General features: G+C 38.5%; 1 protein-coding gene and 1 long non-coding RNA gene across 5 annotated transcripts; one reads left to right on the forward strand and one right to left on the reverse strand.

The window, feature by feature from the left end:
• Nucleotides 1-5,398: 5,398 nt before the first annotated feature.
• Nucleotides 5,399-52,125, forward strand: Faf2 (Fas-associated factor 2). The gene is made up of 8 exons (XM_067115993.1): nt 5,399-5,527; nt 10,969-11,109; nt 11,877-12,129; nt 15,363-15,546; nt 17,967-18,236; nt 22,032-22,248; nt 26,135-26,277; nt 43,526-52,125. The coding sequence occupies exons 1-8, from the start codon at nt 5,468-5,470 to the stop codon at nt 43,659-43,661; spliced, it is 1,404 nt and encodes a 467-aa protein (XP_066972094.1). The 5' UTR covers nt 5,399-5,467; the 3' UTR covers nt 43,662-52,125.
• A 412-nt stretch (nt 52,126-52,537) lies between these two features.
• Nucleotides 52,538-120,381, reverse strand: LOC136845749 (uncharacterized). Of its 4 annotated transcripts, none has more exons than XR_010855237.1 (8): nt 120,239-120,381; nt 103,347-103,589; nt 97,788-97,959; nt 95,155-95,510; nt 88,327-88,706; nt 81,861-82,026; nt 73,793-74,172; nt 58,792-58,870 (listed from the first exon to the last, which is right to left on the reverse strand). It is a non-coding gene; the product is annotated as an uncharacterized lncRNA (long non-coding RNA). The 4 variants fall into 4 exon arrangements; XR_010855239.1 differs by lacking the exon at nt 120,239-120,381 and adding an exon at nt 119,316-119,755; XR_010855238.1 differs by lacking the exons at nt 58,792-58,870; nt 73,793-74,172 and adding an exon at nt 52,538-55,048.
• Between the last annotated feature and the right edge of the window lie 23,798 nt (nt 120,382-144,179).

Genomic DNA, 144,179 nt, shown 5'->3' on the forward strand with positions numbered 1-144,179 from the left:
GCACAAGGCCAGCTAAATCTGAAACAACAACGTACATTCGTTCAGTAAGGAACCACCAATAAACCAGTCAACACCCAGCCAGTATATCAAATTCAAATTCAAATTCAAAAATTTTATTGATAATTTACATCAAAAGGGAAGTATAGTGTTCCTATATCTTCCCTTTCCCAATAACTAAGTTATTCTATTTTAAAATACAATATGGTTTCCCTTACATTTTTTAATAAAATCAGTTATTTTATTATTATTAATTACAAAACATATTTGTTCATACAGATCTGCAATGGAATCATTTCTGATTCCATCAAATTCTTACATTCCATATTGTAATGATACAACTTATGACTTTTGTCTTGCTTACAAAATTTAGGTACATTTTTGTCTTTATTAAATTCCCAATAATACTTATATCCCAATCTAAACAACTATCAAACAAAGTAGATCGTTTTCCATAAGTTACATTTGTTCCTTCAGAAATTTTCAAATTGATATAAACAACTACTTCCTTTTTCCAGTAATAGCTTAATAGTTAATATCTCATTTTGATTTCTAACTGATCTTGACTCTTGATATTATTAAGACTTATTAATTAAAAAATATCACTTTCATATTTTTCTGCCCCTGTTTAGCTAAATTATCTGCAATATCATTATAATATATATTTACATGGGAAGGTATCCATATAAATTCAAATTTATTATTATTTAAATGAATATTATAAACCAAATTTCTACATTTATTTACAACAGATTTATAACGAGTTCCTTCAATGATTTTAATGCACTTTGACTGTCTACAAAAATAAAAATATCTTTCCTTATTAGAAACTGCTTTTAATCCTTTTTAATTCAGAAACAGTGCTACAGTTTGTTCCTTCTATTTTAAAACTTTCTTTTTTTAACTCACATTTTCCATTTTCGGTAAACACAATTTATAAATCCACATTCCATGTTCACTAACCGATCCATTTATGAACAGAATTAATCTTTTTACATTTATTATTTTTTCTAAAGTAATATTTTAATTCAATAGTATCATACTCTCTCTTTTTATAAGCCAGTATATCACTCAATCCCGTCCTTACATAATTAGAAGTTAAGGGATTTTTTTTTAAACACCGCCAATCGGTAATTGAGAATTTTTGGGAAATTTTAATGATTGATTAACTTTACTTTAAGTAAGATAACAGTGTTTATGATCCTTTTGTGAATTTTTTTTTTTTTTTTTTGATTTTAAGAACTGGTTGCCTTTATTTTTTAGTTATTACTGAGATAACTCAAACACTGTACCGTTACACTCAGTGCTTAAGAAAGTGTTTGTCATTAATGAATAAATGACCAGAAAGGGGTCGGCACAAACTAAAAGGGTAAGAACTCCTGTTTACACGAGAAGTCAAACCAATAATTTAACCATGGCTAGTGGAACACAGTCAACTAGCTTAGACTAGGCACACTTGGGATTCAATTCATGCCGTTGATTACAAAAAAGGCAAAATAATCATTTATAAATGTACGAACAGGACCATTAGGAGGATTGTGGAAGGAGCCCTCGTCACTTTAAATGACACCCTTGAGGGGAATACTGGCATCATGGATAATTTACTTTCAAGTGAAGAGATTTGCAAAAGGGCCAGAATTAAGAACTTCAGAAATGTGTACTGCCTTCTTCAATCTGATAGCGTGGATAACCACCCTTCGCCTGTTCCAGTCTGTAGATCAAACTACCATTGTTTATTGCTTTCCCAGCTTCCAGAGTAGCCTACTTGGGGTCGATTTGAGTTTTCCTCTGGGAAGAATAATGCTGCTGTTTCAAAGGTTCGTTTTCGTATTTTATGCTCTCTGGTAATTTCCCTATAATTAAATAGGTTTTTAACTGGAAAAGAATGGTAGATTCATAACTACCTTGTCTAATTCACTCTTCTGTATCCTATACCCTTCTTGAAGTGTGTGCAAATTATCTGATTTTTTTTCGTTGTAATTCTTACGTGTGGTTCACTCGTAAAGCCATTATCCATCATGTGTTCAATAGTATCTTTTACAATATCATTAACAAGTCTGTATAAGGTATTTGTTAAGGCAGACGGTCTTAGAACTTTCACTGCTCGTGTGCCTAAATTGGGTACCACAGTAGTTTTCGAAGTCCCAATTTGTCCATTTTCTTTGCATATCTAAGATGTTTTTTATAGCAGTTTTCAAAATATCGTTGTTCTTACGTAGAGCTCTTGTCCTATTACATCTAGTCCTAGGGTTTTACCATAATTCCTTTAGTTTTCCCATTAATTTCTTGATATCTTTAGAGACGAAGATTTTTGCATCAGAATTTAGTTTCATTCGCTCTTACTGCTACAGCAAAGAGTTTTCTTCAAGAACCTCTGGTATTAAGTACTTTTCCTGCATACTGTATTCAGGATGAGATCAGGTTACTAAGGGATTCAGAGCCGATGAAACATGGTTTTTTGGCAACACCTTTTTATCAAAACATCAGATAAAGGTGAAAGTTGGCAAGTGTATATTTTATAACCCTACCTAATTTTTGCAAGTATTATTTAGTACCTAAGTTCAATAGTTCTGGTACTTATCAAAGTAAAAGTGAGTTTCCTATGCCAGAGCCATCAAAATCACAGGTAAGGGTTTTTAACACAATAGTGACGTTAACCTATGACATCATGAGGCTCCACCCACAGTGAAGAGAAGTTTTTATATGGGGAAAGCATCTCTTCACTGTTGCTCTGCCCACTTGCCGATGACATATTCACTAATTGATATTAGCAAGGCCAAGAGAAAGAGAATGTCTGCTCACATCCCCCCAAATCCCCCTTGTATGCGGAGTTTTGTCTACCTTTTTATTGTGTCAGCAGGTAAATTGCCGTAATGAGCAGGTACCTCTAAGATATGTCATCGCCTACATAGTTGGCCTAGGTGGGAGGCGACTCCAGCCAATTGGGTAGACCTTGTGTCTCTTGCCCTTGGATATTAGTACCCATCAATGATGGCGAGCAGGATTTGTCGTCGTCCCCTTGATTGCATTATCATTCTCAATAATTTTATTATTATTATTATTATTATTATTATTATTATTATTATTATTATTATTATTATTATTATTATTATTATTATTATTATTATTTTGTGGAGGTTTCATCGCAACTTCCACAGCAGTTGTTGGGACTAAGTTGTTAGCTTGGAATTCTTCCATTTTCTTGATATTCGTATTGTTTCTACTTAAAAAAAAATTCAGTGCATGTAATTCATCCACATAACGAACCAGTCTATGGCTCATTTGTTAGATCTGCATCTATTCAGGGCGGGAATACAAAAAGAAATTCTGTTTTGTTTTACCTCGGGGTTTCGACACTATTGCCTTTTATTTGCAGCAAGTCAGGAGTGGTCACTAGAATTCAAATGAAAAGCAATGATACCTCATTTCCCTCAATTATTAAAGGTGTAAAGGTCAACGCCATTGTTTTATTTCAGTTAATGTAACCCATTGCTATTTTTCTTCGTTTTTTTATATATTTATATCATACAGCTCTCTAAACAGCGCTCGTATACTCACTGCAAATGAAAGGTAATGGTAGGAGTCAAGATTTTGAGGCAAGCTATTATTTATTTAATATCAATTAAATTAACACAATTTATATTGATATGCATGTAAATGAAAATATATTGAAATCAATTTGAATGAGGAACATATTGTTATAATCATTGTGTTTTAATAAATATGTTTTAGATGCACAAATAAAACTTCTAACACTATACATAATTTATTTACAAAGTATCTTCATTGTCACTCTCGAGGAAGAGGTCATCATCCCCGTCCTCATCGTCGTTAGCGATGTCAATGATGACTGGTTCCACGCTCTCATGGATATTGTCTGACTTCCAGTACTCCTCAATATGATGGGATTTGTCTAACAGCTCCTGCCCACACTTCTGGGGTGACCACGTAACTATTGCCCACTATACAAATAATAACCTATTCCATATCCTGCTGGCATTATCGAATTTGTTGAAGCCTAGACTGTGTAAGCATATCCATTCACCGCCCACCTGGTGGATGGGTGGAGTCTCATGACGTCATATTATGTTTACGTCACGAATTGTTCTAGGATCCTTGTCTGTTATTTTCTCGGTTCTTGCATCGGCAACTTCATTTTACTCTATAAATTCAAAACTATCGAACTTACGCACAAGATAATAGGCTACGTGCAAAAATTAGGCAGGGTTGTAAAATAAACACTTGCCAACTTTCACCTTTATCTGATGCTTTGATAAAAAGTTGTTGCCAAAAAACCGTGTTTCATCAGCTCTGAATCCCTTAGTAGTTTTTGATTCATTTACTTTTCTTTTGTACTGTGTCTTTTTCTCAGACCCCAGGCCTCATATGTTTTCATTTGGTTTTCCCTCTACTATTAATTTTCCTCTTATTGTATCTCTCAGTTGATTTTTTCCTCAGGCATGTACTTTGTTGTATTTTTTGCTTTTTTTGCGTACTTGTTTTTGTTGTTATTTTGCATACAGTCGTTGTTCTTGCGTCTGCTACCATTAATTCGCTTCTGTTCGTTATGTATATAGCCTATTCAGTCTCATGCTCTGCATCTTTGGTTTCTTTCCCTTTTAAGTTTTGTTCTGTTCCCTTATTTCACTTATTCTTTGCGAATTTGTTGAGAATCACCCCATCTGGGGGACTGGTGTTCTTTTTGTTTCTTATAATAGTCTTTCGTATTTTATTCAAAGCAATGGTTGGGTTTAGTCTATTTTGTTTCTTTGCTGGAAAAAAATTGAAGTCTGACGGGTTGAATCTAATTTTGTCTTCTGTTGTGGTTACTATTTTGATTTTTTGCACATACAACTTCTCGGTTAAGGAATGAAAAAAGTCAAACTCTTTTTTGGTTTCTCTGCTCTACGTTTTTTCATCATTCACATTAAATGGATCCCATTTAATAGTGTTCAAATTAACTTTCTTTGTAATGTATAAGGCCATATTTCATGTAAGGCTATCATTCCAATTGTACTCAAGTAGAACTGCTAGAGTTTCTTATTCCTCTCTTTTGGTATTTGAACAACATGCCCTTTGGTGGTCATTTTCTCTCCATGCTCTTTGTGTTAATGCACACCAAAACAATTTTAAAGCTGTATATATTTATAAACTTTGCATTTTGCGTCTAACATATACCTGCTTTCTGTGTTGTGTTCTCGACTATGACACATTTTCAGTTTTTCTGTATACAGTCCTAATTTCTCCTCCCCTCTTACCTTTTCCCCTCACAGAATCACACAAACCCTTTATTAGCTTTGAAATTAATTGTCTAATTTTCCTACTTTGATTCAGTAATACAAAATATACGTAATAATTGAACGCGAGATGCCCCATTTGCTGATCAAAGTCGGAAGAAGAAGAAAAAAAATTCTTTGTCAGTTCCTTTCGTTTCTTCTTCCTAAGCGACCTGACAGAAGTGTTTACAATCATGGCTGAATATGATCGAGAATTGACACCAGAGCTTACCGAGAAAATTGTACAATACCAGGTAAGACTGTAATAGATATTTCGACATGCTGCATAAAGTGAAATAGGCTAAAAGCTTGATTGGAAAGAAAATTGTATTTTAACGAATGGCTGACGTGTTATAACCAAAGCTTCAGTAGCATGCCCTACGGTAGCCTGTGTGATGAGCCTTGTCAAAGTGGTGCAATGAACAAGGCAGAAACGATCATTTCGTTGTCTTTTTCTCGTGAACTGTATGACTTTTGTGAAATAGACCGTCTTTTAAACAGACTATTGAATTCTGATTAGAGTACAGACTAGCCAAAGCTACGGTAGGCTAGCCAATTTGGTATTCTCGAGCTTAAACCAACCTTGAACGGCAGTCTCTTAATATTGGTCAACGCATGCCGCCCATACATGTAATTTAATGTCAAGGGCATAAAATTGTTTCTGTAGATGTTATGTGATTTTCTGTAAATTGGCCGACTTCAAGTAATATGCATCCAACCTACGGCTGCCTCTATGCTACTAGCCTACTTAAGTTAGGCAGTAGTCCAAAGCTTAATTATCGTAAAATAATGAAATCATGGTAGGCATAATGCTATGATACTTAAATTCCTAGCCAAATAACCTAGGCTACATAAACCATAGCCTGTATTGTTCTGATGGTGGGGGAAATCCTAAAACAGTGCAAAGCACCGGTTAAAAGTAGAACATGTATAGGCTGAATTACAACATGCTTAGTAAAAAGGCAAAAATAACCAAGTTCACAAATATCAGCAGTAACAGTCACAATAAGACACAAGGAGAACTCTTCACTTTCTATTGAATATTCACAAAATTAGGAAAAGCAGCTGTAGACCTAGATAGTGGGCTAACAATGTTCAGTTACGGTATATGACCTGTCTGAGTCTTCCCTCAAACAGTGAATGGTCTAACCTAGCCTAACCTAATTTAAAGTTTTGCACAACCAGCTGTTTCTTCCCAGAACACTGGTTCCCATTCATTCAAACATATTCATATCCTAAAAATAAAAATTCACTGAAAACAAAACCACAGGCATCACTGAAAGCATTATGCTCAAGCCTGAGACACCAGTGTTTTGACCCACCAAACATGTTGCACTGAACATTACAGGTAGCCTTGGTTTTTGTTTAGGTGTTTATTGGACTGGTCGAAGGTATTGCTCACCGTTAACAAATATCCTAAATGATTGGATTTGACATTTGGCATTCTCAATATATTTTTTATGAACTATACACTGAAATCATTTTCTTCAATGGTGAAAGTCACAAAATGTCTGTTCCACCCTGTTGTTTTGCATGACCCACCTTGACCTGCCCATGTTCATTGTTTACGTCAATGAAGTTTTAATTGAAAACAAAATTGCAATATTTCCAGAGGTTTCAAACAGCTTGTAATTCTTGGTGTACAGTCACCCCATAAAGTATAACTTTATCTTGAAGGAATACATCTAAACCTAACCACTTACCCTGTGATTTAGGAAAATGGCTACCCCTCAAGAAAGACCAGGTATGAGGAAAGGAGGAGTTTTATAATGTCAAATTTTTTATTGCTGATTTGTTTCAGTGAAAATACAAAACATTTTTCTTAATATAGGAGTGTTCATGGTGCCAGCTGGAATTGGTAACAAGCTTATTAAGAAGGTCGTTAATTTTTGGCAAGTAGGTGAGTGGCAGGGTGATGTTGGGTGTAGACATCTTCAGTGTGGTTGAACTTCTGACTTCCTCTGTTGAAGCTTTTTCTCAGATCTTTTTAAGCATTTTGTTGTTGATAGTGTCTGATGTTGAGACTTATGTTAGCCTTACAAAGGATACATGGCTATTATGGTGAAAGCAGTGAGACTGTGAGCCAACGGCATTGATATCAGGGCCAAAGTAGATGTGTGGTTGCTTTATTCACCCTTGTCTCTTGAGTCTTACTGTCTTTAGTTCTTTTTGCAGGGGCCAGATTTGCAGAAAGATTGGGTTTCTGTGCAATGGATGAAGTATGGGATCAAGTGCAAGATGGGGAAGAAACAGTCAGCAATATCCTCAGGGGCCTAATACTTTTCTCTTGACTCTGGCATCACTGTTGTTTGAGTTTATGCATAGGACCTCTGCTTCATCTGTTGGGGAACCCTGTCCAGTACCTTCAGGCTTCCCAATCAAGCAATTGGATCAATATACACACTTCTTGTGGTGGGACAGGTACTTCTTTAGTGGCATCCCCTCCCCCGTTCACCTGCTACTGTCATTCGTAAAGCTGTGATGCTTGGGTTTCTGTTGAAGTCCTTGGAGTACCTGAAGGTATCCTTTGGAGCTACCCTTCTCTACCTTTGTAGAATACTTGTCTTGGGCTAAGGGGTCTGCTGATGATGTTCCTGCTTTTGCAGTCTTAGCAAAAGACTTTGTTGTTGCTGGAGATATTTGCAGTACTTATGTGTTTCGGTAGTACAGGACTTCTTCAGATGCCCATCTTCTGGAGATATTTGCAGTACTTATGTGTTCCAGTAGTACAGGACTTCTTCAGATGCCCATCTTCAAGTTGTTTTCTGTTGTAGTGAAGGACTAGTGAGAGGCAAAGTAAGAACAAGGTGAAGAAGCACAGGCATGCTCTTTGTCATCCTCCTGCACCTCCAAACCTACTTCTTTATGTTCAATGTGTCTGGACTGTCAGAAGAGCAGGAATAGGGCCCACAGGTATTCTACCTGTAAGGAGTCCTAATAGAATTCTCATGGGTGTCACTTTGTTGAAGAGGGGCAACAGACACCATTTGTGTGTGAGGGTTTGATATTGAGTTGTATGAGCATGCTTGTGATCCTTCACCTTCCTGGCTTCTCAGGAGAGGAAGAAGGGCCATTCTGAACTTTTCCTGTGCTGTTTCTCTCCAGAGATCTAACGGGAAGAGTTAGTACTACTTGTGGCTACAAATCGTCTCAGTTCATCAGAACTGGTTCATGAAATCCACGGAACAAGCATGATCATTCACATGTGTATGGTATTGGGAACTGTCCCTTCGCATCTTGGTTTTAGTTACATGCTTGATCATTCACCTGTGTGTGGTACTGAGCCTGGTCCTTCTTACTCATCTGTCATGCTTGCTTATTGTCTGTGGTTGCCTACTTAGACCCAGCACTGACCCTGCCAAGGTTTTACCTGTTACAGAGAAAGGTACCTACCTGCATCTGTGGATTGTGGTTCAGAATATTTGACACCACAATCCTTTGTGCAGTTAAGATGACTGACCAAAATGTCTATACCTTCTTCACTTGTATAGGGTCCTTGTCATTGTGCTGGGATCCATTAGCACCTGAAGGTCTTATTAGGCTACCTTTTGAGCCTGTACAACCTGAGTTGAAGAAGCACATGGTAGAAATCACTGGACTCAGTCTTGAATGTAATGGTCCTCGGGAAGTGACTTTGGCAGTCTTTGTGAACCCAGTCTTGTCCATCAAGAGAACTTTCAGGTTTGCACCTAAGGCAAGACTGTCATTCTTGCCTCTGTGGTAATTGCCTGCCTCTACACATCAACAGAGGTGCATCATGTCTGAGGACTGAAAGACTACTCCAAATTCTGTTTAGAGCAGATTTCTTTCTCAAGTGACAAATCAGGAGTGATGGTGTCATACCATGGCTTCCTCTTAGGCTGTCTCATGGTTGGGCTTGTGGCTGAATGCAGCAGACTTTACTGTGACAGGTGGGTCCTCTGATGAAGAAAGGGTTAAGTAAAAGAAGTTGGTATTAGGTGTTAGGATCTGAGCTTATGTTCCCACTGTTTTGCTGAACTGTTGGTGATCTTTTTTCGAGAAGGTGAAACTTTATTTATGGCCTTTTCTCAAAATAAGCTTCAGCTGAGAATAGCTTCAACCTGTGGAACGACTGGTGTTGGACTCCTTGTTCTTGCAGAGGGGCAAGGTTGGGGTGGCAGTGGAGAAATAACATACACTGTACTAATAGTTGGGATGCCCTATTCCACCATGTAGTTTCCTTCAAGGGTTCTTTCAGTCAAATCTTCAATGTTGGGTACACATACAGCATCAGATAGGAAAAGTTTAGTCCTTTGCCAAACCTGATTGGGAGTGTGGCTTTTTTTTCTTCCTTGAGAAAGTGTCATGTGTCATTGTAACCCTTTTGGGTTGTCTCTCAGACCCCAGCCCAACTGATAGGACAGGGGAAGAAGTGGAAAAGGAATGCTGAGGTAGTTGGCCCTCCTCTTTAGCTGCTCTGAGTTGAGACACCTGTCTTGCCTGTGGGCAGCATGGCAGTGACAGGGGCCATAGTCCTGAGTAATCTTAGTCCTTCATGATGGGTGCAGGCTACCTTTCATGGACTATCCCCCCACAGTTTTGATTGCTGATCATGTTTACAGCCTACTTAGCCTATCAGGATTGCCAAAAGCTATGGCTCTGTCAGCAGAGGTTAGAGCAATGGAGAAAACCATGCTGGAAGTCATAGATGACCACTCTCCAGGCTTTTACTTTTGTCTTGGTGGAGAAGTCAGCATGGGGTTGGAAACTGGTTACCATCCTCTCCCTGTAAAAGAAGTTTGTTTGTCATATTCCATTCAGTATGGAATCCCCATGTCCATAATGACTTCTTTCAGAGAGGGCAACCTATTGTTATCTGTAGATCTGAAGGATATTGATAGTAGGGCCCCTTTATATGTGGGTAATAAGTGCACCCCTGAAACTGCAAATAATTGCAACCTTATGCAGCAAAGTACTATACACATGTCGATCATACAAACAACCAGTTTATGCCCATATCAATCTTATATCCTTTATAATAACCATTGTTAGGTATATATGGCAAAGAGTGATAAAAAAAAATCATGGATACAGTGGTTCCTATACCTGTACAGTATACAGTAAATAAGAAAAAGTTTAAACAAAGTAAATGAACAACTGGTGATTACATATGAACAGTATGTAGCACTGATTGCTTCCTCCTCTTGTTTTACAGTGCTCCAACCAGATGATGATGATGATAATGTACAGTGCCTATGCTAATGAAATCATGATTAATGGTGGCTTGGGCACTGAATTCAAGCTATTGACTGCTATTTTGATAGTTTTTTTATCACTTGCTGTTTTGGTGCACACAGTTTGGACACAGGGTGAAATGCTTACTGAATGAAAAAGGGAGGGTCTGCAGATAGGTGGGCGGGTAGTACAGTACTGTGCCACTCAACTATTTTTCACCATTCAGCTACTTTATTAACAAACTTCAACGATCAGTGCCAGGTAGTTCCCAGATTATTCTTTTACAAAAGACTTAGGTTTGTGTATTTAATAGAAATGCAGATCATTGCACTCGCCTTCAAGAGTGCAGCCTCCTCCTCTTCATATCTCTGACTAATTACCAATAGTTTATTACTTTCACAAATCATTCAGTTGAACCATCGTCACCAGATAACACTTGATTGCTTTGCTATACAGCATTGGTATGTAACATATTATAACTTGAAATCTTTTCCCACAGGAAGTAACTGGCACAGAAGATTATAATGCAGCAAGATCACAATTAGAAAATCATGCCTGGAATTTAGAGGCAGCAGTACAAGACCATCTTGCATTGAGTGATACATCACCGCCTACCCCACAGGCATCAACATCATCACAGGTTTGCTATTTTTTTTTATTTTATTTTCCTTGCAAAGAATCTTTGGTATTCTATTTGTATGCTTTAAAGTTATTGAATGCAGTATTTCCAATTACTATATACTGTATTAATTTTCCATGTGTTAGTTGTAGCAAATGAATATGCCTTATTTAATCGAAAGAGGATTTTGTGTGGGAACTTTCTGAAGCACTGAAATACCAAAGGTACAGTATTATCATCAGCTTAGTGAGTCTTAGCCAAGGATATGTAACAAAAAGGTTTATAAATGTTTTGAAGAAATCCATCTACTGAAACATTTTTCTTTGTAGTGATTTGAAAATAAATACATTAACTGTGCATTATGTTGAAGTGCTTTTTCTTTCAGTAGTAATTTTAGCAAATTGAAACCTTGAAATTTATGCAAAAAACAGAAACCAGATTGTAAGAATTGAGCCATGACTCAATTAATGTGCAACAGGACACTGTATTAATAGAGGGATAATTTTGTAACTGTAAGCAGATTTCCATTTATCATAAGTTTGTGGAACATAGGCAGTGAGAACGGCAGCTAGCAAGACATCTCAAATGTTTCTATAAAATTATACAGAAGGATCTTATAGTGTTTTGTAGAAAAATATTTTAGAAAAAAATAGAAGTCTGAAAAGTACATTTTTTTATTAGGAATATCAAATTGAGGCTTAATCAAAACAGTGTGTACAGTATATGTGAATTTATTATATATCTGAATTTTTCTCTTATTTAATTTTATTTACATTTATTTTAAATAGGATGATCATGAACATCATAACTGGGATGCAGTAAACAACAGAGGATTAGCAAATGGAAGAAATGTAGATGAGGAAAGAGACTCTGAAGAGCGAGAAAACCTCAACAGAAATTCCAATCGAGGAGGTGGTTTTCTTTCGTCCTTATTTAGGGGTGGATACTACCTTTTGACTTTACCTCTGAGACTCACACTGTCTTCGCTGACGTCACTGTTCTTCTTTGTTTATAGGATTGTGTATCCTTATCCTCGTAGATGTAAGTATTAAACGAACATACATGTGAATCGTTGGCTCTAACTTTTAAGTGAAGAATGAACTGGCCATTGAAGATTGAATAGTATTATGTCCAGCTCTATGTCTGGTTAACTGATGGAATTATGAAAACTTGCTTTCAAATGGGAGCCTATATTCCTCTGTACTCTAACAATACAAATTCGTTTTGTACATGTTATCTGCTGTTGGCAAATAAAAATAAACTATTGACATATCATAACCAGCAGTGGTTATTAAGTGAAGTTGAGCAGTCTTATGGGTAGGAGAGGGTCTATTTAACATTTGAGGTGGTTTGCTTCATTTCAGTGATGTCCAAAGTCCAATCTTTAGAATTATAATAAAGCCAGAATATATTAAAACTGGAAAACTCAGGATCTGGGATAATTCGGAGGCAAAAAAGAGCTTTGAAAAAATACATACTTCAGATGCTTCTAATTTAAGAACTTATGGTTTATGATTTTTCAAAGTTACAGTTGTACAATAGCAATACACTCATTAGGAATTTAGAATTTTGACCTGTTCTTGCACTTGAGACAAGGGTTACAATATTACACGTTACTGAACAGTGGCAACAGCCTGCAGCATCAACGTTACCATGCTCTCAGTCTTGTAGCAGTCAGACAACCAAATGTAAACAGCTGGGAATGTAAGCAAATGAGTAATGAAATGGAGTTTTTGTAGTCTTACTAAGTTCTGGTAAGAAGAAAAAGGGGAATGTAGTTAGTCTAGAGATGAAACTCAAGGCCATTGCTCATCAAGAAGAAAAGCTAGTAGTAATGGTTGCAGGTGATGATCTTGACTGTCTGTGAAGCATAAAAAGCAAAATCTACAAAAAAGTAAAATCATCATCAATTAATTCACTGATCATCGCAAAGAAAAGTGCTGGGCCAATTGACAATATGGAGAGATCGAACACAAAAGCGAATTCTGCCATGCCTCCTGGTTATGGACTCTAAGAGAAGGTTTTTCAGTACGTTTAGAAAGGCCAGCCAGTGATCCTACACAAAAATTTACAGCAAATTGTTGATAGTTTCAATGCTTCAAGAGGTTTCATCATTTTCATAATTTAGGGTTTGCTGTAAAGCCTCAAGTGCTATGCTATAGTTGCCAAAGCTTTCAAGATGGCCTGAATAGGTTAACTGTCTAAAAGAAAAGTATTTGTCTGAACAAACATTTTAACACTTATGAAACAAGCTGGTTTTTTACAAGTATGGCAGAACGTACCTGCATGTATCAGGAGGACAGTGTCATGATTTAAAGCACTCAAAAATTTTGTAGCACATATTGCATGGAAAATGTTACTAGGTTTAAACTGAATCTTTTTTTAATCTACCACTTAGAACCCCAAGTATGTGAGCAATCAGATACTGTTTTTTATTATGGAAATGAAAAATAGCTTGGTTATAATCCCCAGTCCAAAGAGTATTGTTACAAAAGGGCAACCCATTAAAGGTTATTCCAATTGTAGGTATTGTTGCAGAACATCCCCAATATCTGAGCAGCAAGTATCCTGATGTAAAGGTGGTTTGTTTTTTCCCACCAAACAACTACACTCATTCAGTCAGTGAACCTAGACATGGTAGCTACATTCAAAGATACCTCTCATGTATTTGCCTGCTGTTGGATCAACTGAATATGGCTGAACACTGAGAATTTTGGAAAATTCAACATACGGTATTAATTACTATTTGGGCATACAGTGTATATGAGTTCCTCATTGGATGGGTTGGTATTGTTCTCGGACAGCACTCTGCTGGGCCCGTGTTTGATTCTCCGACCGGCCAATGAAGAATTAGAGAAATTTATTTCTTTATTTCTGGTGATAGAAACTCATTTCTCGTTATAATGTGGTTCGGATTCCACAATAAGCTGTAGGTCCCATTGCTAGGTAACCAATTGGTTCTTAACTACGTAAAATAAATCTAATCCTTCGGGCCAGCCCTAGGAGAGTTGTTAATCAGCTCAGTGGTCTGGTTAAACTAAGGTATATATGGGCATATATGAATGGTGGGGTTTTGATGAAACAAATGTAATTTTTTTAACACATTACTATACTTATTTCATGCAAAATCTTAAACTGTATATATATGTGAACTTTCACCCCCCGTCCCTGCTGATCTTGCAGCTTCATTTTCAATTTATGTGAAATACTAGTACCTGTAGTTGAATTTGGTCCAGGTAGCTTCTGCACTGTACAAACGATCTTCTGTATGACTGTAGAATCTTGGGACATTAAATTGTTGCAAAGGTGTTAGTAAGAGGCAGCATCTACAAATTTACTGATTTATTCAAAACCACAAACAGAAGGGTCAAGGGCTCTTGCGAGTGGAAATGTAGTGCATGACATGAGGCGAACAAAGTAGAGATTGATACAGTCTACTGTTTACTTGAGAATGGAGAATGGTACATAATTCTGTATACAAGTTGTGAACAGAGTTCTGATAAATATAGCTGGAAAGCTGAAATTGTATTGCTTCTATTAGGAATGATACATTTGACATGACATGAATATGAACAACAGTATACACAAAAATGATGTATGATGTCGGCTGGTTTTCTCATATACTTGTGCATAGCGCATATGTCAAGAGATACTTTTTTGAGGAGCGGATGCTTGCAGGGTATGAGTTCAGACGGCCAGGTAAGATGGACAATTGTGTAGGTCCGTGGGGGACCCTACAAAATTACTATGAATTTGGATGGATTGATGGTTTTGCACTACATAACTGATATTGTGCTATAATAAGTAAAATTTTTAGCAGAATTAGCAGTATCTCTCCATTATTAATATTGATGGGGCATTTAAGCATGTAATAAGCACCTTACATGAGGGATCTTACAGACATCTGGAACTGTTAAAGGTGAAAACACTTCATGTTCAGATAATTTTTAATTTTATTCTTCTCAGATGCAAGGCCCTTATTTCTGTTGAGAATGCTGTTTTTCCTTCCCATCCAGTTGGTACATAACGTCTGCGCTGCAGATGGTATCAACGAGATGGGTCTCATAAAATGTTGCCTATCTGCTAATTACCTGTACTGGTTTTTTCATATTTAGCAGCTATGCAGCATTCTTTTGATCTATCCTAACTTGGCATTTAGGCATGAACAGAAATAGAGGTTGTATCATTGACACAAAGATGTATTTGTAATTAAGAATGCTTAAATATTTTACTTCTCTAGATTCATGTTGACCAACATTTACTTTATCTTCCAGTAACAGATCCTCTTGGGGATGTCCTTTCCTTTATTGGAGAATATGAAAAAGAGTATGGTCTACAACATCCATCATTTTTCCGTGGTTCATACTCTCAAGCTTTAACACATGCTAAAACAGAGCTTAAGTTTCTTCTGGTTTACCTACACTGTGGGGACCACCAAGACACGCCAGGATTTTGCAGGTAAATTTTTTTGGTATATTCTCTCTCTCTCTCTCTCTCTCTCTCTCTCTCTCTCTCTCTCTCTCTCTCTCTCTCTCTCTCTCTCTCTCTCTCTCTCTCTCTCTCTCTCTCTCTCACATATTTTGGCTGCCATATAAGATGAAGAACATAGAAAGATTAAAAGTACTGTAGTACACTTAAGAATAACCAAACTAATACTGCATATTAGACACCTTGGATATCAGAGGCGGCTAGAACATATCAGAAATTGATTGTTGATTAAGATATTAGTTAACTAATACAAAAAAGATATTCCAAAGTATAGATAACATATTCCATAGGAATATATTTACCTTAAGTACTGTACTGTATTAAACTAAGTATGGTGGATGAAACCTCAAACTAAAAAAGTTCAACACAGTCCACTGGGAACTGTCACTTATCAAAGGCCTCATCTTGGAACCGATTCCCAGCTGTGTATGTGAATAGTTCCATTACTGGTCAGTACTAGAATAGGTTAAAGATGTCAATATACTCCTGTGATTGGTTTAATATCCATCCAAATAGCTGCATATATGCTGTCTTGTGTCATTGGTAATACACCTACCTTCCTTTTCCCTGCTCCATTTATTACCTTGATATATTTTTTAACAATTTCTAGTTGTCAAATTGCTGTTCCTGTAATCTTTTTGTAGTTTTTCCTCACTAAATTTACTCACTGATTGTTTTTTTCATTGCCAAACGGTCCAGTTCTCTGAAGTGATATTTCCATGTCTGGTAGTGTTCTTTTTGAAGTGGATTTAACAAGTTCACAACATCCAAAAATAGAAGAGTATGAACATGATGATCCACCTATAACTTTGCCAGCCTCACAGAAGCTGTTTAACAACAGTGGATTGTTTTTAGCATCTTAGTATCTTCACCTTAAGAACTTAATTTTGCTCTTTTCCAAGCATCAGCTTCAAAAGTCTGTTTAGGAGCTGTGTTGTCATACTACCGAACAATTGTCATAGTTAATTGATTTCTGTGTTTGTAATACTTCTGTAATACTACTTTAAAGTACCTGTGTTGTCAGTAGTTCTGAATTGTATTGATGTTTATGTGTAAGTTTATTTAAATTTAATTGTGTATTGAAATCAGTTTGACATTACAAACTTTAATAAAACGACTTATTTTACATCAATCCAGCTTTGTCAGAGTGTTTCAGTGTTTCATATTTCCTTTTCTCTGTTGTAGGATGATTAAAGATAACTTCACCAAGAGGCTATTAATTTTGCATAGATTAGGATTGCTGACCTTCTTTCAGCTTTTCCTTTGAGAATGGTCAAACTATAATAATATTACTCTTTGTCAGGCATGGGATTTGCAACCATATTGCTTAACAAAATAACAGTTTTTCTTCCCTAACAATGCTTCTGTTTTCGCAGCAGAATTGTGTGCAATAGGATCAGTTCTTAAAATTAGTGAACATATACCATTGCAGAAATTTGTAAGTTTTAGTGACTAGAAGTGCTACAGAAACCCTTCAAAGTCATAACCCAAAAGAATACCCTAGCGCAAAAGGGAACATTTTCACTTCACAGATTATACGAAGGAGGTAAAAATGTAGAAATGTGTTGGAATTCTGTCCATATAGGCACTAAAGGAAATGAAGAAGCCAGTACCAAGCCAAAGCTGGAACTGCTGTGACCAGATCACAGTTATAAAAATTAGTAGTTACATAACATCTCAGAGGCCCATTAGAATCAATAAATGGCAGAATATATTTGATGAATAGCCCACATGATCCAGTTCTATGTGTACAGACTGTAGAGTAACACTAACAGTTAAAAAGTTTTGTGTTGATGTCTAAGATGTAGTTTACAATGAGTGTCAAGTTTTGGAAACAAATAAATCAGTTATGGAAATTTTGTCAGAATCCCCATCATTTTCAGTGAACCCAATTATTAAGTTTTTTAGTTGTAATTTAATAAGAAGAATCTGAACCGTATCATTAGTAAACATAAATGCTTTTTAGAGCTAAATAAATTAAGCTCATTCTGGTTAAACTACTTGATAACTGCAGCAGTCTCAATTTCATGTAACATTGTACAAGATTACAGTAAATGCAAAAAATCTGTATTCCATAACTGCTTCAGCACACACATCCAGCCTCCGTACTTCCCTGTGCCACTTATGTTGGACTTACTTTCCTCTAGTTTTTCAGTGCTTAATTTTCTGCTTGATAAGATGCTTAAATTGTAGTAAGTGTCTTTTATATTTAAATTTTTGAGAGTTTGTATGCATAGTGTTCATCTTTTCTTTTGGGTGACGGGTTTTTAGTCCCTATAGGGGCTGCTGCTTATGGTGTACCTTGGGTAGCCAACCAGTTTTGCATGATTTACACAAAAAGCTCTTTCATGAGTTAGTATTATAATACTATGTATTTTTTCTTGAAACAGGACTACGTTGTCAGATAATGGGGTGGTGGAATACATAAATAGCAATCTGATATTTTGGGGATGCTCAGTCACCACTGCCGAGGGCTACAGAGTTTCCCAAGCTTTAAGAGAAAATGCATATCCTTTTCTGGCCCTCATTGTTTTAAGAGATGGTCGAATGACTGTCGTGGGTCGTTTAGAAGGACCAATCCCTCCAGAGCAGCTTACTTCCCAGCTCCAAATCCTTGTAAGAGATAATGAAGCCTATCTTGTAGTGGCCAGAGCAGAAAGGTATGTATTTTTAGTTTTACAGTACAAGAAAGATATAGTATATGTAACCCAGTCTAGTTGAAACAAGTTCATGATCAGTTGCTACAGCCTATATTTTAAGTACAAACTATCATTAATAGACATCTGATCATGAATTTTTGCTTGTACAGTGGACCCAGTGTATTTGTGGTTCTGAATTTGCAGCTTCACCTATTCATGGATTTCTCTGTGGAACATATATACACATTACTGTATTTGCGGAAAATTCACCTATTTGTGGTATTTTTCACTGGGAAATATTTACTGTATTTTCATATTTTTGTGACTAAATGTACTTTTTGTGATAAGACTAAAATACTCGGGTATAAGCATTTTTAGAGGGCTTTTTGGTGTTTGAACTATCAAAATAGTCAGTTATAAGCATTTTTAGAAGGATGCCAAGTATTCACGGATTTTAGCTGTTCGCGGGTGGTTGTGGCACGCATCCCCCGAGAATTCCGGGGGTTGACTGTAATTATATTAATGCAAAGCACTATTTCATAATGTCTTTGTAACTCTTTATTAGCAGTCAATTAGACCCTGCAAACTCATACACAGTTGTGAAGCATGATTTTTGTGGCTTGTTTGAAATCTGAGTGGGTTTATGGTTTGCAGAAGAATTACAAATACTGTATATAACATTCAGTTGATAAAATGAACTTTATTTTGTCATAAGAAAACCATTACATAGCCCATTTCATCATGAAATCATATACAGGCAGTCCCCGGTTAATGGCGAGCTCATTTAACGGCGATCCGGTTTTATGGGGGTTGTCTAGTGATGAAAATCTGCAATTTTCGACACCGAAAATCACCGATTTCATTTATCGACACCAATAATTGGGTATTGGTGCCGATACATACCTAATAGAGGCGCCGATAACCGAAAATTGGCGCTTTTCGGCACCGATAAACCCTAAAAATTGGCGAAAAAGCCCTGAAAATCACCGATTTTCAGTTAGCAGCGATTTTCGGTTATCAACACGCCCTCAGAACGGAACCCCCGCCAACAACCGGAGACTGCCTGTAATCATAAATAATGTATTTCTGTGAGAATATTACATTTGTTTTGCAGAAAGTGCATACAGTATGTTGTTATTGTACAGCTATGCTCTTAAGTTATACAACATGATTGCATAGGATTTCGTTCAAAATCCATGAACTGGCAATCTAACATGCTTCATATTTATCTGTTGTTTTAGGGCAAAAACACGATTATTGCGTACAATAAGGGTATAATGTGTTTCATAAGAGTGAAATCTGTCCTATATTTCAAAACTTTAAGAAAATATCACTTGTAGCCAAATTTCGGAAAAAGTTACAAAACATTTTCAAAGCTTTCGTTAACTCGTCACCAATGTATTTGACAAAAAAAGGCCTCATCAGATCTCAGTTCAAATGTTGGAATAATAAAAAAAAAAAAAAATTTTTCATAACATTAATATTGCTTTCAATGCAACCATAAAATTTGAAATAGTCCTATTTGATTGTTTTTATGCCTCAGGGCTGGAAAAATGTAAATAAGTAAATATGAAAGTATTACTGTAGCTAGAACACATCCACCAATATCAACAGTGAGCGGAGCATGTGTGACGCAACCATTAGAGTGGTGGCGCAACATGAACCACCTGGTTTACAATGAGTAGCGACAATGAAATTATCTTGAAAACATTTATTTTATATTTGTTAGAGGAATATTTGGATTTCCATAAAAATCGGGTTTTGACGTAGGAAAAACCTATTTTCGGAGTCACTCTTGAGTCCTCAAGGAGTTACCCCCCATGGTGTGCCAGCATTTCATGGTGACTAGACTAGTATCAAAGAAATATTTTTTAGCCTGGTCTTGTAGCCGGGTATTGTGTCGTAATGAAAACACTGACATGTGATAGAGTATAATGGACTCAAAGATGAGAGGGCATATTCCCGTATCTTCAGCGAAGTTGAACCCAGTTTTTCCTATGTCAAAAACTGCAAGAAGTGATTATTGCGCATGTGCGTCTGCTATTTTGTTTTTGACCAGGGCAGGCAAAAGACCAGCTCCATTACTCTCTGCTGGTCAGTGTAGGATGATCCCTTGCCCAAATCCCATGTCTTTTTGTCAGGGAAGGGGGAGGGTTTTGAGGACTTAACAGCGACTACCAAAAATAGGTTTTTCCCACATCCAAACCTGTTTATTTTATAATGTAGTCACTTGCTTCGTCCTCAGAAGCTTCACAAAAGAAATTGACAAGTGACAAAGCTCTCAAAATTTTAATCCCAAAAACTCAAAGAAAAAATGAAAAACATTTCTGGTCCAAGGTCAAGCCACAAGTTTCAAGCTCCATTCCTTATTCTAAAAAACCTCAACTAGCAGAGGGCAGTGGAGCTGGTCTTTTGCCTGCCCTGGTCATAAACAAGATAGCAGACGCACATGCGCAATAATCACTTCTTGCACTTTTTGACATAGGAAAAACTGGGTTCAGCTTCGCTGAAGATAAGGGAAAATGCCCTCGTATCTTTGAGTCCATTATACTCTTATCACGTGTCATAATGTTTTCATTAGGACTCAATACCTAGCTACAAGACTAGGCTAAAAAATATTTCTTTGATACTAGTCTAGCCACCATGGAGCGCTGACGCACCATGGGGGTAACTTCTTGAGGACGAAATAAGCGACTACGCTATAAAAAATAAAATGATTTAAGTTATATTTCTTAACCACTTCAAAAATTTTATGGCTTACTAGCAAATATTCGCCTATGTAGTTATTCTTTTGTTAAAGCCAAGATTTTGTTTGTAGGCCTAGGTGAGTTAGATTTCTCCTATTTCTATAATACATTACACTTAGCATTAACATCTCTACTCTTAGCATTCACATCTCTATATTAACAATTTCTGGCCAGAAAGCATATGAAGTTATCTACACATTCTTGCACTTAAGGTTACCTGTTGAATGAATAAATTAGACACCAAAAGGGATCATAAGGACTTGTAAGAAAATAATATTTTAAGCCAGTTAAAAAACAAGTGTTCTATATTTCGGTTAATAGCCATCTTCCTAATACAGTATAATTAAAATCATCATCTTTTATTCTTCAAAGAACAAGTAATCTCTACAAATAAATTCTGTAGTAACAGAGATTACATCTCAGAAGGTGTAGATTATTTTTTTAGGCCATTAAAAATTACATTTCAGAAGGTGTAGATTATTTTTTTAGGCCAGTAAATAATTTCGCAACATACAGACAGCTTGAATACAGCCTAAGTTCAGCATTCAAAGAAAACTTGTTGTAATTCATATTCCTATTTTAAAAATGTTATGATGACTGTTGAGATTATTAGATCTACTGTTATAATGCTGCAGAGGTAGTTACGTTTACCAGCCCGAGGAGCATGTTAAGCGCGCTGTCACCGATGGCACCGCTAACCTTATCACACCGTGCTTTGAGCTAAACAATGTAAAAAAAAAAAAATCTGTAAAAATCACACAGGTTATGAGTTAAACCAGTGCATAAAAGGGATCATATTTATATAACCATAGGGAAAATAGTGCTAGCTGTGAACTCGCAAACTTGTCAACATGTATGACATTGGAAATGAAAAAAAAGTTTAACACTACTTGGCAGTGTTACGTTGAGTCTGAGACTTTGGACGATACAAAAAGAATCATGTCGCCTCAGGTTTGAGCATGACTGTACAAGCAATGATAGAATAAGTGTATTAAATTTACATATTTTGTGAAGTGTTTGCTTCTTGAATGCCTTTTGATTTCTAATTCTAAATTACTAAACATTTCAGACAAGAGAGAGAACTTACAGCTGCATTAAGATTACAGCAAGATGAAGACTATCAAGAAAGTTTACGAGCAGATCAAGAAAAGGAGCGCAAAAGACAGCAAGAAAGAGAGGAGGTTGAGAGAAAAGAGTTGGAGGAAAAACAGAAGGTTGAGGAGCAGCAGAGACAGAAAGATAACATAAGACGTTTGAAAATAGAAATGGTTGACAGAATTCCAGCAGTAAGTTACCATGAGACTACTTAAAATACTATACTAATAATTAGAATAAATCGTTTTCTGTTCCAGTACTAATAACTACAATTATTTTTTTACGGTTCTTAACTTTTCAGAGAAATCAGGACAGTATGTTATCGTGATATTTACGAATTTTTTTTGTAAGGTTTTACTTCATTACTAACAGATTTGATTGTAAAATTAAATCTTTTTCTTCAAATTCTTTATAATAATTGGGAACCTTAAAGAACCATGATCATCTTTAATCCTTTAAGAGGGCTTTGTAGGCAAATTTGGAGATTTCTTTTGAAAAGCACATAATTATACAATACTTGAATGCTAGAGAGAAAGCAAGACTAATCATACCTAATTTAATTCAGTGGTGGTCGATCTCATTTATCTTTTAGTAGTTCTGCTGCTTCATCTCTCCTGGGAGATATTGAAGTTCACAGAAATGCTAAGGTTGGGTAGCACACTTACTGAACCACAGGTAACAGAAATTTAGTCCTTGCAGGACATGAGGCAACATATTTTTTTCAAGTTGAAGACTGTCCTCTTAGTCCTTGACAGGAAAGTTCACAGGTGATGACTACTAACAACTTGGTACAAATTCATCAGCTAGCAGTGGACAGTAGTGGGCAGAGGAAAATGATAACAAGATGATACCCAGGTTTGTTCCTGGAAAGCAAATGTTCGTGGACACAGTCTGGGGAAGTAGATCCTCTGTCAGAATGATCATTGTATCTGGAAATGTAAAGGCTCTTTGTTTTCAATAGGGCAAAGTATTGGTGGATCTGTTTATGGCCCAACAAGACGAAGTGGCTTGGAAGATTGGTGTAGTGATGTGCCCCTGGGATGGCTTGGATTTGGATGCTTACTACTTCTTAGACTAATCCTTAATAGGCTTTGAATATCAAGAAATGTAAAGATAACCATGATTTACTCTCCTTTGGCTGTAGCAGGAGTAGTTTGTATTCTTTTTTATGTTGGTGGACAGTCCCAGGATGCTCCCAGCATGGAAGGTGTCACTTCATATATGGAGACTCTCCAGTAGTCTTAGTACAGGGTTTTCAGAGTAAGAAGCCTTAGCCATCATGATACCTTGCATAGCTTCAGCCATCAACCTCTGCCAGGCCAAGTGGAGCATATATTGTCGTTGGTGCAATGGAAAGAGTAAATCCAGTTGGTTTGTTATTCCTTTGGCTTTATCCTTTTGCATTGATATGAAGAGATGTTATCCAGTATTTTTAGGACCTATACCAATCTCCAAGTGCTTTCCTGAATCCTCAAGGTCTTTATGTCCACTCTGCCATTCAGCACTTTGGTCCAACTAAATCGACTGCAATTTGGGCATATACTGTACAAGTATTGGGGTTGTGATGAAAAAATATAATTTTGTATAGAAAACTAAGTTAGGCTTTTATGCAAACCTGTCACTCATATAATGGTTTTCCTCCATCAGATGATATAGCCTTGTGTCTAGAGTTCAAGAACACTGAGGTAGGAAGTTAATAGATACCCTAGGCTCCCGATGATGTCCATGAAACTGCTTTAGACAACAAGAGTGTATTGTCCGGGGACAATTGAAGACCACAGATCTGGTCATAAATGAGATATGCTTGTGTAAAACAAAAAAAAAAACAAAAAATTACCTTTTATACAAAATTTTCATACAAAGTCTCTATATCATATGCTCCCAGACTAGTCTCTGTAAGTGGGTTCATAATGATATGGTCATACTACTATAGGCATTCCTGTTAATGCCTTCCTTGCTAACACAGTTTGGAAGTATCCAAGTCCAGTAACTTTGGGACAGTGAGCCATAAGTATCATCTTTTCAAATGACAAAAGTATTCTGACATCCGCTTTGAAATATGGAACTAATTTTACAAGTGTCATCTGATTCACTACTACTAGACTTGAATCAGATCTAGATTTACTGTTATATCTAGAGCTCAAACTACTACTACTACCACTACTGATGATTTATAATAATAAAAGCCGAGTGGATCTTGTTTGTCTGCCCCGGTGTGAAACGTGGAGTGTTGGGAACGTAGGTTCGTACACTTTTGTATCACCCATGCAACTGAAGCGGCAGCGGGCAGATGTGTGCAGTGTAGCGCATGCCATCAAGCTCGTTATAGTAATACTGTACTAATCTAATTCAGCTTCAGCTTCTCCCTTTCTGCTGTTTCTCTATCTACTATTTCCAGTTCTGAACTTGCATATGTACTCATAACTCTACACTTTCATAGCCTTATGGCTTATCTTGCTTATTTAACTGTTTTGTGCTATTCATGTCTCTAAAACAATATTGCTTTTCCTCTTCATCATAGCTTAAGATCCCTAAAATAGAAGGTACCCTGTCCAAAGATGCCACGTACTCTGGTCTACGGGGATGTTCAGCAGTTATGATTGTACATTTCCAGCTACATAAAATACACACAGGAGTAACAAAACTCACAGGTTGTTGAAAAACGAATTCTACGATAATTAACAAGGACTTGAGAATGAAAAAGATAGCATTATCCCAGAGTGTTGAGCCAAAGATGTGGGTACTTAATGAGTCCTATACAATGATAAGAGAGCTGTAGGCTGCTTTATACTTAAAGGCATGCAGTACTCATGTAGCTGCTTCCTTCTCTGTAGGTTTTTACATCTTCTGTAATACCTCCTGGATAAGGATTTCTTTTATGTTCATTTCATACCAAAACAAATAGATGGGATCCTTCTATTGTCATATTGTTATGATGAAGAGTAACCTTGACATCTTACTAACAGCTCTCTAGCAAACCTGCTACTAGACGTTGACAGATATCCTTCCTTATTCTGGTACTTGTGAATATTATTTCCACTCTCACACAGTAGTATTTTTTTTGTGCATACTGGTGCCTCATTGCACCTTTTTGGACAAACCTGCATCTTAATAATGGGTCAACAAATCATCCCTGGTGCATATTTATGAAGGTTTTCATACCTGGAGTAGTGTTTACATCTTGGATGAGGTTCACTCAAGTATGATTAAATTATCATTGAGTAGTCTCATAGTGAGATAATAGCCAGTGTGGAGATTACAAACTGGGTGCCCTAACACATTCTTGAAAAGGAAGAAACAATGCACTACTATCCATTTCAGGGACCGCAAGTCATCGTTTTTCTTAAATATCTTTCAAACTAATTATTTAATTGAAATGGTATTTTGACAGTGTGCAAGACACCTCCTGCTAATTTTTGGTAATATAGTGCATAGTTAAATGGTGTTAGGCATTTAATCCTGACTTTTACAGGCAAAGTCGCATGAGTCGGCAGGACTAATCTGCGCAATCAAACATCCGCTATCCCTTGTAGACAGGAAAGGGGTCCAGAGATGGGGAGGCCAGGAAAGTGGGTTGAGGGAGGGATGAGGAGGGGAAGGGAGAGAGAGGGACAGGATGGGGGTAAAGGACGTTCGAATGCATAGTTTGGTGATGCTTGGCAACACCATGTAACTCAGGAGTAAACGTCTTAACTAAAACCATTTGAATATTCACTATATTACCAAAAATTAACGCGAGGTGTCTTGTACACTGTGTCAAAGTACCATTTCGATCAAATAATTAGTTTGAAAGATATTTGAGAAAAATGATGACTTGGGGTCCCTGAAATTGATAGTAGTAAATTTTTAGTTTTAGGAAAGTTAAAATAAAGAAGGAGAAGACTTGAAGGACTGACATTGAAACCTAATAACAGTTGTGTCATACTATGTTGCTAATTATTTGTATACTATTCTTTTGAAAAGACTATTTATTGGATTCTGTGGTTATGGTTATACAGCATGCTGCAACTGAAATAAGAGGTAGGGTATTAGTGAAGTAATGGTCCTACATACAAATGAAGAATTGCCTATTTACAGGAACCAGATGAGGGCAGTGAAGGAGTAGTGCATATTGTTGTGAAATTACCGCAGGGGACTCGGTTAGAGCGACGGTTTCGTGACTCAGATAGTCTTTCATCCTTGTATTATTATATCTTCTGCCATCCAGACTCTCCAGATAGGTAATATGAAGTGGAATTATAAGTATATTATAATTTATGTTTAAGTCAATGGTAGATTTTAAGGGAGACAAGCCTCAAAGTTATGATAATGAACTAGCTTTGGTTTTGATTACTGATGGGTAGAGTATTTTGCAAGAAAAGAAAATGAAATATTTTGTACATTTGCTTCACTTACATTCATTATTGTCCTTAACCATAGTTCTTTGTAGTTAATAGTATAAGTTTATTGCTGCTCCATATGTATATAAGCCCTAAGGTTAAATTTTTTTGTTTATACATGACTACAAACTGATATTTTATTTATAGAAAAACTGTTCTGCCAGTCGATGTTGAACCAAATTTTGAGCAGAAATTGGTTATTAAGAGTAATAGCAGTAGTTGATTAATGATTTGATGCTGCTTTCTTTCATACATAAGCCTAGATATTTTTCTTTTTTTGGTCTGCATTTACACAGCTACTTTGGTTTTCTCTTATAACTGCCAACTTTTTATTTCATTGTGTCATTTGTAATCTTCAAGTTAATATCAGTATTTGTATATTTCTTAGTGCTGATATACTATAGAGTTTCACAAACAGTTGTTTACTTACAAAATAGGTTTTGTGATTTTCTTTTATTCTGACACAACATACAAACTGTCGGTCCTTTACATTAGGAATTACTCTAAGCATAGGCTGGAAACGGCCGTTGAACTTTTTAACAAGGTGGTTAGGCAGTTAACTACCATCCGGGAGGCGGGAGTACCGCCTACCTCGATGTAAACATTCCAATTTGCTTTTGGCCGTCGTGCACTGCAGACGTGTGTTGCTCGCTCTCTGCCCCGGCTGCCTTTGAGCTTTTTTCATGGTGGGATCTTTCTTGTTTTTTGGTTGATGATGAATGTGGATAAATCCCTTAAGCCCTCCTTCCCCCAGCGTGTATGTCCTGGGGTGGGAGGCAAGAAATGTAACACTTTCAGATCTAGTGTTGATTTGGACCCACACACACTCTGCCCCACCTGCAGAGGATGTGTGTGTTCACACTCTTCTCCTCCCTGTTCGGAGTGTGTTTCCTTGTCGGCCAAGTTTGAGGGGAGGAGACGACACCGTAGGCAGGCAGGCTGCCAAGGCATTATCCAAGGGTAACACGCCCCCGACGACTCCCTTGGTGGCTGATCCGTTGGGATCGTTTCTCCCTCCCGGCAAGCTTCCCCTTCTTGCTGCCTCCCATTCCCCTTCCTCATTTGTTACTTCGGGTGTGGAAGGCCGCGGGGGAGCGGACATTCAGGACATCCTCTCTGGGGGCGAATGTTTCCCCCAGAGCGAGTAGAGGCTTCCCTCTTTAATCCGACTTTGTCCTTAGACTTGGGTGTGGAAGCATCTGTTGGTAGCCAGGTACCTGATCTCTCCTCTGCCTGGCTGCACCTGGGTCTTCCTGGCGTTCCGTCACTGGAGGGCCTGGTATCCCATGTGTCAGGTACTCCTGTGACGGCCCACGCAGCCACCTCATCCACCACCACGACCGTCACCGTGTCATCATTTGGAAAGCTTCCTGTGACGGTGGCATCGCACCTGGACACCCACGTGTCGGCCGCTCCTGCCACGTTTCATTCCGTGCCGCTGCCTCCTGGTTTCTTGGCCCCGTTATACCTGTGAGCACTGTCTCCGCTACCTGGGTTGCGCCTGCTTCCTTGGCCCCCCTGGCTGCGCCTGTGTCTTCTGCTGCTCCTTCTTGGATGGGGGACCTGACTGCCATCCTGAGGAAGATGACGAAGAAGTCGAAAAAGAGATCGAGGAAAGTGTCGTCGTTGTCGTCTGCTACCTGGACCTCTTCCTCTTCTTTTTCTGAGGCTCACCAGCTGAAGAAGATGAAGCCTGCCTCTTCCCCCCTCCCCCAGAAGTCTCGCACTGAGACCTGTAAGGGACTGCCTCCTTCCACAGGGAAGGCAGTGGGATCTCTCGTTGGCTCTTCCCGGTCCACAGACCACAGAACCGATGCTTTGACACCGGGTCAGTCGTATCAGGAGGCAAGGGCATGCAGACCGCAGTTTGCACTCTCCCTGCCGTGCCGAAGAAGCCTGCTTCTAAGGCCAGTTGGACCGTGTCGGACACTCGTTCTCAAGTCGCTCCGAGTATTCGGGTCTCTAAGGAGACCCGAGCACCCTGGTCTGGTATGGGCAAAATCTCTCTCCGTACGGACTCAGGCACGGGACGGGAGAAAGAATCCAGGTATGCAGGTGCCCGACTATTCCTGCTGGTACGTGTTCGAGTGCCAAGCCAGGTCCCTCGGGTCCTGACACCTGGTGAGGTAGAGAACACGTCCCCTGCTCAGTCTTCACGAGAGGTTTTGGCCTCGAAGAGGACTGGGGCGTGTCCAGAGGACAGCGCAAGTTCTCGCCAGCCTGCCGTGCGCTCGACTCCTCCCAGCCCACAACCACGTTTGGGTGGCCAGCCTGGCTCGGGCAAGCCGAGTGAGCAGCTCAATTTGCGTGAGCCGCTCCACTCTCCTTGGGAGAACGCTTTGCCCAGGTGAAAGCATTCTCCTCGACCCAGGTTGCCATCATCACCGCGGGTTGGTGACTGCTCCCGGCCTGCTGTTCCTGGTGGTTCTGCCAGCAAGACCAGTGGGAACACCCGATCCTCCTTGCCTGTCCCCTCTACCTCCTGGGCTCTTCCCAGGAGGCGCGAGTCGGACAGGAAGAACCTTTTGAGTTGACTCTCCAGAGTTCTACTTTGGGGGTGTACGTGCCTGGCTCTGTCCTTTGTTCGGCCAGGTTGTACACCCGCGTGGTGCAGGAAGGATCGCGGTGGTCTGCTGAGGTTCTTCCTCCTGCAGGGAGAATAGATTGGGAAGACTGCACCCCGGAAGGACTCAAGGGTCCTCTTCCTCAGGACGCAGACACCCCTGAGATACAGAGGACTTTTGCTGAGGTAATTGCGCTGATTCGTCAACACAATGACCTCGGGGAAGGGACCATGGCCTCGTCTATAGATCGTTTGTCGCGCCTCGAGTCCTTTTGGGGACCCAAGAAGGAACCCAAGGCTTCGGTGGGGTTGCCGTGGTCCACGTTTGCCGAAGGGGGTCCTCGATCAGATGAATGGTCTTGTGCCTGGGCGGGACAATTCACCATGATCGAACCGCTCGGACAACCCACTTCCCCCTCCTCTGCCTCGTCAGAAGCATTTCTATACGCCATCGGAGAGATCATTGCCACCTAAGCCAGTTGACCCGGACCTGGCTCATCTGGATCCGGGTCTCTTGTTGCAGCAACTTACTGCAGAGAGTATCTCCCTCTGTCAGCAAGAGGCCGCAACCCTGGAAGCCACCGCCATGGCAGCTTTCCAGGCAGTCTCCTGATTGGATCTGTGGTCATTCAAAGTGTCCAAAGTGGCTGCTTCCTTGGGCACTGTCGTACCTGGGGAAGACTCCGCTTTCGGGAGACTATGCCAGTCTGGAGGTAGAGCTGGCTCCTGCCTCGCCCACCAGATGGCAAACCTATGGGCTAACCTGGTCCTGAAGCGGAGGGACACTGTTCTTTCTTGCTTCTCCAGGTCCGTTGGGCCCGAGTCGGCAATGACCCTGCGGAACGGACCGTTGCTGGGGTCTACCTCTCACTTCTCTAGAGAGTTGGTGGAAGCAGTGGTGGACAAGCATCGGGCGGATGACAGCAACCGCCTTGTTCACCAGGCAGTGGCCAAGACCTCCGGGTCTTCATGTTCCACTGCGGCCAGGCCCTCTGGTCAGGCTAGCTCTTCCTCAGCCCCTAAGAAGTCCCAGTCTTCAATGGGATCCCGTGGAAACACCCAGCTTTCTTCTTCCTCTGGAAAGGGTGGGTCTTCCTGCCCCTTTCAGCCCGCTTTCCAATCGGGTAAAGGGGGCAAGGGGGAAGAAGAAGAAGGGGAAATGCTAGGGGCGGCGTTCCCCCCCAAATGTTGCTGAAGGTGGGGGTTTGCCTGTCGAGCCATTGGGCAACATGGCAGCGATACAGAGCTGAGACCTGGATAGTGGATGTCGCTCAGGAGGGATATCTATTACCCTTCAAGTCACGGCCACCCCTCACCTACACTCCAGTCTGTCTCCTCACCTACGTCCAAGGAACACTGAAGTACTCCACACTAGAACAAGAAGTGCAAGCCATGCTAGGCAAGGGTGCTGTGGAAGTCGTGTCGGACCAGTCCTCAGGCTTTTACAGCCGTGTCCTCCTCATAGAGAAAGCCACAGGGGGATGGAGACCAGTCATAGATCTCTTTTCCCTGAACTGATTTGTTCGCCAGACTCTGTTCACGATGGAAATGACGTGTTCTGTGCTTGCTTCCATCAGGGGAACAACTTCATGCTTACAGTGGACCTGAGGGATGCGTATTTCCAAATACCCATTCATCTGTCCTCTTGCAAGTAGCTCCACTTTATCCTCGGGGAGATGGTCTTCCAATTCAGGGCACTCTGCTTCGGGTTCTCGACCACTCCCCAGGTGTTCACGAGTCTTCTCTCTTGTGTCAGCTTGGGCCCATTTGCATGGGATATGTCTACTGAGGTATCTCAACAACTGGCTGGTCCTGGCAAGCTCCCTCTCGCAGTTGCTGCAGGACAGGGATCGGCTCCTTGAGCTGTGCCGCAATCTTGGGATCATGGTGAACCTCAAGAAGTCGGATCTCACCCCCAAGCAGAGGATAAAGTACCTGGGCATGCTGATAGACACGGTAGCAGTGAAAGTCTTTCCCTCGGACTCTCGTATCAGCAGTTTCATTGTCATCGGTCACCTGTTGTCGCTGGAGAAGCTGGTACCTCATGGGCGTCTCCACCTGCAGTCTCTACAATGGAGACTAAAGGAGTATTGGTCCCAGTCCCAAGCCCCCTAGTCCTTTCTCATCCCTCTTTCCGAGGAGGTGAGAGAGGACCGCTGGTGGATATACGACAGGAACCTCTTGATAGGAGTATCCCTGCATACTCCCCCTCCGGACATGCTGCTGTTCTCAGATGCATCGACCGAGGGATGGAGTGCACACCTGGAGGAGTTGCCGACTTCGGGAGTGTGGCACTGAGACGACAAGCACCTTCACATCAACATCCTGGAACTCGAGGCAGCCTTCCTGGCTCTCCAAGAGTTCCGGGATTGAGTGTTGGGACACTCTGTGGTACTGATGAGCGATAATACTATGGTACTGACATACATCAACAAGCAGGGGGTCTGGTATCCCTCCCACTCCACCAGTTGGTGATGCAGGTTCACGAGTGGGCTGTGGTTCACTCAGTAGAGCTGTCAGCCGGGTACATTCCAGGCAAGAGGAATGTCGTGGCAGACAAGCTCAGCCACCAGAATCAGGTGATCGGAACCGAATGGTCAATTAACTCGAAAGTCACGGAAAGGCTGTTCGACGTGTGGGGGCATCAAGTCATTGATCTGTTCGCCACCCGGCACAACAGAAAACTCCAGGTCTTCTATTCTGTCATGCCGGACCCATGGGCCGCTGCGGAGGACGTGTTCCAGCCCGTGGGACAACCTCGACTTCTACGCCTTTCCTCCATTCTGTCTGATTCACAGAGTGATCAACCAGGCAATGATCACTCCGAATCTCAGAATGATTCTGGTGGCACCCACCATTTGGTATCCCGACCTGCTAGCCCTCCTTTCCAAGGTGCCGAGAGAGATCCCCCCCTGGCCCAACCTGCTGTGTAAACCCCACGTGGAGCAGTATCACCAGGCAGTGCAGTCCCTGTGTCTTCGCAGCTGGAGGTTGTCCACCATCTCCTGCGAGCGAGAGGTTTTTCATGTTGTGCAGCAACGGAGATGGCTGGGTACCTCAGACAATCCTCCGCAGCGGTATACCAGGGAAGGTGGTCCGTCGTCTGTGGTTGGTGTCGTGGACAGGGTATCTCTCTGGTCAGAGCTACCGTTCAGCAGGTCGCGGATTTCCTCGTCTTCCTTTGCCAAGAGAAGCTTCTCTCCGTTTCAGCTGTAAAAGGCCACCGTGCTGCACTCAGCCTAGTCTTGCAGCTGAAAGGAGTAGATATCTCTTCCTCTGAGATTTCTCTACTGATGAGAAGCTTTGAAAGGTCTTGCACACCCAGGGACCTCAGGCCCCCTGCGTAGGATGTGACTCTTGTTCTAAGGAGCCTGACTAAGGCACCGTACGACCCTTTATGAGAGTTGTCAGACAGGGATCTGACCCTCAAGAACGTCTTCTTGCTGGCCGTGGTATCGGCGAAGAGGGTTGGTGAACTGCACAGACTTTCCTTCGATGTTAAACACTCGGGGATCAGCCTTTGGTCCGTGACACACGGTTTGAGTCTTTCACGATCCCCTCCCTAGAGGACTTTGTAGGTAATGAACCAGACAAGATGCTACTGTGTCCTGTTAGAGAGCTGTGGCGCTATCTGAAGAGGACTTGACATCTCCATCCTGAGTGTCGACGACTCTTCATTAGCACTGGCTCAACCAAGAAAGAAGTGTCCAAGAAACGATCTCTTTCTGGCTTCGTGAGACAATCAGGAGAGTGTATTCTGCTACTGGGGAAGACGACACCGGTAAGCTTCGTCTGAGAGCTCATGAAGTCCGCAGCATTGGTCCGTCCCTCGCATTCCGGAAGAACATGTCGGTTCTTCAGGTGTTGAAAGCAGGTGTATGGTCCCAACAGACCACCTTCACCTCCTTCTACCTCCAGGATGTTGCTCACAAGTCCCTGGACCCTTGGGTCCTGTGGTGGCTGCTCAACAAGTTGTGTAGCTTACCTGGCTCCTCTAACAGGACAGGTTGCATCTTGCCTAAGATGTAAGGTTGTGATTGGGAGAATGAATGTGGAGTGACTGGCCTCTCTTCTTTCTCCCCATCTCAGCTCTCTTCCCATGGGCAGGGAGCAGACGTGCCGTTACATGCTGGATCTGGCAGTCGATGCAAGTAAGCACTCAACGGGAGCTCCTGTTCTATTTTCTGTTCAGGTTTATAGAAGCAACCCCACTCCTTCCCCTTGCAAGGGGGGGAGGAAGGAGACCATGACGATAAGACAAACCCAATGCTTGTGATTGCATTAATGTCACTGACTCCAAGTTCTTCCTAGCCTACTTTGCATGAACTGATGATTCCTCTTTCATGCAAAGGGACCCAGAAGTCTTGACAATTAATCCCACGTTTCTTACAACCCGATAATTTTTTCAGAGGCAGTTTTCCCTCCCTCGCTCTATCGAGCAGGAAGGGAAGACAAGGTGTGGTGAACTCCAGTCATTTCACAAAGACTCACTCAGATTCCTCCCTCCAACCAGTGAGTCCTGTAAAGGACCGATGGTTTGTATATCGTGTTGGAACAAATCCCAATTTTTAAAAGTAAATTGTGTTTTTCCTAACTATACAAACCCGAGGTGTTTTACATTACTTTTCATGCCCACCTCATGCCACCCCTCAATCTGATACCTGAGCTGAAAGGCAAATTGGAATGTTTACATCTGGGCAGGCGATACTCCCGCCTCCCAGACGGTACTTAACTGCCTAACCACCATGTTCGAAAGTTCAATGGCCGTTTCCAGCCTATGCTGAAAGTAATTCCTAATGTAAAAGACCTCGGGTTTGTATAGTTAGGAAAAATACAATTCACTTTTAAAAATTGTGATTTTCCCAAGTATGACCTTGATTTTTATGTCAGTGCTGCACACTGCCAAGGGTTGCCTGATAAATCTCATTTTTGGTGAAATGTCCCTCAGCTTATAAAGATGGTCAGATTTCAAAAGTCTGTTTATGTTAAATGGGTTCGTTAATTACAGATAAGGAAAGAGCATTAAGGAAGTATAACAGTTGAAACTAATTAAGCATATAGAATAAAGTAAATATCCAACCTGTAATCTTGAGGAGATTATAAAGTCAGGCCACGTGATAAGGAAAGCACTGTTTTGAAAATGGCTTATGAAGTCGAAAATAAAGATTACTAGATTTTTGTAACTATGCATATTTTAGCTAGAGGATGATTCTGAGGGTCTAGAATTAGGCTTCTTGTATAGCATCTATTGGCACTTTTCCAAGTTACCAAGTGTCTGTCAGTCATTAGTTTCCTTATAAAGATAGTGATCATTGTCAGAGCTAGACTTTGACTTCAGCTCTTTACAATTAGTATGATATTTTCAGGAGCTGTCTGTTTCATCACTCCTATTAAAGAACAACTTTTAAACTAGTTTTGTAGTAAATATGAAAAAGTTAACACCCATCATTTACCCTTGGGATTTCATGTCAACATTTAATTTTGATTATCAAATTAGTAAGGTAATTTTTTATGTGTAGGGAACAGACACCAAGGTGAAGGAACTAAAGGATAGTTACCAACTTTTCTCTTGACTTCCATCTCATGTGTAATGGCAAGAGTTCCACAAATAGGATTGTCAATCAGTCCCTGCTGTTAGTTTTAAGGGAAAATTCTGCGAATTCAATGAATCCGTAAAAGTGAAGTTCCCTCTGCCATGTGCCTTCAAGACCAACAGTACAGTAATGCACATAAGAGAATGTACATTTGATCCGGTGTCTGTTAGAAGTCCAGTGTGAAGATTGAGGCAAGATTTTGATGAGAAAGATTGGAAAAACACGAATGAAACTGGTAAAGCTTCCTGCAGGAAGAAAACAACTTAGAAAGTTTATCATTTCATTGCTGAAAAATTTATGGAAAGGACAACAAATATAGTCATTGTGGCAAAGGAAAGGGGGAAAAATACCACTTGCAACCAAGCTGCTAACTTAAGAGTGGCCCCTCTTAGCCATGAAAAGTCAGCTGTGAACATTTTCATACATAACCAGTATTGAACATTTGAGACATAAGTCCTCATAGTTGAAGCTACCACTGGCAACTTTTCCTTGACAAAGTGAAGGTGACTTTTGGCCAAGGGGGAAACTAGATGGGTTGCATACATGAGTTAGTTTTGGCCACAGGGACAAAGAAAATGTTAAATCCTGTTTTTTCATATTTTCCATGACTGTTGTTTCATGTCAAAGCAATTAAGTCAGTCTGGCGCACAAGACGTTTTAAAAAAGATCAGTGGATCTCAAGGGCATTAACAAAATTATCTTATTGTCCATGTGCAGTAGAGGGTAGTAAACTTCAAGATAGTGAACTTTTCAGTTTCCACATACAGTAAACCCCCCGTATTCACCTTCTCATTGTTCGCAGACTCACGCATTCGCGGGTTTCTCTGTGGAACATATCTAGCCATTTTTAGCGGAAAATTCGCCCATTTGCTGTATTTTTCACTGAGAAATATTCACTAATTACTGTATTTTCATATAATTTTCATGAATAAATACACTTTTTGTGATAAAACTATTAAAATACTCAGGTATAAGCATTTTTACAGGGTTTTTCTTGGTTTAAGCTATCAAAATGGGCAGTTCTAAGTGTTTTTAGAAGGGTTTTAAGCATTCGCGGATTTGACCTATTCGCGGGGGTGTGTGGGACATCCCCGCGATCAGTTCAGTGCCACTTTATGTATAATGCAAAGCTTGACCTTTTTCTTTGAAACCAGAAACGTAATGAATTGCTCAAAAATACCAACTCAAGCAGCACTCAAAACTTGTAATCTGACAAAACGTATGAGAGCAGACTTTGATACAATAGCCAGAAACATGGAGCCCACTTGACTGGGGGTGCATTAAGAAGAAAAATGTTGTTGGCCAGATATTGGTTGCATTAAGTAATGTACTGGAAACTGCAGTTGTTACCACTCACCAGTAGTGAGTATTTGTAGTGACCCTGTACCAAGGCTGGGCAGACAGAGGGAGACTGTCACTGTCAAAACTGGAATGCAGTACTTATATCATATTATGGAATGAACTGAAGATAAAAGTTGTTTTGAAGAGTGAATTCAGAACGCATCATATCAGTTGATTTGGTATATTGTTAAAGTATAGGTCAGCGTTGAGTTACAACGGAATTAGGTTCTTGCATGCATGTCAGAAGTCGTTTTAACGCAAATCAGTATGCAATTCAGTCTACAGTTATATATAGGCTACCCTATAGTGTAACTTGTTTTACCTATAGCCTACAATGGTTTTATCACCAAGAGCATATTTTTAAACAGTACCTTTCTCATTATTCTTTACAACAATGATTATATTCGTTTGTTTTACTAAGAATTAAGTAAATTTGCCTTTTTACATTAGTTTGTTCCCTTATCACATATTATACTAGCGAGTATTGCGTCAGTCATATTGTTTTGTAGACTAGACTCTTACTTTATTGTTTTTAAGAAATGTGTTGAAAAGGATATTAGTAATCTTCTTCTGTTTTATTGTAATCATTGATTTCCCATTTTGCCATGTAATATCACGTACCCCTTGTTTACATCTAGCCTATATGTGATATTTAGTCCTATACAAAGACACATAATTTAGCTTTTTTTTTTTTTATTTTAATTGGGTGTTATACTTATATATGTAAAGTAAACAAGAGAATATTTTATTACTGTTAATATTTTATTTCATTCAACTAATTAATTTTCCAATTCATCTCAATGTTTTGCAACTTGTCCCACACTTACATCTACGTTTCATATGCTTCGATGGTAAGCCAGTGGTAACTGCACCCAAAATAAAGTCTGTTCAAAATTATCTTAGTTGACTGATGAATATCACACCATAGTAATTCTGTACAGTATTGGGAAGTACTTTACTATTACTGCTCTTTAGTTTGATCTCAACCAATTTCCATTTCATCATAATATTACAAAACATTTTTACAAGTTTATGTATCGTGTGGAGTGCATGCATTTGATGTTTGCATTTTCCCATTTTCTCAAGTTTTTTTTAAGTTTATTCTGAGAATGGTAAATAAGTCATAGTTTTTGCGTGGGAAATGTATTATTTTATCTTTTTTCTTTTATGAATTCATCAAAACTATCGATGAACTTTCTTGCTGCCTTTCTTGTTACTCAAAGATTATGCAAACTGAATCTTCTTTTGACCCTTGTGAACCATCCAGTACTTGCGATGAATTCTTGTTGGCAGTCTTCACCTGCACATTCCTTAAGGGTCTGAAACATACTTCTAGCCTTTGCCTGGACAGTAATAAAGCTTAATGGTGTCCTTTTTAATTTGGTCTTCTATCCACCACCGATAACTGTTCCAGTTCACGGATTGGCCTTTGCCTTTGCTTTGTAATTACATTAGTCCATTGAAGCAAATTTTTGAACAGCTTCATTTATGCTTTCTCGATCCTTAAGAATTGTTGACTGTTAAACGTGGAATTTCTAGGTTACCTGCTGTTATCTGTATTATTTTTCCTCCTTCATACTGATTAATCACATTCACTTTTAATTCCAAGTTGATATCCTTTCTCGCCTTTTTGGCAGGCCGAATTTTTTGACGAAAGTGTCCTTTTTGTCAACATAATGCGGCTTATTAAAAACTTTTTAAACAGTAAATGAAGCGCAAGTGACAGCTATATTTCTCGATAGCACAAGAGAGAGAGAAATGAAATCAGATGTGTTTGTGTGCCTACTTTTTAGGAAGACCACAAACTATCAAACATTTTTTATCAAACACTGCTACAGACTGCAGCTGGTGTACAGTCAAATGTTAGTTTGCATCAGAGAACTTTCTGTGTAAATATTTTAGCGGGACGAACATCAAACTGTTAGTCAATATTTCCAGTCTAGCCAAACATTCTTAAATTGTTTAATTGTATGATCGTATACCATGCTGGATATACGTTTGATAGTGCGAGGCCTGCTTTACATGCATCGCTGGGACTGCTACTCATAAGTGCTCCCAGCTGTACAATGTTTTGTAAATTTTTATAATTTTTTATAGTTTACTTATTTTCATGATTTTTTTCACTACTTTCGTAAATGTGGATTGTCTTAACCCTTTCCTGCCCAATTGACGTCATATTACGCAATAAAACCCCTACCCCCTTCTTGTCTGACTGACGTAATTGTACGTAAAATTTACCGACATTTTTCGTGCGTGTGGTAGGGGTAAATTTTTTTATTTTCGGACAGTTGGTGGTTTCCATAGGCTAAAGCATACCTTGGACCGTGTAACTCAGGCATCGATCACGCCAGGCAAGCAGTGCCTATACTGCGCATCGCAATTCCTGGCATAGTAAATTTCCTACAATGAAATCAGCTGATCCTACCCACGTTTTCTCTCGTATCTTACATTTTTTTATAAAATGTAGGATTACATTATTGGAAACACTCTGTTTGGTATCCTCTATTTTCTATAAATTTTTAGTTCCTCTACTGTGCATGCGCAAATCCATGGCGTAGTAAAATTCTCACAATGACATCAGCTGATCGCACCCACGCAGGCCTGGCAGGCCACACTTCTGTCAGAGACCATGCATACGAGGCTGGGTAAACACGTGTGGCTGTTTACATACAGCGACGTCAATCGAGAACAGTTTCCAATATGCTTTTCGCAAAGTTTTTCTGGTAAAACTAGCGGAAATTTGTTAGTGCATCACATAAGGGACGTCTGGATTTTAGGCAGGGCTCTGAATCTCATTTTTCATTATCATATATATCGATATTTAGAGAATTTTGTTGGCTTTCTCATAAAAATAATTCATTCACCCAACTGTTATAGCTTTTGAGCTACAAACGATAATGTTGACAACGGTAACACATTTTTTTTTTGTTTCGAACAGCTTATAACGTCAAAATGAAACTGTTGCTGTTACCAAAGCCATTTTCTTGACTCTCACTTTATTCCTCAACCTTTCCTCTACATTTTTGTATATTTACAAAGTAATTTCTATGAAAAAATCCGAGGTAGGGGTCTTCAAAAAAATGTCTAGCGATAATTCTCACCGTATGCCTGGCGGCGTGCTCTGTTTCTTACCCACTTTTCTATCAATTTTTCACCAACTGGACTTATTCGTTTTCATTTTTTTATATGTCGATATTTAGAGAATTTTCTTGGCTTTCTCATAAAAATAATTCATTCGCCTAACTGTCATAGTTTTTGAGCTACGAACAATAATGTTGACAACGGTAACTTTTTTTCGTTTCGATCAATTTATAACGTCAAAATGAAACTGTTGCCGTTACCAAGGCCATTTTTCTTGACTTTCCTTTATTCTTCAACTTTTCCTCTACTTTTTCGTATATTTACAAGGTAATTTCTATGAAAAATAACCGAGATAGGGCTCTTCAAAAAAGAAATTTTTCTAGCGATAATTCTCACCATAGGCCGGGCAGAGCGCTCTGTTTCTCACCCTCTTTTCTATCAATTTTTTCACCAACTGGACTTATTCGTTTTCCATTTTTTATATGTCAATATTTAGGGAATTTTATTGGCTTTCTCATAAAAAATTATTCATTCGCCTAACTGTTATAGCTTTTGAGCTACGAACGATAATGTTGACAACGGTAACATTTTTTTTCGTTTCAATCAAATTAATCAAAATGAAACTGTTGCCGTTACCAAAGCCATTTTTCTTGACTCTCACTTTATTTGACAACTTTTGCTCTACATTTTCGTGTATTTACAAAGTAATTTCTATGAAAAATAACCGAGATAGGGCTCTTCAAAAAAAAAAACTTTTTCTAGCGATAATTCTCACCATACGCCGGGCAAATCGCTCTGTTTCTTACCCTCTTTTCTATAAATTTCTTCACCAACTGGACTTATTCGTTTTTCATTTTTTTTATATGTCGATATTTAGAGAATTTTCTTGGCTTTCTCATAAAAAATAATTCATTCGCCTAACTGTCATAGTTTTTGAGCTACGAACAATAATGTTGACAACGGTAACTTTTTTTTTCGTTTCGATCAATTTATAACGTCAAAATGAAACTGTTGCCGTTACCAAGGCCATTTTTCTTGACTTTCCCTTTATTCTTCAACTTTTCCTCTACTTTTTCGTATATTTACAAGGTAATTTCTATGAAAAATAACCGAGATAGGGCTCTTCAAAAATATTTTTTTCTAGCGATAATTCTCACCATAGGCCGGGCAGAGCGCTCTGTTTCTCACCATCTTTTCTATCAATTTTTTCACCAACTGGACTTATTCGTTTTCCATTTTTATATGTCAATATTTAGGGAATTTTATTGGCTTTCTCATAAAAAAATTATTCATTCGCCTAACTGTTATAGCTTTTGAGCTACTAACGATAATGTTGACAACGGTAACATTTTTTTTCGTTTCAATCAAATTATAACGTCAAAATGAAACTGTTGCCGTTACCAAAGCCATTTTTCTTGACTCTCACTTTATTTGACAACTTTTGCTCTACATTTTCGTGTATTTACAAAGTAATTTCTATGAAAAATAACCGAGATAGGGCTCTTCAAAAAAAACTTTTTTCTAGCGATAATTCTCACCATACGCCGGGCAAATCGCTCTGTTTCTTACCCTCTTTTCTATAAATTTCTTCACCAACTGGACTTATTTGTTTTTCATTGTTTTATATATCAATATTTAGAGAATTTTGTTGGCTTTCTCATAAAAAATAATCCATTCGCCTAACTGTTATAGCTTTTGAGCTCTGAACGATAATGTTGACAACAGTAACATTTTTTCGTTTCAATCAAATTATAACGTCAAAATGAAACTGTTGCCGTTACCAAAGCCATTTTTCTTGACTCTCACTTTATTCTACAACATTTGCTCTACATTTTCGTATATTTACAAAGTAATTTCTATGAAAAATAACCGAGATAGGGCTCTTCAAAAAAACTTTTTCTAGCGATAATTCTCACCATACCGGCAAATCGCTCTGTTTCTTACCCTCTTTTCTATAAATTTTTTCACCAACTGGACTTATTCGTTTTTCAATGTTTTATATATCAATATTTAGAGAATTTTGTTGGCTTTCTCATAAAAAATAATCCATTCGCCTAACTGTTATAGCTTTTGAGCTACGAACGATAATGTTGACAACAGTAACATTTTTTTTCGTTTCAATCAATTTATAACGTCAAAATGAAACTGTTGCCGTTACCAAAGCCATTTTTCTTGACTCTCACTTTATTCTACAACATTTCCTCTACATTTTCGTATATTTACAAAGTAATTTCTATGAAAAATAACCGAGATAGGGCTCTTCAAAAAAAACTTTTTTCTAGCGATAATTCTCACCATACGCCGGGCAAATCGCTCTGTTTCTTACCCTCTTTTCTATAAGTTTTTTCACCAACTGGACTTATTCGTTTTTCATTGTTTTATATATCAATATTTAGAGAATTTTCTTGGCTTTCTCAAAAAAAATAATCCATTCGCCTAACTATTATAGCCTTTGAGCTACGAACGATAATGTTGACAACGGTAACATTTTTTTCGTTTCAATCAAATTATAACGTCAAAGTGAAACTGTTGCTGTTACCAAAGCCATTTTTCTTGACTCTCACTTTATTCTACAACTTTTCCTCTACATTTTCGTATATTTACAAAGTAATTTCTATGAAAAATAACCGAGATAGGGCTCTTCAAAAAACTTTTTCTAGCGATAATTCTCACCATACGCCGGGCAAATCGCTCTGTTTCTTACCCTCTTTTCTATAAATTTTTTCACCATCTGGACTTATTCGTTTTTCATTGTTTTATATATCAATATTTAGAGAATTTTGTTGGCTTTCTCATAAAAAATAATCCATTCGCCTATCTGTTGTAGCCTTTGAGCTACGAACGATAATGTTGACAACGGTAACATTTTTTTTCGTTTCAATCAATTTATAACGTCAAAATGAAACTGTTGCCGTTACCAAAGCCATTTTTCTTGACTCTCACTTTATTCTACTACTTTTGCTCTACATTTTCGTATATTTACAAAGTAATTTCTATGAAAAATAACCGAGATAGGGCTCTTCAAAAAAACTTTTTTCTAGCGATAATTCTCACCATACGCCGGGCAAATCGCTCTGTTTCTTACCCTCTTTTCTATAAATTTTTTCACCAACTGGACTTATTCGTTTTTCATTGTTTTATATATCAATATTTAGAGAATTTTGTTGGCTTTATCATAAAATATAATCCATTCGCCTAACTGTTATAGCTTTTGAGCTACGAGCGATAATGTTGACAACGGTAACATTTTTTCGTTTCAATCAATTTATAACGTCAAAATGAAACTGTTGCCGTTACCAAAGCCATTTTTCTTGACTCTCACATTATTCATTAACTTTTCCTCTACATTTTCGTATATTTACAAAGTAATTTCTATGAAAAATAACCGAGATAGGGCTCTTCAAAAAAAAATTTTTTCTAGCGATAATTCTCACCATACGCCGGGCAGAGCGCTCTGTTTCTTCCCCTTTTTTCTATCAATTTTTTCACCATCTGGACTTATTCGTTTTCCATTCTTTTATATGTCGATATTTAGAGAATTTTGTTGGCTTTCTCATAAAAAATATTTCATTAAGCCTGACATTCATAGTTTTTGGGTTCTAACGAAAATATGAAAATAAGTAAAGATTTTTTTTTTTCGTGAAATAACTCACATTTTTTGTATTTAGAGGGCTGGGACTCTTATTCTGACTATTCCACCATAAAATATAAACATTTAGAAAAAGGACAGCAAAATGAACGTTTTTGGCATAAAATTTCTATTTTTGCTGAATTTTCGAAATAATTATTTTTTCGCACTGTCGAAGCGCTCCCAGACACATCGGGGCTCATGTGCCCTCAGTGATGTGATAACTATACAGATATGAAAGGGTTAAGTTGTACCCGTAGTAAGTCAATGCCTATATGTATTAGTGAAGAATTCTAAGTTCTCTATCTTATCAGAAAAGGTGCCATCATCATGTAGAATATTAAATAGAAACCAAAATCTGTCATTGATTCATTCAGTGAATTACAATGTAAAAAATTTGTTGAATGGGATGGTGACCATCATGAAAAATGGCTAGTATGTTGGTATTCCAAGTGGCTAAGACATTATTCTTTTTAGAGTGACCCCTGTAAAGTGTTTTGAGGCATCTGAATGGTCGTATCAGTTTTCTTCCCCTTCAAAAGTCTAAATGTGGGCAAGAGGCCAGAAGTTTCCTTCGGAAGTGCCATTTCTGTAACAGCTGACTGGTTTTCTTAAATGATCAGTGCTCTATTTATGCTGGATACAGTTGAACAGGCAAGAGTGTAAACTAGGAGCTAAAGCACTACTACTGTTGCGCTTAGGCTTAATTTAGAATCATCATGCTTTGGTTTTTTTCTAAGGTAGGCACACCTTGCATCTGTTGCTACTGGTAGCCACATCAGAGAGAGAGCACATTATACTAAGTGGCTGGCTTTCTTATAAGTAACAGGCTTACTTAATTTATAAAGAGCCTAGTTGCTTGACTGCTTAATTCTTTTTCAGGTTCCAGGTTACAACAAATTTCCCAAGGCAAGTTGTCCCATGTGAGCCTACTGAAGCAGGTCCTCAGCCTCCAACATTTAAAGAGTTTAGTTTGCCTCGCAGAAGTATGCTGTTTGTCTCGGATTTAGATGCATAAACGTATTCTTGAGGTATGGTGTATTCAGTATTGTACAACTGATTGTATTGGTTTTGTAACTGGAAGATATGTCTTGATATATGAAGTTGGTTAAGTGATGAAATTTTGTATGTTTTGTAAAGTGTGAGGCTGTTTTTATTTTTTCTTACTTTTCATTTCAAAGTAGTTACTTGGTTAGTTTATAAAATTTGCAGTGAGGAAGTATCGTGGAAAGGTAGCTTTGCTGCCTATAGTACATGCATTAATGTTGTTGCACTCTGTATTTATTTTTACATGAAATGTAATATGAAATGCAGTAGAATCTCTCAATATTAGACTTCCAGTGATAGATAGATATGTTAGATAACAGCAGTGTCTACTACTGGGCAAGCGGGTATGGTAAGATATCTCCCTAAACTTCTGGATGGGGCAAGATGAAACTGGTGTAATTGATCAGTGTGTATGGAGTGGGAGAAGTAGAGGCTATGGCTAGTCTGTGTTTTTGTCATGTAACCTTTACAGTACCACTTTGTCCAGGCATTCACTGCTTATTATCTATCTATCAACCATTATAGTGCTGTGAAAATCAGTTGTTGGATTGCCTGTATAATTTTACAGTACAGAGCAACTTTTATTTTATGCAGCCTTTGTTATTGTTGTATCCTTTTGATATTGTTTTTTTCATTTTTTCTTTTTACATCTACACTTTATTCCTTATATTCTTTGTATGTTTATTCTTACTGTAATGAAATAATATTGTTATTTTTTTGTTTATGTAGTCCTCGTTTTTCCCTATTGGTGGCTTTCCTTCTGCAGGTAGACTGTGCAGTATCTGTCCATAGGGCATAAGGAAACACTTGTAATTTAATTTCTGTGATCCCACTACCCATGTATAAATGCTGGTCTTAATTTATGCTTATTCTATCTGTGATCAAGCTGAGCTGATATCTAGCCAAGACTGAGGTTTATTGAACTAAAAGATTATATTTTTAACGGCCTTTGTATTCTTTGGACAGACACTGCATAGTCCACTTGCAAATGGAAAGCAGTCAGTAAGGAAAATTGGAGAACAATTGATATAAGATAATGCAGCAGAAAGTATATAATCTTAAACAGGACTACCCTCTCAGTAGGATTTACTAAGATATTATTATTATTATTATTATTATTATTATTATTATTATTATTATTATTATTATTATTATTATTATTATTATTATTATTATTATTATTAGTGTAAGACATTTCGCAGTTGAAGGCTTTCATAGAGTTTGCCTTGTAATTAAAATAAGTGTAAATTTTTAGTTTTACACTTTGTTCTCTAAACTCTTCAGTGAATGCTAAACCATTTTCTGGATCCTTTCAGCCAAACTTTACTTGCTTTTCAAATAGCATTTCTCCTTATAAACAGAAATTATGCAATATTGTGCCTGTCCCAGTGGAATTGCTGATTGCAATAATTATTGGTCAATCTCCATTTCTATGGTGCTCTCTAAGGTTGCTGAAAGTTGATTATAAAGTCGTATGTTTGTAATGAATTTAGACTATATAAACTTTGTAACTTAGACGACAGGAGCTATGGCTGTTATCTCATTCCATTTATTTTATTTTTCTCAGCAGTCAGAAACAAAGATTTGGTATTTTTAAGTGAACCAGATCTGTTTTGTTTGAGGTTTCAATGGACAGTGTTCTGGGACTTCTTTTTGGGGAGGTTTATTGTTTTTCAATGATAGTGATTGTTGGTTTAGAAAAGAAAGTAGTACATTATGCATTAATGCTACTCTGTATATACAGTTAACCTCTCCCAAGTAAAATGGAGTAGCTGCTATCCTTTACAGATATCTAAGAAGGATAAGTAAAGAGTGTTAGCTAGTTGTTTGTGGGGCTGAACTCTAGCTAAATTAAAACTTGATTAGTTTATCTTAAAACTTGCTTTTGCTCCTTGAAGTGCTTTGAATATCTAACAGTGTACTTTATGATTCTGAAGATCTGACAATACTTGATGTTACCCTATTTAATCTAATGCTGCCTGAAAACTTGGTGTTATTCATAAGATGTTATGAATAACTAGAAGGGTTGGTTGGTATTATTGCCCACACTCTTTAGATTTTTTATTCAGCCATTGTTGGAACATTCTGTTTAGATGTTCATAGCCATCTATGATCTTCATCTCCTAGACAAGACTGCTTAAAGTGGATTTTTTTTTTCTAAAATGATGATTATGATTTTGACCATCACAAGAGTGTGCTGTTTGGCCCTCTTACATATAGTACAACAGGGAACTTTCTTTAGTGCTGCTTGTGTATTTTGCTGAGCACCAGCATATGTATTCTTTTTAGGTTGTGTTATCAACCTGGTACCAGAAGTCTTTAGTTCTTTTTGCTGTTAAATTATGAAATTGTCCCTCGGGGCTGTTGACCCCAATGATCATAGGTTTCGAAACTTCTGGAGTACCTCCTTAAGTGCCATGCATCATTACCCAAGTTTTTCTGACTTATATTTGTTATTATATTTATAATTAAGGCCATTAATTTGTCATGTTTTATGAAAAAAATCTCACAGAACGCATTCCCAAGTACAAATAGTTAACGTTTCAGACTTACAAGTTAGAAAATGGTGTCCCATAAAGAAATGTTTAAAGTAGCACACTGTTCAGTTTAGGACATTACTAATCAGTTACCAAGTGGAATTAAGTTTATACATGAATTACTTGCCTTTAGTACATTCTGTCAGAGCTATGGCACACCCAGTGCACTCTTGACACAAAAGTATATAACTGGGTTATGTCAATAGGCTTGCAATTTTCTGCTGAAAAACAAAAGTAGCAATGTTTTATGTTCAGAAATAGAATTACTGTATAACAGTGATACCTGAAAAAAGAAACAATCTGAAACCAATTAGTTAAAGTAAAATTCTTTGGGGTAATCCTCATTATTTGAACTAGAAAATACACATTGCAAACATAAAGGCTGAAGTTAAAATGTGTTAAGCCATCTAATAAAAAAGATATCACAACTTGTGGAGCTGGCAGATCAACCTTGATGTTATGCAAAGCAACTTTTGTTTTTTCTTGTATGGACTATATAAACTTGATATATGGCTAGGGATTAGACACAGTATTGACTTAGTTCCAATTCATGATGGAGTCAGCTTCACACTTGAGTTTTCAAGTTGTTTTCCAAATAAATCCTCACATGTCAAGAGTGGTTAAAACACACACACACACACACACACACACACACACACACACACACACACACACACACACACACACACACACACACACACACACACACACACACACTCTCTCTCTCTCTCTCTCTCTCTCTCTCTCTCTCTCTCTCTCTCTCTCTCTCTCTCTCTCTCTCTCTCTCTCTTTTAAAGTAGTAACTAGATGAATTACAGTAGAAATCCAGGTAGACAGGTCCCATAAATGGTATGCCTAATTAATGATTGTGAAATGTATACACTGCCATAAAGCCCTTTAAAAAAAATGAGGTTTGTTAATACTGTAGTATGGTTAGAGTTTAGTTGTTCTTTTCGTTTAAATGCCTGGAAGAGCATGACATTATGAGGAATAGATTGAGGAAGAAGAATTCAAGCATTTAAGTTCTCCAAGGATAAGAAAGTTGATATTGTGGCTCTGTGAAGTATAAGTAAGGGTTGGGTTCATCTAAAGCTTTTCAGTCAAAGACATTTTAAAAGCAGTCATTCGTAACTATTCATTGTTAGAATCAACAGAATTTTTTGTCAGTAAATGTGAACCTAACATGTCATCCAATACTAGAACTCCCCTTATCTTTTGATTATATATAAAACTCATGCTTGAATACACCTTTACTCTATCCACATATTTTGAATATACCCCTGATCCTTATAAGCATCATACAGAACAATATATGAGGAGTAAAGGCCCAAATTACCATATACAGTATACTCGTGTAACGCGCGATCTCGCATATCATGTGACCCTCAAGTTTTCACCTGTAAAAAATGGTTTTATCTTGTATCTCATGTATCATGCTAGGTCCTTTTTTGAGAGACCAACGTACAATAGACTAACCTCTTTTCCTACAGCTCTTTATCCCATCTTCTAGTTAAAAAAGTAAAAGAGAATGATAAAGGTATTGTTAGTAATGTTATACTTGTTGCGTAAACGTGTACAGCCCTAAACAACCGAACGAGAAACAGCTGTTTTGCTATGAACAGCTGAATTGGATAACAACAGGTGTTTTGCTTGCATTTCAACCAATGTATAATAGTATATAATTAACGTATTTATGTTACAAATGATGTTTAGTAGAATAGGACTCATATATTTTTACATTACAGTACAGTACAGTACTGTATACCCTTATTCATTACGGAGAAAAGATTGGCAAGGAAATATACTGCTATTCAAGCTGCAAGTTGTAGCTGAAGCTGAGAAAACAAACAATGTTCAAGCTGCTAATGACTATAAATTGTCATGCATCGGCAACATGGATGAAACTCCCCGTAACTTCAATAAGCCATCAAACTCACTGTAAATAAAATTGGAGAAAAAAGTATTTTAATCAAAACTGCTGGGCATGAAAGAACACATTTTACTGTTGTTTTAATGTGTATGGCAGGTGGGATGAAACTTTCCCCTATGGTTATCTTTAAAAGGAAATTGATGCCCAAACAAGAATTCCCGAATGGTATTGTTGTTTCATGAAAACCTAAACAATGCAAATGGCACATGATTGCTACTGGTTCTTAGCCACGTAAAGTAAGTCTAATCTTCGGGCCAGCCCTAGGAGAGCTGTTAATCAGCTCAGTGATGTGGTTAAACTAAGATATAATTAGCTATGTTTGTATTTAATCTTAATATGTATGAAAATACTGTACATACAGTACCGTTGGATACAGTGAAGTAAAGCATAACTTTTTAAAAGATCCATGAAAAATATGCATACTGTATTCGTTATGTGTATTATATAATACGATGCTAACGTGAATGTTACATTATGCTAATTTTATATCTCGTGTATGATGTGACACCCTTAAAATTAGCTTCAAAATTAGGTCTTCAAAAGTCCCATGATACACGAGTATATATGGTATGTAGTTTACGTAGATGTCTCCAAATCATCGTTTGGTGTAGGATTTGCAGCAGTTTTGTCTAACAATATAAGCCGTCCTGTTTACATAGTTATGCTTTAGTTTCCACAGCAGAACTGTCTGCATTATGTTCAGCTGTTAAATTGGTAAAAACATTCCACTGCAGAAAGTTGTCATTTTCAGTTTGTCTGTAAGAGGTTTAAGGAGCCATTCAAAATATGTCTTAAAAGTTTACTTGTCCAGTAGATAAAGTTTTCATATCACAAATTATTTGAAGCCACTGTAAACGTTGGTCTGTGTTAGGTCCCTGTAGATGTATGGATTAAATGAAATGAAGGTGCTGATGAAGCAGCTAAAGTTGCAATTATAGGACTAGATCAAATACATCTGTTCCATTTAGTGGTTTATTACTATCTGTAAAATCATCATTTTCAGTGTATGGCAGTTTATTTAACATTGAAACAGACAGTAACATTTGAAAAAAAGAGTAAGGCCTTTGGTGGAATGTGGTGTTCATTCTAAATAGATTGCCACATTGAAGTAATATTATTCTATCTCATAATTGGTCACATTCATTTTACCTATGGCTATTTGATTAATAATGTTCACGAATCAGTCCCAGAATTCAGAACGTGTATAATTAAATATATTTTATGATATTGTCCAGTTTTCAGCAACAGCATGTTAAGTTTTGTAAATTAATCATTGAAAATTTTGTGGGAATCTTTCAGCATTTTAATTTTATCATATGATATTTTAGGGAGTATTCAATAAGATCTAATATATTTATTAAGAACGGACCCTTCAGGTCAGCACTATGAAAGCCAAGAATGTTATTTTGGTGATATCGTTAAATGGTTTATTAATTGTAGTGATAAATCATTATTGTCTCATTTTCATATATTGGAATTCTGTTATATAGAAGCTTGCTTTGCAAGCTAAATGCATTTTATGCTTGTTCCATAAAAGATTTTTACTAATTTTGAAAAGTAATGATGATGATAATAATAATGATAATTGAAGTGTTTATATAATAGAGGAAAAAATTTGAATAACAATGATAAAAATAATAATGATATTTAAAGTGTTTATATGGTAATGGAGTATGTTTTCAGATACCCAAATATCTAGAGTGGGGTCTGTTATTGGGAGATTCTACTATGTGCATAATGGAAACATTCTTTAAAAAAGCAAATTCTTAAAGTTCTTAAAGTCAAATTTTTTCAAATATTGACTAAGGAAAATATTAGGAAACCAAAGGATGTTATTCTTATGGTAGATTTTTTATACTGTGCTGTTGATCTTTGTAAGTATAAATAAAATTTACACATTTGTTTATATGCTGAAAAACTTTGTGACTTGTACTGATGAAATATGTTTCATATTGTAATTTATGTTTTATTATTTCTAGCCTCAGGAGTAGTTTAGTTTTTCAGTCAGTGGGCTGTTCAGTTGTCTGTCACCAGTGTACATTTTGTTTTATTTTTCTCTTCATTACAATGTGGTTGATTTTTGGGGGTATAGGACTTAAGGATTCTCTGTTCAGAGATTCATAATTATTTTGAAATATGACTTCTGAAGACACAGATTCAGTAATAAGCATCTTATTTAAGGCAAAATGTACACCAGTGGTACATGGACAGGTTTAAAAATAAGTAAGGAAAGAGGGAATATGTCATTCATGGAGAATGAATCCCACTAGATGTGATTCCCATAGTTATTAAGTTTTATTGTACGGTACCTCATTTCCTGGCTTACAGAACAATCAAAGAATTTGTGTCTGCTGTAGAATATTGAACTGGACTATTAATGGCTTTTTTTTATATTGAGCAAATTGAGTTTCAGGCTTTCCTCATGGAAAATATGTCTTTCATTCATATGTTAATTGAAATTTGTGAAAGGCTTTACATTTGCTGCATGATGATGATAGTAATAACAGAGTTTATATCTTGGTACCAGAGATAATAGGAATTTTAAATTTAGATAATATCCTTAGGATCCTTCATTTAAAAAATTGAGTGCATTATGAAATATATAGATTATTTCACATTTAAAACTATTTTCTATTATTTTTTACAAAACTCTCAGACTTGGCTTATGTCCAGAGTATCCTCTGCATCAGGGGTTGGATAACAAAGATATTTTATGTTGCAGTTACTAATACTGTAATATTCCAGTTTTAGATAGTTAAGCAATGCTGCTAATAAAACATCATATGAAAATTTATGTGATGGGTTTATATATCTGCTTCTTGAATGATATATAGATAATTTTCCATTTTTCTGGCTTCAAAAGTTCTGTTCTTTTTAAGTAGGGTTTCAAATCTACTGTACCACATGATATGGAGGTATATGTGATCTTGGGTCAATACCTCATGATAAAGATGTAAGCTAGTTTAAAAGTCTCTCAAAGATGCCATTCATTAATTTAATATCGGAAGGTGAAAACAGCCCTTAAGTAAAGTTTGAAAATTGATAGTGTATCACCAGTCAACTCGTAATATGCAGAAATGTACTAAAAGTTGATAATCTCTCGTGTATTAAAAACAGATGGCACTAAAGACCATTCTTCACAGATTAACAAATCTCAGAAAAGAAAAAGTATTGAGGATTTTTATATAACTGGCTTTGTAAGATATAAAAATTATTACATATAGGAAGTTCAAGAACCTGGCTTAGGGTACAGCAGGAATTTTCTGTCCATCCTGCTGCTATAATCTGTTGTAGTGTATCATATAGCTGTGCTTTTACAAGACCTTCCTATCCTGCTTTATGACAGTACAGTACAGTCTTTGGTTGTTCACAAAGGATTGCCTATATGTGAAATATTGTTGAATGAAGTTTCTGTAATAAAATTTGTAAATAACATCATTCACCTGTAATTGATAATACATGGATATTTAATTAAGATTATGATGTAACAATTTTGATTCAGTAATATCATGGACAAATTTGTTTTTTTCATTTTCAGTTGAAATGAACTAAGCTTTGTCTCTTCGCATGTAACATTAGTGGTAAATCTGTTTTTGAAATGTATAGAATTACAAGACTTTTTAATGTTATGTATTTTTGTTATATTTGATATCAGTGGCTTGTTGTTAAGGAAGCAATATTCCTGGATATACAGTGATTAATAGACACTGAGTGGAGCTCAGTAAGGGAGAGAATATTCTGTTTTGCTTTATATCTGAATCACTGATGTGTTATTATTGCAATGGTTTGAATTTATATTGAGCAATTACATTTCCTATGCATACATGGTCTTTACATGGTCTGTTTTCTTGATGGCAACCTCTAATGTGTTGATTTGCAAGTCTATATAGGCAACCTCTAAATTTTTTTTATATGTTATTCAAATCAAGTCTATATTATTATATTTAATAATAAAGGTATCTGTGAATTATCATATATGGCATGCCCTATGACTGGTCTGTTTACAATACAGTTTGGTCCTCTCTGTAAGTTGTCAATAACACACAGACCCTACGACGTATGAGTTCATCTCTCTCTCTCTCTCTCTCTCTCTCTCTCTCTCTCTCTCTCTCTCTCTCTCTCTCTCTCTCTCTCTCTCTCTCTCTCTCTCTCAATGACCAACAGCTATAAGTACTGCATTATAAACATAACCAAGTCCCATGAGTTCCTGAACAGGAGGAGTTAATTGTTGATAATAACAACATTGCACATCCAGTCAGAAAGGGAATTTTTTCTGCTAACATTCTTTTTTAGAGTGATCAATAATGTCACCAAAAACAGTGAATGCTTTGTGTTAATGTCATGCTGTTTTTAATCCAAGTAATAAATGGAAATTTTATAAAAAAAAATTACTCTAGAGGACCTGGTGAAAATTTGATTTATCTCGTACACTTATAAAATGAAAGCAAAGTAATTTAATGTGTGGATTAGGAAGCAAAGTAATTTAATGTGTGGATTAGGAAAAAAAGTGGAAACTGGCATTGAGAAATTTTATTTGTGGAATTTTCAAAACCTTTAGCTCAGACATCTGGAAAACTGTGGCAGCATCACTGAAAACAGCAACCAGGAACTGTTCTCGAAGGTAAAAGGTAGGGAAGAGAAGTCCAAGTATGCTAGGAACTACTCTGCCACTGAAAATACGCTTGTCCATGTCCTGAAGGACAACAGAAGAAGGGGAAAGATGACACTAGGCGGGAGTAGCACTGATAGCAGACGTGCGGATGGGGAGGTATGTTCAAAGAAGACATGGTTGTGGCCTGGCCTACAGCAAAAGATGGAGGAGAAGGCTCAATTTCTGCAAATCCAACGTCAGAAACTAGGGGGAATGAAGTAGCTCTTGAAGTTATGACACACAGCAACGAAGCACACACACACACACACACCCCCGAACTGAAATCGACTGGCTGAACTTGGCTCATTGGCTGTCACTCTGATGGTGAGTCGTCTTCCTCTAGTCACTATGTATTCTTGCACCCTATATCTCTTGAAAGGTAGGAGCACCCGATATCTCTTGAAAGGTAGGAAAAACAGAGAAGCTGCGATACAGCATGTGTCAACGAAGACGAAAAGAGAGAGGGAGGTGAAGAAACTTCAAGAAAAGCTTCCCTGGACTTCTCATCCTTCAAAAGGAGACAGAAGCGCTACTGGTCTTGGAGACGACTTGTAGAAATCGGAAACTCTGTCTAAAGGTCCTGCAACTTCAATCTCTGCTTCTTCCTCTTCTAAAGGGAGAGGGAGAATCCATGCTGGGAGGCAAGCAGAGGTCTCGTAAGATGGGTTACGAAACCACCACACTGTAGCAAAAGAACCTTCCCCGTCTCAGTGTCTCTCAAGCTCTACATCATCTGAAAGGCTAAACCATTACAACATTCCAAGCAAGTAATTGTGTAGTTAAAAGAAAAACTCTGCTTGTTCAGAGAGAAAACACTACAGAACAAAAAGAAAAAAAAATGATGTAGAATAAGGATGTTCGATAAAACGAGTTTGAGAAGACATCCTGTATGCAAAGACCTCAGGTTTGTATGTCAGGAAAAATACAAATTACTTAAAAATTTGTCATCTTGTGGTGGCTACTTGCCCCAGGACTACTTTCCCCTAGGCACAGATGGAAAGTGTCAAAGAATAACTGCCAGATTGTGGTGTTTGTCTTTGGCCCTCTCTACCTTGCTATTCACCATTCTTTATGTACTTTCAGACTAAGTTTGGTTGAACTGTGTGCTTGGACATGAAAATTCCTTCCATTTTATTGCTTCAAGAACATAAGAGGGTGAAGTGAGATGGTATGCCTCCTGCTCTTTGGAATTCAATTAACTGATATGAATTAGGTGAGAGCCTCATCTGGGCTGAATTTACTGATGACCCTAAAGTCACTAAGGTCAGTATCATATGCAATAGCTCTTTCATTAAGAATGAAGTCCCCAAAAATTGCTCTCCACCCACTGATGCTCGAGGCCAAATGTGGCTGCTTTTCGTGTCTCTCTAGAGCAGCAGAAGGTAACATAATTGCTTAGTTGTAGTCCTTAGTATGAAACATTGCTAGATTTTTGTGGAAGGAGTAATGGTCATGTCTGGATGAGACTTGGTGCATGTTGGCATCATGGGTGCTGTTGCATATTCAGGTCCTCAATGGATTTGGGGAGAGATCACAGTCTTCACAGAGACCAGTTTTAAGAAGACAGGAGAGGCTGATCTCAGCAAATAGTCTGGGGAAACATCACTGTGACATGGGTATGTCAGCATCTGAAGAAATTGTCATGATTGGTATAGCTTCAATCTCTGTGGTACAGCAAGTATTGTTGTTGTAACAGCCACAGGAAGAGCAGCCCTCTCAGTAGGAGGCATGGCTGAAGGAATCACATCTGTCAACTGACCTATATGAGATTGCGTAATGTCAGACATGAAACAGTCTCCTTGGCGGAACCTTGTGAGAGTTCTCACCAGTCGTTGTCACATCTGCAGAAAGGGTTGTGGGCAAAGCATGTGTCGAGCATGCAGCCAAGACAAGTTAAGTGCACAGGTAAAGCAGTTGATAAGTTGATTGGTCGGTGGGCAAGACATGTGAAGCTGGTAGCATGTTAGTCAGCAGCAACAACTTAGGCAGTGGGCACAGGTGGAATAGCAGGCCAAGCTGTCAAAAAGCAGGAGAGCTCAAAGACGGCTTTGATATCTGAGGGCTGGCATTCCTTCACCTTGGTCAGTGGCAAAGAGGACTTTGTTGCTGACTTGATGATTGAAGACTGAAGAGACACTCCTTGACCTTCTCACCTTGAACATCCTCCTTTGCACATAGCATAACTAATAGTTGGGGACCATTTGCTACATCTCTTACAGGTGAGAATTGGCAAACATACCCTGCAAAGCAAAGAAAGCTGTTTCAGAGAATTTGAGGGTAACTGTTGGTAGGTGATATGCATACATAACAGGCTATTGCATAAGGAAAAAATTAGTATTTCAAGTCAGAGGCAGCATCAGATGTACCTGATGTACTAATTTAATAGATAAATGATGGTACCAAAAAATAGCCTACCAAAAGCTGGGGCAGAATGTTAATACCAAGAACAAAAGCCCAGCAAAGTATACTACACAAAGTAAATAAAGCTATCTAAACACCAAAATTACCTACAGTTTACCAAAAAAAAAAAAACTTCCAAACAAACTAGAGGATCTAAACATATGACACTTGCTCTTCATTGCAGGTTATTAAGTGAAAAGGGAAAATAAGTGGCTGTCGCCAAGATTTTACATGCAAGGAATAACTAGGTATTAGTTGTTGGGTAGTTGGTTGAAAAACTTATATTGTTTTTGCAAAACAAAGGATATAAGTGATGAACAAAATTGAAATTATGCACAAAACATGGAGACTGCAAACTGAAATACAGTAAAGCAATCTGTAAAAGTGCTAAATTCTCTTGGTAAATAAAAGGTTAAATTCCGTTAGATCCACTGTATGAATCTGGAAGTGCAAAAGAGGGTAAATGAAGGACTGTATAGTGCCTGCTGAAGTAGAAATCACACCTCCATAATATGCCAGGTGTACTTAGTGAAAAATACTGAAATGAATGGTAATTGGTACAGAATGAATTATAAAATCTTAGCATTGGTGTAGCAATCTGCATCAGAGTACTGTAAAAACACATGAGCTGTTAACAGCAGTGCAGGTTCATGAAAAGTGAGCTAAATGCTGGAAACATCCCTGAGGATCCAAATTAGGCTTGTTTGTTTATCATACAAATGTTTGGTGAACCTGGCAACATTCATTGGGAAAGTGACTAGACATGCATATTATAAAATAGTATGTACGTCTATTCTCAAGAGGCATTATTCAGCCTGTTCAGATACAAATGCTATAATACAACAGGCAAACTAACCATTTCAGCAGTATGGGTATGGGTATAAACCCATAAATAGCTGGATCCCTGCTCATGTTGTTATGGTCATAAAGACAAGACTCATTATATGGCATCAAAGCTTGACCAAAGACAATCAGATCACTGATAAGCATTCTCCAGTAAAAGATTTCAAAGTACTGTATTACTAAAAAATTAATTAATGCAATTTCATGGAATGAAAAATCTAAATGGCAAGTGCTGAAACATTAAATGAAATAAGGATTATGTATTCATTCAAAAATCATACTGAAGAAATGGAATGTAGCATATGAAAACTGTTTCACCCTCCCTCTCCTCTTTATAATAATTTAGTTCAAAACACTAGCTGAACTTTGTTTTTTTTCTTTAATAAAATTGCATGCACAATGATTTTTTGTTTTGGAAAAATCAAGGGCTTACTGTTTTATGGACTGGCTAGGAATAACTTGGGAAGAGTGAGCTAGAACTATGGCAGATTGAGCTATATTCCTCTTCAAGGAGCAAAGGCTGTTCCACTTTTAACTTCCCTACTTCCTATCCCCTCCCAGTTACAGGTAATTGTAAGGTAAGTTAGCATAAATTCATTTTAAAAATGTGCACTATAGCTCACTATGTAACTTATGTCTTTTTGATGAGTATTTTATATATAACAAAATTAATGATTAGGATATTAGAATCTGAAAATTGTGTGAATTTAAAAATTTTTCAGTTCAATTCATTTTGTCTATTCTCAATTGTGGTGTTATAATATGCTAGTAAAAAGTTAATACTGTTTTGAATTTAGACATGGAAAAATTATAATGGGAGATTAAAAGAAAATTTCTATATTCTTTACATTTTTATAGTGAGTACAATGCTTATTTTATGACACTCAGCTGAAATGTACTACCCAGTGTGTAGCTTACTGTTGCACTTGATTGTTTTGAATTGTGGTTGGAAATTTTATTGGGTAATTTCACAATACACAGAACATTAATACTGTACTGTATATATTCATGTAATGTCAAACAGTGATTGTTCTTTATTCAGTATGCATATCAATATTTGTGAACTTTTGAAGGTTAAAAATTTTAGAAATGTTTTGAATGGTATTTTTCCAGTTCATTTAATTTCACAGAGTTTTGTATAATATTGATAATACAGTAATGATAGTGGGAAAACAATAGGGAAAAAGTAAGAAATTAAAGGAGACCAGAACTCAGTGTATGGACCCACGGGCAGATTAAAGCATTTGATGTTGATAAATGATTATTATAATAATATGGCTGTTGCTCTGAGCATTGACACAGAAAGCTTTGAATATCTCTCTCTCTCTCTCTCTCTCTCTCTCTCTCTCTCTCTCTCTCTCTCTCTCTCTCTCTCTCTCTCTCTCTCTCTCTCTCTCTCTCTCTCTCTCTCGTTTTCAAAAGTGCATAAAGACAGAGAAAAATATCAGAAAGAAATTTAATCAACAATCTCAAACAGCCAAAACAATAAAGTATGAATTTTTACTGACTTGAGAAATTTTAATAAAGAAGCATTTTAATACTTTTCCCAAGAGTGTACTTGAAAAGTGAAAAACAAAAAAACATTTGGCTCAACATGCTTATTTATATAAGCATAAATTTAGAAACAAGAAAAAAGGCCAATGTAATTTATTATTACCAGAATGTTAGCTTTGTCATTTGATTATGTTACTATAGCTTCCAGTTGTTATTACTTATCATATCATGAAAAAGAATCAGATGTTATAAAATGGTACTATACAGAGAGGTAATTAGTAGTCCTATATATAACATTGTTATAGTGCCCCTGTACAAGTTGATCAGCAGGAGGGCTTAAGATGAGAAGCTAATCTTGAAAGGAAGTACAGAAATCATGGTGAAAAATTACAAATGCAATATATGAGGAATCAGGTGAAAGATTTTACAAATATAATGTGTAGTCAAAGTACAGTCTGGTAATAATGTTGATGGTGGAAATATGGCAGTTGCCAAATATTGTGCAACTGTTGCATGGTCCAAAGCTTAGATATGGCTGTATTTTTAATAATATTTACTTGTTTAAACTGGTATGAATCCCTTTATTTACTACCAATAGTATGCCTTGGGAGTTAACTGTAGAAGTTACAGAAGGTTGTTTGCAGCATCCCTTTGGCCCATAAGTGTATTTAATAGCTGTCCTATTCTCAAGCTTTACCTTGCTTTTAAGATTCTTCCAGGCAAGCCCTTTTGAGAGTAAATATGTGCTAATTGTCTTATTAAGGTACAGTACTTCATAATGATGGAGTATGCATTTGCTTGAACATGATGCTCTTATATTACAGTGATTATCATTTGTCATTTTTTTTTGTGAGACAGTATGCTCTTACTAATGGTTCAACCTTTAATTTTCTTGCGTTTTTTTTCATCATAGCTGATAATATTGGCTAAAACGTTTTATTTTGTTTTGTTTAGTTATGTACTGTATATGTTTTATTGAAATGCTCTTTTTTTTCCTTGTATTTATTCTGATGCTTTATTTTGCCTCACAGGTAATATTGAATTTTTAAAAACGAAAAAATAAAGCCACATTAAATAAACCACTAATTCAATGTTGTATTTTTTGAGCCTCAGGCTTTGTTTGAAAATTCATCATAGAATACCTCTCTTTAAAATTACCTTTTAGCTCCTGACACCTTGTCAGGGAAGATCTAAGGAAAGATGATGCTGTTGTGGTAGCCCATAAGTGGAAGTTTTTAGCGACCAATGCCTCATACTGCAGGATCCACTTCAGGCTTTTGCTCTTTATAATAGCTACTGTTAGAGGGGGTCTTGATATTGATATACTGGAATAAAAAAAAGTAATGAAAAAGACAAAAGAATAAAAACGTTGAAAATGATAAGACTATCAGTCCACATACATGTATTCAAAAAGCGACCCGTGACAACTGCTGAGTTTAAAGAAGTATGCAATGGGATTTTCAGTGGAGGGAGATAAAGACATGGTGGATTCAAAATGCACAAGGGTAACTAAGAGATTGAAGAGTTCTTTGAAACCAGAAGCAGACAGTATAGAGAAGATATGTAAATAGGATATGAGAGTAAAAAACAGTACTAAGCACACACAAAGCCGAGTTATTAGTCAGTGCTAGTACACTAGGTGAATGTTGATGGTAAAAAGGATTTTGACAAAGGAAAAATCTATTTCTGGAGAGGGGCCCGTGTTACCCGGTGAAATAGTCCATTCAGCACTTATTTCTAGGTAATTCCGTTGCAGATACCAGAAAGCTAAATGAAATGCTGGGTTACACCCCAGAGCGAGCTCCACTAGATGGAGTCGATATGGTATGGAAAAGGGTGAACTACAAAAACACGGAACCTTATCCTATAAAGATTCCCAATGTCAAAGTCCCAACGAGAGAGGTGCCGATACAAGCCCATGCACTACTCACGGACTGTACACAAGGCAACACTAGTCGCATTCCATGTTAGCACCCACCTCACTAGAATGAAGTTTATCAAGGGAGGAGAGAATGAAAACAGGGGTGGGTCACCGGGTGACATGGCCCCTCTCCAGAAATAGATTTTTCCTTTGTCAAAATCCTTTTTCTGGAGCGGGGTCCTGTCACCCGGGTGAAATAGTAACAGAGAAACATCATTCTTATGCTATTAAAGACTTAAATAGAAACATTGAAAACTAGAAGAATTCTACCCTGAACATTAGTAAGGTCCTCTAAGTTCATGTAATGAAAATAATGTAAGTGGTCACCGTCTAAGATCATGAGCTTAGAATAGCACCTGCATAGGCTTGTATTAAGAAAATACTTCCTGCCTAATAGCAGACCCAATGACAGTGCCCCCTTTTTTAAAGAGAGGACCTGACAAAATTGCGAGGGCCTGTCTAAAAAAGCCTGAAAGGAGAAAACTGGACACAGAAACAGACCTTGTAAAAGGGGAGTACTTTCCAAGGTGACCACCGAAAATGAGAACCTTCAATTGAGGATAGAAAGTTAGGGTAAGAATTCACAACACTACCCCTGATGAGGGAAACCAAACTGATTGGTTCCGCCAGACAGGGCAGACAGTACAGGAAAACTAACACTAGAAGCTAAGCTGATTAAAAATTTTTGGGACTTCCTTAACAAGGAAAGGTAAGAACAAGATGATTGTTGGTTACCGAAGCTAACTCCGATACATTACTCAAAGACCAGGAAACCGAATGTGGATGGAGTACTGTTCTTAGACGAACACAGACCTTAGGGATGAAAGTTAAGGGCCTGTGAGTCTGGTTCCAACAAAACACTTTCCTCGAGGCCAATGCGGCCGCATCAGTACTAGCTTGAAAACTATGTGAAGAGTGCTAGTTACTTAACTGCAGAACCATACTGCAGTAGAGTAGGATCCTTAACTGATTTCAGGAAAACAGTAATAACAGGACCAATATCAGTTTCTCCTAAACTGTAAGATTCACAAAGATCACAAAAGCCAGGACATCAGAGTTTGAGGGGGCTGACGCAGGCTGAGTTTATACCAGACGGGACAGCTTGATAGTTTGGCTGAATTGGGTTGTAAACAGACCTACTTCAGGCCCAGGAAAAGGTCACAAGGCTACCTGAATGACGCTCCGTCAAGGACTATTCCGACACCAGGGAGGCCCTGGATAGGGAAAAAGCAGTGACCTTTTTGGACCCCTACGAGAAGGGTGGTAGACAGAAGCACCTGCGTCTGTTGGTTATGAGAAGAATGAACCATAACCTGAACGAAGCTAATTCGAGTCCAAAACCACTTGTTTACGCAGCGCAGTATTGCTGTTTTGTTCAGAACCAGCCACAAAAGGAAAACCTCTTGGGGAAGAAGTTTCCCAAGGACAGGAAGACTGTCACTGCCTCCAAAGCGTTGATATGGAACTGCCGGAACGTGACCGACTAAGTACCATGTACTTCATTGGGCCAAAAATATCCACCTCACCCGCCCAGAGAGGTGACGATTGTGGAATACTGAGGCCGGAGGGAAAGCTGGAGAGGAACTGACTTCGGTAAGCACTTGACAGTTGTGCAAGGCCAGAGGCCACTATTCAAGCAGGAGGAATCAGGAGACACGTCCCTGACTCCACCATACCCGGTCATAAACTCCAGCTTGACTTCAGAAGGAGAACCGTCACTGAAGCAAACTGGAGAAACCCAGGACCTTTTCTTGGGCGCGGGGAGTATGCTTGAGATGATGAAATGATAGGATGTCCTTGCTATCTCTTTCCACTTCCACTGGATTCATAACTGAAGGCTACCCTCCTGAATCAGGTGGATTCCTTCTGGTTACTTAGAAGCCCAAAGACTCTAGAAACCTGATTATAATGACCAGCGCCCTCAGGCAATTCCCGACGCTGGGTGCCCAAATGAGCCAGGCAACTAGATATGTAGCTAGCATAGCCTCCTAATACCGGAGCTGTTGAACTACGGTACTGTTCAAACTGGCAAAAGACTCTGGAGCCGCATTGAGGAGGGCATGAACCTGAAGGGGTACGCCTGCTCCCGAGTCTGAATCCCAAGAAGGATAGGACCTTTCTGCAACCAAGATGTGAAAGGAAGCGTCGGAAAGGTCTATAGAGGTGGTTACGGCTCCACGCGCAGTAGGATCCGAACCCACAAGACTGTAAGCAACCGAGACTTGCCGCATGAATAAGGAAAACAAGCGGGACACGCCAGAAAAATTTTCCAGTGGAAGGGAACTTCCTTGGCAGACTGAAAAATCCTGACAGGCCATTCAAAAGACCCCAGAACTCTGGCCGGAGGCTGATTGAACCTGATTGGGAACAACAGTCCAGCCACCCGGGCCCTGATAACTATACTCTGGGCCCAGGAACTGAGAGTTCCAGTGGCCCCGAAAAATGGTACAGCCTCCCACCCATATGAAATACTACAGGGAGGAGGCTTGATTGCTTCCCGTGGGCGAATGCCTTCCCAATTTCTCGGAGAGAGGTAGGATGCATCCCTGCTCTATGATAACCCCGAGGGTCAGAGCCTCTGGCCAAATGTCTAGTGAAAATTCTTTCCTTAGGTTTTCGTATGAAGCAAAAAAAACTCCGGCGGGCACGTGGGGGAGCAGAGACACGGGGGTGTTACAAGGGGCTGATGTGTTGGCTGAACCCCACACATCGAGGTGGAGGCTGGGGTGAGCTGATGGCTGTCTAGGGCAGAGACCTGAAGAGCCTGCACCACCGCCTGAGCAGGGGCCTCTTGAACTGAGGCATGAACTTCTTGCGGACTTGGGGCAGGTCCGGCAAGATCAGACCGTTTCTGCATGTGGGTAGACACCCATGAGAACGGAGGCTCTGGGTAACAATAGTAGCCCCAGACGGGCCGTAATAACGCCCACCTGGGAAAAGATTAATTCTCCAGGTGAAACTGTTCATAAGATTTTTCAGCTCAAGGCAGAACGGGCAAGCCTGACTTACACCCTGTTTCAGCTTCCGAAAATTGACTCCGGAAGCTTAGGGAGCTGTACGCTGAATAAATTAGAAGCGTAGCCCGGGGTTAGAAGATTCACTGTGAATGCATCTGTGATATCTGTCTCCGGAAATGCCTCAGCGATACATTTTCAAAACAAGCCTGTTGATAAGAGGGGCTACATTCCGGAGCACAAGGGGTAAGAAACAGGGCTCTCAAAGAGAGCACGGTAAGACCCCACAGCTGGCGTGAACTTGGGATGAATGGACTATTTCACCGGGTGACACGGGACCCCGATCCATAAATATAAATGGAGAACTGTACAAACACATATGATCTATATCTGAACATAATTGGTCCAGTTAAATACATGTGCAGTGTAAAAAAAAAAAATATAAAAATAGTTACTCGACCAAATACCTAAACAATTATAGGCCTATAATCACCATAATCAACGGCATGAAAGAGATTTAATATTTGGAGTATGGTTTTAATTTTAGCCAAATCTTTTTCCATAAAAGCGAAAAAGATGTATTTTGGGGAACAAATGTAATATACTGTATTGTATAAAAAGACAATGCATGGATGAAGTGAACGAATAAGTTAGTTTGGGTATGAAGGTAACAGCAAAAATTTACATTTTGTCATTTATACGAACAAAATGCAATATAAGTATACTGAAAATTATGTTACTGATGTGAGAGAGGTGCGAAATAATGAGCAGGTAGACAAGTACTGCTGGATTACTGATGGAGCGACCCGCTTATTAAGCGGCGTGTGGACTACTGATGAAGCGACCCGCTTATTAAGCGGCGTGTGGACGTCTGCATATGTAAGGTGTCAAAGAAACGAGCAGGTAAAAGTTACTGCTACTTTATTACAGATCCAGGCAGCTTATATTGCGGCCGACTGACGCCGGGCCGTGAGAGACAATGGAATTGACTGTGACCTGAGGTTGAAACAATAAACAATAATATGCAGTGAACGAGTACAAATTACAATACAAAACATACAGAGCTACAATATAGATACAGTCTTGATGCCTGTGAATGAAGAAACATGTGATACACCATGTGTGACATTCGTATAAATACCATAAAGTAAAAATGATTAAAATGCGTGACCTGGCACGTTTTAGCGTGACTAATTGAGCTTGAAGAAACGGGAAGTCACCAAAGAAAACAAGCTCAGCGGAGACTTAGTGTAATGGCGCCGCCGAAACACTATCCTGGCGCAAATTGGTGACTTTACAAATCTCCCCAAGACGAGGGACCGCCTGATTAATCCCCTGTATCTGCTGGGACGCTGAAGGGTGCGCGGCTCTGAAGATAACTGAGGGGCCTCCCGCCTGTGAGGCTGCTGTTTGGGCGGTTCCTTCCTGGGGTGGCGCGCCTGCGGGGTGAGGGCGTGCTGGAGTGCGTTTGGGCGGAAGGGGTGCTGCGTCGCTGCCGGGACTCTCCGACAGGAAGGCGGGCTTTAGCGGTCTATGGAAACCCAGTCGTTCTTGCCTGGAAGTGCCAGCTGGAACGCCTTGCTGTTCCGCTCCAGCACGCGGAAGGGTCCCCTGTAGGGCTTAGTTAGTGGTGGGCGGACGGCGTCGACTCTGACGAAGCGTGGGTGGCGGATGACAGCTGTGGCGGCATGAAGGTGGTTGCTTTGTCGATGTATGAGCGCCTGCAAGGGGCGAACTTACCGGCCACGTCGCGGGCCTCTGCAGAGATGGGGAGTGGCGATCATCCATCACGAGCTCTCCCGGCACCACGAGGGGTTCCCCATAGGTTTGTTCAGCTGCTGATGGGGTGCCGTCGGCTCTGGGGCGGTCCTCAACCCGAGGAGGACCCACGGCAGCTGATGTTTCCAGTCCTCGGCGGTGCAGCGGGCCATGAGGGATGACTTAAGGACCTGTGGAACCGTTCAACCAGGCCGTTGGCCGCTGGGTTGTATGCGCTGTGGTGGTGTGGTGCGTGGTTCCCAGCAGTTGAGCCAGGGCAGACCACAACTCCCGAGGAAAGCGGGGCCCCTGTCGGTTGTGATGTGGTCCAGGACGCCGGCGGCTAACCCAACTGGAAACAGGGCCTCAGCGCACGCGCTGGCGGTGGCGTCTTGCATGGGTGTGGCCGGGCCACCTCGTCGAACGGTCTACCACCGTGAGGAGGTATCTGGATCCGCCTGATGGGGAAGGGGCCCGACGACGTCGATGTGGATGTGGCGAAGCGGCGCCCTGGCTGTGAACCGCCTACCCCCGACTGCGTGTGACGACCCACTTTACTGGTCTGGCACTGCAGGCACTGTTTTGCCCAGGCTGTGGCGTCTTTTGCACCCGTGCCAGACGAACTTTTTGAAAGCAGTTTGGCGTGGTCCTGCCGGAGGGTGAGAGGCCGTGAATGATGTCGAATACCTGGCGGCGGCGTGAGGCTGGAACCAAAGGGGGGGCTGGCCTGTGCTGATGTCACAGAGCAGGCTGGGGCCTCCGAGGGCGAGGGTCGCGTCCGCCACTTGAGGATGTGATGGCGGTGCGGTATGCTGGGGTTTCTGGGTCAGCGGCCTGTTCTCTGGCAAGGTCCTGGTAATCACACCAAGCTGCACTGCGTTCAACTCGACTCTGGAGAGGGCGTCTGCTACGGGATTTTTTCTTGCCGGGAGGTACCTGACGGAACAGGTAAATTCGGCTATGGCTGAGAGGTGGCGCTGCTGTCTGGAAGACCAAGCGTCCCCTGCTTCGTGAAGGCGTGAACCAGTGGCTGGTGGTCTGTGAAGATTGTGAAGGGCGTCCCCTCAGGAGGAACTTGGAAGTGCCGAACTGCGGTACATTCGCAGAGTTCCCTGTCGAAGGTGCTGTAGCGAGACTCTGCGGGACTGAACTTCTTGCTGAAGAAGGCGATGGGCTGGGGGCGCCGTTGATGATTTGCTCCAGAACAGCACCGCAGGGCAACGTTACTGGCGTCTGTCGTCAGCTGGAGGGAGCCTTGGGATCCCTGGTGTGCCAAAGGCCCGGTTGCCTTAGTGAGGGCGGCCGTCAGGGAAAAGGCCTGCTGCTGGCTGGGTTCCCAAGACAGGGACTTGGTTGACCTTTAGGACTTCCGTCAGGGGGCCGTGGTGTCACCGCGATCCCGGGATGAACCGCCTGTAGAAGTTTACCATCCCAAGGAACTCCTGGACGGCCTTGATGGAGGTGGGTGTCGGGAACTTGGCTACGGCTGCCACTTTCGATGTAAGAGGGCGGACGCCTGTCGGAGACACCTCGTGACCCAGGAATTCTGCTTTCTGGACGCCGGTACACTTGTCAAAACGGACGACGAGGCCGTTTTCTTGGAGGCGCTGGAGGACTGCTTTGATGTGCCTCTGGTGTTCGCTGTGAGACCTGGAAAATATGAGAATGTCGTCGGCGTAGCAGGCCAGAATTTTAGGTCCCCAGGATGCTGTCCATGAGCCGCTGGAAGGTGGCCCGGCGTTCCTCAGCCCGAAGGTGGAGAAGGCGAACACATAGGACCCGAAGGGCGTGATGATGGCTGTCTTTGGTATGTCCTCTGGCGCAACAGGTACCTGGAAATAAGATTTAAGAAGGTCCAATTTAGTGAATATTTTGGCCCCGTGAAAGGAGGCCGAGGTCTGCATATTGGGTAGAGGGTAGTGGTCGGGCTCCGTTGCAATGTTGAGCCGCCTGTAGTCGCCGCCAGAGGGTCTCCAGGAGCCGTCCGGTTTCTGCACCATGTGGAGGGGGGAGGCCCATGGACTGGAGGCTTTCCTGCAGATGCCCATCTGTTCCATTTCCGCGAATGCTTTTTTCGCCTCCTGAAGGCGCTGAGGGGGAAGCCTGCGGAACTTCGCATGTGTCGGGGGCCCTTTAGTCACTATATGGTGGTATATGCCGTGCTTGGCTGGGGCCCCGGGGACTTGGCGAAGCTCGGGCTTAAACACCTCAGGGAACTCCGACAGAAGGTGTGCATACTGGTGGGGCGACGGCGCTGATGGTGGGTCTGGGTCCCCGTTAACGGAGAGACCGGCAGGAGTCGGTATCGAGAAGGCGCTTGCGCCCCACGTCGACTAGCAGGCCGAAGTGCGCCAGGAAATCGGCCCCAGGAGTCAGGGGGGTTCCTACGTCCGCGGCGATGAAGTCCCAGGAGTAACTCTGGCTGGGATGGAGATCGACAGGAGTCTGGTGCCGTAGGAGAGGATGGGGTTCCGTTGGCGGCCGTCAGGAAGCGGCGGGTCTGGTGTCTGGTTGCGGTCCTCTCTGGATGCTGGAAGACCGACCAAAGGCTCCTGTGTCGACCAGCATCATCCTGCCGAGACGGTGTCGCGGACGTAAAAACCTACTGTTTTTGAGGCCCTGGGTTCTTGGCTGCCATGGCGGCCTGTCCTGCTGGCCGCCACCCCGTTTTGAACGGTTGAACGAGCAGGGCGGCAGGGCAGTTTCAGGCGTCCTTTCCGAACCACTTGTGGTAGCGACAGAAGCCCGGGACCTCCGTCTGCTGTGGTTCGGTGGGCGTCTGTTGGCGATGGCGTTGACGGGCTGCTCTACGTCCTCTTCAGGCTGGGCCGGGAGCTGACCGGCTGTGTGGCCGGTTTAGCCGCTGTGAAGCCTTGACGGAGTCTGTGAGGTGTTGTGCCGCCTCTGAGGTCCTCGACAGGCATGGTGTAGGGGTGAGCGATCTGGTTGCGTGACTTCCGGGAGAAGTTGGCGAAGGTAGATTTCCAAGATGAAGCTTATCTCCTGCCGCTTGTTTGTGCCACCCAAGACTGGTATTGACAGGAGATCTACGACCATGCCCCAAGCGCCTCTTGGATTGAGGTCGTGGCGTGGATTATTGGCAAGGTCGATAGCACGGCGGCCCGTTCGGCGATGGGCAGGGAGCAAGCTTCGAGGAGGAACTTTATTGTGGTGCTGTATGTGAGGGTGTGTGTTTCAGGTACCACTGCGATGAGTTTTCTGTACGTCCTCCGGAAGGCGTTGAGCACTGTGTCGCCTGTAGGATTTCGTCTGTGAGGTCCGCGATTCTGAAGTGGCTCTCCACCCTGCGCAGCCACATCGATGGGTTCCCCTGCGTAAACAGCGGCAGCTTTACGGTGAGGGCGGCCGCGATTGTGTTGCCCGGCCGTCGTGTGTTCGGGCGCTGGTGTGGGTGCGGAGGGCCTCGATGCGGGGGTGGCGCGGCTGTGATGGGAGGTAGGTAAACCTCGGGGTCCGCGGGGTCGCGTTTAACTGCATGAAGGAGGGGATATCCGCGTCCATGCTCGCTCCTTTGACCCCTTACTGGAGTGGGGTACTCGCGTCGTACGCACTTTTCGTGCGCGTGTGGTTCCGCTAGTGGCGCTGGTGGGGTACGCCGGCGAGTCGGCACGCTCAAACGCTGGTTACAGCGCCGTGTTTAGCCGCTAAGAGCGTTTTGGAGAAATCCTGGAGCCAAGACTGAGTCGCCGTGTGAGTCCGCTAATGGCTCGGGATACTCAAAGGGGTCACCACTGTAAGGTGTCAAAGAAACGAGCAGGTAAAGTTACTGCTACTTTATTACAGATCCAGGCAGCTTATATTGCGGCCGACTGACGCCGGGCCGTGAGAGAATGGAATTGACTGTGACCTGAGGTCGAAACAATAAACAATAATATGCAGTGAACGAGTACAAATTACAATACAAAACATACAGAGCTACAATATAGATACAGTCTTGATGCCTGTGAATGAAGAAACATGTGATACACCATGTGTGACATTCGTATAAATACCATAAAGTAAAAATGATTAAAATGCGTGACCTGGCACGTTTTAGGCGTGACTAATTGAGCTTGAAGAAAACGGGAAGTCACCAAAGAAAACAAGCTCAGCGGAGACTTAATTAATGGCGCCGCCGAAACACTATCCTGGCGCCGAATTGGTGACTTTACACATATAACACACAGACCGAGGGTACAAAGATTTACAGGCGACCTGAGTTTAAACTATTTCTCTACAAAAACAGGACAGGTACATACAGAAAACAATGATTAACTATTTCTGGTCTGTTATAAAAACACACTGTTACATATACATAATACATGGTCACTTGAACAGACAATAAAATATACAATTCACAATAATGATGATAATTTGTGTTCGTCCGACTGTAGGTCGAATGTGAAGGCACTGCAGAAAATGGGATGTTCATTACAAAGAACACGTTGAGTGGGGACTTTACAATACTCCCCCCCCCTCCCACAGATGTAGGTAACGTCTGATCAAAGCAGGTATCTGCTAGGGTGACGGAGGGGACCCGCTTTCGATGTCAACTGGAGGGTGGTAGCCTTCCTGGTGCCCTCTGGGTGGTGTGTTGGGGTGCCCCCAGTCTGGAAAAGGGTTTCTGGGGACACCCCGGTGTTTTCCTGCGCATGGAGCTGGCCGGGGGTTGCTATCTCCTGTGGGAAGCTTTGGGAACTGCCCCCAACGTCCTCCTGAAGGATTGTGGGCTTGAGGCGGTCATCGATACCCAGTCTTCCCCTTCCATAGGCGGCTACCAAGAATGCCTTTTTGTTCCTTTCGAGCACAAGGAAAGGTCCTCTGTTGGGCCTGGTTAAGGGTGGCCGCACGGCGGCGTCCCTGATGAAGGCGTGGGTGGCGGAGGATAGACCTGGAGGCATGAAGGGGACTTCCTGTTGGTGTATGTCCTCTGGCAGGGGCAGAAATTCCCCAACCCTGTCACGGAGCCTCTGCGTTGCCATGTCGTCCCTGTCTTCTGCGGTAAGTTCCCTGGGGCTACCAGGGTCTCCCGTGAGACTTTTTCTGCTGAGGAGGGGGTCGCTGTTGGCTCTGGGGCGGTTCTCAATCCGAGAGGACCCAGGGCAGCTGGTAGTTCAATTCTCAGAGGTGCAACGAGCCATGAAGACGCCGTCAGGGACCTGTGGAACCTTTCCACCATTCCGTTGGCTGTGGGGTTGTAGGCGGTGGTGCTGTGATGAGTGGTCCCCAGCAGGCGTGCCAGGGTGGTCCACAGCTCAGATAGGAAAGCGGGACCTCTGTCTGTCGTTATATGGTCCTGGACACCGAACCGGCTGATCCAGCTGGAGAGAAGGGCTTCTGCACACGCACTGGAGGTGGCTTCTTCCATGGGCATAGCTTCGGGCCACCTGGTGGAGCGGTCGACGACTGTTAGAAGGAATCTTGCTCCTCCTGAGGGGGGAGAAGAGGATCCACCACGTCGACATGGATGTGCCCATAACGTCTCCTCAGCTGGGGAAACTCGCCCACCCCAGACTCAGTGTGCCGCCCTACTTTGCTGGCCTGACACTGTATGCACTGCCTGCCTTGCCCAGGCCGTCGCGTCCTTCCGTATGCCGTGCCAGACAAACTTCTCCGTCAGTAGCCTGGCTGCCGTCCTTCGGAGGGGAGGAGTCTGCGGATGGCGTCAAAGACCAGCCAACATCCGGGGCGGGCACCAGTGGGCGGGGGCGGCCAGTGCTCACGTCACTCAGCAGTGTTGACCCTCCAGGGCCAAGGGACACGTCCTCCCACTTCAGCGGCGTGATGGCTGTGCAGTAGGCTGGGGTCTCAGGGTCGGCAGCCTGCTTGCGGGCGAGGTCCTTGTAGTCGATCCCAAGCTGCACTGCATCGATCTCGATCCTTGAGAGGGCATCGGCTACTGGGTTCTTCCTGCCGGGGAGGTATTTGATGGTGCAGGTGAACTCCACGACGGCCGCTGCTGCCTAGAGGACCATGCTTCCCCAGCTTTGTGAAGGCGTGGACCAGCAGCTGGTGGTCAGTCCAAATCGTGAAGGGCTTACCCTCCAGGAGGAACTTGAAGTGACATACCGCCTGGTATACTGCGAAGAGTTCTCTGTCGAAGGTGGTGTAGCGGGATGGTGGGGCTGAGTTTCCTGCTGAAGAAGGCGATGGGCTGAGGGGTCCCACTGATGACTTGTTCCAGGACGGCTCCGCAGGCGACGTTGCTGGCGTTCGTCATCAGTTGGAGGGGAGCGCTGGGGTCCCGGTGGGCCAAAGATGTTGCCTTGGCGAGGGTGGCCTTCGTCAGGGAGAAGGCCTTCTGCTGGTCAGGGCCCCACACTAAGGTCTTTGGACGACCTTTGAGGACCTCCGTCAGGGCAGGCAATGGTGCGCGCAATCCCCGGGATGAATCTCCTGTAGTAGTTGACCATTCCGAGGAATTCTTGTATGGCCCTGATGGAGGTAGGGGTGGGGAACCTCTCGACACCCTCGACCTTCGACGACATTGGGCGGACGCCCCCTGGGGATATCTCATGGCTCAGGAATTCCACCTTCTCAACGCCGAGGGTGCGCTTGTCGAACCCGACGACGAAAGGCCACTCTCCTGCAGGTGCGGCAGGACCTTCTGGATAAACGGAGGTGTTCCTTCTGGGATCAGGAAAAATTAGGATATCATCGACGTAGCAGGCGCTAAGAAGTCCAGGTCCCCCAGGATGCTGTCCATCAGCCTCTGGAAGGTCGTGCCCGCATTCCTTAGGCTGAAGGTGAATGAGAAGACGTAGGACCCGAAAAGTGTGACAATGACGGCTTTGGGGATTGTTTTCTGGCGTTACTGGTACCTGAAAATATGATTTTAGAGATCTAACTTTGAGAATATTTTGGCCCCCGTGGAAGGAGGCCCCAGGTCCTGCAGGTTTGGTAGAGGGGGTAGTGGTCGGGTTCTTAGCAAGGTTGAGCATGCATGAAAGTCGCCGCAGGGCCTCCAGGTGCCGTCTGCTTTCTGCACCATGTGGGGAGGCCCACAGGCTGGGAGCCTTCTTGCATATGCCCAACCTTTCCATCTCAGCAAAGGCCTTCTTGGCCTCCTGAAGGCACTGTAGGGAAGCCTTTGGAACTTTGCGTGCGTTGAGGCCCCTTTGTTTTGATGTGATGATATATCCGTGTTTGGCGGGGACCGGGCACCTGGCGAAGCTCGGGTTTGAAGACTTCTGGAATTCCTTCAGAAGGGAACCATACTGGTGGGCGCGACGGAAAGATGGCGGCTCCTTGGGGCCTGGCGACAAGGGCAGGGACTGGCAGGACTCAGTGTCCAGCAGGCGTTTGCGGCCGACGTCAACTGCCAGTCCGAAGTGGGTGAGAAGTCTGCACCATGAGCGGGGTCCTATGCGTCTGCGACGATGAATTTCCACCTGTACCTCTGGCCAAGGATTGAGATCGACAGGGGCTTGGTGCTGTAGGAGAGGATGGGGGACCCACTGGCGGCCGTCAGGGAGGCAGCCAGGTCTGGCGGACGTCTGCGGTCCTCTCTGGAAGGCAGGAACACTGATCGCATGGTTCCCGTGTCGATCAACATCATCCTGCCGGAGATGGTGTCGTGGACGTAAAAGCCTACTGGTGCAGGGCCCCCGGGTGTTTCAGTTGCTGCTGCCATGGCGGCCTGTGTGGGTGGCCGCCACCTCCCCCGTTTTTTGGAGGGAAGAAAAGGCAGGGGGCGTCGCATTTCCGGGCAGCTTTCCAAAACCTCTGTTGGTAATAGCAAAGCCCCGGCCTCTTCCTCTTCTGCTGGTGGGGTGGCTTCCTCTGGGCGACGACGTTGATACCCTCCATGGTGGGGTCCTCCGGCTGGAGGCAGTTGATGGGGTGTGCAGGTGTGGACACCCACTTTGCCGCCTTCATGGAGTCCGTCAGCTGCTGCGCCACCCTGATCAGGTCCTCGACCGGCAGGGTGCATGCCTCTGTGATCTGCCCACGGAACTCTGGTAGTAGCTGCCACAGGAAGATCTCCCTCGACAGGCTGTTCTCTTTGCGCCTGCCGCTGCTGTCAATCTCGGGGAGGAGGAAAAGGAGGTCCTGGAGGGCATGCCACGTTTCCAAGAGGTTTCCCTCCTGCCGGGGGTTGAGGGCGAGGTCGAGGGTGTGGGCGGCTCTCTCTGAGACCGGCAGGAAGCAGGTCTCAACAAGAGTGGCTTTTAACTCCTGGAAGGTGATGGGGCTCGACGTCATCGTTAACCACAGGGCAATCTTCTTGTATATCTCCTCCGGGAGGGCATTGATGGCGATATCCGCCTTCAACACCTCGTTGGTTAGGCCTGCTACCTTGAATTGCCCCTCGACCCTGTAGAACCAGGACGCTGCGTTTTGATGGGTGAATGGTGGCAGCCTTATGCTGAGGGCCACCTTTGGTTGGTCCGTCAGGGGGTCGTCACGCGGGGTGCAGGTACTGGCGTGGAGGAGTGCGCGGGGGGTTGCGAGATGGAGACGTCTGCCTCCGAGAGTTCGTGGTAATTTGAATGTGGCTGGGAATGTCTGCTTCCATGCTCATTCCACGCTCTCACTTGGGTGAGAGGGAACACTCAGGCGTCAATACGATAACGAGTGTTCCGTGTGGGTCCACTAATGACGCCGGTGACCTGCTGACGGTCGGTAACACCTGAACACTATGTCAGAGCGCCGTGGTTAGTCCGTTAGGGGCGTGGGTTGGTTCATTGGGCCGTTTGGGTCCGTTAATGGCTTCAGGAACAAGTCCGGGGTCACCACTGCGAGACTTTTTTTTTTTTTTTTTACTGCTACAATCAGTACACAAGATGGATAAGAAGAGGAACCTACTGTGCCTTTACTACCTCTATTTGAAAAAGAAAAAAAAAATGCAAAATCCATTTGTGCCTCCACTAAATACACAAAGAGACGTGTGGTATTTACTATTCTGTTTGAGGAACTAATGTGTGACGAAAACAAGTTTTTTTAACTATTTTAGAACGTCACCAAATTAATTTTTTTTTATCGCTCAAGACTTCAAAATGTTCATTCAAAGAGCAACAAATTTCTCTTCATGCTGATGTAACGAATTGCGACATTTATATTCTTCTAATTGCGTGTACCATAACACGGGTTTCATTTCAACTAATGAAATGAGCAATTCAATGTCGATATCGTCTTGATCCATGTGTTCACGATGACGGTCAGTAGCATAGTACATGGTTACCGCGCGTAGAGCGGGAAAATAAAAACCGCGTGATGTGAAGAGGTGTACAGCATTGGACATGTAAGTCGACTGTCACCGCCGACGGTGCGGCGCCGCACATGCGTTGGTACGAAAGCTCCATTAGATTTATCAGTCGAGTGTACCGCACTGCTGGCGGTGACTGTTTCAAACCGCATGGTGTGCAAAGAACCCCGCACCTGCCGAATCGCCGCCGAATGGATGGAAGTATCACAAACTTATTGGTACGAGAGAAGATGAGGTTAAACTTGTTCAGTATGATATACAGCAGCTCAAAATTATGATAAGCATGACAACTAGCCTAGCCATCAGATTCTGAAGGAGAATAATATGTGAATTTTGGAATTGGACAAAAATGTAAGGAACCTCTCTGCTAAAGTTTCAAGTAGTGTAACAATCACTGGGCACTTACCGAGACAGAGGAGGCCATGTCCTTGGATTCTTGCTTCATCAGAATGGTCTTCAATTCTTGTATGATAGCTACCATGGAACAGCCTTAGGAATCAAACGAAGTACTGGTCACCAAACAGGAGAGTAGATAGCAATGTTCACTTTGTAGGCCAATGTCAGTAGTCCAGCAGGTTGGCTAGCAATGAACGGGGGGCTTGGTAATGTAGAGTTTACTTTATGCTGACTCTGAACCTTGAGTGAAGAAATGGAGGAACGAGGAAGGTTGCTGGTTTCAGGAAAAATCCAATAGTAAATTGTATAAAACCAGGACTGACTCCTTACTGACTTCCTTTTCCACTTTGTTCTGGAATACAGTTTTCTTGAAGACAGCGAGGAGTGAAACTGTAAAAAAAATTAATAAATAAATAAAACAAAACCAGCAGGGCAATCTACTGATTGATGAACAAACTAAAGTTTCCCCTCTGTGATTTTTACCATGAAAACTTAGCAAACTTTTTTTAGAAGTGAAACTTAAAATTAGTAAAAAAAAAAAAAAATACCTCAAAAATTAATTTCCTACAGATGTGAAAATTATTCAACACTCCAGGGAGTAGATTCAAACCGGCAAAAATTTGAATAAGACAAACAACACATAAGAGCGATAAATGAAACCAAATTGACCCATCACCAACTTAGGAGTTTAACATTTCCCTTGTTTTTAACTGACTTACAGTAACGGCCTTCCTTTTAACTTTCTGCTTAACCGTAGGGAAATTCTCAGTCTTGGCCTCCATATTACAGTTAACCTCATCTGGAGGATACAGAATTTCTGAACTCAAAACGGGAATGAGAAAAGTAACAAGATGTTCAACTAATTCCATGTTCAACTAATTCCCTGGATGAACCTTTTTAATACCATACCCCCAGTTACCTCATTCAAGTCATTAACAATTACGATTTTTATCCTTCCCACTGGATATTTAGAAGGCTCCAAGTTTGGTTCCTTCAAAAGAACATGTCACCAACGTTAATCCTCTTAAGAAAAATTGTTTTGTATCTGTTGCCTGGGAAACTAATTGCATCAAAAACTCAGAATGATAGAGCTCATTCAACTTAAACCTGACCTTTCGTAACTTAGGGTAATCATCTGTTAAATTTCTGGCCCTACAATCTGCTTTCCAATCCCCATCAGTAACAACTTCACCCTGTAAACCTGAATGATATTTACAGACAATATGCTGCGTCCATGAATAGGCATCTCCGGTGTTATACGGTCTGGAATAGAATCATCCATACCATCACGGAGACTATTCTTGAAAGCCACTGGGCGGCTATTAGTTAGACAGAATGGTCTAAGGCTCTAAGCTATCAAAAACTCAAAAGTTCCTGTAATCTTGCATTATTGCGAATGACACCATAAATGAACCTTTATACCATTTTTACGCAGGTCTCCACAAGTCCAACAAGCTTATTACAACCTTTAACATACTGTTCAAAATTTAGAGGTTTCACATTGTTTTTCTTGAAAAGTATTCTCGAGTCTCAAAATCTTTCAGGAAATATGTAATGATACTGGCACTAGCAACAAACTGTAAACCAAGGTCAGAGAGTACTAACCAAGGGATTCCATACTCATAACAATGCAGTTGAAACAAGCGCAAAAAATTTTGTTGTCAAGTCCAAGCAAATTTTTAAAATTTAAAGCACGAGACGATAAACATTCCAGTTATTCCCATTAAACCATACTTCATATGGACCCAAGTGATCAACAAAAATATTGCCAAAGGGAATTCGCAGGGGCTCTATCCCATAGTCGCTGTCAAAATTTTGGTTAAGCTTCCCAGTTCTGTTTAAACCTCTTGTATTCTTGACTACTGACAAGTAATGTGGTATACAAAATTTCTTTCGAATTTCTGCTAATAAATAATAAACACCGGCATAATTCAGCTTCTTATGCATATTTATATTAATAAGCTTTGTTAATCTACTTTCCGTATGTAAAAGGATGGGGAAGTTTATAAAGTAATTACTTTTCCACTTTGGGGTTTTACTACTAACTCTTAAAATGCCATGCTTATCAAACGTAAACATTCAATTGAGAAATGATCGGTGGAATATTCTTCACTCTTTTAACCTTACTTTCCAAATAATGAAAACCCTCAGGAAAAGTTAACTTCTGATCAGTGCTAATAACGTTCCTGAATGAATTAAGATATGGGCCATCCTCACTGTTACTGGCGCTTTCATATTCATCCTGATCTCTGCTTTTTTAACCTTATTTTTAATTTGCGAGGAAAATTAAGAACTTTCATGTGAATTCTGATCACTTTCTGAAAACTAGAGTATCTGTTAATTTCAACATTTTGTTCTACTAAATGACTGCTGTTACTTTCTGCATCACCTACATAACTTTCGAGGCTTAACGAACCAACAGTCATTGCCTGGGGATTAGGTACAACTACCTCAAAAAAAATAACTCGCTAATCTCCTCACAGCAGATATTAAAAAAATGAGGACCAGAAAAATAAGATTTCATAAGTCGCTTGTACAAAAGTGTTCTAGTAATACAGTAGCAGGATTGCTTGCTCAACTGATGGAACAGTATCTAACAGGAACAAGATTAGATTCACTAATTCTCTGTGAGTGATCTAAACGATTCATTACAAAAGCACCCTTTATTCATTTTTGTCTTACTTACCAACATAGGCACTGATCCAGCTTGATGATACAAAACTATTGTATACAAAACAAGATCAACAAAGTTAATTGGCCTCACACACTGAGAACCATTCAACTCGGCTTTGCAAGGCTGCAAGGCTGCAAGGCTATTAGTGTCTCAGTACCAAGGACTATTGACTGAAGTTCCAAGGAAAAAATACTTTTGCCCTCAAGCTCCTTATTCACTAATCGGTGTTTAGCCATAACAAAACTGACCTTGCCCTTATCAACATTCTTAATATAAATTACAGTACCATATATGAACTTGCTGCTATCTGTAAAGACAACTAACTTTTAAGAGCCACTATGTCTCCTACAAATCTAGGAATTGAAATTTCAAGGGAGGAGTTTACCCGTTTGGCAATATTTTGCCAATCACGACGATTTTCCTTACACAGTTCGGTATCCCACCCGAGTGATTTATTGACCTGTAACACTTGCATAAACAGACGATCTCTATTCAACAGTGGCCCATATAAGGATCAGAGTTTGAGGCAATACTTTTTAAGAATACTTCGTTTAGTATTAGCAGCACCATTTACCCGTAACTTCTGGGTCATTATGACATCTGTTTCACGATTCCATATTAAACCAAAGAGCTTAACATTATAGGGAGTCTCACCATGAGCATTATCTATTTCATTCTGCAGTGCCAGGTCACTGGTTACAAACTGCTGCAGCTCAAACTTATTACTACGATCATCCTTCATTGTAATAGCTCCATTGTCCATACATAAATAAGAGAATAAACCAACATCTTCAAATTCTAACCTGCTCTGTATCACGATCAACATTCAAAATCAAAATCTTGAAGAGAGCAACCATTAAAAACGCGGGACTACATCTAAGATCAAAGGAAAAACTAAGATTGCGATAAGCTGCAGTACTAAAATCTCCTTTTCGAACATTGTTAAACCAAATGAATAATAGTTTATTTTGGCCACTTTCATTACAGCTATCTGAGAAAAAAACTTTTTGAGGTCAAAACATAAAAGATAAAGGTCAAATCTTAAGTGTCAATGCACTAAATTTGTGATTAATACATGGTCCAAACCACATAGCCTGATTATGATTGATTGCGTTTTCTCTGCTAGAGGAATCACACAAGATACATAAGAATATAATTCCACATTTCGTAGTCTCACTAACTTAAAAACTCCCATGTGGGCAGAACACTGTATTCTGGTGTTCTTGGGCAAAATACTCAAAGTTTCCTATTTTCTCAACAACGCCTAATTTTACTTGTTCCTTAATACTGTCATCCAAAAGGTATACATACTCCTTGTTCTTAGAGAGAACTTTGTTTTTTTAACATTTGTTTGCCAGATTGTTATTCTTACCAATGAGCTGAGAAACTCTATACCATTCCGTAATAATGGAATGATAAGCCTACCGTCTGTATTACGATTGGTACTGCCTAATGCAAGCTTTACTAGTTTATAGCTAAGTTCAACACGAGATTCTTTAAACTCTTCCTGATTCTTAAGTAAGAAACTATAATACCCCTTTCCAAAATCTGTGCCGTATCTTTATTTATATCCCTTGCATTAATCCTACCATTACTATTTAAAACACAAAAATATGACTGAGTTTCCAACACACTGAACATGAGCATAAAGTTGTTGAACACCTAAGCGCTTAACCTTTTCATCTATAAATTAGTGTGAAGTATTTTGAACGCTTTCAGAAGCATTAGCTTTGTTCCTACCCTTTTTGACAAAGAAAACCTAAGTTTTCAAGCATTCTCTCTACACTACCGTCAGCATAACATAACACCAAGCTTACTTTCACATTACATAGACGGAGATTTATGACCAAATTCAACAGAATTACCTCGAATACAAGAAGAATTGCATCCAAGAATCAAGTCACTATTGTTGATTTCATCTAAGCCATTCAGGAAATGCTTATCAGCAAGCTCATAATTACACTCAAATATATCAACAATTTTACTTAGTCCAGGAAGTTTCAAGCTTATATCTGATTTTGGTATACCTAGAGCTTCTATTACTTGGCAATCCTGACCAAAAGACAATTTCAGTTCAGGAATCCTAGACTCACACTTCTTTGGACTGTTAAACCCACTGACATCTATATCCTTAACAACCTTAAAGATTATTTCTTTCCATAAACTTTTCAGAAATAAAGGTGGACTGACTTACAAGTGCCCCAAAGACCTCTTACTACTTCACCAGACTTAGTTTCACAGTGAAAGTAGGTAAAACTATGTTAGAGCTCCAGGTACTTTGATAAGATGTTCATAACCAAGAATGAGAGGTCCTGGTAGCATCTTTACTTAAGACCGGACTTAAGTTTAGAGCTTAAATTTCTGGAAGTGCAAAAGAGGGTAAATGAAGGACTGTATAGTGCCTGCTGAAGCCAGAAATCACACCTCCATAATATGCCAGGTGTACTTAGTGAAAAATACTGAAATGAATGGTAATTGGTACAGAATGAATTATAAAATCTTAGCATTGGTGTAGCAATCTGCATCAGAGTACTGTAAACACATGAGCTGTTAACAGCAGTGCAGATTCATGAAAAGTGAGCTAAATGCTGGAAACATCCCTGAGGATCCAAATTAGGCTTGTTTGTTTATCATACAAATGTTTGGTGAACCTGGCAACATTGTGGGAAAGTGACTAGACATGCATATTATAAAATAGTATGTACGTCTATTCTCAAGAGGCATTATTCAGCCTGTTCAGATACAAATGCTATAATACAACAGGCAAACTAACCATTTCAGCAGTAAGGTATGGGTATAAACCCATAAATACGCTGGATCCCTGCTCATGTTGTTATGGTCATAAAGACAAGACTCATTATATGGCATCAAAGCTTGACCAAAGACAATCAGATCACTGATAAGCATTCTCCAGTAAAAGATTTCAAAGTACTGTATTACTAAAAAATTAATTAATGCAATTTCATGGAATGAAAAATCTAAATGGCAAGTGCTGAAACATTAAATGAAATGTAGGATTATGTATTCATTCAAAAAATCATACTGAAGAAATGGGCTGTAGCTTAGAAAGCTGTTTCACCCTCCCTCTCCCTCTTTATAATAATTTAGTTCAAAACACTAGCTGAACTTTGTTTTAATCTCTCGCGTAAAATTGCATGCACAATGATTTTGTTGTTTTGGAAAAATCTAAGGGGCTTACTGTTTTATGGAGCTAGGAATAACTTGGGAAGAGTGAGCTAGAACTATGGCAGATTGAGCTATATTCCTCTTCAAGGAGCAAAGGCCGTTCCACTTTTAACTTCCCTACTTCCTATCCCTCCCAGTTACAGGTAATTGTAAGGTAAGTTAGCATAACATTCATTTTAAAAATGTGCACTATAGCTCACTATGTAACTTATGTCTTTTTGATGAGTATTTTATATATAACAAAATAGGCATGATTAGGATATTAGAATCTGAAAATTGTGTGAATTTAAAAATTTTTCAGTTCAATTCATTTTTGTCTATTCTCTCTAATTGTGGTGTTATAATATGCTAGTATTTTTTAGTTAATACTGTAGTGAATTTAGACATGGAAAAATTATAATGGGAGATTAAAAAGAAAATTTCTATATTCTTTACATTTTTATAGTGAGTACAATGCTTATTTTATGACACTCAGCTGAAATGTACTACCCATTGTGTAGCCTACTGCTTGCTTGATTGTTTTGAATTGTGGTTGGAAATTTTATTGGGTAATTTCACAATACACAGAACATTAATACTGTACTGTATATATTCATGTAATGTCAAACAGTGATTGTTCTTTATTCAGTATGCATATCAATATTTGTGAACTTTTGAAGGTTAAAAAATTTTAGGAAATGTTTTGAATGGTATTTTTCCAGTTCATTTAATTTCACAGAGTTTTTCGTATAATATTGATAATACAGTAATGATAGTGGGAAAACGATAGGGAAAAAGTAAGAAATTAAAGGAGACAGAACTCAGTGTATGGACCCACGGGCAGATTAAAGCATTTGATGTTGATAAAATGATGATTATAATAATATGGCTGTTGCTCTCACATTGTGCACAGAAGGCTTTGAATATTTCTCTCTCTCTCTCTCTCTCTCTCTCTCTCTCTCTCTCTCTCTCTCTCTCTCTCTCTCTCTCTCTCTCTCTCATGTTTTCAAAAGTGCATAAAGACAGAAAAATATCAGAAAGAAATTTAATCAACAATCTCAAACAGCCAAAACAATAAAGTATGAATTTTTACTGACTTGAGAAATTTTAAGTAAAAGAAGCATTTTTAATACTTTTCCCAAGGAGTGTACTTGAAAAGTGAAAAACAAAAAACATTTGGCTCAACATGCTTATTTATATAAGCATAAATTTAGAAACAAGAAAAAAGGCCAATGTAATTTATTATTACCAGAATGTTAGCTTTGTCATTTGATTATGTTACTATAGCTTCCAGTTGTTATTGCTTATCATATCATGAAAAAGAATCAGATGTTATAAAATGGTACTATACTATGAGGTAATTAGTAGGCTATATATAACATTGTTATAGTACCCCTGTACAAGTTGATCAGCAGGAGGGCTTAAGATGAGAAGCCTTGAAAGGAAGTACAGGTGAAAAATTACAAATGCAATATATGAGGAATCAGGGTGAAAGATTTTACAAATATAATGTGTAGTCAAAGTACAGTCTGGTAATAATGTTGATGGTGGAAATATGGCAGTTGCCAAATATTGTGCCTGTTGCATGGTCCAAAGCTTAGATATGGCTGTATTTTTTAATAATATTTACTTGTTTAAACTGGTATGAATCCCTGTGGGGGTTACTACCAACAGTATGCCTTGGGAGTTGAACTGTAGAAGTTACAGAAGGTTGTTTGCAGCATCCCTTTGGCCCTTAAGTGTATTTAATAGCTGTCCTATTCCTTTAGCTTTACCTTGCTTTTAAGATTCTTCCAGGCAAGCCCTTTTGAGAGTAAATATGTGCTAATTGTCTTATTAAGGTACAGTACTTCATAATGATGGCTGGTATGCATTTGCTTGCCATGATGCTCTTACTTACAGTGATTATCATTTGTCATTTTTTTTTTTTTGCGTAGACAGTATGCTCTTACTAATGGTTCACCCTTAATTTTCTTGCGTTTTTTTCATCATAGCTGATAATATTGGCTAAAACGTTTTATTTTGTTTTGTTTAGTTATGTACTGTATATGTTTTATTGAAATGCTCTTTTTTTCCTTGTATTTATTCTGATGCTTTATTTTGCCTCACAGTAATATTGAATTTTGTAAAAACGAAAAAATAAAGCCACATTAAATAAACCACTAATTCAATGTTGTATTTTTTGAGCCTCAGGCTTTGTTTGAAAATTCATCATAGAATACCTCTCTTTAAAAATTACCTTTTAGCTCCTGATACCCCTTGTCAGGAAGATCTCGGAAAGATGATGCTGTTGTGGTATCCATAAGTGGAAGTTTTAGCGACCAATGCCTCATACTGCAGGATCCACTTCAGGCTTGTTGCTCTTTATAATAGCTACTGTTAGAGGGGGACTTGATATTGATATACTGGAATAAAAAGAAAGTAATGAAAAAGACAAAAGAATAAAAACGTTGAAAATGATAAGACTATCAGTCCACATACATGTATTCAAAAAGCGACCCTTGACAACTGCTGAAAGAAGGCGGCAGAAGTATGCAATGGGATTTTCATGGAGGGAGATAAAGACATGGTGGATTCAAAATGCACAAGGGTAACTGAAGTATTGAAGAGTTCTTTGAAACGGAGCAGACAGTATAGAGAAGATATGTAAATAGGATACGAGAGTAAAAAACAGTACTAAGCACACACAAAGCCGAGTTATTAGTCAGTGCTAGTACACTAGGTGAATGTTGATGGTAAATATAAATGGAGAACTGTACAAACACATATGATCTATATCTGAACATAATTGGTCCAGTTAAATACATGTGCAGTGTAAAAAAAAAAAAATATAAAAATAGTTACTCGACCAAATACCTAAACAATTATAGGCCTATAATCACCATAATCAACGGCATGAAAGAGATTTAATATTTGGAGTATGGTTTTAATTTTAACCAAATCTTTTTCCATAAAAGCGAAAACGATGTATTTTGGGGAACAAATGTAATATACTGTATTGTATAAAGAGACAATGCATGGATGAAGTGAACGAATAAGTTAGTTTGGGTATGAAGGTAAAGCAAGGTAACAGCAAAAATTTACATTTTGTCATTTATACGAACAAAATGCAATATAAGTATACTGAAAATTATGTTACTGATGTGAGAGAGGTGCGAAATAATGAGCAGGTAGACAAGTACTGCTGGTTTACTGATGAAGCGACCCACTTATTAAGCGGCGTGTGGACGTCTGCATATAACACAGAGACCGAGGGTACAAAGATTTACAGGCGACCTGAGTTTAAACTATTTCTCTACAAAAACAGGACAGGTACATACAGAAAACAATGATTAACTATTTCTGGTCTGTTATAAAAACACTCTGTTACATATACATGGTCACTTGAACAGACAATAAAATATACAATTCACAATAATGATAATAATTTGTGTTCGTCCGACTGTAGGTCGAATGTGAAGGCACTGCAGAAAATGGGATGTTCATTACAAAGAACACGTTGAGTGGGGACTTTACAATACTCCCCCGCCCTCCCACAGATGTAGGTAACGTCTGATCAAAGCAGGTATCTGCTAGGGTGACGGAGGGGACCCCGCTTTCTCGATGTCAACTGGAGGGGGTGGTAGCCTTCCCTGGTGCCCTCTGGAGTGGTGTGTTGGGGTGCCCCCCAGTCTGGTTTCGGGGTTTTCTGGGGACACCCACGATGTTTTCCTGCGCATGGAGCTGGCCGGGGGGTTGCTATCTCCTGTGGGAAGCTTTGGGAACTGCCCCCAACGTCCTCCTCCAGGATTGTGAGCTTGAGGCGGTCTATCGATACCCAGTCTTCCCTTCCGTAGACGGCTACCAAGAATGCCTTTTTGTTCCTTTTGAGCACAAGGAAAGGTCCTCTGTTGGGCCTGGTTAAGGGTGGCCGCACGGCGGCGTCCCTGATGAAGGCGTGGGTGGCGGAGGATAGACCTGGAGGCATGAAGGGGGACTTCCTGTCGGTGTATGTCCTCTGGCAGGGGGCGAAATTCCCAACCCTGTCACGGAGCCTCTGCGTTGCCATGTCGTCCCTGTCTTCTGCGGCAAGTTCCCCTGGGGCTACCAGGGTCTCCCCGTAGACTTTTTCTGCTGAGGAGGGGTCGCTGTTGGCTCTGGGGGCGGTTCTCAATCCAAGGAGGACCCAGGGCAGCTGGTACTTCCAATTCTCAGAGGTGCAACGAGCCATGAGAGACGCCTTCAGGGACCTGTGGAACCTTTCCACCATTCCGTTGGCTGTGGGGTTGTAGGCGGTGGTGCTGTAGGCGGTGGTGCTGTGATGAGTGGTCCCCAGCAGGCGTGCCAGGGTGGTCCACAGCTCGGATAGGAAAGCGGGACCTCTGTCTGTCGTTATATGGTCCTGGACACTGAACCGGCTGATCCAGCTGGAGAGAAGGGCTTCTGCACACGCACTGGAGGTGGCTTCTTCCATGGGCATAACTTCGGGCCACCTGGTGGAGCGGTCGACGACTGTTAGAAGGAATCTTGCTCCTCCTGAGGGGGGGAAGAGGATCCACCACGTCGACATGGATGTGCCCAAAACGTCTCCTCAGCTGGGGAAACTCGCCCACCCCAGACTCGGTGTGCCGCCCTACTTTGCTGGCCTGACACTGTATGCACTGCCTTGCCCAGGCCGTCGCGTCCTTCCGTATGCCGTGCCAGACAAACTTCTCCGTCAGTAGCCTGGCTGCTGTCCTTCCGGAGGAGAGGGATAGTCCGCGGATGACGTCAAAGACCAGCCAACATCGGGAGGCGGGCACCAGTGGGCGGGGGCGGCCAGTGCTCACGTCACTCAGCAGTGTTGACCCTCCAGGGCCAAGGGACACGTCCTCCCACTTCAGCGACGTGATGGCTGTGCAGTAGGCTGGGGTCTCAGGGTCGGCAGCCTGCTCGCGGGCGAGGTCCTTGTAGTCAATCCCAAGCTGCACTGCATCGATCTCGATCCTCGAGAGGGCATTGGCTACTGGGTTCTTCCTGCCTGGGGGAGGTATTTGATGGTGCAGGTGAACTCCCGACGGCGGCTGCTGCCTGAGGACCATGCTTCCCCAGCTTTGTGAAGGCGTGGACCAGCAGCTGGTGGTCAGTCCAAATCGTGGAGGGCTTACCCTCCAGGAGGAACTTGAAGTGACATACCGCCTGGTATACTGCGAAGAGTTCTCTGTCGAAGGTGGTGTAGCGGGACGGTGGGGCTGAGTTTCCTGCTGAAGAAGGCGATGGGCTGAGGGTCCCACTGATGACTTGTTCCAGGGCGGCTCCGCGGCGGCGTTGCTGGCGTCCGTCATCAGTTGGAGGGCGCTGGGGTCCCGGTGGGCCAAAGATGTTGCCTTGGCGAGGGTGGCCTTCGTCAGGGAGAAGGCCTTCTGCTGGTCAGGGCCCCACACTAAGGTCTTTGGACGACCTTTGAGGACCTCCGTCAGGGCAGGCAATGGTGTGCGCAATCCCCGGGATGAATCTCCTGTAGTAGTTGACCATTCCGAGGAATTCTTGTATGGCCCTGATGGGGTAGGGGTGGGAACCTCTCGACACCCTCGACCTTCGGCGACATTGGCGGGCGCCCCTGGGGATATCTCATGGCTCAGGAATTCCACCTTCTCAACGCCGAGGGTGCGCTTGTCGAACCTGACGACAAGGCCACTCTCCTGCAGGTGCGGCAGGACCTTCTGGATGTGCCGCAGGTGTTCCTTCTGGGATCAGGAAAAAATTAGGATATCATCGACGTAGCAGACGCAGAAGTCCAGGTCCCCCAGGATGCTGTCCATCAGCCTCTGGAAGGTCGTGCCCGCATTCCTTAGGCTGAAGGTGAAGAGAGAGGACGTAGGACCCGAAAAGTGTGACAATGACGGCTTTGGGGATTGTTTTCTGGCGCTACTGGTACCTGAAAATATGATTTTAGAGATCTAACTTTGAGAATATTTTGGCCCCATGGAAGGAGGCCCTTAGGTCCTGCAGGTTTGGTAGAGGGTAGTGGTCGGGTTCTGTAGCAAGGTTGAGCCGCATGTAGTCGCCGCAGGGCCTCCAGGTGCCGTCTGCTTTCTGCACCATGTGAAGGGGGGAGGCCCACAGGCTGGGAGCCTTCTTGCATATGCCCAACCTTTCCATCTCAGCAAAGGCCTTCTTGGCCTCCTGAAGGCACTGTAGGGGAAGCCTTTGGAACTTTGCGTGCGTTGAGGCCCCTTTGTTTTGATGTGATGATATATCCCGTGTTTGGCGGGGGACCCGGGCACCTGGCGAAGCTCGGGTTTGAAGACTTCTGGGAATTCCTTCAGAAGGGAACCATACTGGTGGGGCGCGACGGAAAAGATGGCGGGCTCCTTGGGGCCTGGCGACAAGGGCAGGGACTGGCAGGACTCGGTGTCCAGCGGGCGTTTGCGGCCGACGTCAACTGCCAGTCCGAAGTGGGTGAGGAAGTCCGCACCCATGAGCGGGGTCCTAACGTCTGCGACGATGAATTTCCACCTGTACCTCTGGCCAAGGATTGAGATCGACAGGGGCTTGGTGCTGTAGGAGAGGATGGGGGACCCACTGGCGGCCGTCAGGGAGGCAGCCAGGTCTGGCGGACGTCTGCGGTCCTCTCTGGAAGGCAGGAACACTGATCGCATGGTTCCCGTGTCGCTCAACATCATCCTGCCGGAGATGGTGTCGTGGACGTAAAAACCTACTGGTGCAGGGCCCCCGGGTGTTTCAGTTGCTGCTGCCATGGCGGCCTGTGTGGGTGGCCGCCACCTCCCCATTTTTGGAGGAAGAAAAGGCAGGGGCGTTGCATTTCGGGCAGCTTTCCAAAACCTCTGTTGGTAATAGCAAAGCCCCGGCCTCTTCCTCTTCTGCTGGTGGGGTGGCTTCCTCTGGCGACGGCGTTGATACCCTCCATGGTGGGGTCCTCTGGCTGGAGGCAGTTGATGGGGTGTGCAGGTGTGGACACCCACTTTGCCGCCTTCATGGAGTCCGTCAGCTGCTGCGCCACCCTGATCAGGTCCTCGACCGGCAGGGTGCATGCCTCTGTGATCTGCCCACGGAACTCTGGTAATAGCTGCCACAGGAAGATCCCCCTCGACAGGCTGTTCTCTTTGCGCCTGCCACTGCTGTCAATCTCGGGGAGGAGGAGGAGGTCCTGGAGGGCATGCCACGTTTCCAAGAGGTTTCCCTCCTGCCGGGGGTTGAGGGCGAGGTCGAGGGTGTGGGCGGCTCTCTCTGAGACCGGCAGGAAGCAGGTCTCAACAAGAGTGGCTTTTAACTCCTGGAAGGTGATGGGGCTCGACGTCATCGTTAACCACGGGGCAATCTTCTTGTATATCTCCTCCGGGAGGGCATTGATGGCGATGTTCGCCTTCAACACCTCGTTGGTTAGGCCTGCTACCTTGAATTGCCCCTCGACCCTGTAGAACCAGGACGCTGCGTTTTGATGGGTGAATGGTGGCAGCCTTATGCTGAGGGCCACCTTTGGTTGGTCCGTCAGGGGGGTCATTGCGCGGGGTGCAGGTACTGGCGTGGAGGAGTGCGCGGGAGGGGGTTGCGAGATGGAGACGTCTGCCTCCGAGAAGTTCGTGATAATTTGTATGTGGCTGGGAATGTCTGCTTCCATGCTCATTCCACGCTCTCACTTGGAGTGAGAGGGAACACTCGCGTCAATACACGCTTGGGTGTGTTCCGTGTGGGTCCACTAATGACGCCGGTGACCTGCTGACGAGGGTCGGTAACACCTGAACACTATGTCAGAGCGCCGTGGTTAGTCCGTTAGGGGCGTGGGTTGGTTCATTGGGCCGTTTGGGTCCGTTAATGGCTTCCGGGAACAAGTCCGGGGGTCACCACTGCGAGACTTTTTTTTTTTTTACTGCTACAATCAGTACACAAGATGGATAAGAAGAGGAACCTATTGTGCCTTTACTACCTCTATTTGAAAAAGAAAAAAAAATGCAAAATCCATTTGGTGCCTCCACTAAATACACAAAGAGACGTGTGGTATTTACTATTCTGTTTGAGGAACTAATGTGTGACGAAAACAAGTTTTTTTTTTTAACTATTTTAGAACGTCACCAAATTCATTTTTTTTTTATCGCTCAAGACTTCAAAATGTTCATTCAAAGAGCAACAAATTTCTCTTCATGCTGATGTAACGAATTGCGACATTTATATTCTTCTAATTGCGTGTACCATAACACGGGTTTCATTTCAACTAATGAAATGAGCAATTCAATGTCGATATCGTCTTGATCCATGTGTTCACGATGACGGTCAGTAGCATAGTACATGGTTACCGCGCGTAGAGCGGGAAAATAAAAACCGCGTGATGTGAAGAGGTGTACAGCATTGGACATGTAAGTCGACTGTCACCGCCGACGGTGCGGCGCCGCACATGCGTTGGTATGAAAGCTCCATTAGATTTATCAGTCGAGTGTACCGCACTGCTGGCGGTGACTGTTTCAAACCGCATGGTGTGCAAAAGAACCCCGCACCTGCCGAATCGCCGCCGAATGGATGGAAGTATCACAAACTTATTGGTACGAGAGAAGATGAGGTTAAACTTGTTCAGTATGATATACAGCAGCTCAAAATTATGATAAGCATGACAACTAGCCTAGCCATCAGATTCTGAAGGAGAATAATATGTGAATTTTTGGAATTGGACAAAAATGTAAGGAACCTCTCTGCTAAAGTTTCAAGTAGTGTAACAATCACTGGGCACTTACCGAGACAGAGGAGGCCATGTCCTTGGATTCTTGCTTCATCAGAATGGTCTTCAATTCTTGTATGATAGCTACCATGGAATAGCCTTAGGAATCAAACGAAGTACTGGTCACCAAACAGGAGAGTAGATAGCAATGTTCACTTGTAGGCCAATGTCAGTAGTCCAGCAGGTTGGCTAGCAATGAACGGGGCTTGGTAATGTAGAGTTTACTTTATGCTGACTCTGAACCTTGAGTGAAGAAATGGAGGAACGAGGAAGGTTGCTGGTTTCCAGGAAAAATCCAATAGTAAATTGTATAAAACCAGGACTGACTCCCTTACTGACTTCCTTTTCCACTTTGTTCTGGAATACAGTTTTTCTTGAAGACAGCGAGGAGTGAAACTGTAAAAAAAATTAATAAATAAATAAAACAAAAACCAGCAGGGCAATCTACTGATTGATGAACAAACTAAAGTTTCCCCTCTGTGATTTTTACCATGAAAACTTAGCAAACTTTTTTTTAGAGGTGAAACTTAAAATTAGTAAAAAAAAAAAAAAAAATTACCTCAAAAATTAATTTCCTACAGATGTGAAAATTATTCAACACTCCAGGGAGTAGATTCAAACCGGCAAAAATTTGAATAAGACAACACATAAGAGCGATAAATGAAACCAAATTGACCCATCACCAACTTAGGAGTTTAACATTTCCCTTGTTTTTAACTGACTTACAGTAACGGCCTTCCTTTTAACTTTCTGTAACCGTAGAGAAATCCTCAGGCTTGGCCTCCATATTCAGTTAACCTCATCTGGAGGATACAGAATTTCTGAACTCAAAACGGGAATGAGAAAAGTAACAAGATGTTCAACTAATTCCATGTTCAACTAATTCCCTGGATGAACCTTTTTAATACCATACCCCAGTTACTTCATTCAAGTCATTAACAATTACGATTTTTATCCTTCCCACTGGATATTTAGAAGGCTCAAGTTTGGTTCCTTCAAAAGAACATGTCACCAACATTAATCCTCTTAAGAAAAATTGTTTTGTATCTGTTGCCTGGGAAACTAATTGCATCAAAAACTCAGAATGATACAGCTCATTCAACTAAAACCTGACCTTTCGTAACTTAGGGTAATCATCTGTTATATATCTGGCCCTACAATCTGCTTTCCAATCCCCATCAGTAACAACTTCACCCTGTAAACCTGAATGATATTTACAGACAATATGCTGCGTCCATGAATAGGCATCTCCGGTGTTATAGGGTCTGGAATAGAATCATCCATACCATCACGGAGACTATTCTTGAAAGCCACTGGGCGGCTATTAGTTAGACGAATGGTCTAAGGCTCTAAGCTATCAAAAACTCAAAAGTTCCTGTAATCTTGCATTATTGCGAATGACACCATAAATGAACCTTTATACCATTTTTACGCAGGTCTCCACTAGTCCAACAAGCTTATTACAACCTTTAACATACTGTTCAAAATTTAGAGGTTTCACATTGTTTTCTTGAAAAGTATTCTCGAGTCTCAAAATCTTTCAGGAAATATGTAATGATGCTGGCACTAGCAACAAACTGTAAACCAAGGTCAGAGAGTACTAACCAAGGGATTCCATACTCATAACAATGCAGTTGAAACAAGCGCAAAAATTTTGTTGTCAAGTCCAAGCAAATTTTTAAAATTTAAAGCACGAGACGATAAACATTACAGTTATTCCCATTAAACCATACTTCATATGGACCCAAGTGATCAACAAAAATATTGCCAAAGGGAATTCGCTGGGGGCTCTATCCATAGTCGCTGTCAAAATTTTGGTTAAGCTTCCCAGTTCTGTTTAAACCTCTTGTATTCTTGACTACTGACAAGTAATGTGGTATACAAAATTTCTTTCAATTTCTGCTAATAAATAATAAACACCGGCATAATTCAGCTTCTTATGCATATTTATATTAATAAGCTTTGTTAATCTACTTTCCGTATGTAAAAGGATGGGAAGTTTATAAAGTAATTACTTTTCCACTTTGGGGTTTTACTACTAACTCTTAAAATGCCATGCTTATCAAACGTAAACATTCAATTGAGAAATGATCGGTGGAATATTCTTCACTCTTTTAACCTTACTTTCCAAATAATGAAAACCCTCAGGAAAAGTTAACTTCTGATCAGTGCTAATAACGTTCCTGAATGAATTAAGATATGGGGCATCTTCACTGTTACTGGCGCTTTCATATTCATCCTGATCTCTGCTTTTTTAACCTTATTTTTAAGTTGCGAGGAAAATTAAGAACTTTCATGTGAATTCTGATCACTTTCTGAAAACTAGAGAATCTGTTAATTTCAACAGTTTGTTCTACTAAATGACTGCTGTTACTTTCTGCATCACCTACATAACTTCCGAGGCTTAACGAATCAACAGTCATTGCCTGGGGATTAAGTACAACTACCCCAAAAAAAATCTAACTCACTCATCTCCTCATTGCAGGTATTATTAAAAAAATTGAGGACCAGAAAGATAAGATTTCATAAGTCGCGTGTACGAAAGTGTTCTAGTAACACAGTCGCAGGATTGCTTGCTCAACTGATGGAACAGTATCTAACAGGAACAAGATTAGATTCACTAATCCTCTGTGAGTGATCTAAACGATTCATTACAAAAGCACCCTTTATTCATTTTGTCTAACTAACTAACATTGATGATACAAAACAAAAATCAACAAACTTTATTGGCCTCACACACTGAGAACCATTCAACTCCCTCTGCAAGTCTATTAGTGGCTCAGTAACAAGGACTATTGACTGAAATTCCAAGGAAAAAATACTTTTGCCCTCAAGCTCCTTATTCACTAAGCGGTGTTTAGCCATAACAAAACTGACCTAGCCCGTATCAACGTTCTTAATATAAATTACAGTACCATATATGAACTTGCTGCTATCTGTAAAGACAACTAACTTTTAAGAGCCAATATGTCTCCTACAAATCTAGGAATTGAAATTTCAAGGGAGGAGTTTACCCGTTTGGCAATATTTTGCCATTTACGAAGATTTTCCTTACACAGTTCGGTATCCCACCCGAGTGATTTATTGACCTGTAATACTTGCATAAACAGACGATCTCTATTCAACAGTGGCCCATATAAGGATCAGAGTTTGAGGCAATACTTTTTAAGAATACTTCGTTTAGTAGTAGCAGCACCATTTACCCGTAACTTCTGGGTCATTGTGACATCTGTTTCACGATTCCATATTAAACCAAAGAGCTTAACATTATAGGGAGTCTCACCATGAGCATTATCTATTTCATTCTGCAGTGCCAGGTCACTGGTTACAAACTGCTGCAGCTCAAACTTATTACTACGATGATCCTTCATTGTAATAGCTCCATTGTCCATACATAAATAAGAGAATAAACCAACATCTTCAAATTCCTAACCTGCTCTGTATCACGATCAACATTCAAAATCAAAATCTTGAAGAGAGCAACCATTAAAAACGCGGGACTACATCTAAGATCAAAGGAAAAACTAAGATTGCGATAAGCTGCAGTACTAAAATCTCCTTTTCGAACATTGTTAAACCAAACGAATAATAGTTTATTTTGGCCACTTTCATTACAGCTATCTGAGAAAAAAACTTTTTGAGGTCAAAACATAAAAGATAAAGGTCAAAGGTCAAATCTTAAGTGTCAATGCACTAAATTTGTGATTAATACATGGTCCAAACCACATAGCCTGATTATGATTGATTGCGTTTTCTCTGCTAGAGGAATCACACAAGATACATAAGAATATAATTCCACATTTCGTAGTCTCACTAACTTAAAAACTCCCATGTGGGCAGAACACTGTATTCTGGGTGTTCTTGGGCAAAATACTCAAAGTTTCCTATTTTCTCAACAACGCCTAATTTTACTTGTTCCTTAATACTGTCATCCAAAAGGTATACATACTCCTTGTTCTTAGAGAGAACTTTGTTTTTTTTAACATTTGTTTTGCCAGATTGTTATTCTTACCAATGAGCTGAGAAACTCTATACCATTCCGTAATAATGGAATGATAAGCCTACCGTCTGTATTACGATTGGTCCTGCCTAATGCAAGCTTTACTAGTTTATAGGTAAGTTCAACACGAGATTCTTTAAACTCTTCCTGATTCTTAAGTAAGAAACTATAATACCCCTTTCCAAAATCTGTGCCGTATCTTTATTTATATCCCTTGCATTAATCCTACCATTTTTATTTAAAACACAAAGTATGAGTTTCCAACACACTGAACATGAGCATAAAGTTGTTCAACACCCTAAGTGCTTAACCTTTTCATCTATAAATTAGTGTGAAGCATTTTGAACACTTTCAGAAGCTTTGTTCCTACCCTTCTGACAAAGAAAACCTAAGTTTTTAAGCATTCTGTCTACACTACCGTCAGCATAACATAACACCAAGCTTACTTTCACAGTACATAGACGGAGATTTATGACCAAATTCAAGAGAATTACCTCGAATACAGGAAGAATTGCATCCAAGAATCAACTCAATTGTTGATTTCATCTCAAGTCACTATTGTTGATTTCATCTAAGCCATTCAGGAAATGCTTATCAGCAAGCTCATAATTACACTCAAATTTATCAACAATTTTATTTAGTCCAGGAAGTTTCGAGCTTATATCTAATTTTGGTATACCTAGAGCTTCTATTACTTGGCAATCCTGACCAAAAGACAATATCAGTTCAGCAATCCTAGACTCACACTTCTTTGGACTGTTAAACCCACTGACATCATCTATATCTTTAACAACCTTAAATTATTTATTTCCATAATCTTTCCAGAAATAACGGTGGACTGACTACAAGTGTGCCAAAGATCTCTAACTACTTCACCAGACCCAGTTTCACAGTGAAAGTAGGTAAAACTATGTTAGAGCTCCAGGTACTTTGATAAGATGTTCATAACCGAGAAAGAGCGGTCCTAGTAGCATCTTTACTATCCTTGACCTTAACACCAGACTTAGGTTTAGAGCTTAAATTTCCAAATTTCATATCTTTTGGCTTGTTACTATCTCTTGACACTACTATTCAAACAGAGAAAGGAAAAATGCCAGGAAAACATGTTCTAAAAGTTAAGTATACCTTAGTTTTACCAGACCACTGAGCTGATTAACAGCTCTCCTAGGGCACCTTAGACTTATTTTACGTGGCTAAAACCATTGGTTACTTAGCAACGGGACCTACAGCTTATTGTGGAATCCGAACCACATTATAGCGAGAAATGAATTTCTATCACCAAAAATAAACTCCTCTAACTCTTCATCACACGCTGGAATTTGCCCATCGAGCGACAGTCTGAAGCTCAAAGAACATTTATAAACAAGAACTTCCTTCGTGGTCTAAATTGCCACACTTTGTACAGTCAAAGAAATTTTAATGTCTACTTTCTCGCAGGGATATTTGTATAGCACATCTATTAATACCTTGACTAGAATCACCAGATTCTTTGGTGAAAAGTGTACAAGATATAATGGGATTAAACTCAGGATTACTTATATTCCTAGGCAGATTACTCAGGTTTTTGTTATCAAAAGCACAACTACTTTCATTGCCAAACTGGTAGTTTTATTTGAGTTATCACAGGTTACTCCTGATTATATACAAAGTTTTGCTCTTAATATTTTCATAACGCCCATTTGCATCAAAGAAACTCTCAATATTTTCATTTACTCTATGCCTTATTTGTCATTTGCATAATCTGTTCCTTAAAAACGTCAAATCATACCTGACAAAATGGAGTATTGCATAATATACCAAGTATTAATATTCAGAACCTTAAGATTCCTGAATTTTTTTTGTATACTACCTATGTACTCAAATGGCTCAGAGTCACAACCTAGCTTTAAGAAAGCTAACTGTTTAATAGCATTAAACATTTGAACGTATTCAGAAGCTAAAGCAGTTTGCAGTACTGTAGAGACTTGGCATAACTAAGACTGTTAATCTACCCCAAGTGAATTAATCAGAATAAGTGCTTTCCCTGATACCTGTTACTTAAGTAACAACAATTTATCATATTCAGTATAGGAAAATTTACTAGTAACCTCTTCAAACTGCACGAAGAACAAATTAAATTTTCTCCATCTTTACTGTCAAATTTTGGCAGAGGTGCGACAGGGATTCTCTAAAAGCTTCGGGTTTCCTCAGCATCATTCTTCAGAGATGTATTAAAGAATCTAAAAGGGATATCATTTCCAACAGTTTGCCTTTATAAACTTGGATAGCCTCATACTCATACTGTAAGTCACTCTCACTTTTGGTTTCACTCCATTTCAAAGACATATCGTCAACATCAAGTTTAGTTAATTCTACATATAATCCTCGTAGCTTAACTCACCCATACCATAAAAATTTGTGACCCGGCCTCTAAATTCCTTGTTGTAATAAGTAGATTCAAATCTGAAGACATTTTGCCCACATACATAAATCAAAACCAATTCAAATCAAAATTTAAAGATATAACTCGGAATGTAAACACGCATAATATTACCACAAAAATTAATCTAAACAATACATGAAATCTATATGATGTATAGTATAACCGGCACACCAACAAAGCTAGTGAAGCTCACTTCCAGCATGTTCTCGAAAATCTCCTACAAAACCCTGTCGAGTAATACACAATAACCTAAAGGCCACTATCATCAATCTTCAGCCAATAAGCAAAACATAACTAGCCTAGCCAACAGATTCTTAAGTTAACTAATTTGTTGAGATTTTTGAGTTGGACAAAATTATATGAAAATATAAGGAACCTCTCTGCTAAACTTTCAAGTATTGTAACAATCACGGGGTACTTACAGTACTGGGAGAGGTCATGTCCTTGGATTCTTGCTTCATCAGAATGGTCTTCAATTCTTGTATGATAGCTACCATGGGATAGCTGTAGGAATCAAACGAAGTACTGGTCACCAAACAGGAGAGTGGATAGCAATGTTCACTTTGTAGGCCAATGTCAGCAATCCAGCACGTTGGCTAGCAATGAAGGGTGCTTGGTAATGCAAAGCTGACTGAGACTCTGAATCTTGACTGAAGAAATTGAGGCAGGTTGCTTGTTTCCAGGCAAAATCCAATGGGACTGGCTTCTGATCCTAACTGACTTCCTTTTCCACCTTGTTCTTGAATACAATTTTTCTTGAGGAGAGCGATCAGTGAAACTGTAAAAAAAAAAAAAATAAAACAAAAGTCAGCAGCGCCATCTATTGATTGATCAACAAACTAAAGTTTCCCACTGTGATTCTTACCATGAAGCTTAACAAACCTTGTTTTAGAAGTGAAACTTAAAATCACTAAAAAAAAAAATTAATAATAATAATAATAATTCCGTATACAGATAGGAAAATTATTCAACAACGCATGTTAGGGGAATCCTCGATATACTGTAAGTTTAGGTGGAAAATATATACACCCCTTTTCATTAGCTAGCTTAAACTACTCATTTTTGTTCATTATAATATCAAGAGTTTATGGAGTTAGAAAAAAAGTCTGGTTTTCAGTAGCTTAAGTACTGCAGTGATTAACAAAATAAGCAACTCGCCTATTATTCACAGCAAAGTTTTAATGGTGAAATAATCTTGGGGAATGTCTTGTCAACGCTCGATTTACCAGTTGTGCTTATCTTCAAGAATATCCGACGGCACATTCGTCTTCCAGATCCGTTACATCCCCCTCTTACAGCGCAACATTCCAGTTTTGAATAATTATACATGTTTTGCTCATGATATTTACTGAAAATATGTCAACTAATTGTCTGTTTTCAGGGGAAATTCCAGCTGATATTTGGGAGAGGAGGGGGATGTGGCGAAAAAATTTATGCTGAACAGCAGATAGTTCTATGCCACTACAATATGCCACCTCATTCGTGTAAATATATACTGTCACAGATTATATCATACATCTACCTTCACAATTTTGCTTTATGGCCTTCAAGATTGCAGAAAACGCTACGAATTAACATTTTTCCTTCCTTTCATTACCATAAGGTTTGCCCGTGTAATTCGCGAAAAAGCAAGAGTTATAAACGTATGTTCACAAACACTTTCTATAAGATAAACAAATCAAGTAATCCTGTGACAGAACGCCATGAAAATGGGTTTTATTTAACCATATTGGTATTTCATGAAAGCTTTGCTACCAAAACTTGTATTAAAACGTTCGTAACTCCGGACAAGGAAAATTTTGATTAACAGATTTGGACGCAATAGACAATTCAATCATCGCCATGTTCCAAGACCCTAGTCTAGAAATTTGCAAAACTGTAGCTCAGTTATCTTATTCAAATGACTCTGATATTTAATTATATTGCATGATACTTATTCACCCGTTTCATTCTTACTGTCTTGATTAAACTGTCTATTGAAAACGGATCTTTATCCAACCAAAAAGTTAAAGAATTATTTATTAACTGCTCAACAAATGTTGTATGATGTTCTCATGGAAAGGATTAAAATAAGAAAAAAAATTTTTCATGAACTGTAAAGTTTGGATTTAAATAAGTTAACTCTTAATACATTTAATGTTAGTCACTTACGTTTATGTTGAGAAGATGAATATACTTAAACATGTATCTTTACCAGCTTTAGTATTGGCCTCCATCACAGCATGCAAATTTTAGTCAGTGGGTAGAAAATGACCGAAGCCGAATACAAATTTATCACATCAAATGTCATCAAGTCGAACAAAACAATTGTTACTAGATATTAAAATTTTTTTTCAAGAAAAAATATTACTTTGTTTTATTAACTGGAATAAATCTATCCAGTTACCAACAGATATTATATGACATGAGATAGCCTAAAAACTCGCTACCATTATAATATGGACGACAATCAAATTCGCACCGTTAAGATTTTATTCCAGATTAGTACTCGTGAAGAACTATCTGAAGACAACTGGAAAATATGGGTCACCATGAACTAAATCCCTTTGTGGTGAGGAGCAAATTTCTAACATTGTCTACGTTTCACAAACTCTTGCTTAAAGTACATTCTTGCCAATCCTATGCGACCAATCTTTGCTGTGATACCAATCAGGTGTTGAACTTTTTTCAAATGTCATTGGGGATCATCTTGGCCAAGGTTGAAGGTTCAGTAGTACAGAACTTTGTAAAGTACCTATGTAGGATTTTTTCCACTCATTTACACTTAAATCTTCTCAGGTTCTTGTTTATCATAAATGCTTATTAGTCCTTCTATTAGTCTTTCTATAATTCCATAAAAATAAAAGTTACACTGCTCCACTAAAAAAAAAATCTTAACACCTTAAAAGCTTAAATAAAGGTTCCCACCAACAAATTATGAAACAAAAAGTTTACAGCCTAATCATCACAGCACCAAACTACGACAACGGCCAATTTTTCCACAATATAATTATAACGAAACCACCCAAGACTTATCAACTATCACGTAATATTAAAAAACCAAAAGCATATTCACCTGAATATTCAATGTCTTGTTGAAGCTGAAAGCTTGATACGGACAAACAAAAATCCAGTGACAACAGCCAGGATCCATATCATCTCCGCGCTAAAACAATTCCTCTGAAATCTACTCCAAGGGCCAAAACTGGGACTCCGTGCAGGTGTAAGACACGTACCCCACAGCCTACCTAAAACAAAAAACAAAAATCGAGGACTTTCTACTCTTAAATTCTTCGTCACACTCAACTTTTCTGCAACACTTGAAGAAAATAGCTCCTCTTATCAGGATCGCTTGGAGAAGAGAAAATAACTCCTCTTACCAAGAATCCAGGGTCTCTTGGAGAACTGACCACTTACCACGACTACTCAGAGCGAACTGTTGAAAAACTTGAAAGTTGAAACGGAGACTTTCCAAGGAGTCGATAGACTATTTTCATGAAGTGAAACTTGTAGTTTCAAGTACCTCATTAACATTTTTTCCAAACAGAAAATATATGTGTATAATTTTTGTTATTTACAGTAGCTTTTGTGGAAGAAGATGGCCTTTCTCTTCTCCTTGTGGATAATTTCTATAAAGAAACATGGAGAAAAGGAAAAGCTGAATATTTTACTAGATTGGCAGTTTGTGATTTTGCAAAAAATGAAAGTGTTGAGGGATCATATGCCGATCTCAGTGCTGTCTATATCTATAAAATCATATAGGCTAATGTAACCAAGGCAACTATTGATTATGTGGGGCCTGATTGGCTATGTAGAACTTTTTTTTTATAATTAATATTTGACTTTGATTGAAAACTGTACATAGAAGGCGTCTACTGTAGCTTTGCAATCGGGTGAGGGTCGTTTTAACCTGTTTTACATACTGATCTGCGCATAAATTCTGTTTTATTCGTAGTTAGCACAATCCATTGCTGTAGTATAAATCTTGTTTTGTTCCTCACATTCCATCCGAGACGGGGGCATCCTGTGATGCCACGCGTGTTTGCGTGTGTGTATGTGTTTGTGATGCCACAGTCACCATATCTGTTGTTTCGTCGGATTCACTTTATTCATCATTAATATATTTGCACTGTTTAAAAGTCATTATCTTAACTATGACCGTACAAACATTGTCTCGGTATTATTCTTTTCATCAGTTACTTAGTAGGAAAAGATAAATAGGGTTAAATGAAGAAAAAGTTACAATAGACTTTCTTAGCTAAGTTGAAAGTAAAAAAAATGGAAAGAATATAACTTACATGTTCTTTAGGTATTAAACCAACTTTGTTATTAGGCACCCTTAACAGTCCTTTAGAATTCGAGGTGCATGCTACGTCAAAAATCATAATAGAAAACGTGACAGAAGGGACTCATAGAAAATGAAATTTTTATGACAAACTATTGCAACGTTACACGTAAGATTAATATCGCGCCCACTTAATCTTTAAAATCTTGTGGCATTTTCCATATTAACGTTATACAGTATAACTTTGTGGCAGTTGCCTAATTTCGAAGCTTTAAACTTCGAACTTGTAAATATTTTTAAATTAGTGCTGCATGTTTCTTCTCTATTAAGAAAAGCTTAATAATTTTAGAATAGGAAATAATTCTTGCGCAAGATAAAAAGTATCAGCAATTATTACGATATGCACTCTCATCCAAGAATAAAGGTACGTTTTTTGGATGCAGCCAAAAGTCAAAAATATGAATTTGCAAAAGTGACAGATCTGCTACGCACTTAAAAGTTTTAGCAGTCCCCAGTGCTTTCACGTACTATTTCTCCCAGGTGTCGTTCAGTTTACATGTCTATCCATCAACAGCTTCTCTTCATCATTATCTCATGTATCTTACTTCCATAATTCACATTATGGAAGCATTTCTCCATATCCTGCCATCTGATTTAATGTTTTTCGCAGAGTTTTATTCTGAATTCCATAAAATCTTTGGTAGTGTCGTCATACCGTGATTTATGACTTTAGCTACACAGATCTTAGTAGCTAAAATATTATTTACTTTCATATGCAATTTCAATTCGACTTAAAAATCTATTTTAGCCGGGGGAAGTTTTTAAGACTTATCTGCAGATGGGGCTTAATGCAAGTCAGGAGAAATTACGAATAAATAGAATAACGAAATCCAATGTAATACATCTGAATACTGCATGTAGTGAAGTATTATATTAAAAGCCAAAAAGTATTACGGAGGCTTCAAAATTTCTTGCATTCCACCAACATTAACTTTGCATTTCCTTCGTTCATAGGCAATTTCAAGTTAACTTTGCATGCTTGACGGGAGTACATTAATGCCCAAAAATTTTAACACAATATAGAAGAGGCACTGGCTGACTGAGAACAGTGAGCAGTCGGTTACTGCATGTAAGATTTAAATGAAAAAAAGTAATTAAGAAACTAAACCAGATGATTGGGGGCTGAAAGAAACGGGAAAGATACCAAAGAACGTTGACCTGTCAGTGAGATAACTAGAGAGATGTTAAACTTAGCTGGGTTGTGAAGCACCTTATTTTGAAAACGTGCAAGGGCCCGCCAGAGAGGGAATTATCCTGTGGAGGGCTGTACATTAAACTAAACAAAGTGAAAGTGACAATATTTGGTGTGCTTATAATCAATAAGACGGAAAAAAAAATAAAATGCTTAGAGATGAACAAGCTGGTACTTGGAAAGGCAGAGGCTGTTTAAGTCAGATTCTTGAGTTGAGGCATTTTGCGCAGCAGTATATTTAATTCAGAAATCCATTCCTGATGATTTTTACTGATTGCAACAAGAGTTTTGACAGCAAGCACAAATCTTATCTGCATTTGTCGTTAACAGCATGCCAGCTTCCTTGCTTCTAGCTCCTCGTGGTCTCCCTGAATAAATATGTACATTACCCCATCCAATGTTTCTTTCTCCCTTTCTTTGTACCATGATTCAATATCAATTTAATTTCATTTTCTATCTGTTCCAACTTTCCAATTTGACTGAGGTACTTAGGTTCCCATTTACTATTTTTTTTTAAATTTCCCCTTAGTATTTATAAACCAGTGGAAAATATAATTTTTCTTTAGGTATTCAGTGCAGTAGCTTTCAGCATTTCAGGACTCCTTACGAGCTATACTATAATGAAGGTTTTTTTCCTGGGCTACAGTTTTTTACCTGATGCATTTTTCATCCCAAACTCAGTGATGAGTAAAATTCAGGTTAGAAATTACTTTAGAAAGGAATTACTGTGGGAAGAGATATCTTGAATGTTCAAGAGTAGGCTGCAGTATAGAATCTGATAAGGTGAAAGGGCACTATATAACGAAAAAAACTCAGTTACAAACTGCCAATTTATATTGACTGCAGAATCAATCAAAAGGGGTCGCAGTCGAATATTTCAGAATTCCGAATATGGCCATAACTCACCTAATATTCTGCTCACAAACTTGGTTTTGGCGGGTAAATTTAAAGTTTACAGGACCAAGGTACTTGTTCCCTGTTGGGAGATAGTGCCGTCTGTGCATCTCATGTGCTGCACTGTAGGAGTTACTAAAGGGGTTTGCAAGCGTCCCTTCGATCCCTAGCTGCACCCACTTTTTTTTAGTTTATAATACCTTCATTCCCGCTTCCTTTCTTCAGTCTAGCTGTCCAGTCTCTCTAATTACTTCTTAGTGCAACTTGTGGGGTTTTCTCCTAGTTCCATCTTTAAATCTTTATATTTCATCTCCTTTTATTTCTAGATCCCTTTATCTTGCTGTCCTATCACTTCAATTCCTTCTTTTAACGGTGTTTACGGACTGAATGCCTGAAAGTTCCCCAGTTCTTGACCTGAGTTTGAATTTCATAAATCAAATCGAGATACCTGTTAAAAATAGTATTATCTGCAATCTAATGGAGCTTGGAAAATTAATACTAATATGTCATTTTAAGTGAGACGTATGATAAGTTCTTTTGAAAAAAAAAATAGCTAACTACCACATGAAAAGGGCCATCTCCATCGTTATGATGTTCGTTTGAACTACTAATAAGCTTGTGCTGTTGTCTTATTTTATTTTAGCATTTTGAATTTATTCACGCTTCTGCTAGTAGCTGGCATACCTCAAAGATAAAACAAAGACTTAGGCACTTATGATGCTATTTTATATAACTGGTTATATTAAAGGAAACCTTGACAATGGCTGCGCGTTTCTATTAACTGGTTTCAGTATTGGCTGTGACTTGGTTAACTTCAACTTCTTATCTAAACTTGGGTGTCAGCTATGCTGTTGCCCAAGTACACTTCATAGGATCAGTAACAGTTTTTGATGACATTTTTAGTGACCATAGACCTTTTTTGTCTGGAGTTCCATTCGGCAGGCTAGTGCCCTAAACTGGCTTTAGCCTTCAAAAACGATATGATTGCTGTTCTAGAAAACGAGATAGATATTACTTTTGTTGAAGGTATTCTATCCTCTAAGTTGTGAGATGAAGTTTTTGTTAGTCTTAACAAAGATCTGGAAAGAATCGGTAAGTGGCACTTTGTGGGGTATGAAGCTGAAATCAAACAAATCTAAGAATTTTCCTTGACGATCACTCACCTTGGTTCTCCTTCATGATTTACTTTTCACAAACAGAACTGACTAACTAACAATACGACTCAAAACTGTTTTTCAGAGCACCTAAAAATCACATCACGTAATGCTGTCAGAAAGGCAGGTATTGATCGTGGGTTTATACAGATACAATGATGTTAGTGGCACACGAATCAGACCCTTCCCAAGAATTCTGTTCTATTGGGAAGTTCCTAACTACCGAGACCTTTATCTATTCGACAAGCTGGCTCGAAATGTGATTTCCGTTTTCTGGCATTAGTCATGATGATCCAAATCATTCCATCGTCTTCTGTGAGGTCAGTTTCAACTGGAGTATGACGCTTATTTTGTATAACACCATCCTTTACATTCTGCTGTGGTGCTTCGTCGTTCCTGAAGTATTCCATTCCTTCCACAGCTGTCACTTACACTTTTATCTATTCATTTATTAATTTGTTAATTTTAATTTTTTTTAATAACTGATCTCTTCTTTCTGTATTTCCTATGACCTTTTGTTACTTCTTTTAAATGAACACCATATTCTTTGGAAGTTTGAATTTCAAGTCAATGGCCCCTGTGGCCTTGTTCCATATGGACTGGGTTCATGTTTTGAATATAATAATAATAATAATAATAATAATAATAATAATAATAATAATAATAATAATAATAATAATAATAATAATAATGTTTTAGTTTTACGATTTGTAATGTTATTTTGTGTATATATTAATTTGCTTGTTGATTTTTCTCAAATGAATCACTGCCACACACGCTCGCTCGCCCGCTCTCCCCCTCTCTCTCTCTCTCTCCCTCCTCATTCTGTGGAACCTTATTTCAATCTATGGGTTTTAAGGCCTACCTTATTATAGTGTTCACTTATTTGGAACATGAAAATAAATAATAATGATAATAAAAGTTAACTTTGTTTTCCATCTTCAGTTACATACATGCAAACATTACTAGTCATTCAAACTTTTCATTTACTGAATTAAAATAAGCAATAATATTAATAATAATAATAAACAGAAATGAAGAGAAACTTACTTCTCACATGAAAAAAAAGCTGAACCTCCCTCGTAGCGCATCACACCTTGGCACCTTAAACGGAACTCGTTAATAACAAGCGGCAGGTGTCACTGGACCCATTCCATTGTGTCGGGAATTGGTAGTTGACAGCCTGATTGCGTTGCCCGGGAGCTAGCCGACGGATCAACGCCGGATTGACGGGGATAAGCCAGCCTAATTGACTCGTCCGTATAGGTGGAGTTGGCCCAGGACTGAGCTTAACTGAAAAGAATGCGAGTGTTTCAATGTTACATAAATCTGTTGAGTCTGAAACAGTTCACTTTAGCTCAGAGCAAGATACAGTGATGTCAAATTGAATCAAAGCTTTAACACAATAACTCATAGATGCGTTTATCTGGTATCATTGGTCTGTCAAGACTATATATTTATTCATCTTAGGCTAAATATTCCTCTAGGTTTCAGTTATTTTTTTACTGTATTTACTTGTGATTATGGTTTCTTAGACTCTTATACTACTGATGAGACAAAAGCAGGCGAAAATAGTACCATAACAAAAAAAAAAAAGTATAAACCATTGAACACGATTTTGCTCTAACTGTTGGCGGAAGCCAAAGCCGACGAAGAGAAGAGAGAGGTATCAAACACACGAGTCAACCAGCCAAAGCAGCGGATTTATCAGATTCATCTCGGCATCTCAATCCACGTCGCTTTACAATATATTGACGTAGATCTTAATGATAACCGAACAGTGATGTTCGAAATGAAATCACCCCTGTCTCGTGTGAGATCATCCGCGGAGTACATAACAATATCGTCGTATCGCGGAACATACAGTGTTCGTTAACGTCCAAAGAAATTATTGGACTTTTATTTAACGTTTTACCTAGTTCGAGTAACGATTGTTGGCGAATTCGAATGTCATTCGCCAAAACGCATTCTGTGAGTGCACACAAATACACTCACTCACACGCTGACATAAAACACACACACACATGTATTTGATTTTATCCCCCCCCCCCCACTAACCTCCTCTTCAATTCTAGGGTGTGGCTCCAAGTAGTTTTAAAGTTCTGCTTTCAAGCAAGTTACAGAGGATGAAGGTACCATCCACATGCCATTATATATATGTTTATATGTATATATATATATATATATATATATATATATATATATATATATATATATATATATATATATATATATATATATATATGAATATATATAAATATATGTGAATATATTTAGTATCACAATGACTATATACATTAACTATATCAAATATCACTGTGAATATATATATATATATATATATAATATATATATATATATAATATATATATATATATATATATATATAATATATAAAATATATATATATATATATACAGTATATATATATATATATATACAGTATATATATACATATATATACACATGTCACTTACGCATGTGTGACTCCATGTTCACAAATATTTAGTAACAAAGATTGTTTAATATCGAATTCAACGTATCCCGGGAATAACTTACTGTACACCAAAAGGAATTTATGACTATTAAGTGCATCTGCCCTGGCCAAGATACAAAGCTACGAGACTATCGTTGCAAACAAACCAAAGGGCAGATGTGAGAATCAATTGACATGGGGCGCAATAAAAAAAAAGGATATAAAACTATAGGAATCAGAAAAAGAGCTGGGAAAGAATTCCAAATCCTGCCACTGGAGGGGAAAGAAATGTCCAGTGAATCATGCAATCCAAGTAATACAGATTTTTTACAGAATAAATATGAAAAGATATTTCTTGACGGGTGCCACAAAACTGCTTGATGGTAGGAGAGAGACTTCTCTTCAGGTATATGAGACAGTGACCGAATTAATACTTATTACTTCAAGGAAACAAACTCTCAGCAGAGAGCATATCTCTGCCAAGCTACGCTGCAAACGGGGATCAAATATGACCAAACCTTGACTGACCTTGAATTACCACCAATCGAAGTACAGTGGCAATTATCCACTGTAATGTGATGACTGTTAGTATTGGAGGCAAACTATTTTGCAATACTGAACTCCTAGAAAATTCCTACACTTATAACGAAGTAAATAGTTTCCACCACTACAAATCATCCAAATCTTCATCAATATTGATCCAAAGCTAATTCTCAGAAAGTAGTTACCCAATAAATATTTTAATCAAGTTTTGTCAGAATAAGTTAATTTCTTTTCGAGATATTTATTAAAACGGAGACGAGCACACACAGACAGGACGTGTATGTAATGCTAGTTCATTCCCAATATCCATGTTTGGGTCATTATGAAAATGCAAAAAAAAAAAAAATCTATTAGAATGATTTTGATTTAGGCCATTTATTCATCTAACCGACTGCGCCTTCGTAATAACTTTCTGTAATCCTCAGCTTCTGTTAGATCCCCATTTTCTGCTTTCTTATAAACTTGCGTTAAACGGAAGATTTTTCAATTTTTTAAAACAAACATTGTTATAACAGTTTATGTCATAATAATCCGTTTCGCGAAGCACCATGAAAATATCTTCATTCTGAAATTACTGCCATTCAGCAATCAATTTGAAAAGTGCGAAAAAATATAAAATGAATGTTTTGTCTGTTTTATATAATGATTAAAGTATAAGGGGACGAAAAACAAAAGTTCTGCAGTTAACCAGTATGAGAAGTATTTACTGGGGTAATCTGCTTGTTTCCTATTATTGCTGAAATGTCGTTCATATTTTTGAGGAAAACGGACAGAAAGTCCTTTACACAAAAGAATATTAAATGCTAAGCAAATACATTCTACTCTTGATCATATTATCCTAACCTTTAAATCAATACATAATAAACACAAAACCATTACTTAGTCCCCGAATACGACAAAAATGTAAATTCAGGCTCATTTTAGTTAATTAACCAAGTGGAACGGGGTACCAATAAAAATACAATGCTGTGAGAAAAGGAAACCAAACCTAACACTAACAGGAAATCCCAACCACGTCAGCCAAAGTCAGCAGGCATCGTGGGACACGTCCCCCTTAAAAAACCCCACGGATTTACATTTCCATTTAAAAAGGGAACACCAGAAGCGTGAGACAACAAAACAGTCGCCACCTCCTCCTTCCCCTGGCCATGCCCTTCGTCTGTCCTACAGCCTCTCACCCCCCCTCCCCCCCAACTCCCCCAGCAGGAGGATGTCCATTGTCCCACTCCCTTACAGAGGCCATTTGAGTTTCTTAGCACTTTTCCCGCGGTTTCACAATTACCCCAAAAAAACTCTGTTTACAAGACGTCAAGTCGGTCTCAAATCCGACTAAGACAAAAAGAGGCAAGTTATAATAACAATGGGAAAGACGTACTTGAACGCAGGGCAAGGAGGATTAGAAATATACTACACACAAACACACGTGCGTCTACACAAAAAATATATATGTATGTATGTTTGTACGATTTGAAATTTTAACTTCATGTAAAAGGGATGCAACACTCATATGTCAATTTAATAGAAAACAGATGTAACTTTGAACATTCTGAGAATCCCTGAATCTCGTCCGATCAAAACTTTATATAAATGTTCAAAACTTTTTTCAGCATCGCCTTCCATAATTATTCTGTTAAAAGTCAGAAGCTTATTCAGCATCTTAGCCTATCAGTACAGTATAGAAAATCGAGAATTTTTTTAGCATTTCGTCTTATCAATACTTCATTAAAAAACACCATCTCCAACATATCGTCCAATGATTATAACCAGAATTTTTATTTTACCTTCCTAAAATCATGATATTTAAAATCCAGAACTTTTCAGCAACTAGTCAAACCAATACTTATTTAAAATCCAGAACTTTTCAGCAAGTCGTCATGCCAATATTTGATTAAAATCCAGAACTTTTCAGCAACTCATCATATTAATACTTGATTAAAATCCAGAAATTTTCAGCAACACATCATAGCAATACTTGATTAAAATCCAGAACCTTTCTGCAACTCGTCATACCAGTACATGATGAAAATCCAGAAGTTTTCAGCAACTCTTCATACCAATACTTGATTAAAATCCCGAACTTTTCACCAACTCGTCATAACAATACTTGATTAAAATCCAGAACTTTTCAGCAACTCTTCATATCAATACTTGATTTAAATCCAGAACTTTTATGAAACTCGTCTTACTAATATTTGATTCAAATCCTGAACTTTTCAGCAATTCGTCATACCAATACTTGATTAAAATCCAGAACTTTTCAGCAACTGTCATACCAATACTTGATTCAAATCTGGAACTTTTCTGCAACATGTGACAACAATTCTTGATTAAAATTCGGAACTTTTCAGTAACTCGTCATACTAATACTTGATTTAAATCCAGAACTTTTCAGTAACTCTTCTAACCAGTACCCGATTCAGATCCGCAACTTTTCTGCAACCTGTCACACCAATACTTGGTTCCAATCCAGAACTGTTCAGCAATGCGTCACACCAATACTTGATTCAAATCCAGAACTTTTCAGCAATTCGTCATACCAATACTTGATTCAAATCCAGAACTTTTTAGCAACTCACCATACTAATACTTTATTAAATTCCAGAACTTTTCACCTACTCATTATACCGATACTTGATTGAAATCCGCAGCTTTTTAGTAAATGGTCATACTAATACTTGATTCAAATCCGGAACTTTTCTGCAACTTTGTCACACCAATTCTTGATTCAAATCCAGAACTTTTCAGCAACTCGTCATACGAATACTTGATTAAAATCCAGAACTTTTCAGCAATTCGTCATACCAATACTTGATTAAAATCCAGAACTTTTTAGCAGCTCGCCATACTAATACTTAATTAAAATACAGAACTTTTCAGCAACTCATTATACCAATACTTGATTGAAATCCGCAACTTTTTAGTAACTCGTCATAATAATGCTTGATTCAAATCCGGAACTTTCCTGCAACTTGTCACAACAATTCTTGATTCAAATCAAGAAATTTTCAGTGACTCATCATACCAATACTTGATTAAAATTCGGAACTTTTTTGTAACTCGTCATACCTGTACTTGATTCAAATCAAGTAGTTTTCAGCAACTCATCACACCAATAACTGATTCAAATCCAGAACTTTTCAGCAACTCGTCATAACAATATATGATTCAAATCCGGAACTTTTCTACAACTTGTCACACCAATTCTTGATTCAAATCCAATACTTTTCAGTAACTCGTCATACCAATGCTTGATTAAAATATGGAACTTTTCAGCAACTCGTCATACCTATACTTAATTCAAATATGGAACTTTTCAGAACCCCATCATACCAATACTTAATTTAGATCCAAAGCTTTGCAGCAACTCGTCTTGCCAATACTAGATTTAAATCTAGAATTTTTCAGCAACTCGTCACTCCAATATCTGATGCAAATCCAAATCATTTCAGATACTTGTCTTACCAATACATAATTAAAATCCAGAACTTTTCAGCAACTCGTCATACCAATACTCGATTCAAATCCAGAAATTTTCAGCAACTGTTCTTACGAATACTTGATTTAAATCTAGAACTTTTCAACAACTCGTGACTGCAATACTCAATTATAATCCAAAGCTTTTCAGCAACTCGACTTACTGATACATGATTCAAATCCAGAACTTTTCAGCAACTCGACTTACTAATACAAGAATCAAATCCAGAACTTTTAAGCAACTCGTCACTCCAATACTTTATTTAAATCCTGAATTTTTCAGCAAATAGTCTTACCAATGCTTGATTCAAATCCAGAACGTTTCAGCAACTCGTCTTACCAATACTTGATTCAAATCCAGAACTTTTCGGCAACTCGTCATACCAATGCTCGATTCAAATCCAAAACTTTTCAGCAACTCATATTACCAATACTTGATTTACATCCAGAACTTTTCAGCAACTCGCCATACCAATACTTGATTCAAATCCAGAAATTTTCAGCAACTCGTCTTACCAATACTTGATTCAAATCCAGAAATCTTCATGAAGCAACTCGTCTCACCAATACTTGATTTAAATCCAGAACTTTTCTGCAACTCGTCACTCCAATACTCGATTCAAATCGGACACTTTTCAGCAACTCGTCTTACCAAAACTTGATTCAAATTCATAAATTCTCAGCAACTCGTCTTAGCCATTCTTGAATCAAATCCAGAAATTTTCAGTTACTCGTCTTACCAAAACGCGATTCAAATCCAGCATTTTTCAGCAACTCTTCTTACCTACACTTAATTCAAATACAGAACTTTTCAGCAACTTGTCATACTAATACTAGATCCAGATTCAAAACTGTTAAGCAACTCGTCTTACCAATACTTGATTCAAATCCAGAAATTTTCAGCAAATCGTCTAATCAATACTTGATTCAAATGCAGAAGTTTTCAGCAACTCATCTTACCAGTACTCCATTCAAATCCCGAATTTTTCAGCAACTTGTCATACCAATACACAATTCAAACACAGAATTTTTCAGCAACTCGTCTTACTAATACCTGATTCAAACCCAGAACTTTTCAGCAAATAGTCTTACCAATACTTGATTCAAATCTAGAACTTTTCAGCAACTCGTCTTAGCAATACTTGATTCAAATCCATAACTTTTCTGCAACTCGTCTTACCAATACTTGATTGAAATCAAGAAATTTCCAGCAATTCGTCTTACCAATACTTGATTTAAATCTAGAACTTTTCAACAACTCGTCCTACCAACCCTTGATTTAAATCCAGAACTTTACAGCAATTCATCTTACCAATACTTCATTCAAATACATAGCTTTTCAGCAACTTGTCATACCAATTCTCAATTCAAACCCAGAATTTTTCAGCAACTTGTCATACCAATACACAATTCAAACACAGAATTTTTCAGCAACTCGTCTTACCAATACCTGATTCAAACCCAGAACTTTTCAGCAAATCGTCTTACCAATACTTGATTCAAATCTAGAACTTTACAGCAACTTGTCTTAGCAATACTTGATTCAAAACCATAACTTTTCTGCAACTCGTCTTACCAATACTTGATTGAAATCAAGAAATTTCCAACAATTCGTCTTACCAATAGTTGATTTAAATCTAGAACTTTTCAACAACTCGTCTTACCAACCCTTGATTTAAATCCAGAACTTTACAGCAATTCATCTAACCAATACTTCATTCAAATCCATAACTTTTCAGCAACTTGTCATACCAATTCTCAATTCAAACCCAGAATTTTTCAGCAACTCGGTCTTACCAATACTCGATTCAAATCCAGAACTTTTCAGCAATTCGTCTTACCAACACTTGATTCAAATCCAGAAATGTTCAGCAACTCATCTTACGAACACTTGATTCAAATCAAGAAGTTCTCAGCAACTCATCTTACCGACAATTGATTTAAATCCAAAACGTTTCAACGAATCATCTTACCAATAGCTGATTCAAATCCAGAACTTTTCAGCAACTCGTTTTACCAATACTTGATTCAAATCCAGAACTTTTCAGCAATTCGTCTCACCAATATTTGATTCAAATCCAGAACTTTTCTGCAACTTGTCTTACGAATACTTGATTGAAATCCAGAAAATCTCAGCAACTCGTCTTACCAATACTTTATTCAAATCCAGAAATTTTCAGCAACTCATCTTACCAATACTTGATTTAAATCTAGAACTTTTCAGCAACTCATCTTACCAACACCTGAATCAAATCCAGAATTTTTCAACAACTCATCTTACTAATACTTGATTCAAACCTAGACCATTTTCAATCCTTGATTTAAACCCAAAACTCTTCAGCAATTCATCTTACCAATACTTGATTCAAATCTACAACTATCCAGCAACTCGTCTTACCAACATTTCATTCAGATCCAGAACTTTTAAGCAACTCATCTTAACAACACTTGATTCAAATGCAGAACTTTTCAGCAACTCGTCTTACCAATACTACATTCAAATCCACAACTTTTCAGCTACTCGTCATACCAATATCGGATTCAAATCCACAACTTTCCAGCAATTCGTCTTACCAATACTTGATTCATATATAGAAATTTTTAGCAACTCGTCATTAGCAATACCCAAGTCAAAGGCAGAATTTTTCAGAAACTCGTCCTACCAATAGTCGATTCAAATTCAAAACTTTTCAGCAACTTGTCTTACCAATACTTGATTCAAACCAGAATTTTTCAGCAACTAGTCTTACCAATACTTGATCAAATCTAAACTTTTCAGCAACTCTTCTTACCAAGACTTGATTCAAACCCAGAACTTTTTAGCAACTCATCTTACCAACACTTGATTTAAATCCAGAATTTTCAGCAACTCGTCTTACCAATAATTGATTTAAATCCAGAACTTTTCACCAACTCGTCTTAACAACACTTGATTCAAATCCAGAATCTTTTAGCAAATCATCTTACTAATACTTGATTCAAATCTAGAACTTTTCTGCAACTTGTCATACCAATACTTAATTGAAATCTAGAAATTTTCAGCAACTAGTCTTACCAATACTTGATTCAAATCCAAAGCTTCTTAGCAACTCACATTACCAACCCTTGATTTAAATCCAGAACTTTTTAGCAACTCATCTTACCAACAGTTGATTCAAATCCAGAACTTTTCAGCAACTTTGTATTACCAACCCCTGATTTAAATCCAGAAGTTTTCAGCAATTCATCTTACAAATACTTGATTCAAATCTACAACGTTTTAGCAACTTGTCTTACCAACACTTCATTCAAATCTGGAACTTTTCTGCAACTCATCTTACTAATGCTTGATTTAAATCCAGATCTTTTCAGCAACCCGTCTTACCAATACTTGATTCAAATCCAGAACTTTTCAGCAACTTGTCATATCATTACTCGATTCAAATCCAGAACTTTTCAGTAATTCGTCTTACCAATACTTGATTCAAATCTAGAAATTTTCAACGACTTGTGTTACCAATACTTGATTCAAATATAGAAATTTTCTGCAATTTGTCTTACCAATACTTGACTGAAAGACAGAAATTTTAAGCAACTTGTCTTACCAATATTTAATTCACATCCGGATCTTTTCAGCAACTCGTCATACCAATACTCGATTCAAATTCAAAACTTTTCAACAACTCGTATTACCAACACCTGGCTTAAATCCAGAATTTTTCAGCAACTAGTCTTATCAACACTTGATTCAAGTCCAGAACTTTTCAGCAACTCATCTTACCAAAACCTGATTCAAATCCAGAACTTTTAAGCAACTTTTCTTACCAATACTTGATTCAAATCTAAAGCTTTTCAGCAACTCATCATACCAATACTTGATACAAGTCCAGAGTTTTCAGCAATTCGTTTTACCAATACTTGATTCGAATCAAGAACTTTTCAGCAACTCGTCATACCAATACTCGATTAAAATCGAAAAGTTTTCAGCAACTCGTTTTACCAATACTTGATTCAAATCAAGAACTTTTCATCAACTCGTCATACCAATACTCGATTGAAATCCAAAACTTTTCAGAAACTTGTTTTAACAATACTTGATTTAAATCCAGATCTTTTCAGCAACTAGTCTTGCCAACACCTGATTCAAATCCAGAACTTCTCAGCAACTCATCTTAACAACACTTGATTCATATCCAGATCTTTTGTACTTGATTCAATTCCAGAACTTTTCAGCAACTCATCATACCAATACCTGGTTCAAATCCAAAACTTTTCAGCAACTCGTTTTACCAATACTTGATTCAAATCCAGAACTTTCCAGCAATTTGTCACACCAATACTTGACTCAAATCCAGAACTTTTCAGCAACTTGTCACACCAATACTTGACTCAAATCCAGAGGTTTTTAGCAACTCCTGATACCAATACCTGATTCAAATCCAAAACGTTTAAGCAACTCGTGTTACCAATACTTGAATCAAATCCAAAAGTTTTCAGCAACTCGTCACTCTGATACTTGATTTAAATCCAGAACTTTTCAGCAACTCGTCTTATCAACAACTGAATCAAATCTAGAACTTTTCAGCAACTCGTCATACCAATTCTTGATTCAAACATAAAAGTGTTTAGTAACTCGTCGTACCAATACTTGATTAAAATCTAGAACTTTTCAGCAACTCATCTTACCAGTATTTGATTCAAATCCAGAACTTTTCAGCAAGTTATCATACCATACTTGATTAAAATCCAAAACTTTTAATCAACTCTTCTTACCAATGCTTGATTCTAATCCAGAACTTTTCAGCAACTCTTCTTACCAACACTTGATTCAAATCCAGAACTTTTTAGCAACTCATAATACCATTACTTGATTCAAAATCCAGAACTTTTAAACAACTCGTCTTACCAATACTTGATTCTAATCCAGAACTTTTCAGCAACTCGTCTTACCAACACTTGATTCAAATCAGAACTTTTTAGCAACTCGTAATACCAATACTTGATACAAATCCAAAAGTTTTCAGCAACTCGTCATACCAATACTCGATTCAAATCCAAAACTTTTCATCAACTCATCTTACCAATACTCAAATCAAATCCAGAATTTTTCAGCAATTCGTCTTACCAATGCTTGAATTAAATCAAGAACTTTTCAACAATTCGTCTTACCTATACTTGATTCAAATCCAAAACTTTTCAGAACCTTGTCTTACGAATACTTGAATCAAATCCAGAACTTTTTAGCAACTAGTAATACCAATACTTGATTCAAATCCAAAACTTTTCAGCAACTCGTCATACCAATACTTTGTTCAAATCCAGAACTTTTCAGCAACTCGTAATACCAATACTTGATACAAATCCAAAAGTTTTCAGCAACTCGTCATACCAATACTCGATTCAAATCCAAAACTTTTCATCAACTCATCTTACCAATACTCAAATCAAATCCAGAATTTTTCAGCAATTCGTCTTACCAATGCTTGAATTAAATCAAGAACTTTTCAACAATTCGTCTTACCTATACTTGATTCAAATCCAAAACTTTTCAGAACCTTGTCTTACGAATACTTGAATCAAATCCAGAACTTTTTAGCAACTAGTAATACCAATACTTGATTCAAATCCAAAACTTTTCAGCAACTCGTCATACCAATACTTTGTTCAAATCCAGAACTTTTCAGCAACTCGTCATGCCATTACTTGATTCAGATCCATAACTTTTCAGCAACTCGTCTTACCAATACTTGATTCAAATCCATATTTTTTCTGCAACTCGTCATCCCAATATTCGATTTAAATCTAGGACTTTTCAGCAACTCATCTTACCAATTCTTGATTTAAATCCAGACCTTCTCAGCAACTCGTCATACCAATACTCGAATCAAATCCAGAACTTTTCAGCAACTTGTCTTACCAATACTTGATTCAAATCCAGAACTTTTCAGCAACTCGTCATACCAATACTTGATTCAAATCCAGAACTTTTTAGCAACTTCTCTTACCAATACTTGACTCAAATCCAGAACTTTTAAGCAACTCGTCACACCAATACTTGATTCAAATCCAGAACTTTTCAGCAACTCGTCATACCAATACTTGATTCAAATTCAGAACTTTTCAGCAATTCCTCATACCAATACTTGATTCAAATCCAGAAATTTTCAGCAACTCGTCTTACAAATGCTTGATTCAAATCCAGAACTTTTCAGCACATCATCTTACCAATACTTGATTCAAATCCAGAATTTTTCAGCAACTTCTCATACCAATACTTGATTCAAATCCAGAACTTTTCAGCAACTCCTCATACCAATACTTGACTCAAATCCTGAACGTTTTAACAACTCATCTTACCAATACTTGACTCAAATCCTGAACTTTTTAACAACTCATCTTACCAATCTTTGATTTAAATCCAGAACTTTTTCTGCATCTTTTTCAACCAGCACACTATTAAAAATCCTAAAATTTTTCCTTCCATCGTCCTATCTTTTCAGTACCTCATTTACTACTTTAGTAAAAATCCTAAAATTTTTCCCCCCATCGTCCTATCAATACTTTATCTAAAACCAGAATCTTTTCAGCATCTCAATACTACCTTAGTAAAAATCCTGAACATTTTTTTTTATCATATCGTCCTATCAATATTGCATTAGATACATTGTCATTACCCTTTCTTATCAATACTCTATAGAAAAATCTATGGCGTTTTCATCATCTTGTCCTAGTAATATTCTATCAAAAATACAAAACGTTGTTACCTTGTCCTATCAATATTCGATCAAAAATCCAAAACGTTTTCATCCTGTCAATATTCTACAAAAATTCCAAAACGTTTTCATCCTATCAATACTGTGTTACTTATTAAAAATATGAACATTCTATGAAGAGTCAAGAACTTTTCATCATATCGTCATACCAATGTTATAAAAATCTAGAAATTTCTTTATAAATCCAGACCTTCTTTGGCATCCAGTTGTAGCAACACTTGATTGAAAATTCAAAATTTTTCAACATGCAGTACTATAAATACTTGATAATAATCCAGACCTCTTTCAGCATAAGGTCCTATCAATATTACAATTAGGTAAAACTGTATTAAAGCTCCAGGTCGTTGTTATCATTTTATCCTATGTGTATTCTATAAATATTCGAGCTCCAGGACGTTGTTATCGTTTTATCCTATGTGTACTCTATAAACATTCGAGAAAGTCTTTAGCAGATTTTCCTATCAATACTTTATTAAAATTCTAGAAATTCAGTTCAAAATCCAGTTTTCTTAACTATCGTTCTGTCACTATTACATTTAAGTAAAAATCTTAACATTCCAAAAATTGCCAGTAAGTATTCCAAGTTGATTTAGAGGAAAAAAAGAAAAAGATATCAACAGTTACCACTATACTGTACTGTCAAATGCTTTAGGGGTTTTGTATATAGCGTGCTAATACGAGTTTGAGATTTGGGTTTTGCGTTTAACCGTTGAATCTGTTTGAGTGAAAGTGGGTATTTGTAGCTAAATCCATATACCATAAATTTCAAGTATTTTTGTCATTTAAACTAAGATTGTTCTGTTCTCGAAGGTCGTCACCTGGTCCAAGCAGGCTCCTAATTTTCAGTAAAGAATTTCTAGTTTTCTTTGAACCATATATGCTGTGTGTCATTGCTGATCTTATTACTCATGAGTCTTTTCTTTACTTAAACATTTTAAAAGGTTTCGTATGTCATTAATTGTTGGGTATAATCAAATTTTGTGGCCAGACTTACCAGACTTCAAGCAGGCTCCTAGTTTTTAGTAAAGAATTTCTAGTTTTCTTTGAACATGGTGTGCTGCGTCATTTCTGATCTTATTAACTTATGAGATTCTTCTTTACTTGAACATTTAAAAGATTTCATACGTCATTAATTGTTGGGTATAAAGTATTCAAATTTTTTGGCCAGACTTAACACGAATAGGAAGAGCAATTTCGTGAAGGCTATCTATCTGAGTCATCCCAGAAGAACCACAAACAAAATCCTTATCACTTGCTAAGAACCCAAGAATTCGATACATCCAAAATCTGGGGTAAACCTTAAATGCCATGAGGCCAAGCTTGAACCATGGTCGCTTCGAAAACACACGTCAACTGTTTTTGCGTGTGAAAACATTTGACTTTCGGTTGATACATATTTCTTACTAAATTTCTATTAACAACAGCAATTTAAGTTTAAATCTACAGCTTTTCACGGTTGTAGAAGGTCGGGGCTCCCGTACATGGATTTCTTTCCTCTCATATTTTTAGAATAACAAAAGCACTAGTAATAATAACTATCTAATATATATACATACACACACACACATATATATATATGTGTGTGTGTGTGTGTAATATATGTATACATATATTATATACATTTATTTATTATATATATATATATATATATATATATATATATATATATATATATATATATATATATATATATATATATATATATATATATGTGTGTGTGTGTGTGTGTGTGTGTATGTGTGTGTGTATGTGTGTGAGTGTGTGTATGTTAACAAGTCACCACTAATCGTCATGCTAATCAACGTTTTCTTGTCTCCCCACAAGACTATCTTAATCAACAACAAACTAGTGCAACTCTCCACCGAATGTTTATAGAAATCTAAGGGAAAATACCCCAAATCTATATCAGTGTATGTATCCCTCCTAAAATGAATAAAATTATTCCTTGACCCATAACTCACCCTTGCATCCATATTATCAAACTAACGAACCCTTCTTTGGTCTGTAAACAAGTGTTACTCCCCTATAAAAGTTCCCCTGACGCCCTAAGAAAAAATCTAAATTTTCCGGATATAAAGATGCAAATCCATCTTCAAAGCCTAAAAACTTTTCCTTTGGACTTTAACTAAAAAAGCACAAAACTGAAATAAATTAAAGTGTTAATTTATGGGTTTACTCAGATCTACAGCTAGATCCATTTCACGTGCTGTACTAATAATCTTTCGTGATATATACACAATTTCTTATCAAAATTTGATTGAATTTATCAATAACGTCTCCTGATTTCTTGAAGAAAAAGATCTACTTCAAAATCTAACAGGCTCTTTCTTGTCCAGTAAACACTTCAGTGTGTCTTTGACATCTATCACGATCTCAGGTTTCCATGTGGACACACCTGGGTGAGTAAATTGTTTTCTACACTGGAGGTGGTCATTATGGAAATTCCACAAACGTCAAAATATATGAGGGTTAATGCATTAGGTAAATTAAGTCACAAGAGAAATTTTACAGATGCAGGAAGCTATTCCTGAATGGACATCTTTTAAGGAAAATCTATTCTGTTCTCATAAGATCAGCATTCTTCAGAGTCCTGTAACACATGAAAATCAGCTGCTCCACGTGACATAAGACTCAAAGTAAACTGGCAATAAATCTGAACGTATTCCATTTACGGGCTTACAGAACAAGAGTGTACATTTTTCAGCCTTGCTGCACACTTGGGATGGATAGCAGCAGCCTTGTGAAACTGGTGGAACTGAACAACTTTCTTTTCTCTTTAGTTACCATAGTGTATTTCCAATTCCGAGAGACTATATTCGACACTGTCGTCATCATTCAAGGTCAAATCTAAAAGAAAAATAGTAGAAAGGGCAAAAACAATTCCACATTGGTTTCGGAGCTTAAAGCGATGAGATTTTATTATCTATCATTTGTAGAGTTTTGATATATATAAAAGCAGTAAAAATCTTAATGATCAAGTTACGTCACAATGAAGAAAATTCTCTCTCTCTCTCTCCCTCCCTCAAAAACCAGTAATGCTCTAAGCTCGTTCCCCACACAAGTTCATGATAGGGACCGTTGTCGTTCTCACAAAAAAGGGGAAAAGAGTAAATTATTTTCAGCGCTATTTTGTAAAAGCGAGGAAGTTCGTCCTTTCTTTTATCACCCCCTAAATTCAATAATGGGAGGGAACCCGTCAGTTGATTGTGTGTGCTCCGTTTAGGTATTCAGAAAAGAATGATAAATGCTTTTTAAATCAACTTGGTGGCTTAAGCCTTACACGTTGTACTTATTGTCTTCTTTTATTAAAAATACCCATGTCAGCATAAGACGTTCCTGTATACACTTTATATTTCTTTATTTGAATTGGTATCTAATAGAATATTGCTAAATAAGTTTGCCTCATTGCACGACTTACAATTTTACATGGCAGTTAGAAAATTAAATTAAGTTACATTTCAACAGTAAACACATCGTTACTAATTACATTGAAATAAAAAGTATGAAGTTCTATTAACCTAAAGTAATGCAGTTTCATTAAACTTAGATAAATAAGAAAATGACTATATAAAGTAATGCATAAGAACTCGCTCTTCCGGACGGTCAGCATCCCCATTTCTTGCCCCCGTCATATTCTTTTGTTGAATGTGTGAAAATCAAACAGTATCTACATGAAAATGCAGGAGGTCCTTTGACAAGCAGCGTAACCCCACACGCAAACATTCTACGACAAAGGCTTTAACCTCTAAAAGGGTGACCATATATCAAACTTACGCTCTACAAGGGAAGCGTTGTCGATCTGCGGCTAAACTCTTTCCTATTGGTCGGCAGTCCTTTGATCGACCAATAGACGGGCAAAATTAGATGGATATTTATCGGTCACAGCTGAAGGGATTCAGCAACCTACAGTACGTCCGAACGTCAAAGAATGGTTATATCTTTATCAGGGTCCGTAATGTCTTCATCGAGAAATTTCCATATAAATTTTCTCAGGTGGTTCTGACTCGGGCCTTGTAAATTCTGTTAGCTAGGTCTCTCTCAAGTGTATCGCTCGATGTGATGTTGTTAAATCTGCGATGATAATTAAGGAATGTTCCATTAACTAGTCAGAGAAGTGGACTTGGAAAATTTACGACTACGATTATCTGGCTGTGTTTACTAAAACGCTGTATCGGTTTCCATGATTAAATAGCCGTGTACACTGTAAATCAATATCGTTGGTTATATATCAAAGGAGAGAGAGAGAGAGAGAGAGAGAGAGAGAGAGAGAGAGAGAGAGAGAGAGAGAGAGAGAGAGAGAGAATGGTACCTTCCATAAGTGAATGGCCAACAAGAGAGAGAGAGAGACTTCCATATGAGAATGGCCAATGAGAACTTGAGAGAGAGAGAGAGAGAGAGAGAGAGAGAGAGAGAGAGAGAGAGAGAGAGAGAGAGAGAATGGTACCTTCCTTAATGTGAATGGCCAACGAGAAGAGGGAAAGAGAGAGAGAGAGAGAGAGAGAGAGAGAGAGAGAGAGAATGGTACCTTCCATATGTGAATGGCCAATGAGAGAGAGAGAGAGAGAGAGAGAGAGAGAGAGAGAGAGAGAGAGAGAGAAAACCTATACCTGCGGAAGCTGTTTTAAAGCTACGACATTAAGATAACCTTTTTCTTTTTTTTATCTGACCGGCGTTAACAATGACCCTATAAAACCTACCTTTCGGCCTACCCCTTCTCGAAGAAAATCCCGTGGACCGCAATTTTCTCTTAACCCTAAAGTGCCCCTCTTCCTTAACTAGAGTGTGACAAACTGAAATCCACCTGTGTACAGCTACTGTAGCTCCTCGTTTGGTGAAAGGCGGCCCGCAAACAATTACCTTCGGTTGTTTACTCGTAATTGTTTTGGCCTCGATGTTCATTGTGAGCCGAGAGTGACGGTTGTTTGTTGTTATTTGGCTAAACTCCTATTTGGGCAGCGAGGCACTTGCTTATTATAACAGCCCATTGCTAGACACTATTCCCATTGGAGGAAGTGTTTGTTATTATAAACAAGTAAATCAACTTCGGCGCAGTCGAGTTTTCTGTACATCGTATAATCAAGACCACCGAAAACAGATCTATCTTTCGGTAGTCTCAGTATTAATGCTGTATGAGTCGCGGCCCATGAAGCTTCAATCACGGCTCGGTGGTGGCCTATCCTAGATCGTTGCCAGAAGCACGATTATGGCTAAATTTAACCTTAAATAAAATAAAAAAAACTACTGAGGCTAGAGGGCTGCAATTTCGTATGTTTGTTGATCAGAGGGTGGATGATCAACATACCAATTTGCAGCCCTCTAGCCTCGGTAGTTTTTAAGATCTGAGGGCGGACAGGAAAAGCCGGCACAACAGTTTGCTTTTACAGAAAGCTAAAAAGAAACTATGAAAAGCCATATACCTTTAGAATAAAAACGAGTCCTCTTTTAAAAGAAAGCGTTCGTGTAGGGCAATGAAAAAGTTTTGTATGTAGATAAAAAAAGAATCCACAAACAATAAAATGAAGAAAAAATATAAATAAAAAAACTTCAAATACCCATCAAACGAGCCTCCTACTTTCCTCTTTTATTGCGGAAGTAAATTTGACTTTACTCCTGTCCATTCATAATGAACCTCTGTGGTCATGAAACTCATTTTCTTTAGCCGCAGCAAATATAAACATTTTAGATAATTTTTCTGCTACAGATATTTACTCCGAAAAGTTATGGCTACGATTATCTGGCTGGTTTTACTGAAACTTTCTTTATTTTTTTTCCTCGAGCACGTTGAACATCTTAAACAATTCTTGGTGAATGTAGGTGTACTGGGTGGATCTTGAACGGGAACGTTAGTTAACAACAGGGATCCAGACTATATAACAAATACCTTATTAACAATGTTAACAATGGACATGTATTCTTTGGACAGAAACCAAAAAACCCACCAAACTTGTATAACAAATTTCCACATAGCAGAATACTCACAGGTGAAATAAGGAAAAAAAGTATAACGAACAAAGAAATAGAAGCGATTAGAATTATATATGAAAAAAATCCCAACGTCCTAACATATAGATACATAATTAAACAAAGGAAAGGGTACCTGGGTGTGCCCTCCAGTAAGGGGGAACCCGTGGAAAGACATGCTACAAAGGGCCTGGCACGTCCCAAGGTTTATGCAAGTTAGATATAAGGTAACTGCACTGCGTACGGCGGCTAAATGTTCCATCTGAGGTAACTTAGTAGTTACAACTACTGGCTTGAAGCAATGAAGCAAAACGTAACTGAAAAGACAGGATGATGAACGACACCAACTTGACTATTTACTTAATCTACCTTAGGCCTACAAGATATTAAAGGACAGAGTCTCTTTTTTTTTTTTTTTTTGGAAGGGGCGGGGGTTCTGAGAAGCTGTTATGTTGGAATTTAAATTTTATCACAAGAGAAGCTAGTTAATTGGGCACCCCTGCTCATCCTAAGGCATATAGCACACGACACGTGTCCAAAAAGATTGAGTCACAAAGAGAAACAACCACTGCAAAAGACGTTAAACGACAGTAAATGGGAGAAAAAGAGATAAAGCTTCATAGGTATGAGTTTCTGTAGCACTCTGTAACCTGCGAAAGCATTGTGGGTGATACTGACCACTTAAGTTCTTAAAACTTGTATGAAATAGGTTAATATCTAATAACTTTTTATGATCTTTATTTTTTATGTAAACATATCAGACAACATAAAAATAGCATCTAGTCAGGCTATCAACTTACTAAACACTGATCCTTTCATGTAAAGTTGAATACAAAAATTCATGCATCCACAGGTCAAAATCTCAACTTTTTACTAAATATTACGGTTCCAATGGTAAAGTCGGTCTGTTAACATTTAGCATTTGATATAAAAAATTCCTCTGAAGTAATATGAATCCGCAAAATCACAAGGGTGGCAGTGGCAAACAATAAATTGCTGGTATCATTAATATTGTGCTGTGAACATAAGGTAATAATATTTTTAAGTATTTATTTCTCTTACTCATATTAGGTAAAGAAAGCCACCGAAAAAGCGGTTGTTTATGCGATTGCTATGGCGATTAAAATAAATAAAATGATACAATCTTTCGTGAGGCTTAGTCCTCTTCATGACGAAAGTGTCCTTAGAAATCATGAGCATGATTTTGGATCAAACTGAGGACTTCTCACTTCCTTCATTGACTGGTAAAGAAAAATGATTCTGTTTCTGATCTTTTTTCAAGAACGAAAAATATGACGAAAGTATTCTCAATCGGAATTATCCTATAATAGAGAAATCCTTATGACTTATCTGTGGGGGTCTATTAGCTTTAGCACTGACTAGTGTTATTTTTCTTTTGTTGTTTTCAACAAATTTACTCTTTATTATTGATGCTAACGCGTACAGTTCTACAGTTATCTGCAATCTTGAGATACAATACTAGTACTTTACCGTTTCCAGTTAACTGGGCACATTACCTGTTAAGGTGTATGGAGAACCAATTTAATTAATAGAGATTATAATGCAGAATTCGATTGACAAAGGTTCCTATCCATAGGAAACATGTTCAAGATATTTAATCCTCGACGTGCGCCATTGATACTGTTTTCTTTTACAGCTTATTTCAACAATCAAGTGAAAAGAGGGTGTGAGGCCAGGAACATCCTTCAGGCTGGGAAGAGGTAAAAGAATGGATGTAATGGAATGATAGTGAATCTGACCAAACCTTCTTTAGTTAGAAAAGAAGAAACATGATGAATAGCACTGTTGTCACCTGCTTCATAAAGAGTAATCGACTGGAAGTTTGTAGGTTGTTAGACAAAGATCCCCTCACTAGTAATTTACAAATTTTATATTTATACGTAGTTCTGAGCAAAATTTACGTGGAAAACGATGAACAGGGGAAAAGACTTATTCTGCTGGGATTAGGAGGAAAAATGTATACAATTTATCTCTCTCTCTCTCTCTCTCTCTCTCTCTCTCCCCTCCCCCCGGTGATTTTGGACCAGATGACGACATCCTCCTCTTTGTCGTAAAGAGTACTATTAATGTATTTGGTAATCTAAAAAAAAAGTGATAAGCCTTTTCAGTCTGAATATTCAACACATTTCATGTCACTTGCCTCCATGAGTTCATATTCAGCTTAGGTTGTTGAATTAGTCAGATTATTCAGGCCATTGCACTGCTAAAGGATTTTTTTCCTCATTCAGTCTCGACGAATTTTTTGTGGTTTTCGGAGAAGTGCTTCTCTCTCAGTTACTAATTTTTCTACATAATTTACAGCTTTCAGGTTACCTCTTCTCCTTTTTGTGCCTTTGTCAAGATATTTTTTTCTTCTTCCTGTGAATAATGCTATCTTTATGATTTAGATAAGTTTAACACTTACCAAGGTACAGTCTTCTGCTATTCTGGAAACAGTACACACACACACACACATATACAGTACATATATATATATATATATATATATATATATATATATATATATATATATATATATATATATATATATATATATATATATATATATATATATATATATATATATATATATATATATATATATATATATATATATGTGTGTGTGTGTGTGTGTCTGTGCGCGTTGTTTTTGTGTATGTGTATATACATACACACATGCTTAAATAATGACAAACACACATACATGTATGTATATATACATTATATATATATATGTATATATATATACATATACGTATGTATGTATGTATACATATCGCACGCCAGTTTAATCACAGCATAAAGATTTTCCCGAAAGAGAGGCGAGGAAAGGGAAGCGTGAACGCACCGACTGGGCTGAATACCGAAAGCGCTGGTGTTGACGTGCGTGAATAATGGGGGAGGCGGCGCAGGCATATTAACCGATGATACAGATCGCTTCCAACATCATTCTGCGAGTGATCGATGCCTCTTTCACTCAGCTGGGATAAGGGGAGAGAGAGAGAGAGAGAGAGAGAGAGAGAGAGAGAGAGAGAGAGAGAGAGAGAGAGTAATTACTTTATTAATCTATCTGCGAATGATTTAATGTATGTCAATAGTTTGTATGTATACAGACGGACGTATACACATACACAAATTGAGAGCCTACTATGATTTTTGTTAAGTACTAGGACAGGTGAGATAACGAGAGGCAATATACATAGCCACTTCAGATATGTGGTCTTTCTATTTAACACAGAGAAAGGATATATATATATATATATATATATATATATATATATATATATATATATATATATATATATATATATATATATATATATATATATATATAGTGTACATATACACAATCTGTAAATTTAATAAAAACAGATGAAAGTAGCAGCAGATATTAACAAACACGATACTTAATGTCGGATGCAGGTGACAGGAAGGTAGATAAATAAAAAAAAAAAAATCCTTTCAAGAAAAATGCCAGTCAACAATGAAGACCATTGAAATACATGTATCGGTTTGGTAGAGTGGCGGCGGCGCAGCGCTGTGTACTGAGGTGAATCGAGGTTTGGGAGAGAGAGAGAGAGAGAGAGAGAGAGAGAGAGAGAGAGAGAGAGAGAGAGAGAGAGAGGTGTGGGGTGGAGGAGGGGTGAGGTGGGAGATCAAAGTGTGATGTGGAGCATGGAAGGCAACACATCACAAAACATCGAATAATCACTTTGAGTGGAATGGTGAAGGAAGGGCGTAGCGTAGCACACCTGCTGCTGGGGATGCTGGTTTAGTAAGTGGTGCTGACGCAAACACCACAAAAGGACTTTGTCTGCTCGTTGCGTCTGATTAAAAAGAGATAAAAATAATGGGGAAAATAAAGGGGAAAAATAGTGTCCAGCTGATACGTTATCAGAGGATGCGATAGCAAAGAGAGGGAGGCTACTTGTGGATAAAACTGAATGAGATTTTTTGTTATTGTGTGTGCTCATAATGGATGAATCGTGATGGTCGGTGGCGATAAGAAGGAATTGTGTCCTGATTAATCATATAGCTTTATTAAGGTTAACCTACTACGAAAAATCACCTTGGAATACTATTAAATTTTCCACAAAGAATAAGTATAGCTTAATAAGAAAATTCTATCATTTTATCTCAGCAATGCAGCGATTCACCACAGATTGCATGCATTCGTTACCACGAAATCTTTGAGTAAATTTAAATTAGGGAACTAAAAATCTGCCTTAACAGACTACTCTGTATGGAAGTGCACTGTACAGCGTCTTGTTCAGTTATGATATGTATATATATATGTATGTATATATATGTATATGTATATATATATATATATATATATATATATATATATATATGTATATATATATATATACATATATATATATATGTATATGTATATATATATATATATATATATATATATATATATATATATGTATGTATATGTATGTATATATATATATATATATATATATATATATATATATATATATATATATATATATATATATATATATATATATATATATATATATACATATATATATACGTGTGTGCAAACTGAAACTTGAAAAATACACAATTACATACACGATTCTCTGTTTGTTCTGTTTTCTTACACATGTTTTCAAGTATATTCTCTCTCTCTCTCTCTCTCTCTCTCTCTCTCTCTCTCTCTCTCTCTCTCTTACATACTCAAGCACACACAAATTTGCCCTTATGTTGATGTGAATGAATTAAGAATATAAAATCGGAAAATATAAAAAGTTAGAAGAGTTCATTTACCTCTGTGCAGTTCAGTCATGTAGACAGAATTTACCCACATAGCCTATCTGGGGTAATTTCTGACTGTTATCCAACGCAATGCGGAAGTACAATTAGTCTACAGAATAAGGCCAAGGCGTGGCAGGTCATGCTTAGTTAGCCAGACAGGTACATTTTAGCTACATACCTAAATCACACAGACCAAAATGCATTTTATTCTATATTCTGTTTTACATTATTTATGATCTTTTTACACAACGGACAAACTATGGGCACGTCTTGCAAAGTAAGAATCTTATCTATATAAATACTCAAGCTGGAAAGTGTTGGAAAGACGGTTTAATTTGAGCGATAATGAAATTAGTACGAGAGAGTGAAGTAAAGTTGAATAACAAATATTGGAATAACCGATTGATCTTTATGTTAAACAAAAAATAAAAACATTTTCACTCTTGTTCAGGACGCTGATATGGAATTTTATTTTGCTACTGCAGTAAAAAAAATACAGAGGTAATGAAAAAAGCAGTGTTGCATTACAAAACAGCATTACAAGGCTACTGATTATTACAGTATGCCACGTAATAATCTGTTAACTGCTTATCAAAATGTACTGATAGGTCGTGAATAGTTCAGTTTACTGCTTATCAGAAAGTACTGACAGATTTGAATAGCTGCTTATAAATATCACAGTAAACAGATACTGTTCATTCATATCAAAGGAATGATTAAACTTTCAGAACGCGTTGGGAAAGAAAGGATGATGATTTATGAAAAGACGATTTATGAAAAATAAATTCAATTTTATTAGAAAAACTCGAACACCAGGACATCTACAGATCACTGGCTGATACCAAGAATAAGGTATTTCTGAGAACATTGCTGGAGATAAAGAAAGAGTCACAATTACCTCTGTGTACTACAGTAAAAAAAAAAAAGTAAATAAGTATAAACTAGACACGAAATTGCACAGATACAAAAATGGATTTCACCTTGTGTATTTTGCTTTGTAGAAAGAATGTCGATTATGCTAAATGATTTAGTTGTTAAAAAAGCAAAGCAACTAAATAATGCCTGGAGGGGTTTCAAGTCATCAGACTTCATAAAAACTAACATACACTCATATCCATATACATACATACATAGGCCTACATACATACATACATGTATATTCTGTATATATACACATATACATATACATATTTGCGTGTGTGCACGTGAGTGCAAAATTTAATATAAAAGATTTGGAAGACTCGCATGCTATCCAAACTGAGATTCCCTCGGCAGCTGCAATATTAATTCATAAGCACTCATGCATTTAAGCACCTGGTCTAAACTGTGGGGAGTAGCAGTGAAAGGGAACTACACAACTTAAACCACACAACTGAATATGTTATTTTGCATTAACATTAGTTCTGTGTAAAAGAGAAAAGCATCGTATGCCTTTCAAGAGGCAACCAAAGTCACCCATTCAAGGATGAAATCAGGAAGTGCGCTAAGCGACCGTCGTTTGTCGGCTTCATAAATGCCGGAAACACATTCTCCACTCATAAATTTTTCCCGGGATCGATTGCCCCGGCCGTAAGGCGTTTGGATCCCCCTTTGGCTGGACCTATTATTATTTAATTTGATACGTGATATATCGAACTACGCATGCGAGAACGTAATTTGTTTCCCATGGGCAGTACGTCACCTGTCACGCCACTTAGCCTTCCTGATGGGTAATCGATGTCATTATCTGTCGAAAAACAAGCGAATCATCTGTCGCTGGAGATGATGACTGGAATATGCAACAAAGTGAATGAAGATAATCTCCACAATTAATCTTCTGTTTCTTATTCCGTTCTCACTTTATATATATGTAATATCCAGCTGCACAAGTTACCAGCGTATGAACAGCAATGCTGAATTACTTAATTACTCTTACAGTCGATTATCCTGTTGCATTAGGAGTTGGAGATGAACTGGATTCTGAATATTTTCACAGAACGCTTTCTCATATGGAAATAAGGCAAATTCTACCTTCTGCTTCCAAGTCAAGTAACCCTCTGGACACAAAATAAGAGTAGAATATACTTTATCATTGCTGATGAAAGAAAATCTCTGAAAACCGTAAATTTGAGGAATACTGATTTTCACAAGGTAAATGTGGGAAGAGGTGGCTCGAGCAGTGTCTCAAGAGGAGTTCGGTGATGGGAATATTCCAGGCCAGGCTAAAATTAATATGAAAATAAATACAAAAGGTAGCAGGCTTACCAAAGACTACGAGATCATGGGTTGAAATATTACGTCTGTGAGATAGGCCCATCTGCAATGAGGTAAGTGAATTGTATTATTATTATTATTATTATTATTATTATTATTATTATTATTATTATTATTATTATTATTATTATTATTATTCAAGAGATTAACCCCATTCATATGGAACATGCCGCAGGGGCCACTGTCTTGAAATTCAAGCTTCCAAAGAACATGGTGTTCATTAGAAAGAGGTAACAGAACGTAATGAAGGTAATAGGAAATACAGAAAGAAGAGATCACTTATAAAAAAAAATTAACAAATTAGACAAGAAATAGAAAAAATGTGATTACACTACAAGGAGAACTGTATTAGGGTAGTAATGCATTTCATCTTTGCTTAAACTTCCGTAGTTCCAAATGCACGACATCTTCAGGGAGGCTGTTCCACAGTTCAACGTTATGAGGAATAAAGGACCTCTGGAACTGAGAAGTTCGACAGCGAGACACATTTACGAACTATATTCATTATCATAAGTGTAAGGACTGAACCTAATGTGTAATGAAAGTTCCAAGCGAGAACGAGAGTGTGTAAGCAAAGGAAAAGAACAGCACCTAAGGAGGGATCTGATGTCAGACTATCTGGCCAGTCCAAGGACCTTAGCCCAGCTACTACTTTTGTGAAAAAGTTACAGCCTGCACTAACACAGCTAAAATTAGTCGTGCAGATAACTCGGTTGATTATTTATCTCATAGTCTTAAGAACCAAATAGTTCTTTATGCTGATATCCATACAGATAACCACTTGAGCTTTCTAATGATATTACTGATATCCACTTGATCTTTCTAATTTTCCAATGATACCCACTTGACCTTTCTAATTATATTACTGATAACCACTTGATCTTTCTAATGATATTACTGATATGCACTTGATCTTTCTAATTATATTACTGATAACCACTTGATCTTTCTAATGATATTACTGATATGCACTTGATCTTTCTAATTATATTACTGATAACCACTTGATCTTTCTAATGATATTAGTGATATCCACTTGATCTTTCTAATTATATTACTGATAACCACTTGATCTTTCTAATGATATTAGTGATATCCACTTGATCTTTCTAATGATATTACTGATATCCACTTGATCTTTCTAATTTTTCACTGATATCCACTTGATCTTTCTAATTATATTGCTGATATTCACTTGATCTTTCTAATGATATTGCTGATATCCACTTGATCTTTATAATGATATTACTGATATGCACTTGATCTTTATAATATTTTACTGATATCCATTTGATCTTTCTAAATATATTACTGATATCCACTTGATCTTTCTAATTGTATTACTGATATCAACTTGATATTTCTAATATTACTGAAATCCACTTGATCTTTCTAATGATATTACTGGTAGTGACTTACTATTTCTGATGATATTACTGATATCCACTTGATCTCTCTAATTATATTACTGATATCTACTTGATCTCTTTCTAATTATACCCTTAACAACTCAAATGATTTTCGGTTTTTCCTAAGAGTAAAACTCTTAGAAAAACCGGTAGAGAATATAAAAGACTCCTGATACTTTGAACGTGATATCGTGGTAACTCATTCTCTCATGAAATGTCACGATCTCATAACGCCAAATATCTGTTTTTTTATTTATTTTTATTTATTTATTTTTTTAGGCTGTGAAAGAGTTTCCCTGGAAAAGTAATTTCCGGGTGATATTCGTAAAACTTCTCTTATGCAGATTTAGACTACCATCCACCATGTTGCTCTTTAGTTATTTACTGAGTTTATTTATATTTGTTTTCTCGATTTTTAATTTTCTTTACACATGGCCAGCTTTTCCTGTGGAAGATTAGCTCTGTGGGTAATAGCTTTGTTACATAAGTAGCTGTACACAATTCTAAAAAAAAAGGATAATAACGGTGACCATTCACCTAATATTTTTAAAAACTAATTTATCTATATCTGATCCCGTTTTACAAGGAATTAATGTTTCAAGTAAGTTAAAACATTAATTCCCTGTAAATCGGGATCAAATATAAATAAATCAGGCTTTAAAAATGTTAGGTAAAAGTTCGCTGTTATTATCTTTTTTTAAAAATTTGTACAGCTACTTATGGAGCAAAGCTATTACCCACAGAGTAATCTTCCACAGGAAAAGGTAGGCATGTGTAAACAAAAAGTAAAAATGCGCCGAAGTTTCTTCGGCGCAATCGAGTTTTCTGTATAGTGTGTGAAACTCTCAGCTACGCTCAGTTGCTCCCAAGATGCGGTCGAGTGATCGAGTGAAGGTACGTGGCAGACGCCTCCGGAAAGCGCTGCCAGTCTCACGATCCATGGCTAACCTTAACCTTAAATGAAATAAAAACTACTGAGGCTAGAGGGCTGCAATTTGGTATGCTTGATGATTGGAAGTGGATGATCATCGTACCAATTTGCAGCCCTCTAGCCTCAGTAGTTTTTAAGATCTGAGGGCGGACAGAAAACGTGCGGACGGACAGACAAAGCCACCTTAATAGTTTTATTTTACAGAAAACTGAAAATGAAATGATTTTTGCTGAGACCCTCTCACGGTGTCAGAGATCACCTTTATCGTCAAGATTATGCATCAAACGTGAGTTGTGTAGCACAGCACAAGAAATTAAATAGCCATGTGTTACATGAACTTGTAAGAAATATTCTACATCTTTTTGGCGGTCTGGCTTTATCGTCTAGTAATATTCGAGCCGATATTCCTGATTAAACTTTTACAACGGCCAAAAATGAAATTTTTTTAAAAAGGAAACTTTAGTTAATTTTCTTTCTTGTCATCATCAACGGTCTAATGCAACTCCACATATTAGGCACAGCTGAGAAGACTTAAAAAAAAAAGAGAACGATAATAAAGTGAGCAGTCAGTCCTTGGACATATTACAAGTGAAGGAAAAGCTATTTACATCACGGGTTAGCACAGTAGATAAAAGAGGAAGTTCACGGATTCACTGGTGAAAAGAGGAGTGGCTGAGGCAGCCAGAAGGCTATTTGACCAATGCAAAAGTCAAGATAGGCAGATGTTTACGCTAGAGAGAAAAGGGTAAAAATGTTGCTACTTGTGAAGATCAATGATGACGTTCTTGATCGGAGCCCTAGGATGCTTGTCATAACTCAGTTATCTACCTTCTTTTTCTGTGACTGAAAATGGGTCACTTTTGTTGTACATATCTTGTTAAACTTTTCTGGTTGATTTGGTAAGCAATCTTCAAGCGACCTGTCATAGGCATAATCGTCACAGAATGTAAATTACAGGTTCCAAAATAAATAACCCCTAATAACTCACCGAGACATCTCCATGAAATAAATTTCTTGACTCATGCCGCAACTAGCAGCAGATGCCAGTGTTCCTTCCCTACCTTAACCACAAGTGATTGTAAAACCAGTAACACTAACACACAATCATCCTTACTCCAATTATTCAAAAAGGAAAACAAGAAGAGAACAGGTTCTTTTCCGAGAACAGTCCATATAAGATCAACGGATCAGTTTCACTGCGCACTTCCATAACAGAGATTCGATATGACAAATCATGTGATACTGTCCAGTGAAGTACTGTTTTCAACCTTCTCTGGACTGTGAGCTGGCAGCATGTTTAAAAACTCCGGCAGTTGGCTTCGGATGTGTACCTCTAAACTTACAGTACTACCATTATTATGCTGTTATAGTATGTTATCCATAATCATATAAGCCTTTATGTAAAACAAATATTGGAGGAATGAAAGGTGTTGTTGCCTTCTGTGACCATATTCTCACATTTTTTCTACCTGTTCAAATTTTAAACTTTCATGTTCCTTTGATACAATTTACTATAGGTGCATGTTTAACATTTGATGATGCTTGGTTTTTTAGGGTTTCATAATGTAACATAACGTTCATCACCTACCTGCTATAGTTTGTCAACTGCTCTCAACTTTCAATTACCACAGAATCAACTCTGAGGATCTTGGACTTGTCATCGTATGGCGATCCTGTGACCCCGTCAAACTCAGCAGTTTAAAAACGTTGTTTCTACAGATTTCTCTCCAAGGCATTCCTGCAAAGATTTCTAATGTTAGACATATATAAACCTCTCAATTCTATTAGCATTTGAGTCTACCCCAGAATTTTGTAAGAGAAGTTGCATCTTGAATCTATGCTGTATATAAGTTTATTTGTAATAAATACTTTTCTCTTTCTTCTTGGTAAAATTTCATTCTGACAATACCAATCTCCTTCTGAGGCACTGAACTCATACGAAGTGCTTCCTCCCGTACCTCTCTGATTAACAGGTTGTAAGTAAATGTTATTTACTTAATTAGTGATGCTAACCATACCTCATCAAGGTCCTCTTCGGGTGTAAGGAATCTTCACCATTACTGCCTAATCTGCTCAGTAGGTTCTACTTCAGTCACTGGTCTGCTGGCCTGAAATGATTCCCACTTCCGATATTCAGCAAAAATAAACAAATCATTGTCATTTTACTCAGTTACTGTTTCCTTTCCTTTCCTCATAAACTTTGCAATGATAATGCCATTTTCGTCTTTCTTGTTTTTTGTAAGATTTTCTGATTTATGAATAAGGATGCTTCCTTTGTGGATGAACCCCAAAATCACTTGGATATTTAGATCTAAAAATATTAAGAAGTGTTACGAGGATTGGAAATTCTTAAACATAGTTAGAGTGCATATGAATTGTGCTTACACGCACCTTAAATTATATATATATATATATATATATATATATATATATATATATATATATATATATATACACATATATATCTATATATATATATATATATACAATATATATATATATATATATATATATATATATATATATATATATATATATATATATATATATATATATATATATATATATATATATATATATTATTCATATGTGTATATACATACATATATATGTATACATATAAACATATAGTATATATACACATTTAATATATAATAGTACATATATATACAGTACATATACACACATACATATACAAACATTAATCCACACATATTACTTAACATCGAATTGACTTCGCCATGGGAATAACTTTCACCCGCCGAAAGGCCAAGGTTCAAACCCTGGCCGGGGCAGAAGCACCTATCAAAAGTAATTCTCTTTGTGTGTAAATTATCCCCAAGGGATGGCTAATTTGAATTAGTGATATTTGTGGCTTAACATTTGCGAATAAAAAAAGTCACGCGTGTATTAGTAACATAACACACACACACACACACACACACACATGTATATATATATATATATATATATGTATATATATATATATATATATATATATATATATATATATATATATATATATATATATATATATATATACATATACATATACACAAAGTGGGTCACAAAAATGTCTTTAATGTTTCAGGATTATCTCAATCTGCTTTAAAATGAGCTAAATACAGACATTTATTGCTCTCTTATGGCGTCTGCAGTTAATTCACAATCAAAGGCAACATTTTCTGAGCGTTTGGTTAATTGTACTACACAAATGCTTGCTTTGTTTCCTGATTATTACTCACAAATATTCCTTTCATTCATTACTACATCCAGATAGTTGATGTTTTGATAATTTTCTTGAGAAATTTAATCCTGTCTTGCAAGTATCTTTATTAACAATTTAGTCCGCATGGGATTCTAAGCCTGATTAATCTTTGCTGATTTAATAGATCATTGAATAAATTTCATCTTGTTAGTTTTCACTTGGGATTTAATATCTCATTCTTCTTTACTTTTAACGTGCTTTTTGCCCAATACATACTTTTGATTTTCACAGTCCTGCCTGACATCATGGGATTAAATACGAGCCTCATTGTAATTAATATATTCAATTTGTTTGTTATGTTTTTCTTTACAGTGGCTTTGTTTTGTGTGGAGTTTAATTTGCTTTTTAGTTATTGATTAATATAATTTCATCGGATTTTATTAGTTTTCACATCGAGGCTCCATTTAATAGATCTCATTGTAATGAATAAATTTAATCTTACTAGAATCTGCTTGGAATTCAACAAACCTGACTGCAATGAATAAATTTAATCTTATTAATCTTTACATGGGATTTAATAGACCTCATTATCATGAATAATTTAAACTTTTTTATTATTCGCATGGGATTTGATAGACTTCATCGTAATGACTAAATTGAATTATGTTTCTGACACCATTATGTAATTATATATTATATATATAATTATATATATATATATATATATATATATATATATATATATATATATATATATATATATACACATACACACACACACACACATATATATATATATATATATATATATATATATATATATATATATATATATATATATATATATATATATATATATATTATGTCCAATGGAGGTCAAAAGGGCTGGCATAATCTCAAGATTAAGAGAATGAATGTGTCGTGCTCGTTAAGATACCTCAAGTTGACGGATGGTAAACTGCACCCACTGTGAATTCACCGTTGCTGCAATTAAGATATGTGCTTTAGATTTCGACGACCTCTGCTTGTGTGACGTCACATGCTTTCTTTACATGACTGGGCACAGTCGAGCACTGTGCCCTTCCCGTTCTGTCACCAAACTTTCTTAACAAGTTTTCACCCAAACAGACGTAGAAGTTAGGTTAAATAAAAGCATGTCAAAAAAAAAAAAAGCCTTTGTACCTACCTGCTCTTAAAGCTTGGCTGTTTTTATCGAGATGGAGTATATATACCTTTGAAATAATTTTGCTGATTTATGGAACGTAAACCCACCTTATTTGGTAGATCATTGTCCAACCTAAAAAATATAGTATTAATAATAATAATAGTAATAATAATTATTATTATTATTCAGAAGATGAAATCTATTTATATGAAACAAGCCCACAGAGACTCTTGACTTGAAATCAAGCCTCCAAAGAATATTGTGCTCATTAGGAAGAATTAAGAGGAGGTAAAGAGAAATACAGAAAGAATAAGAATGAAAAAGAAAGAATAAAAACAATAACAGACTGTGCATTAACCTGAAGTCACGTACAAGTAATGAATTCCGACACAATATAATAATAATAATAATAATAATAATAATAATAATAATAATAATAATAATAATAATAATAAAACCATGTTTGAGAAACTAACCTTCAGACAAGTAATTTCAAAGAAAGTTTTGGCCTAACATTTCCGGGAAAAGGACAATAATTGGCAATCACCTGTCAGTTTAAAAAGATGAAGCTCTTTCTGTACAAATAACACGTTCAAAGCTCTTTGGAACTCTTAGTACAGTTTGCTTCAAAATAATACATGTTTAAGGCAAGATAATGCTTACTTTTCCAAAGGCTTCACACGTCAAAATATTACATAAGCGTTCAAAAACAAGACGACAAACTTTATAACATATACCAGGCATATCATAAATGAGTATAAAGAAGGATAAAAATCTTGACATATGTCACGTCAAATGAATATCTTGACATCAAGATTTATTGATCATTATCTTAGGAGATAGTTTAGACCGTAATCTATCCTTTCAACAAAACAAACTACAATGCAAAAGGAAAACGAATCGCTGATAATTATGAAGTACCCCGAGCCACGAAAATCACATGACAATACCCGAGGCTAAAGGAAAAAATACGGAAAAAAATATTACTGATATGAGATAGGAATAAATCTCCTATCTGTGTTAAAAAAGAATAAAATCTGATATTGTGATCTCGTAATGAAGCGGGCACGGAGGAGATACCCGATCCTTGCCAGACGACCGCAGGAATGCCCTGTCCTTCGTCCCGCTCTCTCTCTCTCTCTCTCTCACCTAGGGCATCTCTCATTGATGCCAGTCGTCGCTTACCCCAACTCTCCAGCAGCCCCGCCCCTCCCCCCACCCCCAGCCCCCTCTCTCTCTCTCTCTCTCTCTCTCTCTCTCTCTCTCTCTCTCTCTCTCTCTCTCTCCTACCTTCTAAGCTTCTGGCCATTTTATCTCACTGTGCTTCACATTTCCCCTCTAACAGTGCCTCTTTAAAATGCTCATTTAATCTTCTAAACTTAGTGAAGATTGCAGCTCTCATTAGTTTTGCTTAGATCTTTATCTTTCCCCCATAATATTATTGCATTTCATTGAAATTTTTTTCCAGAATTTATTAATGTCGACTGCACAGACTTTTTCTCACCCCAGGTTTTTCAGCAATACAAGAAGTACTTTAAATGTAATGAGTTTAGCATTAAAATTTCCTTTCAATATTTATGGTCATAAAGATTTTATGCACCTAGTCCTTCCAGTCTCCCATAACTTGATAGGCAAACTTCATATCTTTAAAAATATTTTAGGTAAAATGAACCATTCAACTAAGAACCTTATCCCTTCTTTAAGACGTAAGGGTTATAACTGTATGATTATTCTCAACTCTATGCAATTAAACTAAAAAAAAGGGAAAAAATCAAGGTTGAATTTACTAATAGTTAATTCCATGATGATACGAAATATTTGCATAGAAATTTATTTATTTCTAATCTTAACTGAATAGTACCTTGCAGCACGTTGAAAAGCAGCTCATGGCTGTATGTTAACATTTCCACTTACCCAAGTATTGAAGCAACCAAGTTAGGGTAAACGTGGATTTTAAAGTCATATTTGTATTAATATAAAGAATTTCATACGCTCTGGTACTCTCTCTCTCTCACACACACACACACATGCGCGCACGCGAAAACACATAAAAAAATCTGTTACCATTTGAACTGTCAAGAAACTAGCATCGTTCATATTTAGCTAAGAGTCTTGTAAAAGATAAACTAAATATAGGATATCATTGTTAATTAATACTGGTGTATTACAATGAAGACAGGTGCAATTCTCCATGGAGTACTGTTTACAATAATGTAACTACTCGCGAAAATGACCGAAATTCTTCAGAACGTAACATCTATTTAAGAAAATGTACATATTTTTGTGTTACATTTCAAAATTCTGACTAGGAATGAATCTGTTCAACACTCAGTTTTTGATGCAATGACAGTTTTCCTTTCTCTCTTTCTCAGTCTCTCTCGCAACACTACTGTACAGAAACAACAGTTCTTAAAAGCATAGTGTAGTGAAGTTATATTTCAATGATAGTACTACAACATGAATAACTGACTATACAGAATAGCCTTCGATGTGAATCTTCTAAATAAAATCATATCTGGTAGAATAGTCTTCAATATGGATCTTCTCAATAAAATCATATCTGGTAGACCAAAGATAAAAAAACGGCACGATCAATGAAATGTTTAACTCAGGCTATATATAACTAATAATTACCAAGGAGATGAGTTTTCATTGTAAATACTTTATGTTAACGTTTTGGGAGCAACTTGAAGACCGGTTCCCTGAAAACTTCATAAGTGTAGGCTATAGTATATGAAACTATATAAGACTGTTTTACAACCTCTTAAAATGAAGAATATAAAATCAAATGGTCTAATGGACAGTAGTGACTAAACAGAATCCATGAGTGAACCGTAAGTTTAAATACAAAATGACTTGAAGTCTATACAACTTAACAAGATAAAAATACAACCATGCTATGATATTTCTAGATAATTCTAGGTTCTCGTCGTGACGAAAAAGATTGAGAATGAGAGAACGTCAATAAGAATCCATATTGAGGCAAACCCAATGAAGCCATTCTATTAAAAAAAATGCAACAGCTGGGCATCATACAGTAGCCAACAAGTTCGACAATGAAAAGGATACTGCAGATTGTCTCCAGAGTATCTGCTAACTCTGCTACCCGATTGCCTGACTGATTGTTTTAGCTTACTGGCGTCGATAATCTATCGTCGATTAGAGAGAGAGAGAGAGAGAGAGAGAGAGAGAGAGAGAGAGAGAGAGAGAGTAAACGCATGACAGAGGAACAGGCGTCAGAAGTCTACTGGAGGGCACTAGGATTCTGCATCAGGACAGCGCCTTTAATCAAACCCCACCCCCCTCCCCGTGATCGATGAGGACGTGTCCGCTGAACCCTGCTGCCAAGCCTGAGTGAATGCGCAAGGCCAGACTGTCACACCGACTGGAACGAGAGCCCCTGAGTAGGGTCTGGAACATGATTGAAGCAGGAGAATTCAGTGACATGGAACAGAATAGAATATAGAATTCAGGCCAAAGGCCAAGCGCTGGGACCTATGAGGTCATCCAGCCCTGAAACTGAAATTGGCAGTAAGGTTTTAAAAGTGTATCAGGAGGAAAACCTTGCAGTTGCACTACGAAACAATTTTTAGAGAGGGCGGAAAGTCAGATGGAAGAAAGAGAATATGAACGAAGGTACAGTAAAAGAAATAAGAGAGATTGTAGCTAGGGGCCGAAAGGACGCTGCAAAGACCCTCAAGTAATACCTACAGCGCATCATGTGAGGTACACTACCCCCCCACGGGGGAAATGACATGGAGGGATAGAGTGAAGAGTATGATTTTTAGGTATCAGTTTCAGTACTCCTGTATTGGGTTTGTCATTGATGAAAATAAATTCATAAATGAATTACAATGACTATATTGTAATTGTTGAGTGGCGTGGTCATAATGGTAGGTCTTCCATGGAAGGAAATTTTATGTTTTGCGTCTTTTTTGAAATCTCATGTTAAATATCTAGTGGATATGAGTTTTCTGTACAGTAAAGTATCGTGGAACACCTAACCAAGCCCACGTTTACCTTACAGTAATGCCTCTTCAAGGCAGACTAACTGCATGTGTGCAAAATTCGTAATTCATTATTTATGCAAAATTCGTAATTCATTATTTACAAGGATTTCCGAATAAACCTGAAGAAAACTACATCATGTACATTCTACAAAACAAATCTATTTTGTAACTATTAGCAATACCCAGGCACCTACCAAGACAAAAGTAACAGTAGGGATTATTCTTCAAAATTTGATCATTAATGGCCCACTGCTACGTATGGTGTAATTAACAATGATCATTATGATAATAATAGTAATAATTATGTAAAATCCTCAAAATTTCTATATTTCTTCTTTCATAACTGGGAAGGAATTGCTAGAAATCATATTGAAAGGAACAAAAGATACTTCAGAATCATAGCCATGGCCACCAATGATTAAGAACAACAATAATGATATGTACTAAATTATAGAGAATTTCTTTTGTTACTAAGCGAAAAACGCTTTTCTGCCAAGTTCTGTCGGTGATACATACTATAACTGATATGGAAAATCTATCTATCTATTTCTCTGTTTCAGTACATACGCCACAGAATATTTACAAAGAGGAAAAAAAAAAAAGTAAAAGATAAAGATCAAGAACAGTAAATAAAACTACTTCACAACCCTGAATACTCAATCAATGCCCATAAAATCCCAATAAGTTAAGATTGTTGAGTTGTTATGAGACTTTTATCATTCCATACCTATAAAATATGGGTTCGACTACGATTTAAGTCGAGGAGCATGCCAGTTAGTCTTCTGATTAGACGTATATGTTTTGTTCCTTTTCTGTTTATTAATATGTGTTATGTGAACGATGGAGGTCCAAAACTCCATATGAGAAATGACATCACCATCTACTCTCATGGGAGAGGACACCGAATCCTATTAATATTGTACAAACAAAAGATAGGGGAGTAACGTAAAATGAAGGAATTCAAGTACAAATTTCATTAAGAGTCTTCTATACTTGTCTTATAACAAGTACGAACTGTGACAAACGCTTATCATTTGTCATTTATTGTTTTCTTCCGAAGACATTGTTCTCAATCAAAAATCGATCGAGGTACGGTTGAAACATATACGTTTGTATATGTTATCATTACCGAAAGAAAATAAACACATTCGTGCTAATGCGAATGACTGATGACGTTGGGGTAAATACAAGAACTTCATCAATGTCTTGGAAATGGATGACGGTGAGCTCCGTTGTGAATCAGCAGCAAGAATGATCTGACAATATTACGTTGTATTAAAGAAAGGAAAAGCATCTAGGAATTGACCAGGTATGTGGTTCACGGACAACACTTCTCAGACAGATAACTTCCGAAAGATAATCTTCTTTACTTTGTAACCCTTGAACAACAATCTCAAAGTAGAGTTCTTCTTCATCCCGTTTCTACCGTATTTTTCCCCCCTTGCTCCTCTTCCTTCTCCTCGGTACAGTAATCCTATCCTGTGTCCAGGGAAGTACAAGAAAATGTCTGGAACACGAGTGTGGCTAGGCCTACCTGCACGTATCACCTGGACAGGGGGAAGCCCCTATATCATGATCACCTGGTAATAATAATACTTCACTTCCACGGACCAGGGGATCGGATTTCAACCTGAGGTCCTCACGCAATTTTCCAGTAGAGACAAATTTGAGATATTAAAAGGATTAGAAATCGTGAGATGGATTTTCGAGAATTTTTTCATTTTTCAGTTATTCTGTATAATATATCTGTTTACTTTCATAGTGGTATTACTTCGAAGTTAGGTTATCTTTTGGGCGAGAACTGACAGCGGACTTCATAAAAAATATCCTTTTCACGACGTAATCAACCGGCGCTTTTGGGCGCATCTGTCACACAAAATATTCATGAATATACTCCCTACACTCCCTGCTATATACGAGAAAAAATCTCTATCCAGCTATCTATCTATCTATCAAAAATATGATATTTATGATGTATGATAACTGACTACCATGTTTTATGAAATGGAGTTTTTCGACAATAAAAAATGACTTAAAAATGAATCAGGACCTTTTTTTAGTGAAAATTATGCCAGAAGCAAAAATTTTACGGACCCTTAAAATTGTCTTACAGAATGATAAAAGTTCACAGCAAATTCCATGCACACACACACACACATATATATATATATATATATATATATATATATATATATATATATATATATATATATATATACATACATATATACATACATATATACATATATATATATATATATATATATATATATATATATAAAATTCTGGTGATTATAGGTTCAAAATGCAGGCAAGATTAGAGAAGGCTGGACCACAGACTCAAATGTGACTATTTTCCTACCTTTGTTCCTCATTCATTAGTACTTCTCTCTCTCTCTCTCTCTCTCTCTCTCTCTCTCTCTCTCTCTCTCTCTCTCTCTCTCTCTCCGTAACTATTTACTCTATGGTCCTCGCATTGCAGTGGTAGCACTCTCTATTCACAATCCAAGAGCCGTGTATTCGATACTCGCCGAGGAAAAGGGGGAAGAGAGAGAGAGAGAGAGAGAGAGAGAGAGAGAGAGAGAGAGAGAGAGAGAGAGAGAGAGAGAGAGAGAGAGAGAGAAAGGAAACTCTGAGTTACTAGTGCTCTGTCGAAACCTCTATCATTGTAACATAATGAAAAAATATTGGAGTTAGGTCTTTAATCGGTCATTTATCAGATTTTCTTTATATTTCTGTAGATTTCTTGCTTGGTTGGCCTCAGCCCCATCCCTTAACAAAACAAAGTCTCTTTTCTCCCGTTTCGGGAATGACTCTCTTTCTCTTTGGTTTCCTCCATAAAAATACTTTTTCTGTCTGTGTGTTTTATGTATTTCTTGAAAAGAACTCTCTCTCTCTCTCTCTCTCTCTCTCTCTCTCTCTCTCTCTCTCTCTCTCTCTCTCTCTCTCTCTCTCATTTTGCAATCTCTTTTCGCTTGTGAATACTCCATTTCATTTTCTTTTCTTCTTTCATTAGAATTTTCTATTCAGCAGCATGAAAAAATATCCATCTATATACATGAACATATTGATCTTAACGCCATCTAACTAAAAAAAAAAATCCGAACATCAAGAATAATGATAATAAAGGGTAACGCAGCACACAAATAAGGCATAGGGAGAAATATGCTATATAATGACCCAAAATAATGAATTAATTAATGACACTAAAGCAAAGGAATAAAAAAAAAAACATTAACGCAAAATCACTGCAATTGGCAAAGAACAAGGAAACATTAGATCATATTAGTCTTTACTAATGACAAAAAGAAATTTAACAATAATAATTATACTTTACATAATCAGCGCAATTTAAACTAAAAATATCCAAATTCGAATATAACAGCCCTCATCAGACCATTACTAGAAAGTACTTTCTAATCAAACCCGTTCCTCAAGAATTTGTCTACTGTAAGACTTCTCTGCATACCAGATATATGCAGTATATCACTGGCTTTTGCCATCATAATATAATAGAACTTAGACAGTTCACGCCCATTTCTAGTCCAGCCTCCTCACAGTTCTTACACTTCTAAGATCACGCAATAATAGATAATATGAATCAGGTCATAATGTAAGATTTTTTAATACACTGAATGAATTTACTAATATAAGAAATAACTAATAATAATACTTGCTAAATACGTATTTCTCAAAGCTGGTTTATGAAAGCACCCCACTCATAAATTTCAACAACAAAGATACAGGCATACAGGTGCTTATGATGAGGGAATAAATAAAAGTAAAGTTATACAATCAAGGACTGAAACCCATTTTACTGACTTCTAAGCTAAAGGTTTGGAAACTTAAACAAACTCGTCCAATAAACAATGAACTGTATAGACCCGCATCATTGAGTTTATCAAGTTGGCTTTGAGAATGACATAATTGTATAAAATTAACAATTAATTTTTCCTTATCAACATCATTACATTTGAGAACGTCTGTCATAGCTGGAGGTACCCTGACTCAACAGAAAGGACCCAGAAGTTTCAGAGATCGGCACCAAAGGCAAAAACAATTTTGCAATCCTAAACACCTGAAAAGTGATTCCCACTCTGGTGAAAGAACCAGGTTATTCATTCGAGGTAGTTCTTCAGTGAGTATAAGCAATTATTCCCTCACATAGAAGGCTTGAGGAGTCTCCCATTGTACTCTGCAGTTCCAATTAGTATTAACTCGTCTCCTACTGGGGTTTCAAGCTCACGTACGTTGGGTTTATAAATCAATCATCACAGCAAGAAGGTAGCAGGCAGAACAGAAAGATACCAAAGACAGGTATGGATTTTGGCACATATGACTGAACAAACATATACTCACGGGAATAGTATGGAATTCATGGACACTAACATTAATACAGGTTGCGTCTGAAATCAAGCGTTATAGTTGCTTAATAAGTAGAAAGCTTGCTATTATTGTAATGGGATCTAGGGATATATATGGGTCCTGTTAACTGGAAGGTCTCCTTATAGGTAACTAACGGCAGGAACAGCATCCTGAAGGTTTTAGCTGTCCGTGACCTTTTCTGGGACACTTTTTCTTCTTAGGATGCCCATTACTAGTAAATTTCTTTGTGGTCTGCTGCAGGAAATTTTAGTGTTAGGTGAAGATGAAACAAGGGGACATGAAAAGAAAGAAACAAGTATCTGAGGTTTCAGATGTCCATCTTACAACTTGCAGTTGTCTGAAGGGTGGAAGAGGGAGCAATGATTATTCATTTCTCTCATTACATTGTTAATAAAAATCAAGAGACACGCAGATAAGTGAGTGATGCATATGAAAATTTTCTTCAAGAATTTCAAGACAATTGTCCAGTGATTTGATTTGACTATATATATACATACACACACACACACACACATATATATATATATATATATATATATATA

The sequence above is a fragment of the Macrobrachium rosenbergii genome, chromosome 14, assembly GCF_040412425.1.
Source record: "Macrobrachium rosenbergii isolate ZJJX-2024 chromosome 14, ASM4041242v1, whole genome shotgun sequence".
In the NCBI taxonomy this organism is placed as follows: Eukaryota; Metazoa; Arthropoda; class Malacostraca; order Decapoda; family Palaemonidae; genus Macrobrachium; species Macrobrachium rosenbergii.

What these genes read in the sequence shown, in the direction of transcription:
- Faf2 (XM_067115993.1), top strand. Translation starts at nt 5,468, where the DNA reads ATGGCTGAATATGATCGAGAATTGACACCAGAGCTTACCGAGAAAATT. An exon ending in AGAAAATTGTACAATACCAG is followed by an intron (nt 5,528 to 10,968) that starts GTAAGACTGTAA and finishes CTTTTCCCACAG; the next exon opens with GAAGTAACTGGCACAGAAGA. An exon ending in GTATCCTTATCCTCGTAGAT is followed by an intron (nt 12,130 to 15,362) that starts GTAAGTATTAAA and finishes TTTATCTTCCAG; the next exon opens with TAACAGATCCTCTTGGGGAT.